This window comes from Ochotona curzoniae, unplaced genomic scaffold (assembly GCF_017591425.1).
Source record: "Ochotona curzoniae isolate NIBS_2020 unplaced genomic scaffold, NIBS_Ocur_1.0 scaffold_274, whole genome shotgun sequence".
NCBI classification, from domain to species: Eukaryota; Metazoa; Chordata; class Mammalia; order Lagomorpha; family Ochotonidae; genus Ochotona; species Ochotona curzoniae.
In genome coordinates this window covers 9864355-10008533 of record NW_024467101.1, presented here as the reverse complement: position 1 = coordinate 10008533, position 144179 = coordinate 9864355, and positions in this window count along the sequence as shown.

Below are 144179 nucleotides of genomic sequence, written 5' to 3'. Positions count from 1 at the left end.
CAGTCTTTCTCTGGAACTTTGGTGACTATTCTTATTCTTGGGTTAGTGGCTAAAGGCAGGTGTTGGAGCTGACCTTCCACTGGCCAGGATGGATGGATGGCGGGAGTAAGAACTTGCAGGTGGACCATGGAGTTTTCTGGAACATTCTGAGCACGCGAGCAGGAGCATCGGCCCTCATCTGGCTTGATGTTTTTATGTTTCGTAGCATCCGGAAGACCATAGGGATGTGTGAATTCCCTTCTGGCCTGCTTTGCTCTGGGCAGGATCTTTTGCTCTTGGTTTTAATAGGTTGGAGTTACAGGTAGGCTTGACCTGGCCCTTCCTGCAATAGTCTTCTGCAATTGTGTGAAAACTCCTCGGTTCTCAAAGAAGGACCAAGGTGTATGGCATCACAGGGAGTGGTACTCTGGACCAGGACTCAGAGTGCAGATGGAGGCTTCCCCGGGTTCAGCGGGCCTGAGGTCATGAGTCAATCACATGGACTCAGTTTCTTCCCTGAGAAAGGGGTCAATGGGATGAATGTCACAGGGTTGTTGTGAAGGTGGAACCAGACTCTGCTGTCCAGCACAGGTAACATATAGTAGGAATGCAGGGCCTTCTCTGTATTTTCTGATCTTTTAAAAATATGCATTTATTGACTTGAAAGGCTGACTCGCGGGGAGAGTGCTCTTGCATCTGCTGGCTTGCTCCCCAAATGGCTGTGAGAACTGATCCTGAAACAGGCCAAAGCCAGGAGTGCAGAGCTCCATCCTGGCCTCCCTGATGGCTGGCAGGGGTCAAAGCACTTGGGCCATCTTCCACTGCTTTTCCTGATGCATTAGTGGAGAGCTGGATCAGAAGTGGAGCAGCCAGGACTTGAACAGGAGTGGGTATGGCATGCCAGCATCACAGGTAGTGGCTTCACTCATTGCCCCACCATGCCCAGCTTCCTCATTTGCTCTTGGATCAATAAAAGCACACACATACTCACACACATGCACACACACATTATTATATGCAAGCTCTTCAAAAGGTTCATCAAAAACACAGATTAACGGGAAAACAACTCAGTGCTCTGTCTTGTGCATGCAGCCAGTAACACCTTGCAATGGGGCACCTCTCTAGGCCAGGTTCCCTGGGGAGCTCTTCTTTTTGGGTAGAGGGGAATCTCTCAAGACTCCCCTAACTCTTCAAGGTGACATCCTGCTTGTTTTTTTTTTCTAATATATGTAAGAATGTAGTTTTGAAAAGACTTATTTTCATTTTATTTGAAAGTTATGTGTGTGTTGGAATGGAATGTGGGAGATGAAAGAGAGATCTTGCACCTAACTGGTTCATTCCCCAAATGCCTGCAACTCCCAGGGCTGGATCTGGTTGAACCAGGAGCTGGGAACTCCATCCAGGCTTCCTGCAAGGCAGCCAGGGACCCAAGAACCTGGGTCACAGGTTGCTGACTCCCAGAGTATGTGTGAGTAGAAAGCTGGACAGGCAGTGGACTGGTTAGGACCCTCAGATAAAGAATGTCCCAAGAAACAGAGTTGAACACCCATCCAACACCGCTCCTTTAAGCGTCTACTTCTTGTTTCTATTTGTGTTTTCCTTGAAATGCCTTCTCTCTGTAGTGTCTCCTTTCTCACATGTGCTTGGCTGGTTGCATGTCCCTCATGGATTGCTTGACCCCACCATGCTGTTACGTAATTGCTCCGTGTTGGCCATCTGTTGAATGGTATCTTTCAAGAAGTGACTCCTCTCCCTTGCCCCCTGTGTTTTGCGATGAAGATTCCAGCCCTGCCCCCAACAGCCACCTCCAGCCACGAGGGTGTCCCTGGCTCGACTCCTCGCTGCCCCGCCCCATGGTGATTAGCTTGGGAGCAGAGACAGCCATACTAGGAGACGTGTCGTTGGTGGGAGTGATGGAGTACCCGCCGAGTGGGCCGCAGATAACCGCCCTGTTTCCGGAGGACGCTTCATCATTTTGCCGTAAGAACATGTTAACGGGTGATTGTTTGAATGTCTCCGGCTAATAGGATATTATTCATAACACTCTGGCTAGTTGGAATGGAAGATGATAAGAAATTAAATCCTTAATGGCTTTCTTTAGAGGGAGGACTTTTTCCCAGGGGAAGTGAAGAACCCTGGGAAATTGCTCCATGCACCCTGGCGGGTCCTCTGGAGAGGGGATTGAAATTAACCCCTCCTCCAAAGGAGATTCATGGAGAAGAAGAGGAAGAGGCCAAATAGTGATTGATGTGGTCTGAGCACACTCACTACGGGTCGAGTCCCAAGACACTGGATGTTCGTTGCACTGTTTCATTCTCCCAGTGTATCTGTGATGCAAAGGCACACTTCAGCCCACTTCAGACCTCGGCAGCTTGAGGCTCAGACAGGTGTCCGAATCAGCTTTGGAGTTCGAGGGAGAGAAGGGGAGAGGGAGAATGAGAGGAGAGGAGAGAGGGGAGGGACAGAGGTGTGGAAGAGGAAGAGGGAGAGAGAAAGGGGGAGAGAGAGGGGAAGGGGGAGAAGGGAGGAGAGAGGGGAAGAGAGTGAGAAGCAAAAAGAGGGAAGGAGAAAGAGAGGGGGCGGAGGGAAGAGAGAAAGGAAAGGAAGAGAATCTTCCAACTAGTGGTTCCTCCCCAAATGCCTGCAACAACTATGACTGCCCAAGTTGAAACAGGATCTAGGAGCTCCATCTGGGTCTCCCATTAAGGTGACAAGTACCTGACTACATGAGCCCCCACCTGCTCCCTTGAGAGCTCACAGGAGCAGGAAGCTACAATGCAGAACAGAGCTGGGACTCAAACCAGGGGGACTCTGATCTGGCAGGCATCTCAGGAGTGATCTAATCACGACACCCAGCCCTCAGCCCCCTGAGGCCATCTTTGTTTTTGTATAAAATGGAATGTGCAGAAAGAGGTACTGCCTGGGAGAAGACCATGTGTGAGATCTAGAAGATGGAGTGGTTCTGGTGTTTAATTTAGTTGTGAAGATGCCCATGTGCCACATCCATGTGTTTCAGTCCCAGCTCCAACTTTTGGCTCCAGGTTCCTGATAAGTCAGACCCTGAGAGGGTCAAGTAATTGGTGATGACTCAGGTGACTGGGTGTCTATCACCCCCATGGGAGACTTGGGTTGTGTATTGCCTCTTGGCTTCAGCAGTGGTCCAGATCCAGCAAGGGTTGGGGAGGGGGGTGACCCAGTGCAAAGGAACTCGCTCTCTCCAGTAGTAATAGTAATACTAATAATACAACGTGCAGAAGCCTCCTGGCTGCAGACAGCTACATTCTGTGTATAGAGGTGAGCCACGCTCTGTGGGTGACTTTGACCAGTACCTGGGAACTGCCTCTATTCAGAATGAGCATGACCAGCAGCCCTCCTGATACACCATGCAATTTCATGCATCTAGACCACCTAAGCTTTGTTCTCTTTGCTTCCAGCAAATTGAGGGGAGCCTCCAATGGCTGGCATTAAATCTCTTCCTACTTGAAATACCTAGAGCAAACCCTGAGTGCAGAGCACTCTGCGGTTCATAGCACATACACACAGGTTTGTACGCTCCATCAACCCCCAAGGACTCATCCCCAAGGGTAAAATTCCACAGATCACACACTTGGGCAGCATAAGATATTAAAAATCACAACAGTGATATCGGTTCTGCGATGTGGAAACCCCTTTTTGAGACCCTGGGAATAAAGAGATCACACTATGTCTTGCCAAACACCTGCCCTTTCCATGAAATAAAATCCTCCTTCTAGCCGATCAGGGTCAAAACAGAGATGAAATTCCAGGTCAAATTCCTGTCCGATGGAATGCACCACAGCAGCTGGCTGGGAATATTTACAAGGAAATGTGATTTTGGTGTGTTGGATTTGCATTTTTTGCAGGGGACAAATATCCTAGTCTTTCTTCAGTCCTCCCGATCTTTTTCCTTTAGGTCTCATCGGCTCCCACAGTGGAAGCCAGCTTGGTTTCCCATTTGCAAAGTTCTCAATTTACCCAGCCATGAGCTGTGCCTTTAACCACTGCTAAATTGTTTCCTGACAGCCCTCGCTACAATTTTCTCCCCTGACATTTGATTTACATATGATCTTTAAGCACTGCCATGGCGGTAATAGCGATTTGGTTAATATTCCAAGCGCTCCTCCATGCCCCACACCTTGCAAGGCCATTTCTTTGCTGCAGCGTGGCAAAATGCATGTACCAAATAAATGTATTGCTAATGAAATAAACGGATTATGGGGAAGAATCAATTGCCCTGCTGCTGGGATGAGGCACCAGGAGTTAATTTTTGTCTGGATTTGCAAGGGTAGCTGTTAATAGAATAGGCTTTTTACCTAATTGGAGGGAAAAAATTAATGAAGTACAGTAATATTCCATGATGTATTGGATGAAACTGACTTCATTTCCTCTTAGTCTTGCTTGATGAGTGTTTACGGCATAAGAGAATTTATAGTCTCACTCTTGCTCCCCATTTTTTCTCTCTTTGTATTTTGTTTCCTTTCTCCAGATTTCATTATTTTCTATTTTATTCCTTTTCAACCTAATTTTTCCTCATTTCTTTTCTTCCATCTTCCTTGCTTTCCTCCTTCTTTCCTTCCTTCCTTTCTTCCTTCCTTCCTTCCTTCCTGCCATTTTTTCCCTCCTTCATCTCTCCCTTCCTTCCTCTCTGTTTTCCTTTTTTTCCTTTCTTCCTTCTTTCCACCCAATCCTTCCACTCAGGTATCCTTCCATTCCTTCATGTGTTTTCTTCAGGCACTTCCTAATCCAGGGTCTCCACCACAAGTGTATTCAAGAGCCTATAGGATAAGTGAATAAACCCTGGTGGGTCTTATAGACAAAAGACTCCATCCCAACCCTCATTAATTCATCAACATCATGCTTCTTGTCATTTAGGAAATCTGTCCCCATATCCTCCAGTCTTTCATCTTTTATTGAAAACTGATCATGCTCATCAAGATCTCATCGACTCCCATGACTCCAAAGTGTGGCTGAAGAAGTATCTCACACAGAAGTGTGTGAATCTGCCTAAAAGTCAGATGTATTGAGGTACTGGTTCAATAAATGCAGTTATCAATGGCCAGAACCAATAGGTACTCTACGAGCAGTGGATAGGCCACTGGGACCTGGACCAGGAGACAGCTCTTAAAGAAGAGAAGGGTTTGGATATATTCAGTGGGTTCAAGGCTTGTTTCCTGGTACATGGTCATGTGTGGAAAATAATCCAATCCAAGACACGATGTGGCTTACTCAGTTAACAGGTCATGTGCTAGGGACAGAACCCCAGGCAGCATCAGAGGCGGCGACAGGGTCACCCCTATGGGCACCTCTGCTCTTTCCTTGAATCTTGCTTTCAAGAGATGACTCCCATTGCCTGGCTATGGACAAAGAAACACACTCAAGGGTGTGTGCCATGAGTCCAGAGGATGGATGAGAGAGGCAATGCTGGGATTTGAACCCAGGATTCCAGACCTTCTAGTGGACAGCATCCCCTGGCGGAACCCACGGTGATTTTGATTCTGGAGGAGTTGGTCCAAGCATCTCCACTTGGAATAAACTCCCAGGTGACCATTTTGCCGATGCATTGCAGAGCCCTTTTATTCATGGGGTGCACAGTAGACATGAAGGGTGTGACAGGTGCTCCAGCAAGAATCCATAAGAGTCTGGGAGCAGGACTGGAGGAGGCAATGCTCTGATTTTTGGTGTTGTTATTTATGAGAGAGTTCGAGTTCTGTTTTCAAGGGCATACCTTCATTTGCTTTTCAGGCACAAAGTTGTCCTCTGTCTTTTGAGGCCCACATCCTTGCATGTGTCCAGAAAACTAGATTTTGATTTCTGCCCCCACATTCTGTCCAGGACCAGCCATGTTCTGAGTCTACATGGTACCAGCTGCAGGCCACCTAGCGTGCAGGCATGAATCAACTAAGATTTTGACCTGGGAGCTCTAAACTATAGTGCCCTCTGCTTCTGCATCTGTAGGCCTTGGGCCCTGGAAAGCATTTATCATCTCGTTCCGCTGTCTTCGCTTTTTCCCCTTCCCTTACTGCAGACTTCTGCTTGTGTAAACTTTGCTGAGGATTTGAGCAGAAATAGTAAATAATGAAGCTCCAGAGGGTTGCACTAATTTCCCAGACATTTAATCAATACGGAGCTGCCCTGTTCATTACAGCTGTCAAAAATATGCAAAATCGTCCATCTGGTCCTCTCAGGTACGGAGCTCTGAGCAGGAGTCACCAGTTGCTTCGCTAATTACCACACCCCATTTTCTCTCATTCTGAATCTTCTCTATTAACCACAGGCTACCAGCTCAAGTACAAAGGCAAGCAATAAATGTGGGAAATAATATCACCTGGTCTGGGGTTCCTAACTCTGGTCAACTTGGGCTACAGCAGATGAGGGACACAAATGGAGCCTTGGGGAAGAACAGCCTCCTACCTTCTCCCCCTCTCCAAGACCCTCCCAAGTTCCCACTTTCCTTCCTTCTGAGGCCCCTCCCTGCTCCTCAAATATTTAGACCTATTAAAAACCATTGGGGGGAAAAATGATCTATACAAAAGCTTTGCATAAAAAAGCGATCAATGCAAATTCCTCTGAGGAAATTGCTTCAACAGATGGAAACGGCCCATTTGCAACAAATGCCGCTGGCTGTGCAGATGGTAATTATGGGATGTATGTAAACATGCAAGCTCTGGCAAGCAGAGCAAACTGCACCGCTGAACTCAGTCTGCATTGGGGTTGTCCGCCCCAGCACTGCCCCTAGCCCTAACTGGCCCATGGACTCATGTAGAGTTCAAGAGGAAGCCAGGGGCACTTATATAGTTGGGGTTGGGATTCCCAGACCTGTTAGCCTTGCCTCCGTAGTTATAGATCTGTCTGACCTACAAGAGTTCTAGTGAGAAAACTGCATCCTGTCTGGGCACGCCTCAGCTGTGGCATAGCCCCAGGGAAGAAAGGAATCAACATCTCCTGTATGTATCACTGTGTGCTGAACTGTGAAGCTGTTAAACTTGATCCACTCAGTTATTGAGTCTTCATAAAGACTTGAGGAAGGAAGCATTGGCGTTAGCTTCACCAACGTCACCATGTTGCAACTGGAGAAATGGAGGCACAGACAGGAAAATGATTTTCCCAAGGTTTCAAAGTTCAGAAGTAAGAGAACCAAGATGTTCAATGGCTAAATAGCTGCACCAACACGTAATAGCTTCCAGCAACAAACACTCATCATTGCTTACATGTCTACAGATCAGTTTGTCAGTGTTCATGGACTGGGCTGGACTGACCTGAGAATGAGGGACCCGCTCATGGGCACAGGCAGTCTAAGTTGTTTGTTTGCTTAAGTTTGGTGATCAGCTGACAATTGCATTGAGATGATATGATGATGAGGACCATGGATCTCATCTTCCAGAAGGTTCTTGATAGATGAGCAAACTCCAAGGACAAGTGCACAAGGCCTCTGGAGTTGCAGCCCAGGAAAAAGCACACTGTCTCCTCCACACTTTCTATGGTCAAAATCAGACACATGGTCAATCCAAGCTACCGTAGGGACAGGAACGCCGCCTATTGAGGAAAGAAACTATGCAAGCATACTTCCAATGGCCAAGGCATGGAGAGGAAAGAGGAAATTGAGACCATGTTTTCAAGCAATGCATTGCTTAAGGCTTCCACATAAGATTCCTGGCTCCAACTATTCCATTCCTAAGGCTACCACTGAGACTCCCTCCTTTGAGAGATAACTTGGTTTCTTTGATTCAACCCATGTCAAATTACTCCTGTCTGCAAAAAGACTTTCACTCCTTCCTTCTCCTTCGTCCTCTTCTCTCTTTTTCCCTCTCCCTATTTCACTCACTGTCAGAATTCCTGTCTTGGATCTCTCAGAGGGACCAAGTTTTAAGAACAAAATGAGAAGGTATCCTGTTAGGTATGACTCTCATCTTTATCAGTAATGCCCTTTGGGATCTTGGCCAAGACTCCTCCTGTACCTCTGTGCTGCCCTGAGCAAAATGTAAGACAGAGATTGTTTCCAGAAACAGTCTCAATCAGTTCCTGAGTCCTAAGTTATGTTCTCCAGCTTCAGTTGTGTGTTTCATGCCTACCCAACCTGAAATTCCCATCATCGGAGGAATCTTTGGGTTCCAACAAAGTCCATACAGCATAACATGCGTGTGTAAGGCTTTATAGTTGGACATTGGTAGAGTGTTTTGGACTTGAGTTTGGAAGCAAGTAGGCCTTGATTCTAAGGCAAGACCTTGCTATCTGTGGGCTGTATTTCTACGTCTCCTCCGTGAGGCTAGTCTGGGGTTTTTCTATAGCAAAAGCCCAAGTTGCAGGCGAGGAAGCAGACTTACATGCGTTCCCTTGAGATCTAGGCCTGAAACCCGTCACTCTCTGTCTTTTGCCACATTTTTTGAGCTTCTGGTTTTTTGTTTGCTCACCGAAGTTATTGGATGATTGGGTATTACCTCTGCTATAGGATTCTCTTTCTGGTACATGAACTCTTTACTCTCTAAGACAAGGAGGTTTTTAGAGATGCAGAAATGGTAGCACATGATCATGGTGTCAGTGGTATAGAGCACAGATCAAGATATGCTTGTGCTATGACAACTCGACAGGTCTCTCTCTCTCTCTTATTTCCGGTATCCAAAGTACTCATCTTTAGAATAGGGCAGGGAGGCCCAGAAAGAGAAGAGTTTGTGAGGGAAGAATCACTGTTAGGAATGGGCTAAAGAGCTTTGGGCTCAGGGCTCCCAACATGTGGGACTATGCACTGGATTCACCACAACTGGACTCAATGACTCTCCCTCCCCGCACCTCAGCTTTCTCATGTGGGCAGTGTAAACAGCATCAGGACGAAAAGAGAGAATTATAAGAGATGTTGACAGGACTGGTGCCTAACTCACACATCAGTCCCTTTCAATGCACACTGACTAATAGCTAGGGGGTAGTGTTGGGCAGGGCTTCAGGAGAAAAATAGAAAGTAGAAATGGCATTGTGTCATGGTAGGACAGTCTATCAATTACAATGCCAGCATCCCATATGGGTGTGTCAGTTCATGTCTTAGCTGCTCCATTTCTGATTTGGCTCCCTGCTAATGTCCTGGGAATAGTAGCAAATGATAGTCCAGATTCCTTGGGCCCCTGACACTCATGTGGGAGACCCAGAAGAAGCTCCTGGTTTTTGGCTGATGTCTGGCTCAGTCCCAGCTATTGCAGCCATTTGGGGAGTGAATTGGTGGATAAAAGATGGAAGACATCCCCCTCTCTCTCTTTTTTTTCTCTCTCTCTCTCTCTCTCACTTTCTCTCCCTACTTCATAACTCTGACTTTCAAACAAATAAATAAAAAAAAAAGAACATACACGCACAAGAAGCAAGGTTCTGCCAATAGACAATCTGATTCAAGAGATCTGACACTCAGGGACCTGCATGTGTGAGTGAGTGGTATTTAACCTGCGGTTTAAGAATCCCTGGCTTTGTCATTGATTTTCAAAGTATCTTAAGGCTTCTTGGAATCCAAGGAGAACTTGTCCACCCCCCACCCATTCATTTACTCCCAACAATTTTTGATGTTTGCTCTCACCAAAGGGTCTTTGAACTTGCTGCCTTGGCTGCCTGGGAGATCGTCTGCTCCCATATTCCTCTACTCTTAGCTCATCGCTACTTAGCCCCAATTACTTCCTCATGGAAGCCTTTTCCAATGTCCTCGATCATGCCAACCCCTGGGGTACCCTCTGCACTCCTCCCCACAGTGAGAATTGGATAGAGATTTGAATAGAGGTTACTTGGTGAATATCTGCTGCCCTCCCCACCTCTCGCAATGCCTGTGAGGGTAGGGGAGGTGTCGGCTTGGTATTCAACTCTGGATCCAGTATTTGATACCCAGTCCGTGCCCAGTGCCTGTGGAATGAATGATGGAGCAAACCAATAAATCAATGCATCCAACACAGTCAGCTTCCCAGATGAGTCCAGGATTCTGCAAAGGCCCTGAAATCCATCTAAAAACTCTGGGTTATCACCTTTGAGTTCCAGAGACCACCTGCTACCACTTTAAAACTTTCTCACTTGCCAGTGAGAGTGGATGGAAGGAAATGAAATTCATCTCTCTCATGTGTGGGGATCCAAACCTTCATCAGATCTGGGGGGAACCAGGAGCCCAAGGCAGGCTTTTCCCTGTCGTGGGGTTGCTTCCTCGCTAGGGTGGGCTGACTATGTCAGACAGGGGTGAGCTCACCACACCTGCAGGTCTCAGTATAAGCCCTGGATTCTGCTCAGAAACGCCACCTGCACGGAGGGCTGTGCTTTCTGAGGGCCCAGGACTGCCAGGACCTGTTTGTGACATGAGTTTTGTGGCTTGTCTGGCAACATTCGCCTTTATATGATGCAGGTGCACCTGGAGCGAATGCGTACTCATATCACCCGTCCAACAAGCCTATTCTGGACATTTCTGTCCTGTCGATCACAGGGAAAAAGAAAGATGGATAAAAGGGGTCCCATTCTTCTACATCACAGGCTTGGGAGACAGTCCGCAAGCCGACAGGGACAATTTGCCGTGACTAATTCCAGGACTGACGTGAAACTGAGAGGGATGGAGGACACCCAGAGGACACTGAATTGCACTAGGAAAATCAGGGGAGTCTGCTTGGGGGAGCTGTGCCTTGAACTATCACAGGGAAAAAAGGAAATGGGAAAATAAGAGGGCATTTGAAGTTTGGCGCAAAGTCGTGGAAGTGAGCAAAGCATGTTGTGTGCTGGGAGCTAAGTGAAATCAGCAGTGGTAGATGGAGGTATGCCTTGGAGAATGTCTTCAGGTGATCTCTGGGCCGTGGCTTGGAGGGACCACGGTGGGCAGAGTCTGGTGGTGGCAGTGTGCTAGAGAGGATCAGTCGGGCCTGCAGGATGCTTTTGATGGGAAGCTGGGGAAGGAGGAGTGAGCACATCCAGGCCTCTGATTGGAGGGTTGAGAGGAGGAATGCAGATGGGAAGGGGTGATGGCTGGCATCTGGGAAGGCTCTGGGGCCCCACAGCCTTCTCCCTCCCCTAAGCACCCTATGTGTTCATCCCAAGCAACCGCAGCCCTCCAGAGTGAAGCCCCGAATATCTCTTGTCCTAAGAACTTGAATCACAGGTGTCATTTACTCCTCTTCAAATCTGCCTGGATAAGAACTGCTGCTTCAACTCGTCACTTAAGAAAACTTTATCTGAGATCCCAATGCCAGCACAGGGCAGAGCCGAGAGCTGGGCCAAGGCCACCTTGCTTCTAAATGTCCACACTATGATGGGTCTACCCATACGCATTCATGAGGAGACACAGGCTCAAGGCATGGCCTTGGAAGAGGCCAATGTGCATCCAAGTCTGTATGTAGGCCCAGCAGAGGGCCGAAGCCCGGAGGCCTGTGGGCTGGATATGGCCAACAGTTGTGATGAAGTTTTTAGGCTCATGGAGAGTGATGAAAAGTTTGAAATCTCACATCCAAATCCTGACATGCTGGGAATACCCGCTCTGGCAACAGCAGGCTGGCATTTCTGTGCAGCAGCAGTTGGCAGAACAGAAAGAACAGGTGGCTTCCTCCTTTGCGTGAGGGTTGTGCTGTCTACTTGGCCACAGCCTCCATCTTTCCTTACTGCCCTCCACTGGACTCACCGGTGTCCCTCCTGGGCAGCCACAGCAGACACTGGAGCTTTCCAGCCACTGTGCACAGGACCCTTGTGGCACGGAGACCCTCAACATCTATGGTGGCTCAGGAATCCTGTGGGGGCTGATGCAAAGGCTCTGTTGGCTTATCTTCTACGTCCAAGTGCTGGCATCCTGTGTGAACACTGGTCCATTCCTGGCCGCTCCATTTCTGATCCAGATCCCTGCTTGTGGTCTAGGAAAGCAGCAGAGGATGGTACAATGCCCTGGGCCCTTGCACTTGTGTGGAGGATCTGCAAGAAGCTCCTGGCTCCTGACACCAGATGGCTCAGCACTAACTGTTGTGGCCATTTGGGGAGTGAAACCACACATGAAAGATCTTTTCTGTCTTTGCTCTTCCCTGTGTATCTGCCTTTCAAATAAAAATAAAATCAATCTTAAAAAAAAGAGAACAAGGCAATTTAAAAAATACCCATTTTGCTGATAAGGAGACTGAGGCTTAAAGAGTTGGAAGGGCTTGTTGAAAGCTGCACAGGCGTTGAGCCTGACTTGGAGGCACAAGCCAGTTCTCCTGGCATCCAGTCTACTGTGGAGTGTCAAAGGCTTGTGTTGGACTGTGGGCTGGAGTTACAGCCTCTTCCGGGTCCAGTGAGTGCCTTCTCATCCATTCAGTTGAATCATCCATTCCCTTCTGGCATGGCGGGGCAGCCAGGTCCCTCGCCCCAGCGTCCTCAGCTCCCCCCCACATTGATCTCCAGCTTTACGAGGGCGACAGGCCATACCTTTTAATTGCATTATTATATCTTTATGACCTGATCCTTGAGCAAGTATCCCCCACCGGGCAGAGCCAGACGCCGGAATTTATACGTGGAACCAAGCGTTTATTGGAATCGTATTGATAAAGGCATATTGTGCAAAGGCCTGTGGCTCTTAAGAAAAGCCCTGGGGTCCCCAGGAGGCCAGGGGAGGAGGCAGGTTAACGTACTTCCGAGGAGAGAGTCATTCACTCAGGAATAATGAGAGCAGTGCCTCCCTCACCATCCTCACACCTCTTACGGCGCCCTGCCCTGCTCTTAAATTTGTCCTCTTTCATCAGCCTGGCCATGGAACAGGCAGTGCCTGGGGAAGGTGCAGGGAGAGAGGCTAAGAGGATTTTTGAAAAGAAGAGAGGCAGAATTTCAGCTTCATGGTCAAGTTCCTGCAGGTTGAGGTTTCTGGGGAATCCAGACAGACAGCAGAGAGCCTACAAAGAGCATAAAGGATGCATAAGGAAGACATCCGGTCTGCTTTCCAAACTCCACAGGGGTGGCAGCAGATCCTCGACACTCCCTGCTCTCCGAGCAGAACCAGTCCTTTCCTTTCTGCAGGGTCCCCTGCAGTAGGTGATCTGGGTGTCCTCTCAGGGGCTCGGGGTTGCATGCTTCAAAGCTGCCATCACTCTAGCCTTGCCGCCCTTTCCACCATGGATGGATGGAGCACTCTGTAAAGCATATCAGTAGGCTTGAGAGGAAGTTCAGGTTCAACCGGGCTGTCTTCCAATAACCCTGTCTTAGCACACAAGACCTGCCCGGCAGTCATGTCTGTTGTCTGACCCCACCTTGCTTTGCATCACAGAACGTTTCTCCATCCAGGAGCTGAAAGAACGTATGATTCTCATCCCCCACCCTTCCTGTTTGAACTCAAACTCCTCCTGAAAAGGGACTTTGATTTGCCGCCGCATCCCCGGGTGATGATAGTGTCCAACACGGAACAGGTGTTTCTTTCATGCTGGTTGAATGACTTAATGAACAGATGTGGCTGTACCCAGGAGCTGGGAGGACTTCAGTGCTACACTGGGGGCTCTTACTTGCTGGCTTCAACTCTGGTCCCCGACCCTGGCTAAGAACTGTGCGTTAAAAGTCTTCACCACTTCCAGGGCTGTCGGTCTGTCTTCCCAGAACTCTAGGAAAGGTGTGCAACAAGGAGTTAACCACCTAAATGGAGAATTTGGAAGAGGAACCACTGCAGGGGTTAATTTGAGTGGATTTGTGTGTCTCGAAAGCCAACACATTGTAGGCAGCAGGGATCTGCTGAGCATAGTAAATAGTGTTTGGTACACAGCTCCTGTTCTTCCCATGACCCTGATCATTTTCTTGAGTTGGAGATGATTAGAGTGCCAAGGTGGAAGGTGGCACTGTGTTAATTGGTGGCAGCTCATGAGCCCTTAGATGTGAACTCTCCCGGGCTTTGAGCATTTGAGCATTGGTCATCCTTTTCTAAAGTTCGTCTCTTGGATGAGAAATGGTGGCACAACCAAACATACCTCCGATGATCTCTCTTAGCAGGTGCAGAGCAGGTGACTGTTTTGTTGTTTAAAGATGAATCAATTTAAAAGGCAGAGTGACAAAGGGAGAGTCTGAGATTGAGTGATGATCCGTCTGCTGATTCAGTCCCCAGATGCGTGCAGCAGCCAAGAGCCAGGATCTCCATCCTGGTCTCCCAGGATGCTAGATTAGAGGCAGAGCAGCTGGGACGCCGACCAGCACTCTGATGTGGAACACGGGTTTAACCTGCTGATCTACAATGTCCACCTAAAAAGATGAATGTGTGAAAGCTAGAGTCCCAAGACCTAGTGAGGTCATGAATGCTATGCAAACACCTCTAGGTTCAAGTCATTGTTCAATGCCTCACTACCTGTGTGACCCTGGGCATGCCTTTGACCATACTGAGCCTCGGTTTCCTCATCTGTGTGTGGTATGGTGTAATATGGTATGATATGACATCACACGGCCAGCTATGACATACGTCTTTCCCAAGGTTCTTAAACTGAATGACGAGGAAAAGGGGACAGAAGGAGTTCTATTTAGCAGCAGCTGTGGCTAAGTGTGTGTCAGGTTTTTGCTGTTGTTGCATAGCTGGCATTTGCAGATGTCCCCAGTGTGCCCCTTGGATGGACATCCAAATGTGTTACTGCTGAATAAGTAAGTGAGTGAATGTAATTCAGAATGTGCAATAATGAAAATGGCTGGACTCAGGCATTCATTTTTGAAATATATATCTGAAAGGCAGAAAGAGGTAAGAAAAGAGAGAGAGAGAGAGAGAGAGAGAGAGAGAAAGAGAGAGATCTTACAGTTGTTAATTCATTCCCCAAATGGCCACTGTGACTGGGCCAAGTCGAAGCCAGGAGCCTGGAATTCCATCCAGACCTCTCCCATGGGTGCAGAGGCTCAAGCCCTCATACCATACTCTGTTATTTTTCCTAGGTTCATTAGCAGGAACAGAGCAACTGGGAATATTGTATTGGTGCTGGGATATGGGATGCTGACCTCACAAGCAGAAGCTCAATGCACTATGCCACTGGCCTGGCCCCACTTTCAAGGGTTCTTTCTTGACCCCTTGGGCATTTGAAGGATGGTGGGGCTGTTTATGAAATTATCACAGCCTTGTTGGGGCTTTTAACTGACCGGATCTTTACTCTGTTAGACCTATCTTCAGACCATAAAAGGTCTCCCCAAGAGGCCACTGAACTTATCTGGACAATAAGACGCTGAACTTTATGCTAGGCATGTGTTTGCAAGCAATGAATCTCAACTGAACTTGAACTATGGTTATGCAACAAGGTGGAGGAATCCACCATGGGGGGAGGGGTATGGGAGGGGTGGGGGGAATTCCCAGTGCCTATAAAACTGTACTACATAATACAATGTAAGCAACAATAAAAAAAAAAACTAAAAAAAAAATTATCACAGCTTGAGGGGTGGCAGGGGTGGTGTCTCTGAGAAGCGTCTCATTTTGAAAATGAGTATAAACAATGCTCAGATAGGGAAGGTAGTGGGGTCAAAGACACACAGTGAGAGAAGGCCAAGTAATGATGGAAACCAAGGGGTCCTTGGCCCTCTGCTGCTCCCAGGCCAACTCCTGGATGACTGCAGGTGCCTTTCTCAGAACATGTGAGATTGTGGGGTGCGGAGTTCAGACGTGTTACTCCAACATAGACCTTGGAAGGAAAAGTTCCTGCCAATAGCCTGAGAACTGCCCTGGGAGGCAGAGGATGCCTGAGAATGGACCTCACAGGTGCCAGAGGAAGGCAGTGCCAGTAATACCCATTAGTGGTCCACTGTGTTGGGGGAGCAGGGGGCGAGTGCCGAGCTGCCTGTTTATCAGAGAAATCAACACCGATTGCCACCAAGTGTCCCTTCGGCCCTGGGTCAATACGCTCTCCCAAACAGAGGAGCCAGGGCCTGTGCTGCCAATAGCAGGGATATCTTTATCAGAGTGCTGGGGAGAGCACACACCTTCCCCCCTTGGGGACACAGCAAGCTTGCTGACACGTGGATGTTTAGTTCACGCTTTCCTTCCGTGTAACCTGAGCGCTCATGATGCAGCTTGCTTCTCCAAGGCTCTGATGTAGAGCAAGGAAAGACAGGAGGAGAAACCTTACCAGACCTGTGACTTGTGGAACAGGTCAACGGCGATAAGTGCTATAGAAACTCAAGTAAGACAGGTGGGTGGACATGGGCAGAGGGTGACATCTGTGCTCCGATGCCAGGATGGGGGCTCCGGTCCTGTGGACATGGGAGAGGGTTCAGGACACTTCAGGGCCAGAGAAGGGCAGGTGTGCAAAGGCCTGAGGTCCCAGGATGGGCTTGGAACAGAGAGGAGATCGAAGGAGAGTGACAACCCTGCAAGATCCCACACCAGCTTCTTTCCAAGGAGAGTAGTGAGGGATGGCGGCAGAGTCTACCGTCCCTTTTCAGTGTGGACACCTTGGCAGTGAAGCATTCTCCCACAGTAGGGGGCAGATGGGCTCCTGGCTGGAGTGGGACAGAGGCAGTGCTGCTGGAGTGTGCCCCTCTGGGCAACCCTATCTCATTCCTCTGCCTCCCTTCCCTTTCTTCAATAGAACCAGGACTGGGGGCTCTGCCATTCTGGCCTTTTTTCTAGAAGCTGCGAGGCAAATGTGTAGCTTCAGGATGCTTTGTCAGAGCACACGTGGGAAAACCCTCGTTCTGGATATGAGGCTCTCCATGCACACCTGGCAGACAGCTTCTCTGAGATCTGGAGACCCAGCAGAGGGAGCAGCTGAAGGCATCCTTGAGGTAGCAAACCTTTCCCTGCCTGACCCCCAAAGGTCTCAACTGCCAGATGTGTCCTGGGAAATCCAGCTGTTCTGACCCATCACATTTTGGGGACTAAACTACGGATGCCTGGCCAGCACCCTCTGAATACACCTTCCTGGATGATGCTGGAAGGGAAGGAATAGCCAAATGCAGGAAAGTGCTTGGGCGAGAATGGCATGACTTGCACATGCAAGACTGGGGTACCCATGTAGAGGTCCACCTCGGAGAGTGTTAGCGCACCCCTGTGTGAGACTCTGTGGGCAAGCATGGATAAAAACACCAGTGCCAAGGAAGCGAGGGCTGTGTCAACTTTCATTCGCTGCCAATTTCCCCAGCACCTGGCTCCTCGGGAGTGATCAATAAACATTAGTAGAGTGAATGGAATAAATGTGTGCTCATGTGTAAAAGTGAAAGTTATCTGTTTTCTAACTTGACAATCTGTTATTTGAGCTTTCTGTCCAGGAAATACATTGAGTATCTCCTTGGCGTTACCATATACACCCACTGTTTTCTCTTTATTTATTTTAAAATTTATACCGAGGAGCAACACGCCTGTGGGAAGAGCATACACATCCTCACGATACATCTTGACGAATTTACACAAAATGAGCACCCGTGGAACACTCAGCCAGGGCGAAGCTGGAGAGTTTGGATGTTGCTTTCCTATCTAACTAGATAGCTTTGGTCTGCTGACCATCTAGGGTAGCCCTGTCAGTCTCCAGGCATGACATAAAGGCAACAGGTGCACCTATGGGCTGTCATCTTTTCTGCAATATTGTATTTGCAGAAGTCATTCACACTGGGGGGCCTGCCCTGTGGCTTAGTGTGTTAACCTGCCACTTGTGACACCAGCATCCCATGTCTGAGTTTCGCTTCCAGGACTGGATGCCCTATTTTTTTTTTTTTATTCAATTGCCAGCTAAAACCCCTGAGAAAGCATCAGAAGATGGCCCAAGTGCTTGGGCCCCCACCATCCACGTAGAAGACCTTGATGGAGTCCCAGGTTCCTGGCTTCATCATGGCTCATCCTGGCTTCTGAGGCCATCTGGGGAGTGAACTAGTGGATGGCAGATCTGTGTGTGTCCTTCTCTGTCACTCTGTCTTTCAAGTTAACAAAATACATCTTCAGAAAATAAGTCACACTCCTCAGGGAAGTGTGGAATGCTAATTTTCAGTTTATAGAACATGATTGGCCAAGTTCGTACCAGAAAGGGTGAGAGTACTTAATTGAAGTTGCATGGGTGTGGTCGCTCTATTGTATTTTTGCATTGAAAAGCTGGTCTCTCTTAGACAGCGCAATGATTTCCTCTGGAAAAGTCACTCTTTAGTGTCTTTAGAGTCCCGAGTTAGGTTCATCAAGACCGATCTTCTTGTCTCAGATAAGTGGTTCAACACTGGATGCAGGTTTATGGAAAAAAGTAACTTCCCTCCAAATTCTGCTAATGAGACAGTCAGTTGCAGTCAACACTAGGAACAAAATATTGAGGTCTTTGGAGTAAGTAAAGACGTAAGTTTTTTTAACAGCAAAGGATCGATCTGCCGCTCCCAACTTTCAACAACTGGAGCACTGTTCAAATGCTGGCACGGCACGGCTTGGCATGGCATGGCATGGCACGGCATGGCATGGCACGGCATGGCATGGCATGAGTCCTAGCGTCACAAGTCATCTCTGGAATGCTGAACTCCACCGACGCCAAGCATCCGTTCCAGCAGAAGGGAAACTTGTCTTTTAAGAATGTATTCCCATTTCCTCTGAATTGAAAAAAAAAAATCATTTGGTTGAAAAGGTTCAAGTTCTGTGGACCCACAACTCAGTGCAGGAGATAAAATACAGTTGAGACTCCATCAAGTGTCCACGACTTGCCAACCAAGATTTCTGTTCTGAGAACAAGAGTAGGATGTGTTCCTGGCACCTTCAGTGGACATCAAAGCAAACATATCTGGTGTTCACCCGTGGCTCCAGACAGATGAGTTTCCTACTTGGGTGGCTCATGAATTCCCTTGCGTCCAATAATACCAAGCCCATGCTCCTTGTTCCTGAACCTCACCAACCATGCAGGAGCCTATGCAGTGATGGTGAGATGAAACCGAGGTGGCACGAAGTGAGCCCCGTGGGTGATGAAGGTTGGCCTCGGAAGGTCATGGAGTGAATTGGAGGGCAACCTAAGGCTGAGGTGAGTGACCTACACATCCCCAAATGATCCCAGGATGTGCAACCCTGCACCTGAGTACACAGGATTGGTCCCAGGAGCAAGGATGACCTGAGCGGTCTCAGCCTGCCTGATAGAGCTTGCAGGCTAGATCTGAGGCAGGACCACTGTGTGGCTGCGAGAAGCCCCCTTCTCACTGACCATTTTCCAACCGAACCTTGTAAATCATCACGTTCTCTCCATGGAATATGGATGAGAGGGTTTTTTTTTTTTTAGATTTATTTATTCTTATTGCAAAGGCAGATGTACAGAGAGGAGGAGGAAAGACAGAGAGGCAGATCTTTGTCCGATGGTTCATTCCTCAAGCGGCCACAATGGCTGAAGCTGAGCCAATCTGGAGGCAGGAGCCAGAAGCTTCTTCTGGGTCTCCCACACAGGTACAGGGTCACAAGGTTTTGGATCATCCTCAGCTGCTTTCCCAGGCCACAAACAGGGAGCTGGATGGGAAGTGGAGCTGCTAGGATTAGAACCAGCATTCATATGGGATCCTGGCATGTGCAAGGCGAGAAGTTTAGTCACTAGGCTACTGTGCCGGAGCCACGGGTGAGAGTCTTGTATAGGCTACCTGTAAGGAGGTGGGCAAGGCTCCTTCCCTCATCTTGTAAGGCTTGTGGGTACATGAGCATCAAGCCAGGATGTGTGGGCAAAGCCACCAAGACAAGACCATCTGAGAGATGCAAGACCCATGGAACCAAAAAGGAGATGGCTCCAGCAACCAACATCAGAAACCCAGAGTTTCTTATGCCCATCTGGCCTGGGCCTGGCTACAACGTCAAGTGCAGACAAGTGATTCTGGGCCTCTCCCCCAGCCCTGGGATCCGCCAGAAGCCAGGCCTTCCATAACGAGGAAGTCATGGTGGTGAATGAGGGTTCCCAGTCAAAATCCATCTGAGACCTTGCTCCCTGTCAATGCCTACAGCTTCATAATTGCGTCTTTGCTGCTGCTGCTTCATTGGGGTTCAATAACAGCGTCAGCCCCTCCAGCGGCATTATGCAAATAGGGCCCACTCCGTTCCGCCGGCGTATAGAATATGTAAATTTATAGCGGTGGTGGAGGCTGCTTAAGACAGAAGACTTCTCAATGATGAAATTAGATTTTCTGGTAAGAGGCTTCCGAGGGCCTGTCTCCGTTGCTGGGTCTCGTGCTACGCTGTAGCCACCAAGCTGGGATTCTGAGAAATAATTAACTGAATTACAGGCTCAAAACCTACTTGGAAAACACACGCGTACATACACACACACACACAGATAGAAGAAGCAGATCGGATTTCATGAGGCCACGACAAATCCGTATTTTATGGAACGTGTAAACGGGAATGGGTCCGGAAGAAGGGAGAGTGGGGAGGAGGGAGGCAGGCGGGGACATATCCTGCGCTGCTTAGCAGGAGAAATTGATGCATGCGGGGCGCAGAGGGCTTCGACGTCAGCGTGGGCTTTAATATTGGGATCTGCAGGGCTTCCCAAGAACAAGAGTGGGAGTGGCAGGTGTGCTGGGTGTTTGGAGGAAGCCTTCAGGCCATTGAAAACCGCTGCGAAGCTCTCCATCTACAGTGGAGGTTTTCAATTTTGAACATGCAACAGACTTGCTCAGGGGCTGTGTACAGCACAGGCGGCTGGCCGCCACCCCCAGACCCACGTAGAGTCCACACAGGGAAACGTGCAGGGAGAAATAAAAAGTTCTTCTCTTGTGCTCGCTCTCCAACAGGCAGAGCTGGGCCGGGATGAAAGCAGGAGCTGGGGGTTCCGTGTTGGGCTCCTAGGTAGGTGGCAGGCACTGGAGTGCTTGAACTGTAGCCATCACCTCCTGGAGGTTGCATCAGCAGGCGGAACTGAAGCAAGCAGGAAGCCAAGGCCTTCCTGTGTGGGATGCAGGCAGCCTGAGCAGGACCCAGAGAATTTGCATTGCTGACAGGTGATATTGGGTGACGCTGTGTGCACATAGAGAACGGCTGCCCTGGACGGAGAGGACAACACTGAAGCCCAAAGAGCCGGACTCACTAGCAGAGATCTAGATAGGAAGTGGGTCCGCCGGGACTAGAACTGGCTGGGATCCTGATTCCACAGGCAGCGGCTTTATCTGCTAGACTACAATGTCAGCCCTGACCGCGTCCCTTTCTAAAAATTCCCAAGGGAAAGCCTACTTATATACTCTCCCACCTGAGCTTTCCACGGCTTCCTCTTTTCCTTGCTAGACTCATGTCCAACCTTTTCAGCCCGGTCCCCAACATCCCGCATGCTCTGGTGCTTCCAAACCTCTAGTCCCCCCACTCCCACTTCATCGTCCAATGACAACCGTGCAGCAGGTCCGACACTGTTTGCTTCCTCTCTGGCCCTTGTGTCTTCCATCTGCCACCCTTACCCCAACTCCACACTTCCTCTCCCTTTTCAACCTGCAACTTTTTCCATCCCTATAACCAAGCAACTTGGAGGAAACCCATCCTGGTGCTTAATGGTTGGTCCAGCAAGCTCCTAGCCCATCCTTCCTTGCCACTGGACTGGGGCTGAGAGGGAAGAGACAACATAGGTATTATGGACATGTCTGGAGTTGTGTCTTGCTCTCTGTAAGACACACGCATGCAGGACCCTTCTGTTTCACTTGGCATCGATTGTGTTGCCCACTTTTATGTCTGACACTTAGACATTCAGTCCTCAAACTACTAAGTTGGAAACCTCTGCCTACTTTCTCGAATTTCTTACTAGCTATTACATTCTCACTGCCCATCCCAGGCTCTGGCCTTTTGGTGCTCAGGACATAATTGCTGAATGAGCAGATTCATGAGTAACAGAAATGACTTTATACGTGTAATCGTCAGCTATTGCTGTGTAACAAACAGCCTCTAGAGCTCACTGAGTTGCAACAGTAAGCGATTACTTCCCAACTATCTTTATTTTATGGGTCCTCTGGGGCAGCTCTGAGCCAAAGGCTGCATCTGGCCTAGCGTCACATGTCTGTCATCTTTGCACAAGCAAGGATGGCTCCAACATGTGAAGGGCAGAGAAACAAGCAAAAAAAAATGTGGAAATGCACACGTGGTTTCAACGAGTTCATCCAAGAGCCTGTTTACCCTCCATTCCCCTCATCCATCATCCGCCAGAGCCAGACACACAGTCAAGTTCAAACCCAAGTGCAGGGATGTGTCCCTATATTGGGGGAAGAGACTGCTAACATCATGGATAAATAAAAGATGAAGAATTGGGCTGAGATTTGATCATCAAGCCAGAGGACCTGGGGCAGTCTTTCTTTTTTTTTAAGATTCATTTATTTTTATTGGAAAGCCAGATCCAGAGAGGAGGAGAGACAGAAAGGAAGATCTTCTGTCTGATGGTTTACTCCCCAGGTGGCCACAATGGCTAGAGCTGAGCCAATTTGAAGCCAGGAGCCTCTTCCGGGTCTCACAGGCATGTGCAGGGTCCCAAAGCTTTGGGCCATCCTTGACTGTTTTCCCAGGCCACAAGCAAGGAGCTGGATGGAAAGTGGCTTGCTGGGATTAGAAACTGCGACCATATGGGATCCTGGTGCATGCAAGGCGAGAGCTTTTAGCCACTAGGCTACCACACTGCAGCCCTTCTTTGCGATGCAGAGACCAATGCCTCCTTAAGTGAACATCCTCTCAACAACCCCTGCCCACCACCCCCCTGAAATGTCTTCATCTGATCACCATGTAGACCCTCCTTCACCTCCTGCCTCCTCCCACAGCCAACTCTGAGGGCTTCGCTGCGTTTCCCAAGCTCTCATTAAACCCTCCCCAGGCTTCAGCCTGCAAGTTACAGCTGGGCTAAGGCATCTCACACGGGTGCCCCTACCCCTGCCTGTGTTCCAGTCAGGGCCACCACTGTGCCATGCTCCTGCTGGCCCCTGGTGCAGGTGGCAAGTGTCTCCCTGATGTCTAATACATGAACTCCACCTCCCGTCAGCTGCTGCCACAGAGCCACAGAGCATGAGCCTTGCTGTGGAATCAGATGGCTGGTACAGGAAGCAGCTACCTCCCTCTCCCCACCCTCCAACCTCACCATCCATTGCTGTGCCACTGCCCTGTTTCAACTCGCTTCCAGTTTGGTAAGCTCTTCGATGTGTGTGCCAGATGCAAAGAAAAAAAAAATTGCATTTGCAATTCCCCCCTTAATAGCCGGCTCAACTTCTCTTTTGCTTTCTTTCTAAGTGTGTGGCACATGCACACACACACACACACACACAAGAGGTCAGGATACACTGAGTGACAAGGCAGTGGATAGAAAAACACAGCATCTCGGAATAGTTAAGCAGGAAGGGATCTGAGTCCAATGGCCTGTCACACTGGGTTTCTGGAGCCCTGGGGTTCCTGAAAATAGCATCAGAGAGCGCTGTGGGGGTGAGAGAGAGGGGGTAGGCTGCCAGCTGCCACCGAATCTTACTGCAATCAGAGCATGTCTTGTAGCACCTGCTTCAGGATGCTATGGTTTAGGCACCACACCCGCTCCTCTGTGGCCTGAAGTGTGCACACATCCTTGCTGCATCCTCCGTTCTTGGCATCGCAGAGTCTGTGGTCAAAGTTACAAAGTGAGCTGGCGGCTAGGGACCTGAGTCTCAGTGAGTCCTTGGCTTATCTGAAGTTACCATGTACCATGAAGGCTACGGGGGTGGGTTGGAACTGGGGTCCCAGGCCTCCTCATTCCAGTCTTGATGTGTCAATGGACGAGACTTTGGGATGCTGAGCATACTCCATGAGATGCCGTGTTAGATGTTTCTTTGTCTCTCTTGTGTGTCCAGCATGGATGCCTGTTTTACAGAGAAAAGCTAACGGCAGGTGAGCTGCCAAGGAAATATTTATTGAGCATCTAGCCTGTACCAGGCTCTGGAAGGCAGGGGGCATTAGCTGCAAAGGAACAATGGAAACCTCACCACTGGGTGGAGCTGATCATTTCCTGTGCTACAGGGGGAGGAGCAGAGGTTTGGGTGAGTAGGTGCCTTCTATGGGTGCACCTGATGTTAATGACACTTGGGTATTCTATGAGCCAGCATCCCTTGATGACAACCTTCAATGACCGTGATACAACTGCTGCTGCATATTGCATGCTTATCCAACTGAACCCAGTCCCTGCTGAGAACTTTCCAGGCAGGGCTGCCTGGTACAGTTGTCCAGGGTGTACACTGCAAATGCATTCCCAGCCGCGGAGGCAAAGGAAAGTTCAATCCAGTCTTCAGACTACTCGTAAGATCCCTGCATACATCTGCATGTACCTGGGAAGAGGAGACACCATCTCTAACGGCTCCATCTGTGCAGGCTGCTGTCCTCTTGGTGTACACAACCTTATCTTCCCACAACCTTTGTTGTTGTACACATTTTAAAGATGAAGCAATGGGGGGGCACAGGGAAATTTGAGGTCTGGTTTTCTCAGTAGTAGAACTTAAATCTGAATCCAAGGTGGTTAGAGTCCAAGGCTAGAAGAGTCAGGGGATATGAGGAACACCTGCTCACATCTTCTGTTCCTACCCTCTTTAAGACTGTTGGAATCCATAAGGTTCTAAAGACGGCATCTGAGGGTGTAAGGTTTAGGGTAGAGAGTGCCCTGGAAGGAGATACCCTCTACCCTCGGTGACAGGAACCAACAGGGGAACTGAGACAGTAAATAGTGCCTGCTGATCAATCCAGTTGGATGGGAATTGTCTCCCTGGGATTTCCCCACCACCTCACTCTTCAAAGGAGAAAACCAAGGGGGCATTTCCTGATGGTATCACTCTGAGCTCCATGCCCAGCTCCTCCTGCCCAATGCCCTCTGTCTGGAAAACCCTTGCAGCAGGAGGAAGACTCCCCTGGCTCTGGGATCTGTATCCATGTGGAGCCAATCATCAGGCAATGTCCAGGAGCCCAACCACTCATTGCAAGGAACGCCCTAGGTGGCTTGGGTCATTGACAGATAAGGAGAATCTTACTTGGCACCAAGGTGTGCCAAGAAGACAAAACAATGTGTCAGCTCACAGCTCCCCACACTTTCTTTTGATCTTTGATCTTCTCCCAGAGAGAGAGAGAGAGACTTGTTTTGGGGCAGGTTTGGGTGTGATTGGCTAAAGGCATGGAAGACTTTTCTGTAAACACAGGGCATGGCCAAGGGAGATTTTTTCCCCACTCTCGAGAGAGTTCTGATCTATGCCAGACACCGAGGCAAGTACTTAACACATCCGCCTTGAGGGCTGCATGCCACGTGAGACCCATCTCACAGATGGTAATGTTGAGGTTCCAAAGGCAAGGATGTCAAACCTACGCAGACTGAGTCCAGCACTTGCCATCCAAGCTGTGTTGATGCTAGATCCTGGGATGGTGAGCCTTGCCATTGGGCTTCTGGATTTAGTTGAGTTGTGGCGCTTCCCCAGCTCCTCTCCAGGCATCCTCAGGACATCACTGAAACTGTGAGGACCCAGTCCAGTGGAGCAGCAGGCAGAGCTGGACAGGAGACCTTGAGGGAGGGCATGGTGACACTGGCTGCTGCCCAGGATTCAAGAGGATACTCTCCCAGCCCAGATGTTTGTGTAGTTCCTCTTTCATGGTCTCCCTGAGAAATGGGGTACCTCTTGTCTCAAAACACATGTGCCCACTTCTTTTGTTCTTGTCTCTCTTGGCCTTGAAAAGGCCAAGGTCAAGTCTTAGACCTTTAGGCTTTTCTTTGTCTTCTCTTGCTGCTCATTGGCCTGAAACAACAGACCTTGGAAACACAAGGGCCTCCAAAGTGGGTCTGGTCCAGTAACAGAATCAGGATCGGGGGTAGGTGGTCTCAGCCCTGGTGGCATTAGCTGGGTCTCTGGGGCAAGTGGAAGAAGAGAACACACATCCACCGGCTCCCCAGGCCTGCCTCACCCCTGCAGCAACCTGGCTCCTTCAGCGTAGAGCCTGGCCCTCTCTTTGTTCTCTCTCTGCCACCGAAGCTCTGGAGCCATGTGCAATTTACATCTCCACGCACCCACATTTGCATGAAACACACAGACACAGGACTGCTCCTGGCTTGAACAACAAGGGATGCCAAATGCCGTTCACATCCTTCTGGGAGGCGCGTATCCATTCCCAGTTCTGTCTTTGCCAAATGTGCCATACGTAGCAGACGTACATATATTCCGCGTGAATTTCCCTAATCTTCCTCACAGCTGTCCATTTCCCCAGCCATTGCTCGAGCGCTCCCCCATTGCCTGTCTCCTCTGGCAGCTGAATCTCTGACTCTCCCCCTACCCCGCCTAGCCCCCACCAATCCCTTCCTAAATAATATTAACGGTAATCACAATGGTGACTGCGTCTGTAGCCCTTCCTCTATCTGGGATTACCAAGCTGAGTGCTGCATAGGTTGGGTCTCCCCTAGGTTTTTGGACAAACCCAGAATGGGAGCAGCAGGAGCTCCACTTTACAGATGAGAAAAATGAGATGCGCTAGGCAAGGCTGGAGGACAAGCCGCTGAACTCTGAACTGTGGAGGACTTGGAAATGTGTGTGGATGAGCCCAGTGTCAGATCCTCCTCCCATATCCTCGTCCGTGGCATTGGCCACCGTGGAGGACAGTCTTCCACTCTGGAGGTCCTGGAGGATGGCTATGTTAAGAAACTGCTCCATTTCGACCTCAAAATCTCTCACGCGTGTGAACTTAGGGGAGTGACTGTAGCTCATTAATATGTCCACTCTTGTAATACACAGGCAACAGTCATGCCCAGCCCAACAAAGTTTTGCTAATGATCAAGACCAGCACTCTCTTCACAAAGCTTTGTTTTGTTTGTTTGTTTGTTTAAGCATCCACTATATTATTGTGGGGTAAGGGTCTTTCGGCTTCCTTTGGCTTGTCCCCGCTGGGGGCTTCCACCCCCTCCTCTGGAGCTGGCCGTGGGCTGCATTGTGCTTCAGTCTTGACGTCTTCCTGTGAGTCAGAATGATGAATTAGGGTAAGATCCTACTTGATTCATGCGTCTTGTACGTTCAGTCCTCTTCACGTACAAGGTCCATGTCCCCTGTGGGTGGAAACTGTGTGGCCACAATTGCACTGACCTGACGCAGACTGGTTACCTCGTCATTGCGACCACGGCATCCACTGCACTGAAATTTTGCAAGGTCTGCAAGGAATCCAGGGATGGTTCAAGGTCCATGGGAAGATGGCAGAGGTTCAGTGTAAATATTGCATCATTTTTTTTTAATAAAGGATGTAGACATACATAGAGTTTGGCACCTGCGAAGGAGGGGGAGTACCAGCATCAGTTCCTGGTGGACACCGAGGGTACAGCTGAACTTCCAACACCATCGGACATCCGGATGACTGGGTGGAGCAATGTCTCTCTCCTCCCGAGCCACACTGGGTGAGGAAAACTAAAATCTGAGCAGGAAAAGCCAAGATCTAGTAATGGAATTGAGGCCAGATTTCACGTCTAGCAAGCAGAGGGGAGGCGAGGATTGAGGGGTACAAAGAGGGTCTGCGGGGTACTGATCACCTTATAATCCAGGACTAGGATGTTGTTTCTGCCCACCAAGTGTGCGTGTACCAAGTTGTAATTCCACACACACACACACACACACACACCCCTTCCCAGAGTCTCGTTGGAATGAAACATGTGAGCTGATGTGGGTCAACCTGAGCATTGAAATGGTGTTGAGAAGCCTGCTTGGTCTATTTCACTAATGGACAGCTGTCTGGGCTTCTCTGCTGATATGGGATACACTGGAGGGAAGGGGCTCCACTTTCTACATTCCTGTATCTGTAGAGCTTGCTGTCGAATCTGGTCTTTGAAGAGAACTCGCAACAATTGCTGTGACTCTTAGTACTAAGTACATGCCAGTGTGTTTCCTAGGAGCTGTGCGTTCTACTCTGGGATTACACATAGTGTGCGTTGGATAATCACTGTGTGTCCCATGTATGCATGCTGAGTGTGTTGTACTGAGTGTGTGTACGGCATGCGCGTCTGTTGGATATGCTTTATGTATGCATTCTGTGGTGTGTCTAATGTGTTCACAACGTATGTGTTGTGTGTTCATGGCGTGTATTCATGTGCATGGTGTGGGCGCATGGTGTACACGTTTGGCGACATGTGTTACGTCATATGCGCATGTGGGTTGTGTGACTGTGTTGTGAGTTGTGTGTATTGCAGGTTTTATGTCATATGTATGTGTGTAAGGTCTAGTGTATTCTGCAGAATGTGTGTTGCCGTCGTTATGCGTGTGGATGGTGTGTGTGCACTGTGTTTTCTGTTATGCTGTGTTCTAGGGCATTACAGGAGCCACCTACGGTGGTGCTTTTGTGCTGGGTGTGTTTATTACAATGGGTTTGCGTGGATGGTGGCTGCCTTGTGCATGTTATACGTCCATGCTGCATGAACGACCACCAGTTCTGGGTGTGCGCTGTATGCTTTCACAGGTGTTGCCGTGGAGGACATATGTGTTGTCTCAGTGGCATGCGTGTGTGTTGTGAATATGCGTTGTGTCTATGCTCCCACACCCTCCTGTACCCCGAGTGAGCTTTATTTGTCCTCATGGCTCCCTGAGCGCAACAGCACACACCCCGTGTGTGTGACTCAGTGCCGCAGTGTGGCTCTTTTGTGGGTACAGAGTGTGCACGCTTGTGGGTGTATTCCTTTGCACCCCTTTCTGCCCTGTGCAGGCACTGTGTGTGTGTGTGTGTGTGTGAGAGAGAGAGAGAGAGAGAGAGAGAGAGAGACTTATCCCTGTGAGTCACTGCAAACATACCTAGGAGGCAGCGGCTATTGTCTTCAAACAGAGAACAGCCATTAACACACCCATTAATTAGGATCATGCTGACACTTCTATTGCCGAAGAGCGACATGTGTTTGTTTAATCAGAGGCTCCCTAACTCCTTTCACTTCTTCCAGAAAGAGAGGATGGGCCTGAGCCCTCCCCACGTGGCACATTGCGGTTTCACAAGACAGGGTGGCCGGCGGCACGGGGAGGTGGGAGGATCAGACTCTGTCAATATTGGCAGAGGGTGACAGCTCTCGGGATGGCCCTTGGTCTTCCAAAGTCCACAGACAAGCAGCCCTTTGAGCAGTGAGCAAGGAGGCACATGGGGGTCAGTTTGCCAGTGGTCAATCAGTATTTGCCAGTGTAGCCAGGGTAACATGTTAGAGGTTGCACGTGGGTGCTTAGCCACAGGGCTGAGTCTGGCTGCTTGGGTGGGTGGGTGGGGGAGTGACTGCTCCATCCTGCACTTCCTGACCTGAGTTTTATACTCCCAACACACCCAGATCTCATTGCACTAAACCATTTTCCCAGAGTAGAAAGCAGAACTCCAGGGAGGCCTGAAGACTCTCACCTCTGCCTCCATTCAACCCTTGGCCTGCGTGAATTCATAGGGGCCCAAGAGATGCACTCAAGTTCATAGACTGACTCTGGTCATGCCCCATCCTTGGAGTTTGTTCTTCACCAATCATACTATGGGGCATCCGTGTCCATGTCCATGGCACTGCTGCTCTGTGCCAGGTGGGAACTTGGTGTTGGATACACAAGTCCCTGGCCTTGAGGGTTTCAGCTGGGTCGTAGAGGTCCCATGGAAGTCGACATGAAAGTAAGGTATAATTGGAGAAAGTAGAAAGGGACATTTCTGGCTGAGGTGAGGGGAGGTCTCCCCCCGCCCCCCAAGCTAGGCTGGGAGCAGATGGGAGAGGTGCATCAAGGAATGGGCCAAACATGGATTTTGCTTTGAGGCTTCTTACTTAGTTATATGTGTGGCTGTTTCCTAACTTGTTTCCAATGCTGATCTAGCTCTCGGCAATGAGCTCAAAGTGACCTGCTTCTATCGTTAAGATATTGATAAACTTCCCACACATGGATGGACCATGTTGTTTCTGGTTGTGGGGTACCAGTCTACTTTCTCCGGGGTGTTCTTCTCCCATGGTGTTAAAGAGCATACATATGGGCATGCGCCCCATCGGACGGCCTGGGTTCCCTTCCCAGCTCTCATTCCTGGCTCCAGCTTTCTGCTGATGCAAATGCTAGAAAGCAGCAATGTTGGCTGCAACAATTAGATGTCTGCCACCCATAAGGGAGACCTGGTGTGTACTCTTACTGCTGTGGTCCTGACCAATTCAGCCACTGTGAGTGTCAATGGATGGGACTTCTCATTTGTTTGTTTTCATTGCAAAGGCAGACCTATGGAGAGAAGGAGAAACAGAAACATCTCCCATCTGCTGGTTCACTCCCCAAGTAGCCACAATGGCCGGAGCTGAGCTGATCCAAAGCCTGGAGCTTTCTGTGACTTTTCCATGTGAGTACAGGGCCCTAAGGTTTTGGACCACCCTCTGCTGCTTTCCCAGGCTACAAGTAGTAGCTGGATCAGAGGTGGAGCAGCCGAGACACAAACCGGTGCCCATATGGGATCTTGTCACTTGGAGGTGGAGGATTAGCCAACTGAGCCAGTGCTCTGGGCCTGAAGCATGATACTTTCTGTTGACTTTCCTCCTCTGTTTTTAAAAATGTTTGTTTCTCAAAACCTAAAAAAATGTGAAGCGAATGTATAATGGTGGTCCCTTATGATTTAATGGGGGCTGTCACCCAGGGACATTGCAGATGTCCCAGTGTTTTCTGACAACAAATTTTATTTGTGTGTTTGTGGTGAGGCTGATGCTGACAGTCATACGCTACCGATGGTAAGGGAGCAGAGCCCATGCATTTGTAGACAGGATATAACTTGATCATGATCATGACCAACTGTGTTGCCGGCTTCTGCTACTACTGCTCCGTACCTTTCATCACCTGCTTGCGGCAAACAAAGCTTCTTGTACACAGCATTCATATTTCCTGGGTCTCTTGCTTGCCTCCTTTTCTGTCGTGCTCGATTTAGTCTCTGGTTGTCTTGTTCCCTGTTGCCGTAAGAGAAATGGGATACGCCACAGAGACAAACCATATGGTGAAGACGCAAGGCAGGCTACTCCTTCCGGCTTTGTCTGAGTACCTTCGGTAGTGTTCGCACAGTGACTCAAGAGCCTCGGGGCTAGTGCTCAAAATGCTTGTCATCAGGCGACACATGACTTCGTACACCTGTACATGTAGGACACAATATTTGCGTTTACAGTAGAATGAGCAAGAACACCATTGCCCCCCCCCCTCTTTGCAGTGTACTTGGCACCTAGAACTGCTGCTTTTCACCTGTGGAACAGGCACCACGTCCTTCTTAAAGGATGGTAGGAGGGAGGGTTCAGGGAGAGGGGAAAGAGGCACACATCGCCTTGTTTAGTGCGTACTACGAGCAAGATGTGCAAGATCCAGGCATCATTCCTGGAAATCAGTACAGCTTAGCAGCTCAGGCTTTCCAGCTATGTGACCCTTGGCCAATGACCACTCCTTTCTGAACCTCCCTTCCCTTGGACAAGTGCACAAAAAATTAAAACAGAACAGAAACAAAATGGGCCGTGCCACCTGGAGGCCCCATAGAGGCTATTTTTGACTGCAAAGCATTGTATTTTGCTCATTCTGCACTTGAACTAAAAAAATACATAAATAAATCCTATTAGCTCAGATAAGCTTTGGGAAGTTTTGAACTTTGATTTTGAGCTTGGGTGACAGTAAGGCTGCCAGACTTATCTTTTCCCACACCATAGCTCATTTCAAGAGATCCACCTCGCTCTCGTTGGTGATGGACATGGTCCATGTACTGGAACCTTGCTACGTTGGCAGAGTTGAGACTAATGTGGGAGGAAGATCTGGCTCCTTAAGAACCAGATGCCGACTTGTGTCATACACACAGCTGGATGGAGTAGTAACCAACCCATTTCACAGGCCAGGCAGTTGAGTTTCAAGAACTTAATCTGCCCAAGATCACACAGCACACTTCCGCCCTTCTCCTTCATAGGAAGCTAGACTAAGACAAACTAGGGAGGTGTCGAGACTGATGAAATGACGAACATCGTAAATTCCACTTGGGGCAGTCTAGGAAAAAGGAGAATGTATGGATTGATCCAAACTAAAGGTCTGCCTGGATTCAGGCCTGACTAGAGGCTCCAACAGTTCCTGCAGGTCTTAGTCTCTCTTCCCACTGCTCTGTCTCTTGGCTTGTTTTTCTGGGACATGGGCTTCCTCACTTCCTTCCTGTTGATGCGAAGGCCTACTGCCAGCCTCCAATTTCAATATGACAGCAATGACTCCAGTGAAAGTCCCAGAACTGACGCTGATTGGCCTGACATGGGTCCCATGCACATCCCAAGAGCCAATGAGTATGGCCTTAAGAATGAGGAGGATGCTCTTATGCCAGAATGGATCTGGGTGTCTATCTTAACAGGGTGAAGACCAAATAAATGTATTCTGAGATGCATCAAGTGACCTAGGGGTGGGGATTTTCCTAGAGGCTGGAGGTTTGTCTTTTGGGAAGAGAATTGGAACTGATGTCCACCACTGCCAGCTTCAGATGACACCGAAAAGGCAACAGAGAAGTCTTAAAAGGCTCATCGGTGAGTCTAAAAATGGCAATATTTATCCGCAGCCTGCTTCAAGACGGGCGGGGGGATGGACCACGTGGCTTCACTGAAGTGGCTTCCCAGCCAGCCTTTTGGGATGACTCCAATCAGGACTTCACGGTTCTGGCAAATCCCCTAAAGCTTTGGGAAGTGAAAAAGCTCCAACAAAAATGCAGGACCATCTGCCAGGGTGCCTGCCTGCTTCTTCTCTCTTCCTTCTGTAACTTCTGACACGCCCAGCGCTGGACACACCCAGGCTGCTGGGACCTGTTTGGGTCTCTAAGAGAAGGGCAGATACTTCTCTCAGGTTAGAGGGATATGCCGTCCCTGCTGCAATCTTTTGCCCCTGAGTTGGACACCACGCTTGTCTTTTCCTTAAAAACGTTGCATTTATCCTTCTTGTCGACGTACCAGAAATCCAAAGAAGTCACTCCCTGGTTTAAAGAAGTTCCCTAGGAAGATGCTGCTCCTGTGACTGTGGGTTCTCAAGCAAGCAATGTGGCTCTCTACTCAGCTTGGTTGAACAATTGTCTCTTTGTTTTATCCCATGAGGTTCAGAAAAACCAAGAACAAAAGGGCTTGAAAACATTCATGGTAAAAAAAAAAAAAACATAGAATAAAAAGATGGGTTTAGTTTGTTACAAATTAAAAAAAAAAAAGAAATACAAGCCCTCAAAGGGTCTTCAAAAAGTTTGTAAAAATGCATCTTAGGAAGCAAATTATGCATGGATTTCATTTTTTTTTTATGCCAGAAATAACCTCCTCTTTTAATTTTGTTTTCTCTGATTGTTTTTGAAGTGCCCTTGTACTTAAAAGACAAGTGTGAATGTGGGAATTCACTTGGGACAAGCACAGATCTCTGAGTCTCCTGCTGAGCCGTTGTTAGCTACACTCAGCCACCGCATCACCCAGTAGCGCAGGGCTTGGGGGAGGGAACGGAGCAGGGAGCAACTGCCCCCAGGGCTGGGGAATGGAGGGGTTAGACTTTGTTTCGTGGACGGCTGCAGCTCAGGAGCCTCCGTTGCCCACCCTGAAAAGTGGAACTGCTGCTAGCAAGTGCCACAGAAGGTGATCGGAAGAGGAGAGGGCGGCCCATGTACAGCCCTGTGCAAACATCCAATAAATAACAGTGGTTCTTGATGTGTGGGGTCTGTTTATGTATCTGTGCTGTATGTTCACGGTAGGCATTCTGCAAAAGCCCTTGGGATTCATCCGCTTGTCCTATCGATTGCGACCCAAGGCTTGAGTTAGGGCTTCAAGGGTATTGAGTCAACCAGTACTTACTATTTCATCTTAGTGTCAATTAACACCACTAAAAAATATATGATGATGGTGGTGGTGGTGATGATGAAGGGAATGGTCCCTGCTTCCTCAGTAGGGTTGAAGGTTCTGAGTTCTGTGAAGGGGATGAGATCAGTTAGAAGGAAGCTCTGGGGTTGGCGTTTGGCACAGCAACGGCAGTACCACATGGTAGGGTTGCATCCCATGGCAGAGTGCTTGGCTCCAGGACCCTTCTCCGTTTTCAAGTCTGCCTCTCTGTAACGTATACTCCAGGAGGCAGCAGGTGTTCTGTTCAAGTGTCTGCATGGAAGAAAAAGCAGGCTTCTAATTTTGGCCTAGCCTAGCCCTTGCTTTTGTAGGCATTGGAGAATGAACCAGCGAAAGGAAGATCTCTTCCTTCCACACACCACACTTTAAAATAAAAAGGACCTTTCAAATAAATTATTGTTTAAGTCCTAATGGGAGCATGGACAGATTGGAGAAGGAGAAGGATCTAAGTTTTAATTTTATTTTTAAAAATGTATCTGAAAAGGAGGTAGGGAAAGAGAGAGAGAGGGAGAGATCATTCATCTATCCATCTATCCATCTGCTGCTTCGTTCTTCAAATGTCCGCAAGAGCCAGGGCTGAGCCAGGGCATCCTGGAACTCCATCTGGATCTCCCACATGAGTGACAGGGGCCCAAGCCCTTGAACCATCCTCCTCTGCTTTCCTAGATACATTTGCAGGGCACTGGACCAGAATCAGAGCAGCCAGGATTCCAACCAGCACTCCCCAAAATGGGCTGCTGGCGCCACCAGTGGCGGCTGAGCCCTCTGCACCCCAGCATCCCAGCCCTGAAGCCCAGCTTCTAAGGAAACTGCAAATCCAGTGACGTTTAGGAAATGATCCAGGCCCATTCCTCAGGCCCTACTACCTTCAGGGATCAATGACAATGAATTCAGCCCAAGATATGGAGGATAAACTGTGTCCTCCTTTAGGGGTGTCCAGGCTAGCCTTGGGCTAGCCTCTAGCCCTCCCTGTCCGTGGACTCCCTCTCTTCCCTTCTAGCTGCAGGACCCCTCACCTGGCTATCCCTCTGTCTAAAATCCTGTCCCCACTGGCCCACACCTGGCTGACAACTTCTCATTGCTCAGGTCTGACTTTTAGCCCCAGATCTCCTGAGAAGCCTTCCCCGATCCTCCAGCCTAGAGCAGGCCCCTCTCACCTCAGCGAACCCTCTCTCTTCCCCTAATGTGCCGATTATCTTTGTAACACAGCGTTAAAAGGACCACCTAAACCTTTGCATGTTTGTTTCCAACTAGAAAGAAGGGAGAATAAAGCATGCTACATTTGTTATCACCTTATTCCTAGATTCTAGCACACAGTGGGTACTCAGTATAAGGATTTTTGGTTGAAAAACCGAGTCCCTGTTTGGGGTAGGTGGTGTGTGTGTGTGTGTGTGTGTGTGTGTGTCTCTGCAGCCACAGCCCCACTGGATTATGGGAGTCTACCTTATCTTGGGGTTTCCCTCTGGAGATTTAAGATGTGAAGAGCGAAGAGAGAAAGGGAAGGGAGACAGAGTTCTCCAATGGGCTGGATGAACAAAAGGAAGGATATCAGAGGACAGGAGAGGGGAGCGGAGGGGAAAAGATAGGGCAACAGGGGGAAGGAGAGGGGAGGGGAGGGGAAAGGAAGGGTGAGGAGGGAAGAGGAGAGGGCAACAGAGAGAAGGAGGGAAGAGGAGAGTGGAGGGGGGCAAGGCAGAGGAGAGCGGCAAGGAAGCAGTGGTTGCCCCCATGGGAGGCAGGCAGAGGAAGAGCAGCTGTCTGGCAGACTTGAGTCAAAGGAGAAGGAACCAGAAAGGCTAAGACGTAGGCCAAGAAATGGACAGGAGGAACAGGTGGAGATCAAAGTAGACACCGTGAACGGACACAGAAGGAGGAAACATAAGAGAAGCTGCAAGTGGAGAGATGGAGAGAGAGAGAGAGAGACGGGGAAGCATCAAGAGACAAGAGGAGTAAGATGAAGGCGAGAGGGAGAGTAGGAGGGGAATCCAGAGAGGGAGCAGTGAACCAGGGAGACTGTGTCTTAGGTCTTAGGTGACAAGGAGAGCTGGAGGGGCCCAGGGCTGGTCCAGCATCTGCCCCCCAACACCTGAAGGGCTCCTGTCCCCAGGCTGGCAGCTTCCTTCCCCACCCCACTGTGCCCCAAGGGAAATCTATAGATTCAGCTTGCTTCCCACATGGATATGCTGCAGACTGGTAGAAACCCAAACATGTTCAATTCCCTCTGCTCATTTGTCCCCTGACCCATTTCACATCTGAATGCTTCTGAGCAAAGCCACCTGCTGTCCCCAGCCTCTGGCCAGGCTGAGGGAGAGGCAGGAAAAATCAAAGCCAACTCTCCTGGGGGTGAGAGGCGGGGTGGGCTGGGGAAAACCAATGGAAGCTGCATGCTTGGGCTCCTGTGTGACTTCCCTGGAGAGCAAAGCCACTGAGAAGGTTGGTAAGATTTCCAGCCACCGGCTGCAAGGTTTTGGTCAAGGGCAGGGCAGGGCAGGGCAGGGCAGGGCAGGGCAGGGAGAGGACCAAAGCTCAGACTCAGCTCCCTTGCCGGGGAGCCCAGGGCCAGTTCCTCTTCTGAGGCTCTCTGATGGTGATTCAGGGCATGCCATCAGATCCTTGCAGTCTTGACTTCACCATCTGGGAAATAGGGAGCGGAGGTCTCTGGAAGTGGGTTTTGGGGGCGGTACAGCCTTTGATCTGAGGGAATTAAGGAAGTGCAGGAGACAGGCAGAGGTGGAGACAGGTGTAAGAGAGGGAGATATAGAGGAGAAGCAAGAGAAAGAAGGCGATGATCTTTCAACCTCCCGTGAAGAGCAGTGAACGGCTACAGCTCATGGTGGAGGGACAGAATGTGGTCTGCCCAGCGTGCAGCTGTCCACCTCTGTCCTCCTCCAACATCCCATGGGAAGCTCCTGAGAAATCCTGTGCCCCTCTGGAGGGGGGAGGGGGCATTATCCTATTCTACCCATGGCCCTGACATTCCTAAGAAGAGGAGAAAGGCCATAAGGTCAAATGCAGAATCCCCATTCTGTCCCCACTGGCTGTGTGTCTATCAACAAGTCACATGGCTGCTGCTAACCACAGCCTCCCCTCTGGTGGAAAGGCAGCTGCATGCCACAGCCACGGAGACGCGCAGCCCCAGACGCATCCGGGCTGTGATGATCTGTGCTTCTCACACAGCCCCGTGAGGCCCAGGGATCCTCGGGGGACCATCGAACAGCTTCTGAGTTGCCTGTGCTGCGGGGGAGTCGACGGATGCCTGGGGAGTTTGCTGCTGGTGAAAAAGTGCCTTTGAGTAGCTGGAGACTCCGGGGAAGGTTCTCTGGAGACCAGGATCCCAGCAGGAGGTGGAAGAGAGGAAATCTTCCAGGGCCTCTGAGTCCCTCCAGGCTGCAAAAGGGAAAGCCTGAGGAACTAGTGTTTCTCCAGAGGCTGCTATGGAGGAGTGGCATGTTAGGCGCCTCAGCTTGGGCTGGCTCAGAGACCCAGGGTGCCTCCCCGACAAGACGGGGCAGGTGCAGCTACCCTCTGCTTTTGCAAATCCCTGTCCCAGAACTCCATGGGCAGTGCCCCAGGTTGCATCTAACAGGTGTCCTGATTCGGACTGTGGCCGTTTGCTTTGGGCTGGGTTCTCTGGGTACGGCTGTGGGATGATGGATGGAAGGGGACCGTGACCATGCCCACAAAGCAGACAGCGATTTCCTGGAACACCAGATACATAGGCACGACCAGCGACAGCAGAATGGAAAAGCCCAGCTTGCATGGCACAACAGGCCAAGATGTGTAAAAGCACAGGGGGCCAGGGGAGTCCTGGACCGGCTATCATTTGACCTCCAATCCTGGCCCTAATGCCAACTGTTCTTTCGACCTTGGGTGGAACTTGTGCCCTTCTTGGGCACCACCGCTATCTTTAGCCACTGCTGTTCTGGCTGCGTGGCCTCTTGTGGATTCTGTCCTGGGAATGAGCCCAGAACAGGGCATAAGTGAGGATTGCTTTACTTCAGACTGTGAAAGCATTGTGGTGAAAGAGATGACCTTGTTCTTTGACGCACCTTCGTAGCCCTCCCCTGTGCTCCCGGGAGCTGTTGGATCCAGAGCAAGCACAGTGATGCATTTCCGAGAAGGAAGGAAGGAAAGTTTGTTTTTGATATTTACCTGGGAGAACCTTCATCTCAGAGATAGGAGAAGCAAGCAGGCCTGGAGTCGGACCCCAGGAGGCTTGCTGCTCCAACCCCACCACACTTTTGGGCCTGTGAGTCCGTATCTCTGAGCCTCAGTTTCTCTATCCATGCAATGGGCTCATTTCCATTTTGCGGGGGCCACATTCTGCATGCATTGGGAATGGCTTACGTAGGCCGCCAATCGCTATCTTGGTACTAGTGGTCCCTCTGGCATGACTTTTGAGACACACTCATAGCAGTAGCAACTGGGAAGTTTGCATGCTGTAATGGCTGAACTGTGTTCCATAAACCTGTGTGTGTTGGCGCATATGCATTCTGTACACAGCTTAAGTGTGGCTGCAATGGCAGGCCCTGGATCTCCCTGATAATGTGCTGGGAAAGCAGCAGCAGATCACCCAGGTGCTGGGGGCCCTTTCACTCCCCACACAGAGTTGCAGCCTCCCAACTTTGGCCTGGTCCAGCACCAGCTGTGGTCATTTGGAGAGTGAATCAGTGGGTGAAAGATTCTCTCTCTCTGCCATTCTTCTTTCCAAATAAATGAATCTTTTAACAAAAGAAAAAAAGAACATGAAGAAGAAACTGTTTAGGTGCTAAGCATTTTTAAACCAGACACAGTTTGTTCAAAATACGCCTTTCCGAAGTGAGCTTTCAGAAGATCCTGTGACACCATATCTATGAGCCCCCTGAATCTCCTGACCATCAGGACTCCCTCATACTGGGGCTCCTGGGACACCCCCCTTGTCCGTCATCCCCCACCTCAGGCTTGCCATTCGGCCTCAAAGTCCTTTCCCCTTCACCCCCCGAATGCTCCCTCTACCAACCCCCTGAGCTGAGCAATCTTGCTGAGCTCTCCATGGGGCTCTGGCCAAGGCCTGGACTGATTATTGACAAATTAAAAATATAAGCTATTGACCAGACACTGGGATGGAGTCCCAGCACTGCGGACCTGAATCTCAATGAGGTAGCTGCGTGTGGAGATCGATTCTGCAGGTGGAGCAGGAGGCAGACAAATTGCCCCATGCATAATGCAGAGTTTGATGCGCTAGCTAATAACTGCCTGGTAGGGAGCAGGAGCAGGCTGCAGCCCCAGTCAGCTCTCGTACTGGGCAAGGGCATCACACTTGTACCCCTACTCTGATCCACCGTGGTCCCATGGGTGCTGAACATTGCTAGCCCCCTTTGCAGATGGAAGCATTCAGAGATACACAGATATGGCCTCAAGGCAAACGTCTGTAAATTGTTGAGGCTGGGATTTGAACCCAGTGCAAGATGGAGATGTGTCCTCCCAAGGCGGCCTCCTTGGCTGGTTGGGTGCTGGCAGCAGATGGGGTGTTGTACCTGATGCCTCCCTTCTCCCGAGGAAGGTCCTCCACAGCAGGACAGTGGTGCCTGGCTCCAGGACCTGGCTTCCATGTCTAGCTCTGGCCGCCTCAGATCAGGGGAGAGAGGGTGCCTGTGTTGCTACGGCCATGGGTGCTGTATCATCTTTGATGGTTTCTCTCTCCTGTGCTTTCCTGGAAACATCACCCTGAACCTGTCATGAGTCCTGAGCTCTGGTTACCCTGCCCAATGCACCTCCTGCATCCTACAAAGTATACTCCATAAGTAACAGGTAATACTGAAGTTCATGGTCGCTGGGGCTGGATGGTGGTGCAGCGAAGTGATGCTAACACCTCCCATCGGAGCTCTAATTCAAGTCATGAGCAGTCTGCCTTCCATCCAGCTCCCTGTTAACACACATACCGGGAAGGCAGTACATGATGGCCCAAGTCCCTGAGCCCCTGCCACCCTCGTGGGAACCTACAGGGAAGTTCAGGCTCCTGGCTGTGCACCGTTTCAGCACTGTCTGTTGTGGCCATTTGGTGAGTGAACTAACTGAGAGAAGATCTCCCCTTTTGTCTTCATAGGGGCTGTTCCTGCCTGACTGTGACCTCCCCCAGGCAAGATCCCAGCTATGAGCATTTTTATCCTTCAACCATGCCCACTCCTTCCTATGCGACCTGGGTTCCAGGATGGACTTAGGGAGTGTTGGACAAATAAATGAGTGAGCATGATGTCCAGAGGCCACACAGCAAGGGTGTCGAGGAAGATCAGAGTGCAAGTCTCTCAACTGGCAGAGTAAGGACCCAGACACATCTTGCAACAAGTGAGTGAGTGGCCCACGGGATACGTGAGTGACACTTCTGGGTCCTTGCTTTTCCCTGAACTGCAGTGGTCCTCAACTGGGGGCGACATCTGCCTCTTGCACCCTGGAGACACGTGGCGTCTGGTGGAGACATCTCTGATTGTCACCACTTGTGGGCGGGGGTGTTGCTGGAGTTGCTAGTCACCCCACAAGCCACCCCACAGTTCCTTTCCAGAGAGTTCCTTGCCCCCAGGGGCCAGTAGCTGCCCAGACTGCTGGATCCTTCTCCTGCCCGTGTACATCTTCAGAGTTCTGTTCAAGCAAATGGCTCCGAAAGGAGAGAGCAGCTTCTCTCATTTTACTGGATTGACTGATATTTTCCCGGCTATGACACATGGGTTTATAACACAGAACACACTAAAGACATGGCCAGACAAGGGAAGAAATGAAACATTGTCCCCAGTCCCCCAAACCCACAGGAAAGGTTAGATTGACTGTCCATCTGGGATTTGGGTCCTGATGTTGTCCTGGCAGGCTTGGGCTTTCACAGACAGCTCTGTGCGTGTTTCCATCCTATTAGGGCGTTGTCACTTCGCCGCACATCTGGAGGGCTGTGTAGAATGTTGATGCTGCACTGTGAGCACCTGAGGTGCTTCCTGGCTTTGTATCTGTGATGTCCGGGTGCACAACCACTGGGTCTGAAACTGTGGGTTCTGATTTTTGAAGCTTTTGTTTATTTTTAATTTGAAAGATGGGGCAGGGAGTGATAATGGAGAGATGAATAGATGATGGATAGATAGATAGATAGATAGATAGATAGATAGATAGATAGATAGATAGATAGAAAGAAATAGATGGATAGGTAATAGGTAGGTAGAAAGATATACAACAGACAGATGTGTGTCTAGAACAAATGTCTAGAACAGCCAGCGCTAAGCTACCCTGAAACTCCGCCCAAGTCTCCCACTTGTGTGGCAGGAACCCAGCCCCTTGAGCATCCCCTGCTGCCTCCCAGGGCGTGTATTAGCAGGCACTGGAATCATGAGTGGATCTGGAGCCTGAATCCCTGGTTCTCTGCTATGGAGGCAAGCACCCCAAGTGGCATCTTTAACACTGTGCCAAGCGCCCTCCTTAGCAACCACGAGATCTTGAGGCTGTTGGTAGGTAACTGGTGCCTTCCAGGACAGCGGCTGCCCCTCTGGCAGGATCAAGGGTCCGCTCTGACCTTGGTTTCTTCACGTGGAATAAGCTCATTACACATCTGCGCCAAGCCAGCAACTTGCTCCAAGTGTGAGGGGCGATTTACGCGTTCTCGGATGTTCATCGGGTCATTTGCATTTTTTCTTCTGGGAGCTGTTTGTTCATTTCCTTTGACTTCTCCTCCTAGGGTTTTAGTATTTCCTATTTGATATGCAAGAGCTTTGCAAGAAATATTGAGGCCACTAGCCAATTGTTTATCGTAAGTGCTGCAAATATTCTTCATCAGTTGAATTTTCACGTCATTTAGGATATCTTTAAACGTGTAGATTCTTTTTGTTCCCCAACTTAATTTCAGGTACACAAACCTATCCATTTTTCTCTTCTTTTGTGTTTCATTTCTTGTGGGTGTGTTTTGTGTTTAAGAAATGCATTCTTCTCCCTATTGTCATTCATTACCCATTGTGGTTTTCCTAGATTTTTAAAAAAGTAATATTTACATTTCATTCTGGATTTTCTAAATGCACTTGGAACGTCCCTGGTGAGGAACTGGTGTTGCTTCCCCCCCATCCTTCCACCCCAAAGCTTGCTGTTACTTGGGGAAGACCTGCAACGAGATAACTTGGACACCTACCCTCTCTGCTGTAGCTATAGAGGATCCTGGGCTTGGTGGGGTGTGTAGGGAGAGGCAAAAGGATGGACCCCCTACCTCCTCGGTGGGTTTTTCAAGGACTTGGATGACCTAGAATGGATGGGAGCCCCAGGGCAGGTGGGGTAAGCTAGACTGTTCTTTCCAGGGGATTCTGAGACTTACCCAAAGGCCCAGCTGGTACTCCGGCAGCTTTGCCTCTACCCATTGACTTGTTCTGATGTGGTCTTGACATGAACTCCAACTGGATGCGGTAACTGCTGCCTGACACACCATCTGCATTTGCTCTAAAAACCAGGTTGATCTTTATTGTCCGTCCTCACACAATGTCCTGTGTCCCCAAGTGTGGTATGTGGTAACACCCTGATGGCTGGGCGTGGGCATCAAGCAGACTGGCTCTACCCCTAAAGCACCTGCTGTGTAGTGTGAAGCACAGCCCTCCCCATCACTCCTGGAGCGCTGTGTGTTTTATGAGTTTGGTGGGAATTGTTCTACCTACCTGCAGGAAGTAACCCATGGAGATTGCAGTCCGTGGTGGCCGACATATAATGGATCCCTGCTTAGGAAATGGAAGCTACAAAAATCATGCCACTGCCTTCCAAATGCTAAATAGAAAAACCCCTGTCTCACCCATAGCCCCGACTGGCTTCCACCTGTGGGCTGCCAAGGGTTCCATAACTCTTTGGGATCTATCTTCTGAGTCGCCTTCCAGAAAAGCATGCTCCAAGGAGGCAGGGAGTTAGGTGGCTCGGAACAATGGCTCTGGAGTTAGACTCCTCGGGGTCCTACTCCCCACCAGCATCCCCTGACAGAGCCACTTTGCCCTGCCCAGTCTCCCCTCTCCATTTTCTCACCTGAAAATTGGAAGTGAGAACAGTGACTACTTCTGGGAATTTCAAGAATTAAATGAGATGATCTATTTTTAAATAATTTTTAAAAGCTTATGCCTTTGGCTGACAAATAGAGGGCCCTTGAATTTCGTAGAAATTTTGGAGTTTCATTCACTCACTCAGTCATGTATTCATTGTTTTAGGTTAATTGCCACAAATATTGAGCATAAAGGAACATCCCTAAGATACAGGAGGATTGTACAGCAGGTGTTGGTCCCTTTTGGGAGGAGTCAGGAGGAACAGAGCTGTCTGGGGTGGGTCTGAAGCCAGGGTAGGGCTTGCTGGCTGAGGATGTGTGTTCTAAGCATGAATGTGAGGCCCTTGGTTCTGAGCCCCAAGTCAACCTTGACAGAGGGTGGACACTGACTTCACATTTCCCAGCCAGAGAGCCCAAGGTCTTGGGAGGCGGCCTGTATTTGCACATTCTCCCACACACAGAAAAGAGGCTGGTATCTAGTTCAACTGCTGGGCTTCTGGAGCCCAGGTCTTAGAGATTGCATGGAGGCAGATTCAGGTCAAAAGTGGCCCTCCAATGTTGATAATTGAATCCCCGAGATTGTAGCTGAATGGCATTTGGAGGATGTGAGGGTGGGGCCTCCATGCAAGCATGGATGGCTCCATGAGAAAACAACCTGAGCTCTGTGTGCTCCGTCCATCCTGCGAGATGCCCTCCTTCCTGTTGTAACAGAGCACACATTCCTCAGCAACGCCCATCCAATGGGAAAACTGTGTCTTTGGGCTTCCCAGCTTGCAGAATCATGAGGCAAACCTACTTCTTCTGTTTATGAATGACCCAGTCATGGGTACGGTGTTTTGCTGAGACAGGCACGTGGCTTCAAATTTGTGGAGTAGCCAACCTCCAGTCTCAGTCATTCTCCGCCTTAACACCACCCCAGGGAGCTATCGGGGCTGCCCATATTCTCCACTCCCTCTTGGGCCTGGATGTCGCAATGACCTCTTGGCCTGAACTCCCAGCCTTGGCTCTGACCGTTTTGTGGTCTCCCCCAAAGCTGGAGTGATGACTTCCAATGAAGACAGGATCCCACTCATCTCTCACACCTTTTGGGGATTCCCACAGACCCCACAGGGAAGTCAAGTCTCTTCGGTATGGCCCAAGAGGTCCTGTGTGTGGCCTGTCTCCCACCACCTCTCCAGCTCCACTGCCGAGCACTTCCCTTCCCTCACCCTCATTCCCTTGAGCTATATCCCTGCTTCATTTTCCAAAGCCCACCCTGCCCTCTGCCATCTACCCTCCCCTTCCACATCCTCACTTCCAGTTCCTCCATGATCTTCCACATCACAAAGCCTTCCTGAGCCCCAAATCTCCTTTCAGTTCATGCTCAGCCTCCAGGTCTGGCTCCTTTAGGATGCGTACGACACCAGTAGGCAGCGGTCCACCTGCCCTGTCCCTGTGCATCTCAGAGTTGGGGCTGTGGGGCCCTCTACCAGAACCACCAAGGGACACGTTCAAATGAACACTCTTGTGTTCCAATCTGGGAAGCCTGAATCTGCACATCGTTTGAAAAACTACTGTGCAATATTTTCTGATGGACGTGAAGCTTGTGCCGAAGTAGAGAGAATAAGATCAAGCTATGCAAATCCAAGTGCATTCCAGCAGCAGCAGCAACAGCAGCAGCAGCAGACCCAGTACAGTCCTCAATGTTTGTGTTGTGTGTATATGTGTGGATGGGGGGGTTGTTAGACCTCCACAGCTGTTCCCCCCACTTCAACCCCAAGCCTCCCAGGATGGGGCCTGGAACTCTGCATTCCACAAGCTCAAGGTGGAGCTGCTTGAGAATAAAGCCAACCATTGACTCAGCACCTGGCTTCCACAGTGATCCCGTCGCAGCCCGTCTGGCTTCCCCTCCATACTCCGTTCTCCAATTTTCTGCCTCTTACAGTCTTTTGCAACAAGCATAGACTCCATGTCATTTCACGCTTGGATATGACTAGATGTTGATTCTATGGGGAGAAAGGCTCCTATAAGAAGGATTTTAACTTCCAGTCACTGTATTGTAATCGCCTTGGGTGGTTGTAGGAGGCATTCAGTGTGAGGTGCTTCCCCTCCCCACCACCACCCCCAAACAGTGGGTTGGCTTAGCTGGGGGACAGGCTTGGGACCATCTTGGTTCCCATGAGCATCTTCTGAAATCCTGCAAGCATGTCAGCAGTTTGGAAGATTTGGGAGGGGAAGAGTTAAGCTCTTCCGGGGAGGAAGGAGCCAGACCTTCTCTGGCAAAAAGGATTTTGTTTGCTTGCTTTCTGCCTCTGCAGCCCTGAGCCTGGGGCTTGGCACTCTGGGGAAGACACCAATCAGATCGTTGCCTGCATGTTAGAAAATATTTATGTCACCTACCAAACTGGGAGCACACTCAGCAGGCTTCCCGGGGCCTCCTGATAGACAAGGTCGCATCCCAGCAGCTGGGAGGAAGGAGGCGTGCCGGCCTGGCAGCTGTGCTGAGTGCCGGAGGCTGCCAGGGAGTGTGGCAGCACCACGCTGGAGGGAGACACATGCATGTGACCCCCCCCAACCCCCCAGCTCTCAGGCAGTGGGCTGGAGGGATCCCTGCTGTCTTGGACAGCTCTGGGGGAACCACAGACCAGCTGGGACTGGGAAGTGGTGATGTCAGTGAGGAGGGGTGGGGAGGACACAGGAAGGACAGGGGAAGTGTGTCAACAAGAGGACAGGGCTGTGGATGCATCCAGCGCCTAGGAGCTGCCAGCTCTGTGCAAAGCGTTTCACAAACATTATTGCGTAGGGAGTCTCACCTGTATCTCCTGGGGATGGGAGGGTGGGGAACGGGTTGTGTCCATTTCACAGATGTGAAAACTAAGGTCTGAAAAGAGTGGGACTACAGAGCTGAAATTTTCTTTCTCCAATCCTGCTTAAGCCATAACTTTGATACAGACATAGCACCAACTGCCATCCGCTATCTATCTGCCGACCCATCATCTATCTATCATTGTTCATACTCATCCATCCATCTGCGTTGATTCACCTGCCCATCAGTGTGTTTTGCCTTAAATCTCACAGCGAGGTTCATCCTGTAGACTGCATAACATTTTCAACTTGGATAGCCAGGGATGGAAAGACCCTGAGGTCATGTGTCTGCCATCAGGCTAGGATATATACCGTGGACCAACTGTGTGTTAAAAGTCCACTCTTGCCCCTTTACAGTGTGTGTCAGGCTTCTTACAACTCCAACTGTTGATCATGCCCACATGTCTGGGGGAAGAGGATCAGAGGTCCAGGGAGGCCACAACAGGGATGGCTTGCTTCTGCTCCATGACGTTTAGGTTTTCAACCAGAAATCTCAAAGGCTAGGAGCTGGACATGTGTGACATCTCACTCCCTCGCACCCTGGACAGTCGCTGTGCCCCTCAGCAAGGACTTGCCCAGACAGTCTCCCAGGTTCAAGGGAAGGCAGAACAGACTCCACTTCATGGGGCTGGGACCAACTCATGAAGAACTTACCACACTGGACTTACAGCTGTGGTTGGTTGGGAACATATCATCAGTGGCAAACATGATTAGCTGCACTCAAGCCTCACGTGCAGGCATCAGAGGGTGTTGCCCAAAAGGGTGTCTCCACTGTCCAGCCCTACATTCCTTCTGTTCCCTCCCCCAGCCCCACCCTGACCTCAGTTAGCCCTGGAGGGGCTCCTCTGGCATCCCAAAGACTTCAGAAGGCGTGTGCACTTGCTGGGGTCCCCTTTAGAGCATCAAGCATGCAGCAGAACCCAGGAAGGGCCCCTGCTTCTTTATTATGCATTGTCTCCCCTACCCCCACATCAAAACAAGATCAAAGGTCTGGCCCAGTTCTATCTCCCGTCTCCAAGCTCTGGGAATGGATAGCTGACAGGGAGGGTCTCAGGAAGGAGCTGGAGGTTTTGATGGGGTGGTCCACAGCAGAAGAGCCAGTTTCTTTGGCCAGCCTCTTCCAGGGTGGTGTGGCCAAACAGGATGCCACAAATGGGAGCAACAAAAGCTGCTTGCAGATGCCCCATGTTGCATTCCTCAAGGTCCTTAGCCCAGGTGAAGTGTTGCAATCGCTTGCACGGCTGTTGGGCTTGGGTCTCAATCTCCTCCTGATCCATGCTGTTTCTAGGGTCCGGTCTTAGTGTGAGGGGAAGAGGTGTGCTCTGTACTAAGCAACCAAAATGAAGGTGCATGTATTAGCTAAACCAGTAACTCATTCAGTAAGTTCACCTTGCCCAGTACCAAGCACATGGCAGACACAGTTCTGGGGCCTGGGGATGTGGCAAGCAGTGGGATTGGCACAATGCTGATTATTCTAGAACGTTGTTCCAGTTGAAGAGAACAGATGATTAACAAGATAAATAAAAGAATGATGTGATGGCAGGGGACAAGGAGCACTCTGAGAAGTGATGAGGGGGAAAGGAGTCTAGTTGACATCAAAAGTGGTCAGAGAAGGCTTTGTAGAGCAATGACATCTAAGAGACCCAGTAAGAAAAAGGACAGTGGTAGGAAAAGAAAGGTTTATGATGTAAGAGAGAGAGAGCAGAGGCAAAGGGCCTGAGGTATGTTTGAGGGATTGAGATGGAAAGAGGAACACCAGTGGAAGGTAAGTTGGGGGAGAGGGCTCTAGGCAGAGTCCCACAAGTCACACCCGGCTCGCTGGGCTTCATGATGAGGTGCCTGGAAGACCCAAGGAATGAATCAATGAACGAGACAATGGAAGGATGGATACGCAGGTGGATGAACACGTGTGTGTATGGATGGATGGATTGAAAGATAGTAGGATGAGGCCTGGCATGATAGCGTAGCAGCTAAAGTCCTTGAATGCGCCAGGATCCCGTTGGGGTGCCAGTTTTAATCTCGGTGGCTCCACTTCCCATCCAGCTCCCTGCCTGTGGTCTGGGAAAGCAGTTGAGGACGGCCCAAAGCCTTGGAACCATACATATGCGTGGGAGACCCAGAGGAAGTTCCTGACTCCTGGCTTTGGATTGGCACAACACCGGCCATTGCAATCACTTGGGGAGTGAATCATCAGACAGAAAATCTTCCTCTTTGTCTCTTTTCCTCTCTGTATATCTGACTTTGCAATAAAAATAAGTAAATCTTTAAGAAAGATAGCAGGATGGGTGGGTGAATGGATGGATGGATGGATGGACAGATATATAGATATATAGATGGATAGCTATAGATAAATGCTGGATACATGGCTAAATGGACAGATGGACACTTGGCCCCTAGAAACAAATGAACTAAATTGAATTTGTTTTTCAGTGTTGCCTTCTTCCTGTTTTCCAGCTCTAGTCCAGCTTGAAAAACACCTTGGGAAGGGTGAGGCTCAGCCCAGCTGATGCCCAGTTACTCTCAGGGTTGCAGGCTGAGCCTTAAATAATGCCACCTCCTCAGGAAGAGCCGTTCTGGTGGTGCGGGCACCGAGAGGCATTTGGGGCAGGCAGCCGTCACTAACAGATTCATTAAGCTCGCTCCAGAGCAACGATAAAAAATCAATTTAGTTCACCAGGCAGCTTGAACGGGCGCCAGGAGCCGTGGAGCCTTCCCGTCCGCGACTCTGGGCCCTGCAGAGCTGTGCTGTGCAGTCGGTGGAACAGAAGCGAGTCAGCACCCCGTTGTTGCCGGCATCCCCCCTTTTCCCATTCAGCAACAGGGAATGTGACAGGAAGACCTGCAAGAGCAGCTCTCCGAACCGTGTCCCACCCATTCCTCCTCCGCCCCCGGGGCAGGCTGCACCCACACCCGCCTTGCTGGCATACAGGCCGCCACCATTGCTCTTCTGCATTGCCTTGATTTAGGTCCCATGATCCCAGGGACTTGAGTCTGCACGGAACTGGGGAGCGGATCTGGGCTTTGCGCCGCAGTCTGGGTGGGAGTAGAGAGGGCTGGCAAGGGGGCAGAGGAGGGAAGAGGTCGAGGCAGTGTGCAGGCTCTGCAGGAGGAGCCTGTCTGCATCCATCAACGTCATTGTTGTGAAACTCAACAGCCGTTCAAGCAAGGGAACTGGGGGATCCTGAGAGGAAGGGAGGAACTACAGACATCTGGGCAGGTGCAGGGGGAGCCCATGAGATGGCATGCCCCCCGGCTAGCCATAGTGGGTCCCCTTAGCATCCCAGGCCCCTGCCAGGTAGCCCTTGCTAGGGTTATCCACTGGTAGAGAAGACACTGATGCCAGCTCTTGGCTGGCAGGGGCAGGGTTAGGACCTGGGTGCCCTCCCTGCCCCTGCCTTGTATACGTTTTGGACAATGTTTCAAAGCCAGGGTCTTGTGATGTGACTTACAAGAGAAGCTGGAAAGGGTGGCTAGTGAAGAATGGCTGGTGTGGACACAACACCCCTCAAGCATTTAATAGAATACTCACACAGAAGCCTTCTCAGGGAAGTGTCAGCTGCCGAAGGTGGCTTGGCTGTGAGAAGGCAGGGGCCTGTGGCATTTCCTGGGGGGTAGGAGGGAAGAAAGAGTGAGAGCAGTGGGAGGAGGAGAGAGGTGGACAAAGAAGCAGAGACGCCGGTACAGAAAGGGGGAGACCTGCATGCCGGGAAAGATGAGGGGTGGGTGGGGGGAGAGAAAGGCAAGAAGGTAGCAAGATGGGGAGAATGTAGAAATAGGACAACAGAGAGAGGAGATCCAGAGAGAAACAGGAGGGAGGAGAGGAGAGGAGAAGAGAGGAGAAAAGGGAGGAGAGAAGAATAGGGACAGAGAGAGAAAGGGAAGAAGGGGAGAAGAGAGGAGAGGAGAAGACAGGTAAGGAGAAGAGATAAGAGGGGAAAGGCGGAGAAGAGAAGAGAGAAGGGGAGGGGAGGAGAGAGAGAACAAATGAAAATGGAAAGGACCGTGAGAGGGAACGATGGAGCCCAGGGTATAGAATTCAGCTTCAGATTGAGGCTGCCATCACCTGGGGACACACAGCTATCAGAGTGGCAGGACCAGGCTTGGCGTTTGCTGAGGTCCCATCTGCAATGCCCACCTCCAGCGTGCTCATGTGCAGGCACCAGAGGGCATGGTGGAGGTGAGTGTGAGGTGGCCCATGAGCATGGCACAGAGGGTGCCTGCTACAGGGTGCTGCTGTGCTGCCGACTCCAAGGGAGTCGAGACTGCAGGGCCTGCGCGCTGGGTGTGGGGGCTGCAGACAAGCAGTGTCCTGAAGACACAATTTCTGTTCCCATTCTCCATGTGGGGCAGCTGAAGTTCTGAGAGGAAGTGACCATGTCTGGGCTGGGCCCCAAGTTCTTGTAATGTCCGAGCCCTTCCCAGACAATTATTCCCAACCCCCAAACCCAGGCTTTGAGGCCTCCAAAATGCAAAGGACCATTTGTGGACAGTGGGAGAGGAGGCAGCTCTAACGTTCCTCTAGCTTTCTCCCCTGCCAAGGAACTCAGCCAAAATTCCTTGGAATCCACAGCGCTGAGCCGCTCTGAGGGGAGGTAGACGCAGACAGGGTGGGGGTGGGGGGTTGGAGGGTTATAATGGCTTCCAAATGTTTGGCCGCAGCTGCTTCTTGGCAGCCAGGGACCAGGAGGAGGCCCAGGGATGGGGGAGGCCCACTCCCTGCTTCCCACTTGTATTTGGGGAGAGGTAGTGCTATGGGGGGGGGCAGTTAGGGACCCGCTATTTCTGTGTAGGAGCAAGCAAATGAATTCATGAGTGAGTGAATGGATGGATGGAGGGAGGGAGGACGGGAGGGTCAGGTGCAGATGCAGCTTCACTTATCTGTAAGCCAGGGGGTACCTGGATCATGGCGCCTTGCTTTGCAGGAGGACCATTTCAGCACACGTACTTCGCAGATCTTTAAAACTGTGAGTCACAGGTGCAAGTGCCTGAGATGAATGGAGGGACAACCGAAGTGTAAGCGTTCTTCACTTCTTAGAAATCTCCAACTTTAATTCCTACCCAGTTGCTGGGTGAGGCGCTAGCATGGGGCTGGGTACACAGTAGGTGTTCAGCCGAGTTCAGTGTGTCTCCAGGGGAATCTTCTGTGAGTGGTGCACACCTGGTCTCTATGGGGACCACCAGCCTCGAGGCATCACATCCGCTTGTCCAGGTGGCTTCCTCTTCTTACAGCGGAGAGCGGCTGGCTCAGCTTAGCCTGGTGCTTATGGCAGGCCTGGCCAGGCATACAGTAAGAGCTTTACAATACCATCAGCTGGTGGTGCAAGCAGTGCTGTTTCTTTAAGGGTGTCTGCTCTAGGCCCTCCTCCCTCCCACTCTACAAGTTGGGGTTCACTTCTGCTTTATGGGAAAGAGGCTCAGAGAAGGGGCTTCAGGTCATACAATGAAGAAACATTGGAGGGCTAGGGAACACCCTATGTAGGAAAGGGTGCCAGCTGGAGACTTAGCACCTCTGGGCTCTCCTTGGTCCATGGCTGGGAGGGCAGGCAAGTGGCTTCGGCAACAAGCTCCAAGTGCTGATGTCACGTCCTTTGCTTTCCCGCCGTGAGCGCAGAAGGCCTGGAAGAGCAGAGAGAGAGCCACTGCTCGCACACTGTGGTGTAGTTGCAGAGAGTCACACACCCTCACACACTCAGCATCCACGTGCAGGGATGTAGTTTTTCCGTCCATCCGTTTGGTCTTGGCATTTGAATCTCAGGCATGCAGACTCCAGCAGCTGGCAGAGGGTGCTGGGGCCCAAGGACTCCGTAGGCTGCCTCACCCCACAACCACCATGTTCGCCCCCCTTTCCGGGGAGGTGGGGACAGCTGTGCTGGAGCCACAGAGGAATGCAAGCCCTGAGTTCTGACTCCTTCCAATTTTCCAGAACTCCAGTGATCGCGGTCTCCCCTCCTCTGACAACTCCCATTTGTAAAGATGCCAGTGGCGCATTCCTTCTGCTTAAGCCAATGGATGTGGGAGCAAAAAAAAAAAAAAAAAGTGGGGTGAGGTTGTCCTGAGCCGGACACTAACCATACGTGCTTTCTGAACCAAGCTGGCTCATCGTGCCACCCGCCCCCTCCCCCTGTCTGCTGACTTCTTCCTAACTCGTCTGCGCCACGCGCTTCCCCTCCTGCCCTCCCCACCCCTCAACCCCAGCAACCATTCAATTGTATTAATGGCTGATTTTCTTTGTAAACTGGCTGCAGATCCTGAGGTTGCCAGTGGCTGATCGATACCCTGGGGGTGGAGGAGCAGGTGCCATTAGCTAAGTGCCATGTAATGTGGGTGAATCCCACTACCTTCTGAGCTGCTCAGAAGCCCGGTGAAGGCTGGATTTTGTTATGTGGTAGAGCTTGGAGGAAATGCCTGATCCAGTTATGTCAGCTCCCCTACTTTGCTCCCCTGCCCTCCCACCGTGTCCCCCACTTGTCACAGGTCAATGTCTTTATAACTTTCATACAAGAGAATTGAGAGGGCACACAGGCAACTGCACCCAATTCACAGATGAGGAAATTGAGGCAAGCAGTTACAACAGGAGTGGCCAAGGCCTCGGTGGACTCAGAGCCAGGTATCCAACCCAGAATTGGCTTCCTGCTCGGTTGGGGGCAGCCACAGAATGCAGTTCATGTCAATTAGCCTGGGTCCCTGCCCCCAACCCTGGTGGCTGTCCCCAAGGCCTCAAGCACCAGTCCTCATTGTTTGTGTGGCTCCTCTTGACACAACCTGAAGCCCCAGCTGTTTATCAGCTCTGGTGGCCGTTGGAGGTTGATGAGGCCCTCTCCGCACGGCGGGGAAACTGGAGCTATGTGTGGCTTTCTGGCCGAGCAGGGAGCCTCAGAGAAGGGGACATATACTCACAGGGGACAGGCCAGTGTCAGTTTATGTTCACAGGGCTGGGAGGCTAACTTGCAGGTAGCTTAGCACTGGGGAACTGGTGCAGGCTTCCACAGGTTCCTAACTGCTCATCCCAGCAGCCCTGGGGCTCCCTGCAGGTGGAAGAGCTGGAGACCCAGGGGAGTGTGAAGTAGAATATTTTATTCAGAGCCAGATGTTTCTGGCCTTTTCCATCACATGTGGTCCTCCAGGATATCAGTGAGGCCAACCTAACATCAGATCCTGAAGTCTGGAAACAGGAAATAGAGAATGGGATCCACACATCTCCACGCAGGCTGCCTCAACCAGCAGGGCCAGGAGTGGAGATCTCGGGTCTCCCCAAGGCCAGGGAGCAGGTGGGAATGCCCATGTTTTGGTCTGCAGAGGGGCAGAAGCAGAGGGCAATGTAGGCTGGACTAACTAGACCTCAGCTAAGACTGGGGCAGGTGCATGTATGGGATTATCCAATGTGGCCTGAAACCAGACCCATGCCTTTGGGAGCCTGGGGCCGCCTGACCCTCAGAGTAAAAAACATGCGACGCTGTTGCTATGGTGACAAAACAGGTGCATGCAAAGCAGGCTGCTGCAGATCGGTTCCCCTGAAGGTAGACCTTGAGATTCTGGGCCTTGTCTTGAGGGGTACATGTGGGGGGTTGCTCAGAATGAGTACCTACAAGGGGAAGGGAGCAGACAGAGAAGTCGGGGTACAACTCAGGTGTAATAAGAACTTTGGTTCTTCCAAGTCATTCAGCTTGGAGGTAGGGAGGTCAGAGGAGCCAGTTGCACCAAGAGGTTTGACCTCAGACAGGGCAGATCTCTGCAGCTGAGAGCAGTCGCTAGGAGCAAGGGCTCAGCTGGAGCCATCCACACCACCCCTGCAGAAGATACAGTGAAAGATGCACAATGTCCGTTAGCCTCTGGCAAAGAGATGCCAGACACCTGAACAGATACCAGCTCAGCCATCATCCTTTCTACCAGGGAGCCTGACACAGAGCCACCAAGGCCAGGCAGAAGTGACACAAAGGCAGGCCAGGGGGACAGCTGGGACTCTGGCATTCTGCCCTGCTGTTGTTGCATGGGGCTGGGGACTTAGAGGAGCCCACTGCATGGCAGAGGTGTTAGTGAGAGTGAGGTGTGGGACGAGGGTATGCACCCTGCATGACACAGCTGGGCAGCAGCAGCCAGGCGGATGAGGCCAGGGGATGGAAGAGAAGCCTCGCAAACAGCCCCTCTCCCCGCCTTCCGCCTTGCCTGTCACCCTGCAGGGCTTGCGCCTTGCAGCCGGCGCTCTCGACCCTGGAAAAAATTGACTGCTCCTTTCTGCCTGACTGCTCCAGACTTACAGGCTGCAGGGACGGGGAGGGGCACGGGTGGGCAGGCGGGCGGGCGGGCAGGCGGGCGGGTGGGCGGCTGCCTCCTCATCAGGATGGATTTTTCTGCTTCTCTGCTTGTAGGAAGAGGAGGAACAGGATACGGGAGGCTGCTCAAGGAGTTGTCACCCTGTGGGCCCAGGGCATGTCAGGGGCTGGCTGTGGGATGCAGGCAAGGGCTGAGGGTGGTGGCTGGATGAGGCCAAGGGCTTGGGGGACCACAGGGAAGGCCAAAACAGGGCTTCCTCCCTCTGCACATGCATGCAGACTGACTTCCTTCCTTCTTTCCTTCCTTCCTTTCTTCCTTCCTTTCTTCCTTCTTTCCTTCCTTCTTTCCTTCCTTCCTTCCTTCCTTCCTTCCTTCTTTCCTTCCTTCCTCCCTTCCTCCCTTCCTCCCTTCCTCCCTTCCTCCCTTCCTCCCTTCCTCTCTCCCTCTGTCCTTCCACACATGTGCACATCCACTCCCTTACTTCTCCACAAGCACCAAAACCTTCCCTTTCTCTGTCCTTCCTTGGCATCGATGTGTTCAGCACACTTTTCTAAAAGACCTGTCCCATCCTTAGCTCAATCCTGGGCATGACTGATGAACAAGTCCCAGGCCTGGCTACCATGGATGTCACAGTCTGATGGGGAAAGAAGATAGGTCAGCAGAAAAGGGACTTTATCCTTTGCAGGGTGGGATTTTTAGGAAACACCCAAGGTGTGTTGGCAATGTTGGAGACACTTAAGGGACTTGGGCGGGCTTCCGGGAGAAAGGAAGCAGTTTTCAATTATCCTTGAAAAGGGACAGAAAGAGGGAGCATAGGGTGTGTGTGTGTGTGTGTGTGTGTGAGAGAGAGAGAGAGAGAGAGAGAAAGTTGTGGTATTCAGGGCAGTAAAAGGCAGAAAGAGAGAGAGGAAGTGTAAGCAATGATGCAACTAAACCAGGTAACCCAAGGCTGTGGGCATCTAATGGAAGGACTTGCACTCACTCTGCATTAAATGGAGTTGTTGTTATTGAAGTTTATTTATATGAAATCTTAAGCTCAGAATTGCAAATGAAAGAGAGAGAGAACACTTGACTAGTAGACATAGGAAGGGTTCCAGATTATTCTCCCCTTAAACTTTCCCATATTTCCTCCCCACCAGGAAGTTACAGAAAACACGGACATAAAACCCTGGGGTTCCCTGGAACCCAGTTTAAAAACCCATATAGGATTGTTACAGGGAATGGTCCTTTAAACTTCATCGAGGCCAACATGCTGCAGGTTCCACTTTTAGCATGACACAGCCTCTGAGTTTTGTGGGAGAGGAGGGTCTAACCCCAAGTTAGGGGCCCTACTTTGTTAAGCAGATATTCACATGTTGTTCCAGAATGTTCTAAACCCCCAAGCTCATCCCACACTGTGCTGGTCCTCTACTTTCCAGCAGGTCTCCATATGCCCCTGCTTCCCACAGGTATCTGTGCTCAGCCCCGCACTTCCTATCCCTGTCTCGGAGGACAGGCTCTCTTCAAACAAGATCCAACCCCTGGTGACCTTCTGGTGGAGCTGTCTTCCCTGGCCTTCCCTGGTCAGCTCTGCAAGCTTACCATGGGGAACTCATCCAGCACAAAGCAGGTGCCCAGGACCAACTTGTGGGATGCCCCACCCAAGAAACAGGAGATGTGGCTGCTCAAATTCATGAATCGCTGTCTTCATTGTTCCTGGGAGCAGCAAGCTTGCATGGGGGTGAACACTACGAAACTAGAAAAGAAAGGGGTGCTCGGTCCCAGCAGAGCGCAGCCCCCAGACTGCTCTGAGGTGATGGGGAGAAAGCTGCAAGCTGGAGGAGGTGCTAGAGAGCATCACTGTGCAGGATTTGCTGGTCAGAGTTGGTGGCCATGGTGTTCGCACATGCCCTCAAGGCACACTGTCACCCTATCACACTGGAGTAGGCCTGTCTCTAATCTGCACCCCCATTCTGACTGTTTACACCATTAATCCATACAGCCTCATTTGCATGTGCACTCCAACTCAATACTTTTTATGGCGCAATTACGACTCAGAGATGAATTTTTTATGAGTTTTCTTTTCCTATCTCCAGGGCCCTTTATCCTTGAGGAAGAGGATTCATTTCTGTTAGTGAGAGCATGTGGGAGCCTTGGGTTCTCCCGGTCACCGTCTTCTCCAAGCGACTTTCCTATGTGATGGGCAGCTCTGGGGCCTGATACAATGGCTCAATTGGCTAATCCTCCCTATGTAAGCACTGGGATCCCATATGGGTCCCAATTCATGTTCTGGCTGCTCCACTTCCCATCCAGCTCCCTGCTTGTGGCCTGAGAAAGCAGCAGAGGATAATCCAAAGCCTCGGGATTCTGCACCCATATGGGAGACTCAGAAGAAGCTCCTGGCTCCTGGCTCTGGATTGACTCATCTCTGGCTGCTTTAGTCATTTGGGGAGTGAACTAGCAGGTGGAAGATCTTTCTGTCTCTCCTTTCTGTAAATTTGCCTTTCCAATAAAAATGAATAGATTTAAAAAAAAAAAAAGAAAAGAGAGGAAAGGAAGAGCAGCTCTGAAGTTGACAGAATCTGTTCAGTAGTAGCCTTGTGACTTTGGATGAGTAGAACCCTGGGATCTGCATCACAGACATACAGATTCCTAGCTGTGTGGTTCCCATATAGACTTGCCCCAATAATGGATTGAGATCCTACATGCTGAGAGGCTGACATGGACTTGGACACGTGGAATATCTGCTAGCATCATTAGAACATGCCAAGGGGTCAGCACCCATCCACTCAGACACATTCACCTGCATCCCTCCATAATTCATCAGCTGGTGAGGAGGAGGAAGGTGAATCCATCGCTACATCTCTGGGCTTCACATCCTGGAGCTCAGGGTTCACATCACATTTTCTCTCCTCCCTGCTCTGGATGGTCATGGTATGGGTCTGTGCTGCCTACTGTAGCAAGGAGGGTGGGAGGCAAAAGAGACAAGGAAGGGATCTCCAGGCATGCCATGGTGAGGCAAAGGCAGCCTGCGCTTGCACATGGCCTCAGGGTTCTCTACAACCTCTTGGTGGCAGGTGCCTCTTATCTACACAAGGTGTGAAGAAAAGACGGACAGATCAGGGGCCCCGCTGCTGCCCTGGGTGGTCCCTTTCCTTGCATTCATCTCAGGCAAAGTCTTCTTTGGTCCTCCCATGCCAGCTCAGAGGACCCCTTTCCTATCCACCTGTACCATTTAGTGACTCCCCTTCCCCTTCCTCTTTAATTGATAAATAAAAGTTCTATTTACAGAGTGTATCACTCTGTTTGAAATACTGTAAGCTGAGTCAAACTAATCCACATAGGCCTGATGTCACATATGTAGCACGTATTGTTGGTAAGAACACTTAAGCTTCTACTCTGTAAATTTCAGGCAGATGATATCTTGTGATTAACTACAGTCTCCTTACTGTATAATAGATCTCTTGAACTTATTCTTCCTGTCTGGTAGAATTCCATACCCCGGGATCCGCATCTCTTAAATTTCCTTGCCCTGTTTTTGAAAACACACAATGTGTATTTGAAACACACACAAAGACGCAGAAGACTGTCCTATCTTCCTTGGGCTCAACCCTGGCTTTCAACACTAGGCTGTCCTCTCTTCTTTGTTTCATACAGACCTTTCCAGAGCATTCTCTGCAGATGCAGGGACATGAACACCTGCTTGTTAAAGGGGAACACGGTCAGTGGGCATGCTGCATGCCTCAACTGCCCTCACTTGTAGCTTGCTCTGATGTCAGCACTCTGACTCAGTGGCATCTGATTCTAGGCTAAGTCAAACCACCTGTAATGAACGTGTCAAAGGACCCATTGGCTGCCCGTCAGTTGTCACCTGTGGCCACCTTTTGGAAGCCCTTCTCTCCTGCCTGTGTTCTTGTGCATGTATGCGTCTTCAAGTGAGAGTGTGAGGGACCTGATAGATAACAGATGCTCAACAGGTAATACCTGAGTGAAAGGAGAGGGGAAGGAAGCAGGGGGGGAGTTTGGATGGATGGGGAGATGGATGAAGGGATGGATGGACAGATAAGTGGATGGATGGACAAGTAAATGGATGGATAAATGGATGGATGGACAAGTAAATGGATGGGTGGACAGCTAAGTGGATGGATGGATGGATGGATGGATGGATGGATGGATGGATGGATGGATGGATGTTTGGGTGAACGAGTTAGTATTGGAAACTGGATAACCTCCTGGTTCTCCCACCCTACACTTTGTTATAAACTGAAGAATCCATCCCCTCAAAAATCTCCCTCAGAGAGGTTCCAGTGGGGCCTTGGTGGAGAGGGGGGCCTGTCTTGCAGCAGAGCTGGCGGTGGAGACAAGTACATACTGTCCTGCTGTGCTCACTGCTCCATGAGCAGCAGCACACCCTCCCATTCTCCCCTACCGCCTCCCCCTCTCCCCCTTACCCCCACCCCACGCTTTCCTCTGGATGCTTACACACAGCCGTGGCTTCCCAAGACCAGCCGACGCTGGGTGGAGTTGCACCACGTTATGGAAACTTCTATTTCTGCTTTCACAAAAACAAAGTAGGAAAGGAAATCTGGCTCCACAAGAGACACATGCTAGCCCTGTGAGTCATCTTCATCCAAGCAAGACGAGAACCCCCTCCCGGGCCGAGGCCTCTCCCGGAGCCTTCAGCCAGCGTGGCTGGGCTGCTCCCTGTGACATCCCTCAGCCATGCTCACCTCGGGGTGCAAATTCAACCACCCCTCCACCACCATCACCAAGAAGGGGACAGGAAGAAGGGAAGCCAGTACATAGCCAAGTGGAGGATCTTTGCTACACCAGGAACCGGCATCTTCAGTGAAACCTCCCAATTTATACAGAACAAAAACACTGCCAAGGCTGAGGCAGCTCACAGAGATGCTGGTCTGGCTCACAGGGCTACTGGCAGGTGTGATAGCCACACACTTTGGTCTGGGTATCGGCAACAGTCCAGGGGCCATCTGAATGTCCCTGCCCCACCCCTGTGACCTGGGACACCTCTCTCCCTGCGCTGCTGTACCCTGGAGACCTCTGTGGTGTGAGACAATAAAGCAATTGCTGTGTGCTTCCTCTGCTTTTAATGAATGCATTGATTATACAGCTACACATTGATTCCCCAGTCTTAAGTGCTAGCTATTTCGCATCTACTGTCTCTTTTTTTTTTCCATTTAAGCCTCATCCTGGTGGTTATGAGTGCAGGTTGTAGTTTTTAAGTTGCCCAAGTTCACATCCTGACCCTGTGAGGAGGGGCTGGGGAACCTTGGCCAAGACAATTGAACTTCCCTTCCATCCCCAACAAACCTGGCTTGTGATAGCACTGTGGCTCCCTTATCACGAATATTAAATTACATCAGGGGGCCCAGCATGATAACCTAGCAGTTAAAATCCGTGTCTTGAATGCGCCATGATGCCATATGCATGCCAGTTCTAATCCTAGCAGCTCCGCTTCCCATCCAGCTCCCTGCTTGTGGCCTGGGAAAGCAGTCGAGGACGGCCCAAAGCCTTGGGACCCTATACCTGCATGGGAGACCTGCAAGAGGCTCCTGGCTCCTGGCTTTGGATAGGCTCAGCTCCGGACACTGCGACCACTTGGGGAGTGAACCATCGGACAGAAAATCTTCCTGTCTGTCTCTCCTCCTCTCTGTATATATGACTTTAAAAAAAATTTAAAATAAATAACATCAGGGAGTGTTGAAAACAGTCCCCAGTTCTTTCCTCACTGTTGGGTCCAAATAGCTGTTAACATTCACCTTCGAGTTCTCTCCCAGCAATTCTGTCCCAGTGAATTCCCCCTCCCCGTACTTCACATCATAGAAATTCCTTGCACATGACTCCATCGCCTTGCCTGCCCACCAAGTCCCCCCATTTGGCTAACAGATGGGCTCAGCTCTCCCACTCCCAGCTTCCTGATAAAGCAGTGTCAGGCAGTGAGGTCCCTCCGAAAAGGCAGGCTCAGATAATGAATTCCCAATCAGGCCCTACCAGCTGCAAGGTGTTGATCCCGGGGGCACTGGGCACACGGGGCATTCCAGCCTGCTGCTGCTATTGCAAAGAAAGATGGCACCTCAACCGGTGGGGGGAACTGAAGTCTCACACTGTGTCCCCTCCCCCAAGCCCCATCCTGCTTGGCTCCTGACCTGGACCTGTTGAAGCAGCTAGGGCCATTCTTGCCAGTCTCCCTCCATATCTTCTTTTTCAGGGCAGCCCCACCCCCTTACCACGCACATCTCAGCATAAGACAGCTCCTTTGGCTTCCGGACAGCAATCCTGAGCACCTTACATTGCTTCTGCATTTGGGCTGAGGGATGTAACCCCAGGCCAGCTAGGCAGGGGCTTCCCTATGGGGGGGTGGTCCTCGGGTCCCCCCACTAGTGATGTGAGAGTAGAAGATGCTCAGCTTTTTGTGTGAGGATGAATGGTTGCTGCTTTCACTTAGACAGTGACACTCACCTGAGCAGTCAACTTGGGGAGACTTTGCCCCATGCAGTTCTTAGGTTGGAAACATGGTCAAGTATATGTAGGTGTCAGCCCAGCACAGAGGTGGTGTTCAGAAAATGGGGATTGTCCCTGGTGATGTCCAACTCATTCCTCTGTGTATCTGAGAAATATTCCAGCACAGGTGTCAGGCCAAGAGAGACAAAGAAGGAAAGCCATGAAGGCTATCTTCAAGCCACTCGATTTAGGTCATCTGTAGGGGAGCACAACGTGCTGTACTGTGTGTTGTCATCTCCCAACCCGGGGCCCAGACAGACATCACTAACCAATTACTACCCTCTTTTTCATCAAAAGGAAATCTATCTTAGACTCTAGAAAGATCCCGCAGGACCAGAACAATGGTTCAGTTGGCTAACCCTTCACCTTCAAGTGCTAGCATCCCTGCCTGGTTCATGTCCCAACTGCTCCTTACAACCCAGCTCCTTGCTTATGGCCTGAGAGGGCCATGGAGGATGGCCCAAAGCCTTGGGATCCTGCACCCACACAGGAGACCTGGAAAAAAAATCCCTGACTCCTGGCTTTGAGCTAGCCATTTGGGGAGTGAACAAGTGGATAGAAGATCTTTCTGCCTCTCCTTCTCTCTGTAAATTTGTCTTTAGAAATAAAAGAAAGGAAAAGATCCCTTGCTCTTGATGGTGTCTGTCAGCTAATGGGAACGGACACCCAAATTTTGTAAAGAAACATCACCTCAGCCATTGACAAGCCCACCTTCCACCATGCGGTGTTTCCTAGGAAACCCTCATCCAAGGTGGCTCCTTGGGGACACCAAGAAAACATGTCACTATTTCCTTTGTGGCCTCAGGTCCTCCATGTCTAGAGCATGTGTCTTCAAAGGACTACACCAGTGATGTAGCCCCTGGGGCTCTGCTTTGCAAGGGCTCTGGCTACTGCGTCTCAGTGTGGCTGTGACATGTGTACTTCCCAAGAGGAGGAGGAACTGTTCAGGACCATCACAAGCTGATGGGGCAAAAGTCCATCATCCACATCCTCAGGGGAAGAGCTTGCATCCCTTGTTCTGGCTTCCCTGTGTCTGTGGTGCTACAGAGTGGAGCCCTCAACCCTGTCCCCAAAAGAGGAATCCCAGGCCGAAACACCCCCAATTCCCTGCCCACAGCAGACATTACAACTCAACCTCATCCTGGTTTGTACTTTACGTCTCTTTTTTCAGTTAAGCATTCCAGGCTGGTGTAACCGGTGGATGAAAACACATTTGGGGAGCGGGGGAGTGGCTACGATTATTCTGCAAGAAGAAAGAAAGAAAGCAGAAAAAAATGACTGATCCATGTGACATCACAGAGGTAGGTGTGTGTGTGTGTGTGTGTGTGTGATGGCAGCTGTTTTCTTTCAGTCATCTCTTTTTTTCTCTCCCCTGAATATCTCCCTTCCTTTGCTGAGTGCTTGTGGAGCACCTGCTAGACAGCAATCACTGAGTTAGAGACGCAGTGACCATCAGGACAAGCATGGAGTGGCCTAAGTGCAACCCATGGTGATGAGGAAGGACAGGGTGACAGGATCTTCTTTGACTTGCATCCCAGAGTCCTGAATTAGGACCTTTTCCACCTCAAGCAAGAGGTGGCAGTTGTGAATGAGGCAGCATGCTCAAGCTCTCTCGTCCCCTCTGTCTTTCCCCATCGGACAGCCAACTCCAGGAGCTTTTTCCTCTTTTTTTTTTTCACTGTGTCCTGAAGGCAGTCAGAAGCTGCTCAGAAGGTTCCTCAGTGTAGCATAATGAAGAAGAAGGAGGAGGAGGAGGACGAGGAGAAGAAGAAGAAGAAAGAGGAGGAGAAGGAGGGCAGCAGGAGGAGAGTAGAGTGTTGCTTGTTTGCCTCTGTAACGTGGAGCCAACATGGGCAGTTTAAGCCTGGTGAGTATGATGCTGGCAGGTGTATTGGGGTGCATGGGTTAATTCCTGACTCTGCCCCTGTTTCCAGTTTTTTGTGAATGCAACCCTGAGGGGCAGTGGTGATGGCTCAAGTGACCCGATTTGAGCTTCTGCCTCCTGGCTGCAGTTCTGACCCAGCCCTGGATGTCATGGGGGTTGCGAGACAGGGAGAATAAGGATGACTCCCCCAGAGCAGCTGTGGAGAATAGGGGTCTTAATACTCAGCAGATGCTCATGAGCAAAGGTTACCCTGACAACAATGATGGTGGTGGCGGATCACGATGAGGATGCTGAGACACCAGAGGAGGGAAGTACCTGTCCCACAATCACACAGGGGATCACCAGCAGAGCTGGAATCACAGGAAATATCAAGAACCAATTCATGTGCTCTTTCTACTGGGACTGTAATTCCCCAACTGTCCTAGAAAACACACCAGAACAAAGTCATCTTCAACACTCCACAGAGTGTTGAAGGAAAAATCCACAGATCCCCAGCCTAGGGGGACGCTGCCTCCCTTCTGATGACGTTACGCTGCCAGGATTTCTATGATGAAAAGCAAAGTCTAAGCCCAAATGAACGTGTGACAGGGCATGAGTGTGGCAGGGTAGAATCTGGTTCTGAGCCCAACAGGTGCACACATTCCCACAGGAAGTGAATGTACTGAGTCAAGAAGGAGATCAATGAAATGAAAGCAGCTTAGCTGTCAGGTCTTCCAGGCAACTACCAATTGGTAAGGGTGTCGGAACATACTGAGGTATTTGCACTTGGGCCATCCTTTACTACTTTCCAAGGTGCATTAACAAGGAACTAATAAGAAGTGGAGCAACTGGGAATCGAGCCAGCACTCATATGGATGTCAGGATCGCAGCTGATGGATTAGCCTGCTGCACCAAGACACTGACTCATGGTCAACCGATTTCTGACAAAGATGCCAGTTCACTGGTGGGTGGGGTGGGAGTCAGGGAAACAGTCCTTCAACAAGTGGTGTTAGAGAGAAACAAATGGATATCTATACATAAGAGAGCAAAACTTTCAAATTGTGGACTTAAACATCAGAGCTAAAATAGTAAAAACCCCAGAAGAAAACATAAAACAAACCTTCACAACCTTTAGATGATGATACCAAAATTTCAATAGTCAAAACAGGAAAACAAATTGAACCTGGTCAATGTTAGAGACTTTGGCGCTATAAATGACACACCATCAAGAACATGGAAAACCAATGCACAAAAAAGACAAAATTATTGACGAATTATAGGTCTTATTGGGAACTTGTATGTAGAATGTAAAGAACTCTTGGCAATCAATAACAAGACAGATCATTCAATTTTTTTTTTAATGAGCGAAGCATTTGCACAGGCCTTTTCTCAACGCTCACACCGATGCCCACAGCGAGAGCATGGGAAAATGTGCTCAGTGTTATTAGTCCCGAACAACATGCAGATCAAAAGCACTTCAACATCCCCTAGGACAACTGTGATCCAAAAGACAGATGATAACAAGTGTTGGCGAGGGTGTGAGGAACTGGGACTTTCACACATTGCTGGTGAGCATGCGAAACACATGGTGTAGCCTTCCATGAAGCAAGTCTGCGAGTCTCCCCAAAGGCCAACCAAGCAGAGAGAATGTCCCAGCCATTCCACTCCTGCAAGAATGAAAACATATGCCCTCCCCCAAACTTGGTATGACCATTCACTCCAGAACCATAAAGGAGAACCAAGATCCAGTGAGCATTAAGGAGTGCCGGCATGCCTTGGAGCAATGAGCAGGAATGACTTGTCAAGCTGGGTGAAAGAAGCTGGCTGCCAAGGGCCCATGTGGTATGACTTTGCTCATTTAAGATAACCAGATAGGGGGATCTACAGCAGAGGACATAGATGAGAGGCTGTCAGGGGTTGGGCTTGGGCGTCAATGAGGTATGACTGTGAGTGAACTGTAATTTTCTTTCTCACATCAGATGTTAGTGGCATGGCCCCACCAGTTAGAATATACAACATAGCATAATCTGCTTCCAATGACTAATGATTATGGCATGCTGTTATATCTCAATAAAACTATGCAAAAATACAAAGTGTGCCAGAAGTGGTGGTGATAGCCGGACATACAGCAGAGGAGGAGGTTGGGGCCAGGGTCAGGAACAGTGAGGACATCCCTCAGTCCATTTCTCCACGGGCCTTCTAGTGGAGCAAGGACCAGGGCACTCATATTCATCCAGATCTCCTGACTGGAACACTCAGGCGCGGTAGTGCCCCATTGTAGTTCCCGTGGCTCCTTGCCCTAAATTGGGGCATGCAGTAAGTGTGGGGATTACAGTAAGTTGTGAGGGCAAAGCGCCTCCAGTGGAGTGCTATTAACCAGACACTGTGACCACCAACGAGGTGAAGGACACACAGAAGCCAGTGAGCTCCTCAAAGACTCATAGAAATGAGTTCGAAGAGACAGTTGCTACACAAATGGAGATTGGGCATTTGGCACGGTGGTTCAGCTGGTACTTGAGTATCGCTTCTCTCCTCCACATGGATGTGTCTTGGCATTGCCCCCAGGACCCCAAATTCTTTGTCTCATTGTCTACTTCTGGAGGAGCCTGAATCCACAGCAGTAGCTCTTCCTTCAGAGCCAAGGCTCCAGGGACGGGGAGGGGTAGAGGCTGGTGAGTCAGTTGGTGAGATTCGATCCGTTAGACCGACGGGTGCGTGGAGCGCACAGTGGGGTGTGGATACCCATCTCCCCTTGCCCCCCATGCCAAGTCCAGCTCCTAACAGCCTGTTGCCTTGGAACCCATGCCTTGCTCCCTCCCTTTTTTCCAGTTCCCTTGCCCAAGTCTGACTAATTCCACTAAACAACAAAGTCCCCCAGCACTGGCTCCACCTCTGGCGTTTGCCAGCTTAACTAGGACAAAGGTCACAGTGACTACCCACAACTGGGGTTGATCAAGAAGCCAGGGTGGCACCCTGAACACACCTGGTGGTGCAGAGCCAGGCCCTCCTGCTCCGTATGCCCCAGTTCCAAGCCCCAGCAATTAAGTCATTTACTGCCAGGGCCTGGAGGTGGCAGTAACATATAATCACAAACATAAACAGTTTTATATGGTAATTATGATTTTTGCCTATTTTTTTTTATCAGAGCAACCCAGACCGAAGATTATTTTCTGCTTGATATCATTCTAATTTGGACCCGTCTTCCCTGCCTCCACTCAACTCCGGAAGGATTAAGATCCGGCTACAAGGAAGAATTTGGGCCGTGTCAGATTCCTCGAGACTTCTCTTTTCAGACCGTGTACTACACGGATTCGAGCAAAGTCAATTTGCCACTAACACTCCTTCCCTCGTCCAGCCTGAACATACCCATGGCCACACCCCAGCCTTCTGTGGTTCTAGTGCCAGCCCAGGCTACTATCCTGTGTTGTCTGAGTTTCAACAACGCCTTCTTCTCCAATCTCCCTCACGATAAGGACCCTTCTGACCAGTCTGCCTGGGTCAAAGTCACTCTTTCCAGAACTACAAATCTACCTGCTCCTTGCAAGTGTTCATTCCTGGTTCCCAGCACCATTGCTATTCCCGTGGCGAAGGCCAAACATCTGCGATCCTTGGTATATCCCCACTCCTTCCCAAACACACTCAGCGCCATCCGCAGGTCTCCGCCTACTCCGTGACAACCTGTTTCATGTCGCCGCGGCTCACCCGGGTGGTTTCCTGCCATTCCGCCGGCTCCTGTCACCTGCCACCCCATGCCAATATGCCACACTCCATCCAGAAGCCCAAGTGATCATGTAAGACTCCACTCCTTTGTGTTTAGAAAAACATATCCAACAGGCTGAGTACTTGGCGTAGTGTTGAAGACTACTGAGTCCCCAGCTTCAAGTCTAACCTCCAGTTCCAGCTTCCTGCACATCCATGTGACAGAAGATGATGGCTCAGGCACTTGAGGGGTCATGTCAAGGATTGCGTTCTGGACTCTGTGGTTCAAACTGATCCAGCCCTGGCTGTCACGGGCATTTGGGGAATGAACCAAAAGATGCAGTATCTCTCTGCCTCTCTAAGTCTGCCTTTCAAATAAGTAGAAATTGAAACAAACAAAAAGTTTAAAAGGAAAAAAACGAATCCCAAGCTCCTTGCTTGCCCCAGCACCATGCATGACCCGGAGTCTCCATCTTCCAGCTCCATTCTATGGTTCTGGTCTGCTCTCCACTGCACTTGCTGTCTCCAGGCACACTGGCCGCTTTGCATCAGGTAAGCTCATTCCTATCTTGGGATCTCTCACACATATGGCTGGGCTGCGACCACCTCCAGTCCAGGCCCCACAGATCTCGCTGAGGCCACCCTACACACACATCCAGCCCAGACACCATTCCCCAGAGAGAACTGTCTCTGCCAGCCCAGCCCCAGCAAGCTCTTCCCTGCATATCCCATCCTGTCATTGCTTCTCTTCTTCCTTGTCCTTATCTAAAACCCTGGCAGGTGCACACTTCCTGCAGGACTTCCATAGAGAGACACACACAAATGTTGCCCCACTCAGCTCCCTCTCAAGCACCTGGCTGATGACCCAGCACCTAGTAGGAGCTCTGTTAAGAATTGCTGATGGGCAAAGCGCACCATCAAGTCTTGCACAGCCTTGGGTTCCTGGGCTCTGTTCTCTCGGCGACTCCAATTATATATTTATGAGGTAATCAGCAATTGAAAAAGTTCCCCGTAATCGTAACTGGAGCTTAACATACAAATAAACTGAACACCATTAAGGACGTTTTGTGGCCACTGGGGTGGATCGAGTGAGCTAATCGACTGACTCACAGCAATTAAGTCAATTAACCATTTAGACATATGCTGAGCCATTTCCCGGGGCATCTGTGAATTTTGTGCAACTTCTTTAGCTGTGGGAGCGTCTGGTCCTCGCCCCTGCCGACTGGGTTGGGATGACGACCCGGGGATGACAGAGAAGGGCAGTCGAGGGAAGGAGGTGATGCTGTGTCGAGGAGGGGAGAAGCTGGGCCGCTGCTGCTCCGGGTACTACTTACCCTTCCTTTTCTACACGCAGATGGCACACCAGGGGAGGCTAGTTTTTGCCTTGATTTATCCACTCAGAGTGTTCGAGGCTATTTTTTTTTCATCACTGCTCGAATCATCTCAGGGAAGAGGAGAGAAGCTGGGATGCACTGGGGTTGACTCCTTGCAACACACACTCAGTCCTAGGTTTAAATCTGGATTCTGGAAGCTAGCACTGTGGTCCAGTGGTAAAGGTACTGTCTGGGCCATTCGCATCATCCCCCATCGGTCAGCCTGGGTTTGAGTCTCGGCTCCCTTCTTGATTCAAGCTTCCTACTAATGCATACCCTCTGGGTGGGTGGGGAGGAAGGGGGTGCATTGATGACTCACAGGGTTGAATTCCTGGTTGAATTTTGGCCTTCCCTAGCCTGGGCTGCTGTGGGAATTTGGAGGGTATGTGCTGGGGGGAGGTCCATCAGAGATGTTTTTTTTTTTTTCCCTCTGGCTTTCAAACCCACAAAAACCAGTACATAAAAAAAGTTTTTTTCAAAAGGACAAACAACCAACAAATCCAAACTCTAGCAGATAGGAGTCCTCCCTCATCCCGGCAGAGAGGAATGTACTGGACCTGCCTCGCAGGTTGGTAATGAAGATAAAGATGGCTAAAGAAGACCCCGGGTTTGCCATGTGTCCAGCACAGGGAAAGTGAGACATAAATGCTAGTGGCCAGTTCTCACTGTGAGAAGGAAGTACAAACAACATGGATACTAAGCAGAGATATTGCTATTTGGAACCATCATGGCTTTTTCATTGCTTGAGTTCCCACAAAGGGGCCTCAGGGGGCTCATCTGAGAAATGGGCTGACGGTGGCAGGCAGCAGTCTTAAGACTGAGTGGGTCTTATGCCTTTGAAAGGCTCGGACCCGTGGTCATTCCTTGGACTCATAATTGCAAAATGGAAGGGTCTCAACCCAGTCACTGAACAATTGGCAGCAGAGACAGAGCTGGGGTTTCACAGTTGCATCCAGCTTGGGCTGCTGGTTGCATTTACAGCTGCATAAAATGAAGCCATTCCTTCTAGCAGAGACTCCTGGAGAGGGTAAGCGTGCAAAATCTGCATGTTCACTTTTGTTCCAGGCACCGTGTAGATTTTCACAGGTAATAAGTCATCTGCACTTTGCAAACAAAAGCACAGAGATTTTTGAGGCTGCCGTGGTGGCTCAGCAGGCTAATCCTCTGATTTTGGCACTGGTATCCTATATGGACAAGGGTTCCTGTCCTGGCTGCTCCACTTGTGATCTGGTTCCCTGCTCATGGCCTGGGAAAGCAGCAGAAGATGGTTCATGTTCTTAAGCCCCTGCACCCATGTAGGAGACACAGAAGAGGCTCCTGGTTCTTGGCTACGGATTGTTATTTGGGCAATTTGGAGAGTGAACCAGTGAACAGAGGACCTCTCTGTCTATCCTTCTGTCTTTCTAAGATCTGCCTTTGCAATAAAAATGAATCTTTAAAAAATAAAGCGCTGGCAGACGCAGCTTAGGGATAAGGAAGGGGCTCATGATGGGAACGGGCCCCAGCACAGCCTAGCAGGGGTAAAGTTTGGGGTTTAAATCTGATGCCCTTGCCCACTGCACTCTCCCGGTGCAATATTTCTGCACACAGCACTAAGTGGACTTTGCAAAGACTCACGATCATCCCCCCGGTAGCTTTAGCCACTGGCCTTTGAAGAGCATCCCTTGCCACCTTCCTCACCTCCCAGCCTCAACTGTTGTCTACCTCCCAAGCTACTCCCACCCCCGGAGGCTCCCAGGAGGCAAAAGATACGTAACAGTCCAGATGGGTTGGGCTCCTGCGATGGAGACGGAACTTCTGGGGCTCACCAACACCCCTCATGGGCTTGAGACAAGTGCAGGAAACAGACGTCCCAGCCCCTCAGACATATCCGTGCATGCGTGATGCCAGATCGGCTGGGCGGCAGCATTGCCGGACGCCGCTATTCCCTGGTATCAGTCACCACCGCCAGCACCAGAAGGAGGAATCAAAGTAAACCCCCATCTGAGAACCTTGCCCCGCTTCCAGCAAGGGGCTGAGGCCCCGCTCGCCGGCTGCTGGTGCATTGTGACAGCTGGCTAGAGAGGAGGCATTTCACCACCTCCTTCTGCACAGTCGCTCATCGAGATGCACAGTAATGGATTCAATATGGTCACAGCAATAACGACATGGAGGCGCATGCGACAGTGCTTCCAAAAGTTCGTGTGAAATGCAATTACAAGATGATTTCATGGGGCTGCAAACTGACTGTGAAATCCTTGCACACTCGCAGGCGCCGGCATGCATGGAAGGGGTTTCCGGGCGATAGCGACCCGTGTGTCAGATGGCGGTCCCATACACGGTACTGCCCAGTGGTGCTGCAGCTGTCACTCTGAGTAGGTGCCCTTCACGTGGTAGCCACAGCAAACATCACCTGCTCCTGAGTGTTTGGAGCTGTTCCTGCTGTCGCGCCATGGCTGCTGCATTTTGTGCATCTGTCTCTCTGCTTTGTGCAGATACTCACCGTCCGCCCGTTATCAGCTAGCAGACAAGAAAGCAAGCAGTCATGGGCTGTGCTACCAAGGAGCCCAAGAGGCTGACACTGTGGTTGCTCAACTCTCTGGTAAGCAAAAATTGTCTGGGAACTTTATGAACTGTAAATGCAAATGGCTGTGCCTAGTAGTGGAGGTTTCATGGTGGTAAGTCTGTTTCAAGGCTTGGGAATCAGGGCATTGAAAATGACCATGGAAGGGGCAGCTGGTGGGCCAGCAGTGAAGTCGTCGGTTAAGACATCCATTCCCATTGTTGGACTTCAAGTCCCTGCTCCAACTCCTGATTCCAGATTTTTAAGGCACACTCTGGGATACTGCAGGAGATGGTTCCTGGAGTAGGGTCCCTGCCACTCATGGAGACCAGGATTAGTCTGTGGTTCCCAGCTTTGGTCTTGAGGAGTCCTGGCTATTACAGGTGTTTGGGGGTGGGAAATAAATCAATAGATGGTATCTCTTTCTTTTTTATTCTCTCTCCCACTCTCCCTCTTCCTCTTCCGTCCCTTATCTTCCCCTCTATCTGGTTCTATAACTCTAAAATAAATAAATGTGGCTGAATGGCTGAATGGCACACTTCAAGCCATGCAATGATATGCTATGTGTAAAACCACTGCTTCACTTCCAATCTAGTTCCCTACTAACCTTTCCTGGGTAAGAGGCAGAAAACGGCCCTACACCATGTGGGAGACACAGAAGAAGTTCCTGACTCCTGCCTTTGGCCTGGCTCAGCCCCGGCCATTGCAGACATTTGGGGCATAAACTAGCAAGTGGAAGGCTCTCTCTCTCTCTCTCTCTCTCTCTCTCTCTCTCTCTCTCTCTCTCTTCCTCTATCCCTTTCTCCCTCTTTCCCTCTTACTCTGTCATTCAAATGAATATTTCTAAAGATTTAGTTATTTTTATTGGAAAGGCAGATTACAGAGAGAAGGAGAGACTGAGAGAACGATCTTCTGTCTTCTGATTCACTCACCAAGTGGCCACAATGGCCAGAACTGAGCCGATCCGAAGCCAGGAGTCAGGAGCCTCTTCTGGGTCTTCCACAAGGGTGCAGGGTCCCAAGGCTTTAGTCCATCCTCAACTTCTTTCCCAGGCCACAGCAGGGAGCTGGATGGGGAGTGGAGCAGCCGGAATACAAACTGGCACCATGTGGGATCCTGCTGCATACACAGTGAGGACTTTAGGCATTAGGCTACAGTGTCGAGCCTTCAAATAGATATTTTCAAAGCACAGAGAGACCAAATCAGAGTGTGGAGTAGCACAGGGAAGATTTGCAGGATATAGCAGAGGAGGCCTGAACAGCCAAGCCCAAACGTGGAGCAGCGCCCAGGGGCTTAGCAGGCACCTAGAGGGTGTTTGATGAGGCTGTGCTCAGATACAGCTGGACATGGGCATGGGCTTGGGCAGTCTGGGGGGCGGCAACAAGGCACAGGTTCAAGAATGCAAAAATCCGTAGAGCACAGTGAGAATGTCCATCTCACGGAACCTCTTGGAATCTACGTAGCCCAATGAGCGATGCAAATTGCAATCTGGTCTGCGCGTTTGTTAGGAAAAGGCTTCTCTGAACTGTGGATGTGGGCGCACTCTTTAAAGAGAAGTTATTTGAAAGTCAGAGAGAGAGAGACCTTCCATGCACTGGTCCATTCTCCTACAATAGCCAGAAAAAAGAAAAAGCCAGCCAAAGCCAGAGAGCAGGGACTCCATCGGGTCTCCCACCCGGATTGCAGGGACCCGGGGACCGAGTCGTCACCTGCCTCCCAGTGTCTGTACTGGCAGGAGGCTGGAATGGAGAGTAGACCGGGAACTTGAACCCAGGCACTTCCACAGCATATGCAGATATCCCACATACAGCTTAACCCAGTGCACCCGAAAACCTGTCCCAATGTGGCTTTTCTTTTTCTTAAATGATTGCACAATATTCTAATATACAAATAAATGTGCAATAATTTTTTTTTAATTATTCTAAAGACAGAGACAGATCGGGGTGGGGAGGTTGGGATGGTCTCACTCCCTAAGTGGCTGCATAGCTGGAGCTGGGCTGATCTGAAGCCAAAGTGACCACCGTGTCCCTCTGGGTCTCCCATATGAGTTCATGGAACCAAGCTCTTGGGTCGTCTGCTGCTTTGCCAGGCACATTAGCAGGGAGCTGCATGGGAAGTGGAGCAGCCAGGACTTGAACTGGCGTCCATACGGGATGCCAGTGCTGTCGGTAGTACATCAGAGCACAGGTCTCAGTTTAATGCCTTCTTAGCCTATGAGAGCTCTTCATGTGTTTTATCTGTTAACTCTTTATCTGGCATTGATAAAGCAGTTTTTTCTCAGCGTATGCCTTACACTTTTTAACCTTTTATGCAGTCTAATGAATCTACGTTTTCTTTTATAGCACCTTGAGTTGTTTTTGTACTTGGAAACATGCTCATGGCCTGAGATTGTAAAATACTAACCCACATTTTCATTGGGGGTCATAGAGTTTTATGCTTTCCAGTTAACTGGGATCCATCGGGAACTGATTTTGCTGAATGGCTATAAAGTAACATTTTAACTCTATTTTTGTTCTCTGGTAGTTAAACAATAGTCCCTGGGCTGATGGTGAAATATTCCCTTCCCCAACCGAGTTGAAATGATACCTTTATGGGCCGTGAATTTGTGCAAATCCTCCAGCCTGTTTCAAACCTGCCTTATTATTATTTTTTTAATTAATAAGCACCATTGCCACTAATCCTTTCCCATATTGCATTTCCCAGAGTCCAGTCTGCTTGTGTGCCATTCACCCATTCGAGTATTCGTCCACTCAAGTGATCCATTCATGCATTCATCCATTCGTTCTTATCCATGATTCTTATCTGCCCCTTCATGCCCCCAATCATGTTCTCACCTCTCCCTTCACTCATCTATTTACTCTTTTAAAAAATATATTTATTTATTTTTATTGGAAAGGCAGATATACAGAGAGAAGGAGAGACAGAGAAAAATATCTTCCTTTTACTGTCTTATTCCCCAAGTGGCCACATTGACTGGAGCTGAGCCAATCCAAGGCCAGGAGCCTGGAGCTTCTGCCGGGTCTCCCGCACAGGTGCAGTTTCCCAAGGCTTTGGACTGCCCTCTACTGCTTTCCCAGGCAATAAGCAGGGAGTTGGGTGGGAAGAGGAGCAGTCAGGATACAAACCAGGGCCCATGTGGGATCCTGGTGCAAGCAAGGTGAGGACTTTAGCCACTAGGCTACCGTGCCGGGCCCCATCTGTTCACTCTTCATTCCTCCATCCATGTGTGAACTTTGTACATTCACCTGCATTCTGAAGAGTCAAGTGGCTCTTAGGGTTAACGACACAAAATCAGCTCAGGCCAGCTTACCTCCAGCACCACACCCTGGGCTGTGTTGGACTCCCAGTGAGGTTATGGAGGCTGTGAGAGGGCAGTCTGCTGGCCTGGTGTCCCCAGGACAGCAAGCTCCAGAGGGAGAAATTGAAACCCAGGTCAGCCCAAAGCAACTTGGGGCTTGAACTCTGTCATGTCCCTTGGGCAGAACTGTTGGCACTTCCAATGCGTCTACTAGATGCTGGGAACTGTGCTGAATAGAAGGAGGCACCCCCAACCCACGGCCCTGAATTCTGCCTTGCAATGGTCACGTGGTTCATAGCCCAGATCACCATACGGCCATGATAGACACAGCCGGGATGGGTGAAGCCAGAACTGTCCCTGCAGGAACCAGAACTTGGCTGTCAAACTCAGCAAATCTGAAAACCCGTCCGGAGGTAAGACTAGAAGCCCCATCGCCCAGAGCTGCCCGCTTAGTGGTCCATTTGTTTGCCCTTTAGCTGTAATCACTGTGCTGGGGGACGGACGGCTCTGTGTGCAGCCTTTTGAGAGAAGAGTTGGGGAGGGGGTGTCGGAGGGAGACGTGTGGGCAATAAGAGAAACAGGAGGGAAAAAAATCAACACCCTTCAAATCGGCCTTCTGGGTCCCATAGCTTCTGAAAACCTTGCCATCTGTCCACCCGGGCACGTTCCAAAGTTTTAAGCATCTCTTTTCACGAACTCCGTTCACGCTAACCTGGCCTCGGAATATATGGGGGGAAATCTGCTATAAATAGAGGGAAATCGAGATGGCGGAGATGAATACCAGAAGCGGTGTGTGAGCAGTGATCACGGACTCTATTTATGGGCCGGCTCTCGAAAGCGATGGCCGCCACGGCTGCGTCTTCAATGACACACTTTGGCTTCGCCAGTCCCGGCTCCCCGTTAGGACGCTCAAGATTCAGTGACACAAAAAGCTTACAGATAATTAAATATTGATTTTTGTTTTCTAATCCTATATAAAAATTGTTCTGGGTCTCCCAGCGGTGGTTTTATCTGGCCAGGACACGGGAAGAGAGGAGGCGAAGGCATATTTTAATCCTAGTGGAGCACTCCCCCACACATACCCCTGGTGTACAAGGCTGGGGGGGGTGTGTCCGAGAGAAGGAGTAGTGGGGTCCCCCAGCCAGAGGTTGGTTTTGGGGGGCTTTTTTTGGGCTCTCTGTCTTCACACACAGCTTTATCATGGCTTTAGGCTCGACTTGCATGCTCCTGGCATTGTCCCGCATCCTTCCACTGCACACAGGTTTTGTGCCCGTTGCTGGAAACAGTTTTGCTCCCTTCCCCAGCCAACCCCCCGCCACTGTTCTCACTGCCCAGCACCCTGCTTGCTCATTCCCTCTTCCTGTCCCAGTCCTTGCCAAGCGTGCCAGGAACTTCAAGTCTGGGAAGAGGGCCAGGGAGAAATTTGTGATGAGAACGGTTCTTTTTCCCACCCTCTGCTCCCTTTTCTCCTTCTCTTTCTTGAAAAAAAAAATAATAATGCATTTCATTGTCATTTTGTGTCTAGAGCATGACAGGGGACATCTGGCAGGGTGGCAGGGCTTCTGGCTGGGCGGCTGGGAGGTGGCCGAGGGCTTTGAGAAGGAAGGAAGGGAGGAAGGAAGGAAGGGCAGGTTCGGAAAGTGGGGTCCTACACCAGATCCTCAGTGTGGTGTCTGCTGTGTTGATCTTGGGCAAGTAAAAACAATCACCACCTGCTGTACCTCAGTATTCCAATCTGTGAAATGGAGATCTCCATGGTCATCCTTCTACCTGCCCCTCGTTCACGCCAGGACTGCTGGGGAAAAGACTACGTTACACCACAAGGAAGACCTATGAAATGCCCAGAATAATGGTCCTCATTCCCCCAAGGAGAGTCCTCCATAGATGCCAGTTAACACTCTGGCATCCTGGCTCTGGACTGTACAGACTCTTAACTCATCTAAACCCTACAACCCAATTTTACAGCCTGGGAAGATAGCGGGCACAGAGAAGTTAAGTAGCTGAGCCAGGTTGCACAGCCTGGAAGTTTCCCAGTAGGAGCTCCCAGTGCTGTACCCTAGACTGTGGAGTGGCGTCCTCTCTGGTTCCCCGAGGCTACTGCGCGGAGTGCAATGGTGTTGCGTAGGGAGGGAAGGCGGACCCAAAGTGGCCTGATTCAACAATCCCCCTTTAAATGGAAAAAAAATCAAGGGTTGCATACATCTATGGGGGCACATTATGACAGGGAGATGAAACCAGGATATTACAAAGGGCACCTGGCATTTGCTTGTTCGCCAACTCTGCCTTTGAACTTTAGATTGGTCACCGATGTTGAAAAACACCCCAATATCTCTACATGAAAACACACCTGTCCAGTCTCGCCTGAGGATTCTGGGTTCTCAGGTGATGCTGGACTCCTGTGCCCACCTGGCATGGGTCAGCTGGACTTGGGTTGGCTGCCACCTGTCACAGTCTCCACTTTTCCCTCTCGCCTCTCCAACACCAAGGCCCAGGTGCTGATTTCTGCATGTCCCTGCTGCCTACACACGCGCTGGGTCCCTGGTCTCATGTAGCGTTGATTGGCCTGTGGAGGTACATTTGGTTCTGTGCTCTCTGTGGGTGGCACTCTCTGAGATGCTACAGGTGAACCCAGAAAAGGGGCGAACCCCTGAGATGAGAGTAGAAGTCCCATGGCCCCTCCTAGGGGCTTGGCGTTCCATCGTCAGTTTCAGGAATTCTATGGTCCAGGACGTCACGCCACAGGGGAAGGGCAGGGCTTCTCACTACACAATTCTGAAATTGTCTACCCTGGGTGGCTTGTCACATGGAGAGTCCAAAAATAGGAATACTCTTTCATACAAGGATTCAAACTCATGGCCAAGGCTGCCTGAGCCTCACCTCGCCTAAGTCGAGTTTACTCGCTGCCATGAAAATGGGTTAGTGTGAGTGGAACGTGGTGAAAATGCTGTGACTCCATGGCTGTGGGATGTAGTCCTTCCAAAGGGAGATTGGCTGGCCAGGCTTCCAGGAGCCTTTGGACCTGGCACGGGTGGGCCACAGAAGGCTAGAGAGATGCAGGTGGAGATGTAGATGGAGGAAGAGGGAGAGAGAGCTGTTGGTTCAAGCCCCAAGTGGCCTTAATAACTAGGACTGGTCCAGCCCAAAGTCAGGAGCCCAGAACTGCCTCTGCATCATGTACATGAGTGGCAGGGTCCCAAGCACCTGGACCATCATCATATTATCCACTGCTCCCCACTCCCGGGGTGCATGAGCAGGGAGCTGGAAAGGGACATGGGATAGCCAGGTCTCATGCCAGCACTCTCACTGGGTTGCACCATCATGCAGGGGCCACATCTTGACATAGGACAATTCCTCTGTGAATAAAGACAGGAGTACCAATGCCAGGATGCCCTAGCCAGCACAGGAGTGCTAGATCCCAGACATTTGCAGTGTTTAGAGAAGGAAGATTTTTGCTGCCTGAGAACTACTGGTGGCATTCCATACCCACTTGAGTTTATCAGAATTATCCGTGGATGCTTATTTCTGTCTGTCCCAGGGGTGGGGCACACACCCAGCACCCATCTGGAAGACTCAGCAAAGGTCAGAGAAACAGGCGTTTACCACAATGGTGGGAACACCCACTCAGGATGCCCACATGCCGTATCAGAAGTCTGGGTTCGAATTCCGGCTCCTGTTCCTCATGCATCCTCTGGGAGGTGGCCTGGGATGGCCACTACTACTCTGAAAGGGACCTGGATGGTGTTTCTTTCAACTCTTGACTTTGACCTGGTCCAGCCCTGGCTTGTTGTGGCGCCATTGAGGGAGTGAATCAGCGGAGGGAAGCTTCATGTCTCTCAGCAAAAGAAATAAGTTAAGAAAATCTTTAAGAAGGTAGGAGTTTTCAAGATTGAAAAGCACGGGTGCGAGTGCACAGATTGGGGTGAGGTGCAGCCCTGTCTTCCAGGGTCTACACTCTCTCCCGGGTTGCACACCTCAGGTGTGTACCGAGGAATATGACTTTGCATCAGCATTTTAAGTTTCCCAAGTGGCATTTTTTTCTTATCTATTGTTCTTCTGCCTTGAACAAAACTCCCTGAAAAGAAAAGAAAAAAAAAAAAAGAGTTATTAATTAATTTGTTTGAAAGTCAGGGTTTCAAAGAGAGAGGGGGAGATAGATTTTCCACCTGCTGGCTTAGTTTCCAAATGACCACAACAGCCAGGGATGGGCCAGGCTGAAGTCAGGAGCCAGGGGCTTTGTCCAGGTCTCCCTGGTAGATGCAGTAACCCAAGCAGTTGGGCCATCTTCTGCCACTTTCTCAAGTGTGTTAGCAGGGGAATGGGATCAGAAGTGGAGCAGCTGGGACTGGAAGCAGTCCCCTTTGGGAGATGCTGGGGTCACAAGCGGTGGCCTTGTCCATTATGCCATGGGGCAGCTCGGTGCCAGCTCGGACAGAACTCCTTTTCACATGAGTTAGATTTCCTCTTATAGTCTTACATGCACACTGTTTGAGAAACAGTGAATTGTTTGCCTGGAAGGAGAGGTGGAGAGCGTTCCTACAGAGCTGAGTTTGTTTCTTCTCTTCAGGACTTGACCTATGCCCTTACAGAACCCTGGTGGTGCCAGAGCCAGGGAACATTCTGCCAATGAAAGCAAACCGTGACTTTATGCAAATATGTGCAAAGAATGTGCAGATAGAGTCCGAGGGAGCACCAGGAACTTAACTTTTTCCCCTCCCTTTGATGGAATTATAATGGCTGGTTTCCATAGCAATTACTGAGTCACCTTGTGCATTACCAGATAGATCCACTGTTCTTTTTTTGCAGCCATCTTTGTAAACATTTCTACTTCGTTTTTGTGATTTTTCTAGGAGAAAGAGTTCTTTCGGCTTGGTGGCCATTGCGGGCATTTTCTGGGAGATGAATAAAGCCAACCGGGGTGTGAGATATATATATATATATGAATTTTCCTAGCTTGGCAGTGTGGATTGTCCATTTTCAGCCTCGCCAGCTGCTTGTCAAGTAGACAAAGAAGAATGAAAGGGAATAGGAGAGAGAGAGAGACATGGGGAAGAGAGGAGAGCCGGCCTGGTGTGGTTGTTAGTTCCTGCTCTTCTGGCCCCACAGGGCAAGGCAGGTTTGCTGCAGGGTTCCCAGAGTGTCAGGCCTTGAGCACTCACAGACTGCAGCCTTGACATGGCTGCCCAGCTCCCAGCTGCCATCAGGGTCCCCATGCATGGAAGCGATGACGGAGATCTAGACGGTTCCATTGCAAACCCCCAACTCCCAGCTTCAGTGTGCTCCCTGGAGCTGTTTCTAGTGGAGTTCCATGCTGTGCTTTTTAATGGAGATGGAGGAAGTGTCTCCCAACAAAGAGTAGACGCATTACAATGACACAGGGGGTAGGCCAGGGTGAGGACCGCATGGGCTGGTGCCCTTCTTGTGCCCCCTGGTATCCTGCTGAAGTCACAGCCAAGAACTCCAGTAGACATAGGCAGGCCAGAGATGGGCTTACAGAAAGCCCAACGAGGTTGTCAGAATTCCCAATAGAGGGAATGACACTGTGGCGTAGCGAATAAAGCCACCACCTGTGATGCTGGCATCCCCTGTGGGCACCAGTTTTAGTCCTGACTGTTTCATTTCCCGTGCAGCTCTCTGCTGGATGGGCTGGGAAAGCAGTGAAGGATGGTCTAAGTGTTTGGGCCCCTGTACTCATGTGGAAGACCCAGAAGAAGTTTTTGGCTCCTGGCTTTGGCCTGCCTCAGCCCTAGTCATTGCAGCCTTCTGGAGAGTGAATCACCAGATAGAAGAGCTCTCTGTCTCTCTGTGTGTAACTCTTTGAACATTAAACATTTAAAAAGAAAAAAAAGAAGAAGAAAAAAAGAATTCCTGGGCTTGGAGCAGTAGCCTAAGGACTAAAGTCCTCGCCTTGCACATGCCAGAATTCCATAGGGCACCAATTCTAATCCCAGCGCCTCCGCTTCTCATCCAGCTCCCTGTTTGAGGCTTGGGAAAGCAGTCAAGGACAGACTGAGGCCTTGGTACGCTGTATCCATGTGGGAGACCTGGGATCTGGACTCCTGGCTTTGGATAAGCTCAGCTCCAGCCATTGTGGCCGCTTGGGGAGTGAATCATCGAATGGAAGATCTTCCTCTCTGTCTCTCCTCCTCTCTGTATATCTGATTTTCCAATAAAAAATAAATCTTAAAAAAAAAAAAGTTCCCGAGAGAGAGGGGCAGTGGTCATATTTGGAGTCCTTAACTCCTTTGTTTTTCACCTGTTAAGGAACTGGCTTCCCAATGTAGGTATGTACCTGCTAGCTGATTCAAAAGGAAGCAAGAGGAGAAAGACACATACCCTGAGGACCAGGCAGCTGGCAGGTCAGGAGAAAAGCCACAGCAGCTGGGGTCCCACATCCCACTATGCTTCCCATCCTGTGTCTGGGACCCAGTGACTTCCCATCCCTCTACTTCCGTTTCTTAATGACTAAAGGGAGGACCTCAGCAAGAACCCAGAGCAGAGATAGTGTGACCTTGAACCTGCAGCATGACCTTGAATGACTCCTCTAACACCTGGGAGCTGTGGCTTTCCCAGGTGTAAAATGAGAAATGGATGTGGACTGGCCATGGAGGCTCCTGCCAGTTCTGAAATTCAAGGCTTATCAGAGTCTTAAAACACAGGTGCAGGGAAGGAGGTGGAGTTGGGCAGAGAGAAGAGGAAGGGAATACACCTTACGCAGGAGAAATTCCCCAAGTGACAAAAGGCTCTGAGTTCACAGAAATGCTTAACCCAGATAAGAAGGATGTAGGTGATGTTGGAAAGATTGTTATGCGATTAATAAAAGCGATTAAGGGATTAAGACTTCTCCACGGAGATAACAGAGAGCTCACCAATGACAGAGCCTTGCTCTCCTTCGGTGTTCAGCCTCCGACCTTGATTTGTGGGTCTTCCGTCGTGCAGACAAGGAACAAAGCAGCCTCCATAGACGCTCACGCTGAGCCCTGGCTTATGTCCATCTCAGATCAGGGGGGTGGGGAAGAGGGGGGACCCTAGGCTCCTCCACCCCTCTGCCCTGCACATGTGTACACATACAGAGAGAGAAAGAGAGAGAGAGAGAGAGAGAGAGAGAGAGAGAGAGACTTGAATGACTGGGTTCTACCTGGAATATTCAGAGAGAGTTTAAGCTGCCCCTTGATGCCTGGGGAATAACCAGCAAGGTGCAGACTTTCAGCAAGGTGAATGGGGCATCACCAGGGAGCTGGGGGCAGGTGGGGAGGTTAAGACTCCAGGAATGCATGTCCTTGGGCTCACCGAACCTCAGTTTTCTCATCTGTGAACTGGATGTTCTCATCTGTGAACTAGACGGGGAGGATGCTGTGTATTGAGGAGTCCTGGATCACTTTGCGAAGTGCACCTTCGTTGGGAGATTCTGAACTTTGAGGTTACTCCAAAGAGAAACCTGGGCCAGCCAGCTGTCCTGATCTTCCAGGGTATATGCTCAGTCCCCAGGGTGGGATCCCACCTCCTTCTCTTGCCAGCTGTGTGTGTGTGTATGGTCACCCCAGTGCCCACCCGAGAAGCAGGGACAGCTGGTTGGTGAGCAAGAAGCAGTGGAATATGGAAAGGCTGGCTTGGGTGTGCTTTGGGGTAAGCTACCAAAGACCCCTGAGCCACACATCCACCCAACCAAGCCCTGGGCTTCAGAAGCAGGGAGATCACAGGACTCGGTCCTTCCCAGGTACCAATTTGTCTCCAAAGTGGGCTTCAGAAGATACAGGAATGGAAGCTGGCTTTCCGTCAGCCTTTCTGAAGTCAAGGTGAGCAGAATAGCTTGCTAACCCCCAACACCACCCCAAAAGCCTTTAGTTATTTGCAATCTGAAGTTCATTGTTCAGATCAACGCACCACACCGAAGCCCCTGATGGCCAATCTCCTAGCTCTTGGTGCATACACTGCACCTGACTGAGTCCAGTTCCTGTGCAGGCCAGGCTCTGCCCACTGCCCTGCCATGCCATGCCTATGCAGCCTCAGGCAAGCCTAGCAAGGGCAGACTCCTGAGAGAGGACTCTGTGCACCTGTTCTGGGATCCGTCATGTGTCCCCAGCAAGATTCAAGTGACAGAAGAGACAGGAGATCCCCTCTTGCTGAAAAGGAACTCCTTCCTTGGAAGAGAGAGCTGGCTGGCCTCCTGGGTACTCTGTGAACCCCAGTGGCTGGTCGAGGCTCTGAGGTACTAACCTAGCTCACAGACCCAACCTTGGGCCCTCCTGTAGTGATGCCTTGATGCCTCCTGTAGTGGGATAGCCCCACAGACCACAGCCGCCTGGCCCAGGACAGTCCTTGCTGGAGACGGGGAAAAAGGGACAGCCATTCTGCCCCCGTTTTCTCCCAACACATACATGCCGCCTTTGGCTGCTGCTGGCTGCTGTCCAGTAGGGGGGGGCGGGCAACAGTTTCTGCTGGCCGATATTACACACAGTCCCAGGTCTCTGCTGTGTGCAGGCACCCAGCCAGGAGCTCAGCAGCTAGGGCTCCCAGCTAAGGTGGGAGAAGTCTTCACAGGGAAGGAAGTCTACCTGGAGGAGAGGACCCTTGGGCCACTCTCCATACTGGGAGGGGAGGGTGACAACCTGGGGGACTCAGCCTTCTCCAAGGTGGGCTCTCTTTTGTATATGTAGAACTCTGGGACCCCAACCCCTCTCTGCAGTGTTCCCTGAAACCCAGCTTTCCCACCTTTGCACTAGGGACTTTCTGTTCTCTATTTAGATGCCAGCAGCATCTCCCCTTCCCCAAGCTGAAAAGGCAGAAACAGTTCCCAAAGCCTTCCTCCACCTCCCAGGTACTGAGTTCCTGTTTTTCCGTCTCCTCCTTTCCCCTACACAGTGAGCTCGGGAGTCCCCACAAACTGAGCACACTGGGGTTTTGTCTACACCACCCAGCGTCTTCCCATCAGCGTGATGGTGTGGATGAGCAGTTTCTCTCTGTTTCCTAGGAGAGGAGTATAGGCCTGGCAAGGGGAGGTTTGCCCAGGCCCCAGGGGAAGAATGTGAAACCTGCATTTCTGACTCTGAACTTGGCTTAGGGAGTGTCTCGCTGTGTGCTGGATGCCCCGTACCCTGCAGATAGCAAGCGCTCAGGGACAAGGTGGTTTTGTTTTTTTGTTGTTTTGTTTTTTAAGAAAACCCCTTAGTTTAGTTTTGAGTCTGTGCCAAACTAAAACAATCCATGTCTGGATTTCCACAGAGTCAGGCACAGGAAGGGATCTGTGGTATACCTCGTGTGATGGGTGGTTGGGTCTGGGTCATTGTCAGCTGTGTGTGTGTGTGTGTGTGTGTGTTTCTGTGGTGTGTATCCATGCACAACCCATGGCTCTGTCTGCATGGCTTGGGTGTCCACTAAGCAGGAAGCGCTCAGTGTCCAAGTTTAAATTCCACATCTTCCTCGTGTTCTTCTGTGGACCAAGGGATCCACCTCTCTGAATTTCAAGTATAACTTTTCCACAATGGGAATTAAAAAGCACATGTACACATGCACACCCGGTTATGAGAATAACATGCGATGTCAGCTCAGCACAGCGTATGGTACATGGCAGGTGCTTGCTATATGTTTTGGCAAGCCTTCGCGAAGCCTTCGAGCTTTGCCACACCCCAGTGAGGTCGCTGCTGTGACCGTCACAATGTAAAGACGAGGAAGCCAAGGGTGAGGGTGTTGGTCCAAGGTGTCCCAGGCCTCGACTTGATCCGGGACCGTGTATCTTGGCAGTCTACTCCTTTGGAAGCTGGATCCTTGAGATTCCAGAGCATGCCAGGTCCCTGGAAGCATCACCCCTGTCTAAACCTGCCCAGAAGCCAGCCGAGACAGCTAGGCAAGTTGGGAATGGGAAGGTTCCCTCCAAGCATCTTGTGTCTGTGTTTGACCATTGGGAATGCAAGCAGCAAAGGGCAGCCATGCATGGGAAAATAACAGAGCCCCACCCACCCACCCACTGAACTCCCTGCAACCCCCTTGGGGTCCCTGGCACCAGGCACCTCTGTGCTGGAGCGAGCACCCCAGACAGGGCAACTGGGCCAGACTCCTGTCACTTAGAGGGAGATTTAGGGGGACGGTAAGTGGGAAAGCCAGACACACTGGCTGCTTCCTTTCGAGTCTTTCCTTGGAGGCCGGCAGGAGGGCCATCCCCCAGCAGCGTTCCATGGACAGCTGAGCTGACGTCCCGGGGCTGCCGGTGAGATGGACCAGACAGGGGGACGCTGCCGCGTGTGCGTGCCGACATCTGCATGATGAGTCGTGGTATCAGTCGCGCTGCACAATGTCAGGGCTTTGCCGTCTGCCGTGAACCCACTTAGAAAACCACAAGAGCCGGGAGCTCCTCTTCCCGCCTAGCCATTAATGTGGTGCTCACACAGCCCCAGGCGTCAGCAGCCTTCTTCCCAGGCAAGCAGGAGAGACACAGACAAGGATGTTCCAGCGTGGGGTGGACCCTCTCCCTGGACTGCAATTAATTAATTACACAGGACCAGCCGGTGGGTAAGACATTAAGGGTTTTCTGAACTCTACGTTCTCATCCACCAATTGACTTACAATGGATATTGACGTCCTGTGTGGCTGGACAGCGTTCACCCAGTTAGTGCACGTGGTTGTGTAGTGATGGTTAGAGACGATACAGTGAGTCTTCTGCATTTGCTGGCATCAGCCCCGTTCTGCTGGGAGCTAAGTAAAAAAAAAAAAAATGCCCAAGTCTACATCAATCGCCTGACATGATCAGCTGGACTTTCTGGGAGGGGAGGTGGGAGGAGCTGGTCCCCCTCGGATGGACAGGGCCCAGATATGTTCTTCGACAGCTCATTCGCCTGCACACCCACTCACCTCCTAAGATCTGCCTGGAGGCTGGTACAATGGTATAGCAAGTTAAGCCCCTGATGGTTGAGTCCCAGCTGCTCCACTTCGGATCCAGCTCTCTGCTGCTGTGCTTGGGTAAGCAGCTGAAGATGCTACAAGGGCTTCAGTCTCTGCACCCAAGTGAGAGATCTAGAAGCAGCAACTCGCTGTTGGCTTTGTTCTGGCCCAGTGCAGGCTGTTGGGAGCATCTGGGGCACAAACTAGTAGATAGAAAAGCTCTGTCTCTCTTCTGCATGTAATTCTGATTTTCAAGTCAATAAGTCATTCTTTAAAAAGAAAAAAAAAAACTGTTAAAACTCTATAGCCTGGGATCCGGTGTGGTAGCCTAGTGTCTAAAGTCCTCTCCATTTAACATGCCAGAATCCCATATGAGCACCAATTCTAATCTCAACGGCCCCACTTCCCATCCAACTGCCTGCCTATGGCCTGGGAAAGCAGTTGAGGATGGTCCAAAGCCTTGGGACCCTGCACCCACACGGGCGACCCAGAAGAGGCTCTGGGCTCCTGGCTTTGGATTGGCTCAGCTCCAACTGTTGTAGCCACTTGGCGAGTGAATCAACAGATGGAAAATCTTCCTCTTTCTCTCTCTCTCTCTCTCCACACACACACATACACACACACACACACACATATGACTTTGCAATAAAAATAAATGAATCTTAGAAACACAAAAAACCCTAGCCTGGATTTCCTCTAAGGACAACCTTGCCAGTGAGTCCGCCACCTGTCCTCAGACCCCTCCCACTTCCTCTTAACAGGTCTGCTGTGACCACACAGACTTTTGGGGGTGCCACACCCAAGCCACTGCATGGAAGGGGTAGTAGTGTCCCATTGGCAGAGCCAGTGATACTGCTGCCCCCCCCCATGTACAGAGAACACTTGAGGGTCTTGGAGATGAGAAGAGGTTAATTCCTCAATGTGTGTGTGGGGGGGGGGGGGGCGGTGTTCCAGGCAGGTGCGCTGAGCCACAATTGGAACAGCTCAGCTCTGGGACATCCCGTGCAAGCCTCCTTCAGCCTCTGTGTAGAAGTTTTCTTTCTATGTATTCATTTATTCATTCATGCAGCGCTGTATGAGATAAAGAAAGAGGGGGAAAAAAAGCAAAATGTGTTTCCATCTGCTGATCTGCTCCCCCCAAATGTCTGTACCAGGCAGGGTCAAAGCCAGGAGCCAGGAACTCCATGTGGGTCTCCCATGTGAGTGGCAAGGAACCAAGTATTTGAACCATCACCTGCTGCCTCCCAGGGTAAACGTGAGCAGAAAACTGGAATGGAGAGTTAAGTTGGGGCTCTGACCCAGACCTCCAATGTGGGAAGCTGCTGTGCTGCCTGGCAGCTTAACCCTAACCCTAACCCAGCTTTGGGGCTTTCTGAGCCATGCTCAGAGCCCTGCAGTGTCTGCTCCTGACTCCCGACTCCAGCGCTCTCCACAGGAAACAGTGACGGCCGAAGCGCCATAGTGCACAGCATCTTCCAGTGGCTGGTGTCTGCACGCATGCGCGTGAGGAGCTCACTCTGTAGACCCAGACAAGGCGGAATCCGAGCGCTGCCACGTTTATAAATTCTGAATACTTGCAGCTGAGTCCCCTCTCTGTTCTCCTGCACTCCCCGCGTCTCCCGACACCCCCACCAGCAGGCTCCACTCCCCTCTCGCTTTGCTAAGAAGATTCTGTTCTCTTCTCCCCAGAGAGGTTCAGACTGAGCTGGAGTTTTTATTCCATAAACACTTCACCTTACAACAGACAGCAACAACGAGCCTACTGCTTCTGAGCGTCTGAATCGCTTGGCAAGCGCTTTGGCAGGGTAGCTTTAGAAGGGATCCCCAAAGGGACCTCAAAGCCAGCCTTTGCAAAATGAAGATGACGGAAGAAGAAGTAGGAGCTTTAGGCACAGGCATCAAGAACCAGGGGATGCATCCTTTTTCCGAGGGACGGGAGGTAACGGCTCCACCTTCTGCTTCCACCTGAGCCCCATCCTTTAGTCGTTTGACAGTTGTTGTAGATCTACTATACACTGCATGCTGTCTGCAGGGGATGCAGCAGGCACGCACTCGGGAAGGTGTTGCAAGGCGGTGCCGCTCACCTCTGGCCAACCTGGATCAGGGCGGAGCCGGGTTTTGGACAGGAGATGGGGGTTGCTATGTATGTGTGGGCCCTGGGGTGGTAAGGCAGGGGTGGGTAAGATGCCGGTAGCAAAGCAGTGAGGCTGAGGAGCTACAAGAAGGAAGGAGAGAGTCGAGGGGCCTCTCATCCCCTAGTGAGTCCCCCTCCACCCAACTTATCCATGCTTGGTGCCCGTGATAGAAGTCCAGGTCCCAGGCTACGTGTGGCCATCGGGGGAGAGTCAGCAATAGTTGGAAGGACTGGAGGAGATGGGGGTCAGGGTACTGACACCCCCAGCTTCCTGTGTGCAGGACCAGCATGGGCAAGATGCTATTCATAGGACTTACTGAGGACTTTCCCACACTGCCCACTCTCCAGCTCCAGCAACAACTGATTCATTTATGTATTTGAAACACAAAAGTAAGAGAATAGGAGGGGAGAGAGAGAGATTTTTCCATCAACTGCTTTACTCCCTACTACATGGCCACAATAGCCAGGCAAAAGCCAGGAGCTGCCATTCTAGCCTTCCACATAGGGGACAAGAACCCAAGGACATGGCCCATCTTCAGTTGTCTTCCCAGGAGTGCTAACAGGAAGCTGGATCAGAAGCAGAGCACTGGATGCTCATTCACAGGATGCAGATGTGTTAAGCGGTGACCTCACCTGCCACGTCCCAATGCCAGGTGCCGTACTGATCCTTCCATCTCTGAGACAGCAGTTGCTCACCACCCCTGGCTCTCTGGTTCCCACTCCCACCCATCATTGCACACAGTCGCTGGATGGAGCCGATCAGGAGCCCCAGGCCACGTGGGGGATGCAGAGTCTTAATTGTAAGGTCAAGGAACTGATGGAGGTCTCCAAGTCCATGCTTTCTGCTCTTACAACTTCTTGTGTTTGGAAGAAGGCTCATCAAAGAGTTTGTAGAAGCATGCCTCTTGCCAAAAGTATCTGGATTTTAGTATTTTATGCACCCAAATAATGGATTTTTGGCTTTTGTTTGTTCTGTTTTATCTTATAGTTTATTTTAGATATTTACAAAGTTGATCATTGTGGGAAGAATGTATGGTTAGGGAAAAACGGGTACGATCATTGCTTCTGAATGTTCTAGTTCTTCTTCCTGTTTCTGGGGTAGGAGGAAATAAGAGGAGAAGCCATACCTAGCCTCCCAACTGACCCAGTACCCCAGAATGGGGAATTGCTACCCGATATCAACCCATAGTCCCGATGTAGCACATACTCCTAGGGTTCTGTACAGATGGTTAAGATAGTTCTGAAATGTCTATCTCACCAACATCCCCATGGATGAGGAAACTCTTCCAATGCCAGTTGGTTGACACAGTCAACCTTAACAGTCTCCATTCACCTAGATAATTGCTGTCATTCTTTGGCTAGGGTAGTTGCCCAATTTATTCTCTTCTCCTTCCTCTGCTATGGTACCAGATGTCCTCTGGAGGCTCCAATAGGCTGCCATATCCTCCATATACCTCTGATCCATCTTTTCCATTGAGGAGGACCAATTCTCATGGGCCAGCCCAAGCAACCAGGGCCTGGCAACCTGGGCCTGTTGAACCCCAGCCCCCGGAGCTTACTGACCCAGTAGCCACCATGCAGACAGGCCCAAGGACCTGGGTCAGGCAACCCCGTCCTGTGAGACACCTCCATCCCTGGGAATAAAGGACCCAGAACTCACCAGACTATTATAGCTCACCTCACCTCAGCATCTACCAGTAGGCACTTCAGCCTGGATTAGTCCAACCTGCCCCCAGTTCCAGCTCCTGCTGGTGGCTGCTGCAGCCTAGTCTGGCCCAGCCAGCCCCAAGTCCTGGCCTCAGTGTGAACGGCTGATATTGCGACCTGACCTGGCCGCTCTTGTACCTCATCCTGGTTCTCAGATCTGCCAGTGGATGCTATGAACTGGTCCAGACTGGCCTGCACCCAGACCTGACTCACATGTATGCTGGTGGTTCCTATAACCTGGACTGGTTTAGGCTACCCCTTGTCTTGGTTCTTGTGCTCAGGCTGCAGGGACTGTGTCCTGACAAAAGCGTTCCGCAAGCTCCTTTATCATATCTCCTCCCAGTGGTAGATCTTACACACACCAGTGGGTCCTTGGCCCAGGCTGACCTAGTCTACTTCTTGTCCTGGCTGAACTAACTTGTCCATACCCATTCTGGTTCTTACTGTTGGGTGTTATAGCCCAATCACACCTGGTCCACACTCAGACAAGCTCTCATGTTGGTCAGCAAGCGCCGAGACCTAGCCCAGCCTGTTCCACACCAACCCTGACACTCACGAGCATCAGTGATGGCCAGAGTCTAACCCAGTCAGGCACTCCTTAGACCCAGTCCACACCCATGCCAGAGGAGACTACAACTGTGTCCATCCCAGTCTGCTGCCCCCATTCCAACTCTCGCACTCACCTATCCTAGCCAGGACATCCACTTAGCTCCTTAACCAGGCCTGTTCCTAACCTCAGATCTTCCATGTGGCAGTAGAGATTGCTGTTACACAGGGGTGAGCCCTCGTACCTCCTGAACACACACAGATTCTGCCCTCAGACCTGATTCATTCCTGTGCTGGTTAATGTCATGGAGCAGACCCACTCACTACTGCAGGCACATCACCTGGTAGGGGTGGGCATACCCAACCTGGGGACACAGAAGAGCCAGGGAGGCCGTGGCAGGCAGCTGCAGGTGGGACTCAAAATTCCATAAATCCACAGAAGGCTACTGCTTAAGTGGATCCTTTTGTATGGCAGGCAAATGATGTTATAATGATCCAAATGGCCCTGGGCATAGAAGAGGCTCCTCACCTCCCTTTAACCCCCGAAAGATGCTCAGTCAATCCATGTAAATCAAGCCAGGAAAGAGGGAGGGAAGGTGGGCAGCCTCCGAGTTACTGCTCTTGGCAGTGTCTCCTTCCTTGTGAGCAGGGTACTCTCCTCCGAGCCGGTTCCTTGGCAGACGCTGCCGCCGCTGTGCACACGCGCCCTCTTAAATGTTAACAGTGCCATTGACATGAATCACCAAAAAGTGCTTCTCAAATAAGGTTAATGGAGCTGAGTTTATTCCGTTTTGTTGCACGGTTAACTAGACCCGAATAATCACCGTCTTTCCCTCTGTATGGGTGCCGGAGTAAGGTTTCCTTTTATGTCGCTTCGGGCTTTTGTTTTCCTCTGGGTTTTATGGGAGGAAAATATTTCACAAAAAGCCTGCTGTTGTCCCCTCCCACCCCGCCCCAGTGCCAGGATTGGGGTGATGATTCCCCAAAGACCAGACCATTGGTTCAAGCTCATGCATAGTGGTTACCTGAGTCCCATGTGGCACCATCTCTTTCAAATTGTTCATGATCTGGGGGCAGGTAGGAACCTTCCCACTGCCTCCGCTCCAGGAGATATCCCCCAGAAAATGAAAAGAAGGGGAGGTATGGCTGACCCCCCTCCCTGCAGCTTCCATACCTGCAAGTACTGTTCCTTACCCGTTTGGAATGATAGGACACCCCCTTGCCCCACCAAGCCTGACCCCATACCCTCTCCTCTGCCCTCCGCAGGGTTCAGAGCTAAGCACTCCATGGACATTTGTATGAAAAGGCACAAGATACTGAATCAGGAAGCTGCCCAGTGATCTTGGAGTTCAAGTCCCAGCAGTGAGCCAGGAAGATTATGGAAAGGGAAGGGGAAGATTCAGAAAAAAAAGAGCTGCAGGTTGGCTGAGCACAGGGCTGACCCTCCCTCTCCCATTTGGCACTCAGAGTGCCAAATGACCCCCAAGGAGGGGGTAGGGGTGGAGGTATGCGCTGGACAGAGGAGACAGAGCTGGGGGCTGAGTCAGGGCCCAAAGCTGAGTTTGCACAGCTGAATCTGCATGTGTTTGAAAGCCAAAGAGAGAGAGAGAGAGATCTTACACTTGCTGGTTTGCTCCCCAAAGCCTGTCAGAGGCAAGAGTAGCCCAGGCCAGAGCCAAAAGCCATGACTCCATCGGGGTGTCCCACATGGGTGCTGGGGCCCCAAGAACTGGAACTATTATCTTTTGCCTTTCAGGATGCACATCGGCAAGAAGCAGGAATCATACTCAGAGTCAAATGTGAACTCAGGCTCTCCTACGTTGGATGCAGATAGCCCAAGCACACTTTACTGCTGTGCCAAATGCCAGCTCTCTCTCTCTCTCTCTCTCTCTCTCTGCCTTTCAAAGAAACAATTAAGAAAAATCAACACAAATGGGAACCAGGGCATCCAGGAAGACACCATTGGCACAGGTGCACAGAGGACAGGCAGGTTAAGGACACAATAAGAAAGCCGCCATGTGCAAACTCAGGATGGGGAGCACTCAGGAGCGGTAGACCTGCCCTGTGACACCAGCGTCTTGGCCCCTGAGCCTCCAGCAAGCTGAGAAGACACATTTCTGCTGTGCACATCCTCCAGAATGCGTTCTGCTGAGGCAATGCAAGGAAGTTAACACTTGCAACGCTGCCTAGCCACCACCACCATCATCATCAGGACACAGAACCTGCCAAGGATGCCTGCCACCTTCGATGAGTCCTATCCGCTGTAAAACTCCATGTGGATGGCACCGCAAGCATGGAAGCAACGTTGCTGATGTGCGTGGACTCAGTCACTGGGCATTTCATAGGCAAGAGGCACCTCTACTGTTCGGTGCTGCACATGATCGCTGTTTTCCGCGGCTGTGACGTGTTCCGCGATAGGCCTTCGTCGCTGGGCGTTTCTCCTTCCTCTTGTTCATGCACGTTGTTTCTACTCTCGAGGGCTTTTGGCTGCAGCTCTTCTGGGCGTGTGCTTGTGCACATCCTTAACAGCCAGGAAAACTCGTTTCTTTCCGTTACACAGGGGTGCGGTGATATCCACAGGGATTCGTTCCTAAGGCAGGAACCAGGAACTCAACTGAGGTGTCCCATGTGGGTGACAAACACCCCAACTCTTAAACCAACACCTGCAGCCACCTAGGGTGTGTGCATCAGTGAGAAGCTGGACGTGGGACTGGGACTCGAACCAGGGCGCTATCAAGTGGCGAGTGGGTTATCCCATCTGGTATCCTGACTGCTGGGCCAAATGCCTCCCTCTTCTAGGATACCTTAAGTCATTGCTGCGTTAGGACACTAAATGCAGGGGAAGTGCTGTGGAAATGGTTTTCACGTGACCTGGTGGAGAGAGTCATGACACTGATGAATGACAACATGAACACACATGGTGTTTACTGCCTGAATCTTGGGCACCTGCGTTTGGTCCAACAGGTGGACATGGAAGCTGCTGACAGAGAGGCCAACCGAGACCAAGAAGTGCTCAGAGAAAAAGTTGAAGCTGGAGTTACCTCCTCCCTGGGCCTCAGCTTTCCCATCTGTAAAGCCCCTGAGTGCTGCTGGGAGAGTCAGCCACGATCGCTCATCTTCGGTCACATGTGGGCAATGAGAGATGGAAGGCAAGTTCCACACCATTTGTACACGGTTGAGGAATCTGCAGCAGTGACCCAAGATCATGTTTATGGAAACATAATCATATCACAAAAGTGGGAAAGCATTTTGTGGCTTAAACACTGTCCGTGTTGAAGCTGGTGGCAGGAGGGAAGCAGGGGAACTGAGAGCAGGGCCGGCACCCAGGGCTCGGCGGTATCTGCAAAGCCTTGTTAGAGAAAACGAAAATCTGGGTCCAACAGCTCTTAAGTTCGCATGTTTTGAAAGCTAGTGTTTATGATAGTTTTTTCTAGATTCTGCTTAAACATTGATTCTATTTGTGTTAGAAAGACAGATTCAAAGAAAGAGAGAGAAACTGCTAACCACTGATTTACTCCTGCAATGGCTGGACATGAGCCAGTGCAGCAGGCAGAGGGTTGGACCACTGCACCAGCCCTTAGATTTATCTATTTATTTTAGTTCATGAGGAAAAAAACAATAGAATTAAAAGGTAAATTAATTTGAGAGCATCACTTTTGGAAATCCACACATGTGCAGGATCTTCAAAAAAGGTCAAGGAAAACCACCTATTAGGACCCGCTTCAGAAAGGACAGCAAACCCTGTCTACAGCGTGCGTCCACACTAGGCCTATTTGCAATTTGCTGGAAGTGACCAGGAGTCCCAGAGCATGGATGTCCTGCTGGAAGGTGTAGTCTAACTGTCAACCCAGCAGGAAGCAAAGGCACCCCAAGACACCCTAGCAGAGAAGGCAACCCCAGAATGCTGCTTCAATTCCAACTAGAGAACCTGGCCAGTGAATTATTCCATCTCATTCGACACCTGCAAGTGGTACCCAGCGGCCAAGCTGTTCCCAGGAAACAGACACCAGCATTAACAAATGCAGGGCTGGCACCATTCGTTTTCCAAACATGGTCAAGTTGCAGCTCGTTGTGGTGGTGCAGGCAAGAAAAAGAATGAGAGTGTGAAGCATACACACACACACACACAAACACGTACTTGTGAGGCTCCTATTGGCACACATAGGGACATGATTTTCCCACCAGGGGTGGGGGTGAAGATGGAAAAGAAAAAAGACTAAAGGAGCCCTTTGTATCATGCAAAGAGAAACAAGAAGGCCCCACAGGTGTGAGGAAGACACGTGTGTGTGTGTGTATGTGTGTGTGTGTGTGTGTGTGTGTGTGTGTGTGTGTGTGTGTGTGTGAGCATCCTTACATGAGTGAATGTGGGATCTGAAAAGATAAGAGACTGAATGTCGTGGGCCCAGGGGCACTTTTGCTCGGGACCTGAGGAGGTGTCCCAGTCCTCCACCTCTGTGCAGACACCAAAAACACCTTCCAAAGGTGCTCTGTACCTGCTGGCTCTGTAGAGGGAACACACGGTTCTACTGCCATGACAGATCCATGAGAACAAGGCTTTCTCATCTCCTGCCCTGGCATGACGTGTGAGAGGGGGCAGGCTGTGTTTTCCAACACTAGTGTAAGTGGAGTGGAGGAAACAATTGCGCTGCTAATGGCTCTGCCTTGGGGCTCAATGGACCTGGAAATGAACGACCTGGTTTCCTGTGGACACGCATCATAGAAATGGAAACAGTTACTCATTCGATTGGGAACTGAACATGCTCACAGCAGGTGCAGGGAGCACCCTAGGCCAGGTGGATTTCCAACCCCCCCCCAACCCCCTGGCCCTAGGCAGGGGAGGTGTGTGAAATCTTGGCTTTGCAAGGAAGGGAGGTCCTCAGGGACCTTCTGCAGTAACCACTGGCCCTGTGGCCCCTCTAGCTTGGAATTCAAGCTCTCCCACTTCTGCTGGCCACCTGGAACATCTGTGTGCTCATTTGCAAAATGGAGCAGTGCCATCTGCCCCGAGGGAGCCGGGCAACAGTCACAGGAAAGGATGTGTGGCACTGTGTTGGGTATACAGTGCTTGTGTTGGCTAGCTCATGTTGCTTTTTAAGGGGAAGGAAGCTAACTGTTTATGACAGGTTGTCGGTTTGGGAGGGGAGATAGGCCTTGGAATGGGGCTGAGGGCAAAGCCATGGGGTGTGTGTGTAAGGGTAGGGGAGGGCAGACCCATGCTAAGGCGGCCAGGTGCTGCCAAGGATTTGGCTAGAGTCACAGCTGCCCAGGGCTGCACAAGGCGTAGCAGGCTGAGCTTTCTGAGGAATTCACCACTCTGCCCCAGTCATGAGTGGTTGGAGACTAGCTCTTTGTTAATCTCCTAATACAGGCACCTAGCACCTCACTGGCTGGCATTCCCACGCACTGGCCCCCGGTAACATTTCGTCTTTATAATGATACTATTTTCCTCTCTGCTGGATGTCTGTTGATTTTGCTGGCTCAATTTCCAATCCTCTTTCTTTCTGCTTAAGACACATTGATTTTCTTCCCAGAAAAAAAAAAAAAATCCCCATATGTTTCCTCCACGGCTGGGGCAGAGCAGAAGTGGGGCGGTAACTTACTTAAATCTGGCCAATCAGTGGGTTCCATTCTCCTGGGCTCAGCGACAGAGAGGAGCAGGAGAAGGAGGCCTGACATGAGGCTCAGCGGCAGGCCTTCGACTGTGGCTATTTAGAAAAGGGTGTCTTTCCAGTAACGGAAGATAGACAACGAGGGAAGGTAGATTTACAGCAGCTGGCAGCCCCTCTGTGCTCAGGAGGTAGCTTCCTGCTTAAAACTGGAACCACTGGAGATGAGACAGATGCCCGAGAACCTCCACGAGGCACCTTGGATCCAGCCTGAAGCTGGATTCTTTTTACGGTCCGTGAACTCTGTCTGTCAAGCTAGTTGAACTTGATGTGGAGATCTGGATGCAACCTATTTTGAAATGAACAATACGTGACTCAGGAAGGTAGAGGAGCTGGTGCCAACCTAGGTTTGTCTGAGTCTTAACTCTGTGACTCGACCTCGGGGCGATGTCTTCTGCTGATATTGACTTACAGGTGGTATCGGAGTTGCTGTTACACTGAGGTTCAAGGTGACCCCATCAGTCAGGCTATCCTTGCTGCCATGGGACTCCTTCAGACCCCTCTGACCCGAGAGGTGGCAGGTGCTAACTGCGACTGTACTGTACGTCAGAGGATTTCATATCTGACTTTCTACCCCAACTCATCCTCATGGAGGACCACCCTGATGCAGAATGTTTAAAAATAGTTCTTTTCCTAATGCTGATTTGAATGTTGTGCCTGAGCTCACGACTGGCAGCTGCAAACCCCCAAAGAAGCTTCTGGAAGAATGCACAGGCTCTGCTTCAGCTTCTCATGGAGAGGTTTTAGTGCAGGACTGGGCAGTGTGCCCCCAGGATGGTGGTGTCTGAAGAGAGGGCATCATGATGGGTATGCAGAAATAAGCATGTAGTGATCCAGCAAGGAGAGAGAGAGGGAGAGAAGGAGGAAGGGAGAGAGAGAGAGAGAGAGCGCCAGCTGGGAGGGACTCCAATGTGAGGGAATCAGCAGCATTTCCATGAGGGCACACCCCAATGACCTAAGCATCCCCCATCTGACGCAGCTCTCAGACTCTGTACTCACATCCAGCCCCACCCTTCAGCTGCCAGTCATCCACACTGAGACATTAGAATGCAAATACCCTGTGTAGGTTTTCAGGGAACAAGTCCGCCCAACCCATAACATGCCGTTTGATCATCAAATCATTTATGTAGACTTCGGGTCTGGGAATGCGGTGCCACTGGCATGTTCCTGGGACGCTTGGCATTAGCAAGATTTGTAAGTACATACATGACCATGTGCATATATGTGCCGCTGTGTAGCTTCTCTCTTGTATGTGAAGGAAGTTGGGCCAGGACCCCTGCAGATACCAACCCACAACAATGCTCAAAGCCATGGAGAAAATGCTACTATATTTACATTGAACTCATGCCATCCACCCATCCATTACACACCTGCAGTTTCACAATAGGGATCAACACTCAGCAAAATTGAGCTTTGAGTTTTGGAAATGTCTGGGATTTTTTTTTTTTGAGTCACACATGCAGAAACATTTGCCATCCACTGGTTCACTCTCCAGATGTCCACAACAGCTGGGACTGTACCAACTAAAATCAGGAGCTCAACCAAGGGCTCCCTTGGGGTGGGGGTGCAGAGAGAGGGCTGGCTGGGTGACGGAGACCCTTTTGGGCCATTTCCCTGGCTGTGCAGTGAGAAAAAGCTGAGTTGTAGGCAGAAGGTAGGAATTGAATCCAGGGACTCCAGTGTGGGATGCGGGCATCTAGCTAACCACTAGGCTAAACGCCAACACCTTATAGAAACTGCAGATGACCGGGTCTCGGCAGGAGTGTCTGTGGACTCCGTCTCGGTCGAAGGTCCTGGTTTCTGGGACTTTGCTCAAATGGGGAGGGGCACCCCGGATACGACCTCCCACTCCTCTCCCCTCCAACACATACACACACACACACTGGAGGAAAGCTTGGGCCACCAGACAGGAGAGAAAAAGAGAAATGAGATCCCAAAACATCATGTTGGTAGTTGGGGAGGGGGGGAAATCACAATATATGTTAAAAATTCAAGGAAGATGGAAATGCACCCAGAAAATCAGCAGAAAGACCACTCAGTGCATTCAGCTGGAAGGGTCCTCCGCGTCTCTGCACATACTTATGGTGGCAGAGGGATGGGAGGAACCACTGTTTACACATAGCAATGGGAGCGCCTTCATGTATGGTCACAGCTTGACCTAGGTTCCCAGAGGCAGTCTTCTCCCAAGCCCATGGGTGACGGTCCACATGTACATGGCTGCAGGTGTCCATGGAGACATGGCCATCTATGGTGACACTGAGCTGGGTCCATTGGAGAGCTAGACGTTCATTTGGTTCCTAGTTCTTTTTTTTTTTTAAGAATTATTTTTATTACAAAGTCAGATATTAGAGAGGAGGAGAGGCAGAGAGGAAGATCTTCCATCTGATGGTTTTCTCCCCAAGTGACCGCAACAGCAGGTGCTGTGCCAGTTCAAAGCCAAAAGCCAGGAACTTCTTCCAGGTCTCCCACGCGGGTGCAGGATCCCAAGGCTTTGGGTCATCCTTGACTGTTTTTCCAGGTCACAGGCAGAGAGCTGGATGGGAAGCGTGGATCCCATATGGTATCCTGGCACGTGCAAGGCGAGGACTTTAGTCACTAGGCTACCAGGCCCTTGGTCCATAGTTCTTGAGGCCTGGAATTCCAACAGCACAGGACTGATGTCTGGCTGTACCATAACATGAAGGCCACAGGTGGTGAGACCCCTCAAGTACAAGCTCAGATCTCCTCTCCTGATACAGCCAAGAATGCCATCCCTGGGCCCCCACTCTCCAGGCCACAGCTAATTTTAATTATCTCTTAATCCCATTCAAATGTGAGTTTGGAGATGAAGTTTCCACACGTGAAATGTTGCTGAACACGTGGGAAGCATAACAACATTTAAAGAGGAATTTTATTCCTGACTGAAGATTTGTATGCTGTGAAGGGGTTCGGTGATCTTGGTCCAGTAGATTCTCAGGAACTGTCACTTTCTCCCTCTTTCTTATTCCAGCCTCATTTAGGAATCCGCCAAGAGGGAGCGCTCATTGGATAATTTGTCCTAAAATTCGGGCGAGGGCTTCACTCCTCCCCCATGTCAGATCCTAAGCTGGGAGGTTAGGGTACAGTCATGGAAATGCAGGGACTTATAGCAATGCCCAGATGAGCAGCGGGCATGATTTAGTTCACACCAAGAGTCACGTTCAAAGTCGACGGTGATGCTGCTGTGTGGAGTGGGTTTGAGGGAAGGGCTGGGGACCATCGGTGAAGGCTTTCCTGGCAGGGGAGCACTACGCATTGGGCTTGAGGGAACGCCAGCAGTAGCAGTTTGAGGGGAGAGAGAAGGCAGGGCAGGAGGAGGATCAAGGAGAAGTTGCCACAGTTGGCGCGTGGTGGTACCCTCAGAAGCGCCAGGTATTTGGAGCACCCTCTGATTCATGATGTCCACTACTGGATGATGGGAAAGGGAGCCATGCACCCTGTCCCTAGGGTCTGCTGTGGTGAGCACCCAGGGTAGGTATCCCAGGAAGACACAGCAATGTGAGAGCAGTACCTGTCCACTTACAGGAGATGTGCCTCTGCTGGGAACCCCTGGCTTATATTTGCTCTTGAGTTTTTGCAGGTTTCTTAGAGAGACACACAGCGAGCTCCCATCTGCCGATGCACCTGCCAACTGGCAGCACCAACTAAGAACTCCATCCAGGTGCCCCGTGTGGGTGGCCGGCACTCAGTCACTTGAACCATTACCTGCTGCTTGCTGTCCATGGTCTGCCTTTGCAGGGAGCTGGAGTCAGGAGAGGGACAAAAGAGTGGAACCCAGGCATTGTGGTATGGGATGTGGGCATTATAACTGCTGGTCCAGATCCTCGCCCCCATACTCAAAGGATGTGACAGGGAACTTAACGGACCAATGGCAACCCCCAAAACGCCTTCTGATAATGCAGCCAATGTCCTTACAGCAAAATTCCATCCACGGGGCCCTGAGGGAGGATGGTTCCCCAGGGACAGGCAATCCCACAGGGTACATTCCAGCTATGAGGTTGAGCCAGAGCCTCCCTTCCCCCTTCCAGGAGGCTGGATTTATTTTATTTTATTTTATTTTTTATTTTATTTTCCAGCCAAGGGCTTCCTTGGCTCTGCTCAACTCGATGGGTGGAGAAAATAATTAGAATTGATTTCTCTGCACCCACTCAGGAGTAGAATAGGAGTAGATGCTAGGCTCTGTCCCCAGGAGAAGAGAGGAAGAAAAGAAAGAAAAACTTCCTTCCAATCCGTGTCTAATCCCATAGCACACGCTCCCACTCCTTGGACTGTTTTAGTGGTGTCTTTTGATTACAACATTGGTTTGAAGAGACACTAATTGTACCCTGCTTACAATGCTTGTAATTATGCGTATTACATTTTGATTCATTTCCATATGTCAACACCGCGCCGAGATGGGGCGGGGGCCCGGTGGCTGAGAACGGCTTTTATAATCGGTTATTGTCTAGGAAGAGGGGAGAGAAAAAAAAGCCTAGAATATGAGTGAAGTGTTCTTTGTTGGAATTGGAAATAAGATTATACATAAAAGTCGTCCTCTGACACCCAGAAAATGGACAGTTTCAAATAAATTGCCCCGGCTGATCCACGAGATGGCTAGTGTCTCCTCTCCCCTGAACCTCCACGCCCCTTTTACACTAATGAGTGAAATACTTTCCCAGTCTCCAAGAGCGATATGTGGGTGCATGTCATCTCAACAGCTTTCTTCTTAATAAAACGATGATCCCAATATATCCACCCCAACCCTCTTCAGCCTAAGACTGGACACTCCTTGTGGGACAAAAAGAGAAAGGCTGGCAAGAGAGTGGCAAGTGACAAGAGAGTGACAAATGGTTCCTAGCACCACGGCCCCTCAGCTCTAGGGAGAGAGTGACTGTGAACCAAAAGAGACAAACCCAACGGCCTCCAAGAGCTGCGTGTGGTTGCTGCTGCTTCTTCTGGGCTCCTTGCTGGTCATGTTGCTTCCCAGGCAATACCTCTACAAGAAGGCAGATGCTGTTGCTGCCTGCAAGGCTGGACCCAGTGTGCAGGGGAGGAAGTGCAGGGTGGGCCAGTGAGGCAGCCTGGTGCCCGGCTCAGCGAGACCATCTCAGAGAGAGAGAGGTCTGAGCGAGCGGAAGAGGCCGTGCCTTCAGGCAGGGTGAGCCTAGGGCTTATGTGGGGAGCACGCTAGGAAAGAAAGGATATTAAGGTCCAGAGTGGTCCTCCTTCACCCTGCTCCACCCCTGCCAACTTAGTGGGCTCAACTGCATCCCTCTAGGCTCATAATGCTGAAGCCCTCATCACACAGAGATTGGGGGTGTACTGGAGCTCAGGTCTTTGATGAGACTCCTTCCAGATGAGCTCTGATTGGATATATTCTGAGTCCCCAGTCTGTGCTGGAGACATCGGGGGACAGGGGATAGTGATGGTAGCGTACAGAGGAAAGACCTCAGGGACATGGTGGGGCTGTGGCCATAAGCAGTCCAAGGTTAAAAAAAAAAAAATCCCAGGAGAAGTCAAACCTGTTGTCACCTTGACATGGCACCTACACACTCCAGAAGTGGCCAGAATATCTGTTGCACAGATACTAGCTCTGTGGCATCTTGCTGAGCCTGTCCTCCAACACACTGGTCTACGGCCCTGGCTTGGGATGGACATGGGCCAGGTCCATGGGTCGGGATGCACATGGAGAGGCCCTTGGCATTCACGGGTGCCACTTTGTTAAGGTCAAAGGTTGACAGGGTGGGGTGGTCCTCTGGTGGAGGAGCAGGGATTCGTGGCTCAGTCCACAAACATATCCAAGGCAGCCAAGCCAGGAGCCACCAAACGCTGGTGCTGGGTAGGGTTTCCTAATAACCTTGGGTGGGGACAGCTGCAGAATCCACAAGCTGGGGGAAGTGAGTACAGGATCCACTCAAGCCCACAGTGGCCCCTGACAGTTCTGTGTCTGCTAGACTTTCTGACTGAAGATGACACCTGCCACTTAGGAAAAACCACCACAGGCAAAATCAAGCGGTCCCCTCCATGTCCCCCACTTCCTTCCACCAGCTTCCCACAGCTTCTGAGGCCACCTGCTCTTGGGTGTCCATGTCCTGGCAGACCCTGGCCTCTGGTTTTGCTGCTGCCTCCCAGGACACAGACAGGATATCCTGGGCTCTAGGATCATACATAGCAGTGAGGCAGGAGGACCTGACCCTGAGAACTCACCCCAGCACCCCTGCTTCCCCCAGGGACCTTAGCCAGCAGCTGTTGGGGCCAGTTTTCAGCAACCTAGACTTGTGCCGTGGCACCCACTTCATACTCACCTAAGCTGGGAGGCTCTGCTAGGGTAGCACCAACATGGGGAAGACCCAGCCTCTAGCTCACCCTCAAGGAAAGGTTCCTGAAATCAGGAGAGCCATGGGATCCTGGCAGGAGCAGTCAGGAGAGGTGCCAGGGCCACTGAACCCACATCCACATCAGGGGCAACATCAAGCATCCAGCAATTGCTCCTCCCTCCTCCTGTCTGACTCTTCTCGCTCCCTCGCTCTGGCTTCTTAGCATCCACCACTGTGTACTTGCATCTACTTGTCCCCACTAACCTGAGTCTGTACAGAATGTTCATTCCTTCCAATAGCTATGCATGGTGTGCCCACTGGCTATGGGACTCTCCTCTAGATGTGGCTCCTGCTGCAGACAAAGGAACCAAAAACCCAGGCCCTGGGGGGAGTGACCCTTCCTGGCATAGACATGCCTTGGGCAGGTACCACACTGAGCTGCCAGCTGAGATGGGATGAAAACCACAGAGCAGGTGCCTGAGAATAACAGGTGCAGGAGTTGGCCAGGGAAGTCCTCTTTGCTGAGAAGTTGTTTGAATGCAGAGGTCAGGGAGGGAAGCACAAAGCCACCACCACAATGCAAAGACCCCTGAGCCAGGAGGGGGACTGGAGGGTGATGGACAGCTGAGGAAGAAAGTGTGCACATGAAGCGGGCATGTGAGTCATTCCTCTATAACACACCAACCAGGGTCTTCCACAGTGTTGTGTGGGGAAGGTATGAGAAGGGGACAGTAGAAAAAGAGGAAGGAAAGAAGGAAGGAAGGAAGGAAGAAAGGAGGGAAGGAAGGAAGGAAGGAAGGCAGGAAGGAAGGAAGGCATTTTGATTAATGAATCATATAAGTGGATGAATGGATGGATGGATGGATGGATGGATGGATGGATGGATGGATGGAAGGATGGATGGATGGATGGATGGATGGACGGACGGATGGATGGATGGAAGGATGGATGGATGGATGGGTGGATATATGGTGGGTGTATGGATGATGGCTGGAAGGAAGAGAGGCAGGATGGCAAGCAGCGAGGCAGGCTAGCGGCTGTATCTGGCTGCTGTGTTTGTTTCCTGCTCTCCGTGGAGCCCCCTGGAGCGTCCTGGCAGCAGCTTGCCCCCATCCTGCCTTTTCTCTCTGAATCCCCCACCCTTCCTGATGGGGCTCCCCAAGCCCTTTCCCAGAAAGGAAAGTCTGCCCTCTAATTACAGCACTTGTAAAAGTAGGAGAGAGGCTCATTCTTCAGAAATAAATCAATACGAGTTAAAAGGCCATCCTGCGTGTTTCTGTAACAATGCTCTTTAGAAAATTGGGTGCCTTTCCAGCCACTGATGGGCGCCCCATCCGTCATCGGCAGCCAAAGTCACATCCCATTATGTTGCCAAACATAATATAGCATGATCAGGATGGCGCATCAAACGGGAGATTGGCAGGGAAACGGATGTCAGCAGAGATCTCGCTCGCAAAAATACACAAAGCCGAGAAAGGGAGAAAGCTCAGATGGCATATGCATGATCAGATGTGGGTCAGAGGGGGCAGAATGTCACAACCAGTGTGACCTTTGATAACAAAAAACGCTAAGAAGTAGCAGGTGGGGCTTGTGTGCCAAAGCACAGTAGGCTTAACTTCTGCCTGCACCAGTAACCCATATGGGCTTACTGGTGTTTATCCTGGCTGCTCTGCTTCTGATCCAGCTCTCTGCCAATGGCCTGGGAGGACAACGGAAGACAACTCAAGTCCTTGTGGCGCTGTACCCATATGGGAAACCCAGGAGAAGCTCCTAGCTCCTGATACCTGGCTCTAAGCTTTGGATCAGCTCAGCCCTGGTCATGTTGCTGCCATGTGGGGAGTGAACCAGTGACTAAATCTCTCTCTCTCTTTCTCTCTCTCTCGTGTGTGTTTGTGTGTGTGTGCGTGTTTCCTTCTCTCTATAAGTCTTCCTTTCAAATAAAAATAAATGTGAAAAGAAATAGAAGATAATGCAAAGCAACACTGGGGAGACTTTTTCTCCCCCACGACACATAACAGCCACATGGAACGAATTCTGCTAGTCTCAAACTGCAGTGAAGAGCAGGCTGCTCAGAGAGCCTAGATGAGTTATCCAAAGCCAGGCAGTGCAGCGAGGATCGTCTGAGGTTCCCGCTTCTGACACTGGAACCTGGCATATCAAGGACAGTGGATGAAGCAGGACCAGTTTCCCATCCAGGGGGAAAGAGCCAGAAGCTGGCCTATGGTTTGCCCAGGTGGCACATTCTTGGCCAGGGAGGGTTGGCAGGCCTGACTGGCACCTACACACTCGATAGTACTGTAGGCCCAGATGAGAGGCAACTGGGTCAGGTGGGCTTAGGAACCCTGAAGCCCAGCCTGAGGTGTGTGGAGACAGAGCAGCCAGCTGACGTGTTGGCATGGCCAGGTTCAAAGTTGACCAGTTCTTCCCCGATGACATGTGGCTGCAGCTAGGCCCCAGCTCAGCACATGCTGGATGCGGTGGTGGGTGTGTGAGAGGTGGGTGGATGGGGAGGAACAAAAGTGACTGTCAGTCAAATTTTCTGTTGGGGGCAATGGGTGGTACCAGCCCCACAGTGGGGTTCCACAACTGGTGCCTCAGATGGGCACTGTGGTGTGGCTTCTTCAACCACGCAAAAGCAGGATGGAGGACAGGGATTAACCAACCTGCCGGGAAGCGGTGAAGTTCAGTTGGGTTTCAAGGGGTGAGTAGGAATTTGGTGATGGAAAAACCTACCAGACTCAAAGTAGTTTGATGGGAAAAAAAAAAAAAAGAGGGAGTGAAGGCATGTTTGGGGGAGATAAGATCATTTGGGAAGGTGGTGTCTCATGGCAGAGGATGGGACAGGAATGAGATATCAGAGACGCTAGTCTACACAGGTGGCCCTCAAGGCACAGTTTAGGTGCCATGGTCAAAGGCAGTGTGTTTCTCAGCTCGGCAACTGATTAGCTGGGCTGTGCAAGCAAGTAGGAATTTAACTGCTACTTCTTTCTCTTCTGCTCTTCGGCTAACAACAGAAGCCTCTAAAGACAGAGTGTCTTGGAGAACCTGTGGGAACGCAGAGTCCTGGACTCCCCCAACAGGGACCAGGACCACACCTGGAGAGATGGAGAGATGTATTTTCGGGCAGCCTGCCCCCACCCCGAGAGAGACAACGCTCCTCCTTGCTGGAGGGGCTTTGCGTCTCTGCAAAACATTCCCCAAAAGAGGCGCCACCGTTTCAAGTCCCCAAGAAGGGAAACGGGGATCTTTGTGGAAACCACAGGGGCGCCTCTGCCGTTGCCGCGTGGCAGGCAGCACCTTATTAAAAAAAGATCAGTGGGGCCCCTGGAATGTATCATAAACCATTTCTGTCATTGTCGCACTCAGCTGCGTGCCGGGAGGTGTGGTGGCGCATCTGCTCCCCTGAAAGGCTTTGGGGTTTGAGAAGAAACAAATAATAAATAAATGCATGCATAATAAAGTGAAGAGGGAGGGGGAGTTATCCTTTGAGTTGGAAGACAAGAAATCTTTTAAGCACTATTCTTACCACTTCTTCAAAAATAAAAGGTTTCTTGTATTCGTTTGAAAGACAGAGTTATAGAAAGAGCTTCTATCTACTGGTTCACTTCCCACACGGCCCCGAAGGCCCGGATTGGGTTAGGACAAAGCCAGGAGCTCTCCCATGGGTGCAAGGACCGTCTTCTACTGCTTTCCCAGGCACATTAGCAGGGAACTGGATGGGAAGTGGAAAAGCCAGGAGTTGAACCAGCACCCTATGGGATAGCGGCATTGCAGAGCGTGGCTTTACCCACTGTGCCACAACATCGACCCCCTTTTTTTCCTTCTTTTTAAATTTTATTTTGTGCCTTTGGCAGAAGCCAGCTCTCCTAAGGGAGGCTTGGTCACATTTCCCCGTGGTAAGTAACCTGGCCTCAGAGGTCTGCCCTGCCTCCAGACTGAGGGGCATCTAATGGGACCCTTGATGGGCTGCAGTGTGGGTCACCAGAGCAAGCCTCAGCCCTAACAGACTGTTCTGGGACTGGTGTCATAGCTCAACAGACTAAGCCTCCACCTTCAAGTGCGTTTGGAGACAGGTTTGTGTCCCAGCTACTCCACTTCCCATCTAGTTCCTGCTAATGCATCCGGGAAGGCAATGGAGAGTGGCCCAAAGCTCTGAGCACCCGCATGGGAGACATGGAAAAGGCTTCTGACTCCTGGCTCTGAATCAGCTCAGCTCCAGCCATTGCAGCCACTTGGGGAGCAGGCAAATCCTCCATCAATGTGCCACCAGAGCATTGCTGGTGAGGCTCAGTAGATGGGTACTGTGGGTGTGACACCAGGCAACTTCCCAGACTTTCAAAGAATACATCCATGTGGTTCCAGCTAGTTCATGCACACCCTGGGAGGTAAAAGGGATGGTTTCACCCTGACATCCTTGGCCTCTTACGTAAAAGACCCCTTTTGATTCTCAGCTCCTGGCTTCAGCCTGACCCAGCCACAGGTATTGAATTAGTGGATAGAAGTTCTCTGCCTGCTTCTATTTCTGTCTCCCTGTGTATCTATCTACCTATATATATATATATATATATAGGATGGTATCAAGCCACAAGGCATCTGCAGTCTCTTTTAGCTAGAAAATTCAGACAACCCCTAAATCTCAATCAATCCACCCAGGGGCTCTTCCATCTCCTCCAGAAAACAGAGTCTCCAAGCTGCCTCAAACACTACACAAAATCGCAGGCAACAGGGCAGAAAACCCAATTATTCTCAGCTGTTACACCGCTTAATTTAATATTTCCAACGAGTGAAATGCATATTTGGGATCTGTCACCAAACACTCCATTTTGTCAAGGCAAGCCACTCGGCGGCAGTAATCTGTAAGGACGCCCCCCCACCCCACCTTCCCTCCCTCCCACCCTCCATGTCTTCTGGGGGCTTCTCACTGGGGGTCTGGCAGGAGGAGAGATAAGATAGGCCTCCACCAGGACTGCCTGGGCACCAGCACCTGACAGACATCTGTCTGTCAGAGACACCACGGAGAAAGTTTGCAGGGAGCCAGTCGGATTTGAAGCTTCTTTCCCTTCTTGCTGTGTAGACAGAGATGGGTTACTGGTTCCAGATCATCCTTCATGAGTATGACAGAAAACAACCCAAAATGGAGGTCATCAAATTCACCTGCAAAGTCTAAGCCAGGGTTAAAGATGGCTATAGTTACAATTTTGTGCTGTGGTTTTCTGTTGCTCTTATCCTGAATGTTTGGGACAAGCAGGGAAGCTTCGGATTTTTAATTTTACTATGATTGTGGAACATCTGCATGATTCCTAATGAACCATGTTGGGGAGGGGACCCAAGTCCCAACATGAAACACAGACACCGCATCCACGTAGCCCGAGGCTGACTTGATGGGTTCTTTTGGTGTCCCTGTGTTTTGACTGTGACTCGTCACATGAGGTCAGGGGTGAAACGTTCCACTTGGATGTCATGTAGGCCCCAAACGGTTCAGGTTTCCAGGGCATTTGGTGAGAGTCAAAGACTCTCATCACAGACCTGAAGGCCTGGGTTTCCGTTCTGGCTTGACTTCAGATTCCACCTTCCTGATGATATGCACCCTGAGAGGCAGCAGGTGGTGGACCAAGTCATTGCCACTCACATGGGAAACCCAGCTAGAGATCCAGGCTCCTGGCCTGGATGGTTTGGGACACTTGGGAAGTTAACCAACAAGCAGAAAATCTCTCTCTCCCTCCTTTCCTTATTATTGTTTTTGCTTATTTGAAAGGCAGAGTGACTGAGAAAGAAGGAGAGACACAGACAGAAATCTTCCATCTGCTGGTTTACTGTCCAAAGAGCTGCAACTGGCAAGACTGGGTGAGGCTGACATCAAGAGCTTGGAACTCCATTGAGGTAGGAGAGTCTTCCTCCTGCCAGTTTACTCCGCACATGGCTGTAAAGCACATAACTGGAGTAGCCCAAAGGCGACAGCAAAGAGCTTATTCCAGTTCTCCCACGTGGATGCAGGAGCCCAAACATCTGGGCCACCTCTACTGCTTTCCCAGGCACATTGGCAGGGAGCCGGTTTGGAAGTGGAGCAACTGGGACTTGAACCAGTGCTCATAAGATGTGCTAGCACTATAGGCAACAGCTCAACCATCTAAGACCCACTGCAGGCCCCATTCCACCTGTTTGCAACCCACGTTCTAGCTGTGAAGTCTCAGACACACTCCCCCATCTCCTGACCGCTGGACACAGGAGTCAGCTTTAAACCATCTCACATACACACACACACACACACACACACACACACATACACACATCTGTGCTTGGTGCTTGAGTTTCCTCGAGTGGACAAGCAGAGAGAGAATGAGGGTCTTTCAGAAAATGGGATTATTTTATTATTTTTTATTATTATTATTATTTCGCAGAAGTATCTCATGAGTGATGTTTTCCTCCTGAGCCTGATTTCTGGGGTACTCCGTCTCACTAGCCAGGACTGTGCCCAACGCACACTGAACTCTGAGTGGGTGGCAGGCGCTCCACCTGAGCACCTCAGAAACCTAGCACTGCTGTGGGTCAGCTTTGGAAGAAGTGACTGACTGTGTAACTGAGAAACCCTTAGAGGGAGGAGGGGGTGGGGTGGCTGTGGGCCAGAGTTCCGGCAGGACACAGACGGTTCACTCAGAGAGGATTCTGGGGCTGGGAGGATCAGGGACCATCCAATGCACTTATCGGAGTAGGGGGCTGGTGCTCTTCCCTGGTCTCGGAGGATGGGATGGAGGGCAAGACCTGAGGGAGGATGCTGCAGGGCATCGGAGAGAGTAGCTATTGGGGCAGGTGAGGTGGCCAGGCAGGCTGTGGCCTGACCAAGAGGACTCTATACTGCACCCTCCTACCTCCCCCTGCACCTCCATTGGTGAGATCTGCCTGGAAATGGGGTGGGGGTGAGTGAAGGGGGCCTCTTGGGACAGCTTAGCCTCCCTGGGGCCACAGACCAGGAGAGTGGGTGTGGAGGGGCACTTGGGGCACTCCCTCTGTCTGGAGTGAACGGGAACAGAAGCAAAGGGGCTGCCTCTGTTTCCTCCTGATCCAGGTCTCCTCCCCCAAAGTCTCCCTCCCCTCCTGCTTTAAACACCCCCCAGGACCCAGGCTGGGGTCACACCCTCCTTGGCTCCCCTCATTATCCCATCAGATTGGGGCTGTCATTAGCCCCCAGCACTGAACAAAGGGCCCTGGCCCAGGCGGCCACTTCCATGGGGCTAATTAATTGGATTAATGGCGGACCAGCCCACACTGGATCTGCCTCAGATCCTTGGAACGAACACTGCACACCAATCCCCAAAGTCATCGGAATATGGATGAGGCAAATTGAGTTAAAATTGAGGAGCTTGCTGCATTCATTAGCCGCCCACCCTCTGAAGTTGCTGGTTAATATGCAAACTATTAATATGCAAATCAGGGCAAAGGAAAAAAAAGGATGTGTGAGTCCCTAACCACTCCCCCCCCACCCATGCACACACACACACATGGACTGTTCTGTTTTCCCTCCTTTTTTCCCTTTCTTTCCTGGAATCTCAGCTACACTTGGGCAGCTGCTTCCTGTGCAAAGGGGAGTTGCAGCTGGTGGGTGTACAAGGAGAAGGCACTGGGGGAGCTTTCAGGTCAGAAATTAATTAAAAGCCACGGCAGGGACACAGCGCACCTTTATCAGCGTGCAAACACGTGGCGGAGTGAGTGGGGCGAGATGGGAAACCAAGATCCAGGAGAACGCTCGCTGCTCGCCTCTGCTGGTCTTGGCAGCCTGGCAGGGGCTGGGGGTCTGTTTGTGCCTCTACAATGCTTCCCTGAGCCTGTGTGTGCACGGGAGTGTGCACCTGTGTACCTCATCATCAGATAGAACTGCACAGGCCATCTGTGTTTGTGCTAGAGGGATCCCACAATGGTGTGTGCAGACACTTCACTACCTGGAAATGGAGACACGTCAACCAGACATTCAAACATGGTGCTGAATACAAAGGACCTTGTTAAAGCCGCACAGTTGCACACGAACTACTCTGTTTAGCATTTTAAGGATTTATTTGATTTAGCTGAAAGGCAGAGTAATAAAGAGACAGAGACATAGAAAGATCTTCCATCCATGGGTTCACTCCCGAGATGGCTATAAAATCGGCAGCCAGCCCAGACTGCAAGCCAGGAACACTGGAGCTCCATCAGCGTCTCCCAGATGGTTGGCAGGGGTTCACATCCTTGGGCCATCGCAGGTGCATCAGTAGTGAGCTGGAACAGAAGCAGAGCAGTGAGGACATGAACCAGAGACCTGAAGTGCACTGCCAGTGTTGCAGGAGGCAGCTTGGCACATGGCGTCACCAAGTCATTCCCTGTCTTGCTTCTTTTCAATCAGACAGCTTTTCAATCAGGGACATAATCAAGTGGTGCAAAATTCTGCAGGAAAAGAGGGGAAGGAAAGGAGTGAGGGAGTAGGAGGAGAAGGAAGGAAAGGGAGAAAGGAGGGGAGGGGAGCCTTGCCTGCTTCTGGGGGCTTCCACTACACTTGGAGAACCTACCCTGGGTTCTCCACTCGGACTCCCCACTTCCTGTCCCATCTAAGGAACAGACACACACAGGAGGAGCAGATCATCTGCATTGCTCCACCTGTCTGCACCCCTGGATGCTGCCTCTCCCTGTTCCCTGCTCTTCACCCAGACCCAGGAGGCCAGCCCTGCCCTGGGCAATCAGCTGCTACGACCCTCCGCTGCTCAGCGCCCAGAGATGAACCTGCTCTTGCGTTCTCTTTCCTGGCAGCTACTGCACTTCCTGCTGCAGACCCTTCTCCGTGCTGGTAGGAGGAGCTGAACCAGCAAAATCATTCCACTCTAATTTTCCCAACAGCTTATGGCAACCACGTTAGCGTCATCCCCAGCCACCCTGGGAGCACTGGGGGGGGGGGGGGTGCAGCAATGTCTCTCTGGGCCTGCAGGGAACCTGGGGGTACCTGGGCAAGTTGTCACGAGTGCCCCCCAGGGGACATGATGTTGGTGACCCTTTCATCTGAGCACACCTGAGGGGCTAGAGACTGTCGTGAGCCCCACTCACAAAGGGTCTGCAAGCCCTGGGACATGAACAGAGCGGGGAGCTTGAACCTTATCAAGGCTCCCAAACACAGGTGCCTGAAATTATTCTCTCCAGGACTCTCCCTGAGTCCCAGCCTGCCTGGGACCTTCCCTCTAGCAGCCCCCTCTCCAAGGGAAGGGCCACAGCAGAAGCAATGCTCAGCATGCCAATGGTCATAGCAGGTGCACAACACTGCCAAACCTGTTTGTCATGCGTCGTGGCGCACACTGGTGTTTGCTAAGGGAAGCTAACATGAACTCTGATTAAAGCACATTGCTCCCTGTGAGTTGAAGCATTCACACCCAAGCAGGTATGCAAGGGTCAGCGCAGTAGAGATGCAGTAAGCTAGGAGGACACTGACCACCAGCTGGGAGACTCAGAATACTGGGTGGACTTGGGTTGGTGTGGGCAGGCGCAGTGGTTGCTGAGCTACTGTGTGATGGTAGGAAATTGGTTTCTATGCCCAGAGCCCCAGTTTTCTCCGTAAGACAGCAAGCTTGCTGTCATCTCCAGCTGTCTTACAGGGCCACAAAGACATCAAACAGGAAAAGGGCCTGGAAGCCATGAGGATATGTAGCTAGAACCTCAGGGTGGCCAGCAGGCAAGCGAAGTCCTTGTCTCATGGGCTCGACGATCCCCAAAGGTGCTGTGTGCCTTTGCAGAAGTGGCTTCACTTCTCTGGACCTTGGCTTCTCTCGGTGTCTTCCTTCCATGGAGATGTAGCTCTCTTATGGATCTGTTAAAAGTTTATGGAGGAAGTCTTTGATTAAAAAAAACTATGCCTGGACTTCAAAAGTGTTTGCACCAAACCCAACGGTTCATTCCGTTCCATTTTCTCTGAGCATACTGAAGCCCGTTCCTGGACCCAGCAAGGCTGTTGGGCATCTCAGAGAACATGATTGCCATGAGGAGCCCAGAACAATGCCTGGCCCACAGAAACTGGGCCATGTGAAGCCATCAGCATTCACATCCATGTAACTGCACTGTCTGAGGGTTGAGAAATGTGCGTCTGGTGGCTTTTCTCCTTGCTTTATTTCCTTTTGTAAAAAAAATTTTTAGTTCATTCATTTATTTGAGATGCAGAGACATCGACCCACTGTCCCACTCCCCAAACGCCCACAGCAGTAGGGGCTGAGCCAGGTCCCAACCAAGAGCCAGAAACTCAATTTGGTGCAAGGACTCCGTGCGGGTGGGCTCTCACGTAAGCAGGGAGCTGGATCAGAAGCAGGACTGGGGCCTGAACTCAGCGACTCTGTTAGGCAATGCGGGCCAAGAGCCTGGTACTTCCTTAAAGCTGCACCGAAAGAGTCCCAAACTTTTCTAGAGAGAGGTTAGTGCACCTGGAATGATGCAATGACTGAATGAATAAACGCACACATTGCTACCCCCTTAGTGAACAAATGAGAGCGATTCCCACCAGCACAAGCTCTTTAAACCACTCAGAGGCCAGATGAGACACAAAGCCTGTTGGCCATCTGTTGGCCTCATTCCCATTTCCTGGAGCAGAAAACTGAGACTCTGAGAGTTTCCAGGAAGTTGTCTGAGGCCATGCTGCCCAGCAGCACACTCCAGCAGGGCCAAGGGGAACCAGCTGTTGCCTGGGGGGTCATTTGCCTAACTGCTACCCTTCTGAGTCAATGTCTAGCTGTTCTCTGCCTGGCTCCAGCAGTCAGGTGATCACAGACAGGCTTCCCAGTTTGAGCACCCTGCCCATGCTCTCACTGCATTCTTCCTGTGATGAATATGCTATAGGAGCAGCAGATGCTGGAGCAGGTGGACGGGAAGGACCCAGACATGGGAGCCAGATTCTGGCTGGGAAAGAATCGTTCTCTCCCAGACGCTGAGCCGTCTGGTGCTGCCAGCCAGGGTCTGGGCCCGGCTGCCAGGTCAGCTGGTGGAGCCCCCTTTCCACCCACATGCCTGCTGCTCCTCCCATGTCTCCCTACTCCTACCGTAAGGAAGGTACAGGCACTGCAGTGGGCCTGGGGCAGCAGGGCTGGGGAGCCCGTCAGGGAAGCTGCAGCCACATATGGAAAACACGGCAGGCCTGGGGAGGAGGCGTCTTTTGGCCTCGTCCTTAGGAGTGGCTGCCATCATATCTGACCCCATGAAGCAGACAGCCCAGGGTCTCCCTACTGCCTCTCCCACTGCTGACCGCTCCTCCCTCTTGCCCTGATAGAAAGAAGAAAACAGGGCTTCATAGCTAACAGGTGCAGGCTCACGGGTCAGAGATGGAGATGCTCAGAGCCACTGTTCATCCTGGGACCCTTACTGTTACACCGCCCCACCCAACCCCATGCCCCTCCCCCTTGGTTTGAGCTCTCACAATCCCATTGGTGACTTCTGCCAGGAACCCCTGGCTTGTGGTCAAGGATAGGAAGCCAGAGCACTCATTGCATGGCCTCATCTCTCCCCGAGAGAACAGTGATCACAGCCATTTTGCAGATGACACAATAGAGGCTTATCGAGGACCATGGCTCCCCCAAAGATAGACAACTCACATAGGGCGGTGTTGGGGAAGAGAGGAATACGCGTGACTGTGCCACTTTGAAATCTCTTCTCCTCCCATCCACCAAGTGTCTGGTGAAGAACAAACGGGTCTCTTCCTCCTCCCGCTCGCTGGCTGGTGATGAAGAGCTTCTATCCTCTTCCTTACTTGCTCGGCATTCATGGACTGACTGAGGCATTCATGGACTGACTGAGGCATTCCCAGGAGCAAATATCAAGAATCAGCCATCTCTCTCTCTCCATCCAACATTGTATCGTCTCTCCCAGAGCTAACTTACTCAGCTTTACCCACAAGCCTTTTGGTTCAAGTATACATTCTCACTATTTCCCCAAAAGGCAAAAGAAAACTCCTGGTAATTCAAGAATGCCACATCTGGACTCTATTTGACCTACGATGCTTCACTCCCAAAAGGAGTTTGAAAATACATTGCATGGTTGTATAAACTGATTTCTTTTTCTCCAAGGAAGGGTGAATATGATCCTTTCTCATTTTAAAATAACGATTTATTTGAGTGGATGAAGAGAGAGAGAGAGAAAGAGAGGAGTTCCCATCTGCTGATTCACTTCCCTGGTGCCCACAAAGGCCAGGAGCTGGGATCTGAATTAGCAGGAAGCGTCATCGGCAGCTGGAGCTAACCACTCCAGTGCAAGATGCAGGCGTCTGACTGCTGAGATACAATCCCACTCAGGAGCTAGCCATATTGGTTGTCTCACTGTGTGTTGTTTATCAAGACTGTAAGCTCTTCCTGGCTCTACTCTCAGCAATGGACACATGCCAGTGCCTTTCAGCTTTCTCAGCACCCTCTTGGGCTGGCTGCAGCCCGTCAATGGCAACAGCCGTGTCAAGGTCTGAGGGCAAGATCCATCCCTCCTGACCCAGCGGTTCAATCCCCAAAGACTTACAACAATGGTAGTGAGAGGATGCAAGCTTAATCCAGTTGTGGTCAATGCTGGTAGCTCATGGCATATATAGCCCTCACTGAGATCCCATCACCTGTGCCAGCTCACCAAGGCTTCTTGCTGGCACAGGGCTAGGAGAAGCTGCGTGGGCAAACCCTGTCATTCCATCTTTCCCAAGGCCATGACAGGACGCTCCAGGAATAAGTGTTGTTCCTATGGGGAAGCCTCTGCCAGGAGTTTCTCCAAGCACTCAGAGCTGTTCAACCAGGCAGCCAGAGTGACAGAGGGAGTTCTGTCAAGGATACTAGAACCTTGCAGGTGGGTTGAGGGCAGGGGACAGTGCTCTCAGAAGGACCACTACAGAAATTCACAGATCTTTTTCATTTACATATATATATTATATATATATATATAATGTTTAGTTACTTAATTTTGATTTTATTTAAGAGGCAGAAAGAAAGAGAGAAAGAACCTCCCAACTTCTGCATTTAATTTCACAGCAACATTGGGTAGGAAGTAGCGAGTCGCAGTTTCACAGTGTTTGCGAAGTCACTGCATTTTCTTACAATGTTGCTGATGCTTACCGACTTCCAGAGCAGGAAACAGTGACACCAACAGCCAGAAGGGGATCTAGGATCAGCAAACCCTCACTGAGCTGGGCTAAATCTTATCCACTTTGTTGCTGCACAATTTCTTGGACTCCCCCTGCAAGGACTGAGTTGATATTCTGGGGCTATTTTGTAGACCTCAACCTGAATACACAGGTGTTAAAAACTGTCCCCAAGGCCACAGAGGCAGTTACACTATCTCCCGGCATTGTCACTGTTCTCTTCCTTCAAAATGTGCCCAGCTTCCCTGTCCTAAATGACTGGTGTGAGGCCTGTGCAGTGACTAAGCCTGCAGCGCCAGCAACGCATAGGGACACTGATTCATGACCTGGCAGCTCCACTTCCCATCCAGCTCCCTGTGTATGGCCTGGGAAAGCAGCAGAAGATCGATCCAACCCTGGGGAAACTCTGTACTCACATGGGAGATAAGGAAGAAGCTCCTGGCTCCTGGCTCCTGGCTCTGGATCAGCTGGCTGTTGCAGCCACTTAGGGAGTGAACCAGTGGTTGGAAGATTTTTTTTTTCCCTCTGTAAAATCTGCCTTTCCAACAGGTCTCCAGCTCTGTGCTTACACATGAAGGACATGGGGAGAGGAGGTGGTCAGGCAAAGGAATGCCTCCATGCCAGAAATTCCTCAGGGATAAAAGCCCCCACAGAAGCCCAGGGAGCTAGGAGCCTTCTGCAGATCTTGAGGTTGAGAAGAGTGAAGTCCACAGGGGAGACCGAGCCAGTGAGAGGTCTGTGGCTGTGGTCCCTGATCTCATGCAGGCAGGGAGATGCCAAGATCCTTAGGCTAATGGTATTGAGGGTACAGACTACACCCAGTCCTGAAGTCTCCAGATTGGGCCAAGCAGTGAGACCAGCATGCAGTTAGCAACTCCCTATTCAGCACCATGCTGGGCAGAGCTGTGCACCTGTCCCCGCCCGGAGCCTCCCAGAGACACACTAACCAGGAGCTACTGACCTCCCAACAACTTCAGCATCCCAACAGCTTGGAGCATTCCCATTCATGAACCACTTTTTGGGGAGTGAACCAGCAGATGGAAGATCTCTCTCCGTATGTTTCCCCTTCTCACTGTGTAACTCTGCCTTTCAAACAAAAACAAGACTTCAAACTCGTCTCTATGAATGCTTTGTTGTGTAAGATCGGGCTGTCAGCCCTCTGCACCCTTCCTCCAAATGAAGATACTTCATACAAAACCATCATTTTCTGCAAATCCATGCAGCATATTTTTTCACACAATGCATTTCCCATGAACCTCCTTAAGGCCCCCACGCAGTTGTCACAACAGCAGGGATGCGGATACCATTTGTCATTTCAGACAGACAGAGGGACGCGACGCCATCCAGAGCTGGCTGAGTTGGGACCCGAACCTGTGACTGTAGCCCCTGCCTCCTTCATGCCACGCTCACCCCCTGAGAGGCAGGGCTGCGTCCAGAAGACTACTGGCCTTGTGGCTGCAACTTGTCCAGCCTGGAGGCTTGTCTCACTGACCCCTTCCAATGCAAGTTTAACAAAAGCTTTCTCTGTGCTGTGTTTGTGAAGAGAACCAGGGAGAGTTGAAGGCATGTCTCCAGAAAGCCCCCTTCCCACTCATCTCTCCCAACATCCAATGTTGAAGCCCAAAGAGATGGCTGAGCCCTAGCTGCTTGTAAACCACTTGGTGGTTGATTATCATTTTACGAAGATGGCAAGGTAGGACTAGGAGAAAGAGGGAGGGTTTCCCAAGCAGCTTCAGCCAGCCACCGCTGCAAACAATACCCCCTCTGCCCAGCGCCCCCCACCCCCTGCCCTGAGTGTTGCTGTATGGAAAATGCCAGATCAGATTAGAGCCACCAGTTGCCACATTATCCCGCCTGGAGTCCACTAACACTCATTAAGCTCCGAAAATCCCTTTTATGGCGTTTAGGACTCCTCTGGAGGAGTTTGCTGTGTAAATATTATTCCACCATTAAATCCTGCTTCGAGGCCACCGTCCACAAATGGGATTCGCGGGCTGGCTCTGCCGAGGGGGCTGTGGAACCCGGCCAGTGGGCTCTGCAGAGAAGCCAACAACAGCTCTTGCTCCTGAGGTCCCTCCCCGACCCCGCCCCACCCCGCCTGGACAACCTCCTACCATCTGGGCCTGTTTAAGGGGAAGGAGCCCCCAGGGGCCTGTGAACACAGCTGGGAAACAAACACTATCGCGAGCCACTTAGAGCAAGGAGGGCTGATGACCCGTGGCTGGCACCTCCAGGGCACCCAACATTTCAGGTCGGGCGTGGCAGGCTGTACCCCGTCTCACCTGGAGTTGGCCTTACCCTGTCTTTCTCCATCCCATGCAGCAATTGAGCTCAGTGAGACAAATTGCCCCCAGCCGTCAGCTTCTAGGCCTTGTCTGGCCCATCCTGTCTCCTGTACTTACAGCCAGACCCTTCCCTCCTGTCTGGGGGGGGGGGAGGGGAGGGGGCGGGGAGATCTCTGGATGATGACTCATCCGTTATTGTGATGACTCAGCAGATTCTGCGCTGGCTGCCGCTGGCAGGGGACAAGTGTCATTGCTCTTTGCCTATCTTTGTTATTAATTGAATGAGTTTATTTTCTAAGCTGATTTGCAGGTTGCAATTTCTGAGATGTAACCCCGAACATGGAAGGAATTACATACGGGAACTGGAGATGCAGGCGGCAGCATTTGGCCCTAGAGTGGGGTGCATGTGTGTTGTTTGGTCTTTAAACATCCTATTATGTGTACACAGCTGTTTCAGTCTGGGGACCCCGCAGCTGACCCCTACCTATGGAGGCTTCATGTCTGTCTTGGCCATTGCATGCCCCATGTTCTGGACCTCACAGGCTACATCCCAAGCCAGAGGCCTGTCTGGCGTCAGCTGCTCCCTGCACACAGTAGGTACCATGCACTCTGAGTCCCCCAAATCTGTGTGGCATCCAGGCACTGCACACTTAGCTCAGGGTCCCTTTCATTCTCTTTCCTGGGGCTTATTTCTGCAGCTGTGAGACCTGAAGCACAGTCCCCATCTGAGCCTCGGGGTCCACATTCATAAAATGGGCTTTATTGGCACATCCACTGCAGAGAGTTCTAGAAGGCCTCCATTTGCCCAAACATGGGCTTGTCTCACAGCGAGCAGTAGAACACCTGCAGCTGGGGGCTAGGTATAAAGTGGTGAATGCAACCAATGCCTTGCCTTCTCCAAGAGCTTATAAACACTAGTGGAAGCAACAGCTAAAGGTAACAGCCCCATCCCTTACAGAAGTTAGGACAACTTAAGTCCAGGACAGGGCAAAAACTGCAATAAAATGCCCCCTGTGTAGCCTAGGTGGAAGAGCAGAGGATAGCCACTAAAGAGCTCCCTGATGCAAGGTTATAGAAGTGCTGACGGCAGGCCAGGTCCTGCCCAGTGCCTGCTCAGCACAGCTCACTGAAGTGATGTTAAAATGATGCTCCCTGCCAGGTGGAAATGATGCGATGGTCAAACCCAGCAGCAGAGCATTCTGGGAACACAGCCATGCCCATCCATACAGGTGAGGTCTTGCATCAAGATGACCCAGCTGACCTTGGCGGTAAGATCGTGAACCTCACAGAGCCTTAGGCATCTCCCATCTGGCTTTCTGGAGTAGGGGTGTCAATTCCTGTGATGGAGGAAGTGGAGATAGAGCAGGAAGCTGCGTGGTGAGCAACATGGCACAGACAGGTGTGAGTGGGTGGGGTGAGAGGAACCCCGCATTGCAGGTTGCAGAAATTGCTTAGTAAAAGCAAGGTCCTGATCCAAACTACTTGGTAGATGGGAAGAGGATGTGTCTTTCCAACAATGACCTGGTTGGAGAGAAGAGGAGGGGAAATGGGAACTCAGAGAAGGGAAGGCACTAAGCCAGGGTCACGGAGCTTCCCAACCTGTGGATTCACAGTCCAGACTCACCCCTATAGACCTGCCCCCTTGGGTCCAACCTCCTAGATCCGTCCCTCTGGGGGAAACCCAGTCATTGGTCAGATCATGATCTGCAGTACCACAAGGCAACATGTTTGTAAATGAGTTTTAAAAATAAAAAAATGGGACTAGAATTCAAAGCAAAGTCTCCTCCACCCCCCCACCCCACTAAGGATTTATTTATGTTATTTGAAATGCAGAGTTACAGAGGCAGGGAGGAGGGGAGGAAGAGAGAGAGCTTGACAGAGAGAGCAAGAGATCTTCCATCTGCTGGTTCACTCTCCAGATGGTCATAGTAGCCAGAGCTGGGCCGGTCTGAAACTAGAAACCAGGCGCTTCTTCTGGGTCACTGGGTGCAAGGGCCCAAGGACTGCACCATCTCCACTGCTTTCCCAGGTGCGTTAACAGGGAGTTGGGTCAGAAGTGGAGCAACTAGGACTTAAACTGGCACCCATATGGGATGCCAGTGCAGGAGGTAGAGGCTGTGCCAAGGAACCAGTCCCTCAAAGTAAGATTTTTACAGTCTCTCCTAACATCCTAGATATTGCATCCAGTGTGTGCGCATTCTCTCTCTCTCTCTCTCTCTCTCTCTCTCTCTCTCTCTCGCTCTCTCGCTCTATTTTTGTTGTTGTTGTTGTTTTGTTTTGTTTTGTTTTTGCTACAATCCAACCAGACCTCTGGAAGAAGGAAGAAACACATAAAGGCTTCCCAGAATGAAAGAGCAGGAGGGACTCTGGGATGGGGCGAGTGGCAGAGTGGCACATCTCCAGCCGCCAGAGTTGGCAGCCCGGCTCCTGGCAGCTGTCGGGTGCTTGCAGAATACACACAGGCGGATGGAAGTTTCAGACTGGGAAACCACCTCATCTCGTGGGCTCCAGGCAACAACAAGAGGCACTGCATGGCAGGTGCCAGCTGACAGGCCTGCCAGTGGATGGGAAATGAGTTTTGAGTAGAGGTTGTGCTTCTGGCTGCTTGGCCAGGGTCTGCCCGACGTCATGGGACATGAGAGTCAGGGAGGCTCTGAAGGCAAATGGTCCTGGTGCTTTCCAACCATGTGTCCTTGCTGGGGCTCAATGCACGCCAGCCAGCCAGCCAAGGGAAGATGGAGTGTGCAGGCAGTATCTGCTACAGTGTGCCCTTATTTCCCTGGATTCCAAATAGGAAGAAGAGAACAAATGACAGAGCCTTCACCCTCTGCATCTGGGTTGCTCCTTGTGGTTGAGTCTGGGCCCAAACTCCCTGATCTGCATATCAGTCCGATTGCTTTGTAGAGTAGCTGTTGGTTTTCCTTCGGAAGGAGAGATGGGGCCTCTCCCCTTATCAGAGTGGATATTAACTTATGAATGTACCTAGTGGGAACCTAGCAAATATTCCATCTAAGAGACTAGAGAGATGGACTGAAGCCAAGTCTGGGAGGCCTTGAATGAGACTCAAGTCTCGATCCAATAGCTCAGCAAATGGCAGTCCTTGAGCAGACCCTCTGCATGGTGAATAAAGCTGTGATGTTAGCCCAGAGGCACGTGTGTGAAAAAACCACCAATGTGGCTAGGAAACAGAACTAAGAGCTAGATTTGTTCTGCGCAATCTGTTTTTTAAATCCATGCATCGTTTTTCTCATTATGGGCCTTTTACATGAAGTTTCTGAAGCCCTGTCGTTTTGTCTTTGGCCGCCTTTTCTTCCCTTGGTGGGGATGGGGGGAGTCACCATTAGCTGGTTCGCCTCCCAAGAAGCTCCAACAACAGCTAGACCAAGACTGGGCTGGGCAGAAGCCAGGAGCTGGGCACTCAATCCAGGTCTCCCACATGAGCAACCCTCCAGGGTCCATGGTCACAGAAAGCTGGAGTCAGAAGTCACAACCTAGATCCAAACCCAGGCTCTCTGGTAGGGGACACAGAGGCACCTTCACATTCAGGCTGGCAACGGAGGTTTGGGGCACAGGGTTGCCATATGCCACTCTATACCTTGGTAGGAAGAAGTCTACTGTGGTCAAGGCAAGGAGATTATTTCAGAACAAAGCCACGGACCCATCCATCCAAATGTGGGTGGGTCATTTCAGAAGAAAGGACTCACCCATCCGTCTGTAAGCGCCCTCTGTCCCAATGGCCTCACATCAACTAAAGCTCCTTGGACACAGGTCCGGAGAGCAAAGATCCATGGCAGAAAGTTTGTTTGGAAGGTCTGCTTAGGAGACATCCCTGGAGAGGAGAGGGAAGGAGCTGCAAAAGGCAGCCTTGGAACAGGGTGAGCTGGGTAGGCGATTGCTGCAGGAAGCCAGTGCTTTGCCCCAGTGGGGACTATGCAAGCACTGGAGGAATAAAGGGGCCTAGGGTATGAACACTGCGGGAGCTGGCAACTGCCCAGTCCATGCACCCTTCCTCATGCATGAGCAGCAGTGTCCGGGTCACAGCCAGAGATGCTGACAGGTGTGCCCCATTCCCAGGGCAAAGAAACTGGGCACAGATGCTCCCATTGTGCCTAAGGTTGGAGTCCTCTGGCTCCAGGAGGAGCTATCCTGGACTGTCAAATTCACCTGTCCCACCCACAGATGACCACAAAAGGTCTGAGCACCTGCTCAGAGGGGCCGAGGGAGACAGAAGAGGTGGATCCCTACAGAAAGGCATACACCACACACACACACACACACACACACACACACACACACACCACTGGGATGAATTTACAAGTAGCTGCACAACTGGTCAATACCTTGAAGGCAATAATCAATCGCGGTCCACTAGACAAAGTTCATTTGCATTTCCATGGCCTGAGTCATTTGTATTACAATCAGGTTTTTTTTAGAAAAAAGAAACCTGGAGTCTTACGCAATGTCTCAAAGTCAGGGAAAGGCACAGATAACCTAGGGGGCCGTGTCAGCTGGAACGCTCAGTAATCTCTCAACTTTCCCTCCTTGTGCTCACATCAGCATTTCTCACGGCTCCTCCCGACGGCGCAACGCTGCCACCACCATCCCAGCCAAGAGCCCATCGGACATCTTTGCAGGCTCAATGGCTTCACCTGAGAAACGACGGAGGGAGGAGACATAAGAAGGGCAGGTGCACACGGAACAGCAGAGGGTGCTGGCCCAGGGTCTCCTGCCCTCCTTCCTTGCTGACATGGGTCATGTGCTCACTCTGCCTTCACAGAACGGGTTGCCTGTAACACCAACTGGCACTCAGGGATGCCTGGGAAATTGGAGCAGAAGGTATTAGCACTGTGTTTTCGCTAACAGGAAAATAGCCCTTGAGACGGGGAAACCAAGGACTTCTTTGTATGTACTTCCTGTGGTAAGGGAACACTGGGTTGGGACAATAGGAAGAAATGACCTGATAGTCCCTTATACACACAAGTCACTTCCCTATTCACACAGTCACACACTGTCACAGTCACACATATACATACCAATGCACATACTGTCACACTCACACATACACACACAAATATACTCGCATTCACATATGCTCACACATACACACAGTGACACACACATATTCACACACCCTCATATGCACTGTCACTCACACATACACAACGACACTCACTCACACATATACACATTCATATGTGCGCACACCGTCACATTCACACACTCACACCTGACAAGTTCCCCCTGAAGTCAAGTCACCCTGGGCAAGCCCCCTCTTGCAATCAACAGGGGCGGGGAGCGGGGTGCAGCTGAGTGGCTCTAGGCAAGGATGGCGACCACCGGCCAAAGCCTGCACCAGGCAGGGGCTGTCACTACGTGCACCCCCCGTCCCCCACCCCAGACAGTCTCCCCGCTGTCCCCTGTGACTCATCCTTCAGGAATGTGGGAGTGCTCCCTACTGACTCCACAAGGGTGATGGATGGGCACGGCCCGACAACGGAATGTCCAGGTCTGATTCCCAGCAACTCCCCTCCTTTCCCCCCATCCCCCGTGTCCCAGCAGCCAGGATCTGTGCACCCAGCCGTCCTGTGATGCCTGCTTCCCTGGCACTGCCTGGAATACAAACACCAGGCGATGCGGCCCGGCTGACTTCCTAACAAAGCAGTTGGTAATGACTAAAAAAAAAAAACCACAGGGTGGTGGATTAGGTGTCCAGGGCCCTGAGGGAGATGTGACATGCCCCTTCCTGTCCTCTGCTGGGGTAGACAATGACCCCATGGTTCAGGCAGGTGGTGAGGCGACTGAGCAGGGGCTCCTGGAAGAAGCAATGATTCACTCACAACATCAGGGGAACTGGAGGGTTGGAAAAATAACTCAGAAATGAATAACAGCCCCAGACACTGCAAGCAGAAGCCTGTGGACAACCCAGGAGTCGTGCTTGGGAAGAAAACTTCCGGTCTCTGACTTCCCACCTTCTAATTCCACAGTGACTCACTTTCCCCGTCTGTGACATGGGCACAGCAGTCCTCTTCACCCTCCCAAGAGCTCTGTTTAGAGCTGCCAGGGTTTCCAGCAGCCAAGGATGGGCCACTGGGGAGCACTGGGTCTCAGGCTCTGGCTCTACCCTACCTTGCTACGGGCTCTGCACTGCATGAGCCCTGTGGCTGTGCTTGTCCCCTCTGTATGCTCCTCTTGGAGGTGCCTGTTCCCCTGGCTGCCAGGACTCCTGGGGCTGAGCCCCACAAGCTCGTGGCCACCCAGACCCTTGCACATACCTCCTGCTCTTGCAAAGTGGAAGCAGTCACACTGTTTCTCAGATTCAGAGCCACACACAGACCTCAAAGGACCCTCTTTCTATGCTTACGTCTCTCTCTTTACAATCCCTTGGAAGAAACCTAGTATCATGTCCCCGGGTACTGCTCTTAGAAGTAAGGGTTCCGACAGAGCTTTTTACAAAAAAAAAAGTTATTTATTTTTATTGCAAAGTCAGATATACAGAGAAAAGGAGAGAAAGAGAGGAAGATCTTCCATCCGATGATTCACTCCCCAAGTGGCCACAACGGCTGGTGTTGTGCCAATCCAAAGCCAGGAGTCAGGAACTTCCTCTGGGTCTACCGTGCTTATGCAGGACCCCAAGGCTTTGGGTCGTCCTCGACTGCTTTCCCAGGCCACAAGCAGGAAGCTAGATGGGAAGCAGGGCCGCTGGGATTAGAATCAGAGGCCGTATGAGGTCCTGGCGTGTTCAAGGTGAGGCCTTTAGCCACTGGGCCACCGCGCAGGACCCCCGATACAGCTTTGGTACCTTGGTGGTTCTTTGCTTCATGGTGGAGACTGTGCTGAGCTGAGTCCCGCCAAGTCACAAGGTGGAGAGGTGGGTTGGGGGATGTTGGTGCCATGGCATAGCACATTAAGCTACCACCTGTGACAACAGCATCCCCTATGGACACTGGTCCAAGTCCCAAGGGCTCTGCTTCCAATCCAGCTTCCTGCTCACACATAGCTGGCAGGAGAAGCTGAGGCTGGCTCACGGACCTCTGCACTCACATGGGAAATCTAGAGGATACTCCAGCCAATCTGGAAATAAACAGGTGGAAGGAAGATTTTCTTTCTTTTCTTTCTCTTTCTTTCCTTCTTTCTGTCTTCTATCTCCCTGTCACTGTGCCTTTCAAGCACATCTTTACCGTAAAGCTCCCTGTAGCTTCACAGTGTCTGCACTGAAGACTTTGAAGACTTCTCAGAATGGGATGTAGTACAGGAACCACTGTATCCCATGATGGCTAAAAAACCCAGTGGCCCCTCAGGGACCTCTGTCCAATGAGTGAACACATCTCCAGACCCCCACCCTGTGCAGCCCCACGTGTGACAGTCCAGTGGCCACGGCAGGACAGAGAATCTACAGACAAACCTTCCCTGCTCCTGACGCCAGTGACAGAGTGTAAATGCTCATTTAACAGTGGCTGGGTAAATCTGGCTGCTGCTAAGCAGCCTGCCCGATGCATCCTCAGAGATGCCTGGGCAGGCTTCTCGGGCTGAGTGGAATCAAGCTGAAGCACAGGCTGGCTCTGCTCAGTTGGCAATGTCTTGCCCCCACGCATGCCGCCTCTACACCTCCCCATGGCCAAAGGCATCCTTAGCGAGCACACAAGTAACTGAACATGTGTGAGAGGGGACAGCCATCTCTCTCTCCCTCCTATGCTTTGAAAATAAATCCTACAAAAGAGGTATTTTTCAAAGATTTAGTTTATGTATTTGAAAGGCAGAGTTACACAGAGAGAGAGAGAGACTGAGCAGGTTGCTGGTTCGTTCCCCAAATATCTGGACTGATCTGAAACTGGCAGCCAAGAGCTTTCTCTGGGTCTCCCACGTGACTGCAGGGGCCTAAGCACTTGGGCCATCCTTTGCTACTTGTGTCCAAGATGCATTAGCAGAGAGCTAGGTGGGAAGTGGGGCAGCTGGGACAATGCACCAGGTGCCAGGGGAATTTCGAGACCGAGGCTGAATCCGCCCCCTGCTCCTACTGCAATGCTTCTTATGGGAGCTGGACTCGTTGGAATCATTTCTTCATTATCTACTTCTCGAAGCCAGCTCGAAGCCAGCTGTCCTCTCCTAAATGCTCAGCTTGGTTCCGTACCGGGCAGTTGTCAGCCTGAGTCTATTGCTGTAGCATGAGTGAAGCTAGAGATGAAGGAAAAACAGCTCCTTCCCCAACACAACCACTTAGGGACCCACCTCGAGTCACTTGCTCCGTGTGACAGCAACCTGGCCTTTAGGCACGCTAGGATGGCACTTGGGCTGAGTCTGAATCTGATGTTCCACTTCCCATGCTTACAAGAGTCTCTACCCCAGTTACCCACCAGCTAGAAGACGTTGGACTCAAAAACCAAACTTGTGTTCCCCTCCAGGAATGGGGATGGTGACCCACTTGCTCAAGGGCGAGTGGTGGAGGTTTTAACAAACCAAGTGTTCAGGGTCCTTTCAGCACAGACCCAGGTATGGGTTGGGAAGCTGCGAACTCTCACTACTCTGGATTCACGGAGTTAAACTTCTGGTCCCAGTCCCAAAGTCTTCCAGTTTTCTGTTCCATTGCACCTTGCCACTCAGTCCAAGGGCTTGACACAGTGTCTCAACCACCATCAACCCAGCTGGTTAACCTTTACACATTCAGCCAGGAGTGCCTTATGCCTCCTTTTAATCACACACATGCACACACACGCACGAAAGAAATGCTTGGAGGTTGACGGCCAAGGCAGACTCACGGGGGGCCCTGGTACTGGAGTGATTGCATTTCCCAGCTAGACACATGCAGGGGTGATAAACGCCTGATGACAAGGAGTTGGCTTCTCTACCAGGCACATGTTTCACACCAGTGTCCCCAGCGAGTCTCTAGCTAATGGCCAACTTCGGTCATGCCCATCTCGATGCCAGGCCCCGTGCTGAGCATCTTGGATGTTTGACCTCATTTCGTCTTCCCAGGGACCTGAGACATGGACTTCTGGACTCAACCCAGGGCTCTCAGGACCCAGAGACACACAGGAAGGATGATGTAAGATCCAGATTCTGTTCAGTTCAGTATACGTGGTTGGGGTGGTGGGGGTGCGGGTAGTTAGAATTTGGAGCACATTTTGTCTCATCAGATGTTGGCTGCCACGTGCTCCATGGTGGGAGAAGAGGAGTCCAGAACTTGAAGGATGGATGACCAAATCAAGATCCTTGGACCTGTTCCTGACCCTAACATCGCTGGGGAAACAGCCTCATAGCAGCCAGGCTTCTGCAACTCTTTAAGAATATTTGCATTCATTTGTTTTCTCGTCCGGCAATTTCTTTCATTCAGAAAATGCATCTTGACCTCCCACCGGTGGGAAGCACAGAGCAAGATTGCAATGGGAGAAGGTGCAAGAGGGAACTAGGCTGTCTGCTTAGTCCATTCAGCCCAACACACATGGGGTTAGGGAAAGGGCAGGCACCTGCTACATCCCAGGGCCCCCCCCGTGCAGGACAGGGGACAGTCAGTGATGTAGGAAAACCATCAGGAAGACGACATCTCATGGAAGTACAAGCCATGATGTTCCTCATGGAGCCTAATTCCAACTTTAGTGCAAGAATGTGCGTGTCCATGAACGAGAACCAAGACCACAAGGAAACAGATAAAAATGCCTGCGGAGCCTCCATACAGGCTCAGACTCAGCAGTGAGAGCATGTACCCTTCGTCTGTAGATCTGTACGTGCTTTAGTTATGAGAGCGGTGGATATGCTCTTGGGAAACTGAGAAGAGCTGGGCATCCTTCTCCTTACTCCAAACCCCTTTCACGAGAGATAAACACTGTTCCCATCTCACACCTAAGCACCATTTGGGTTTCCGTTTTGAGTGACATAGTGATCATTTTCTTTTGAAAAAATGTTTTAATTATTTTTATTTGTTTGAAATGCAGAGTGACTGAGAGACAGAAGAGAGAATCTTCCATCCACTGATTCGCTCTCCAGGTACCTCCAACAACCAGGACTGGGCCAGGTCAAAGCCGGGTTCTGAAAGTCAAGCTAAACTGGGTCTCCCTCATGGGTGGTAGAGGGCCAGGTATTGAGCCATCATCTGCTGCCTCTATTAGATTGTGCCTTCAGCAGGCAAATGCTTGGGGCCTGGAGCTAGAACTTGAATGCAGGTACTTGTGCATGATAAATAGGCTTTCCAGGTGGCATCTTTTTTTAAAAAAATGTGTCTGTTTGAAAATCAGAATTAGAGAGAGGGAGTGCTATGGAGACAAAGATCTTCCATCCCCTGCTTTGCTTTCCAGATGATTGCGATGGCAGGAAAGGGCAAGGCTGATGACAGGAGCTTCTTCCAGGTCTTCCACGTGAGTGCAGGGGCCCAAACACTTGGCTCATCATCTACTGCTTTCCCAGGCACATTAGCAAGGAGCTGGATCACATGGGGAACAACTTGGACTTGAACCAATACCCATATGTGAGGCCAATACTGCACTTGGTGGCTCTATCTGCTATGCCGTGCTGGCCTGCAATGAAGTTGGTCTTTCATGGCCAGTGATTGCCGGTGTCCATTGATTCAAGCAAGCACAGACAGCAAATGTTCAGAAGGACACACATCTGCCCTGAATGTGGGTACTGTCTTTTCTAGTCCTGGTTCCCTAATACCACAGTATCACAACCGTCTGATAGCATTTACGTGGTATCAGGTATTACAAGCCATCCATGGACGATATCAAGTGGACAGATTCTACGCACTACTTTATATAAAGGATCTGAGCATCGCTGAGTTTGGTATCTGAGATGGGTCCTGGAACCCACCCCCAGACACTGAGGGACAGCTATACATGTGTCTATGCACAGTTACAGAGAATACCTCTACCATTTCCAACACAGAGTGTGTTTGTGCCATCCTTCCATGACCCCATTTCTGTACACAGCTGAAAGGCATTCCCAAGTTCAACAATAACACAGAGTACATCATCAAACCCTCCCCTACACCCTCCACCTGCCCCTCTGTGTCACCCCGCCCCACTCCACCCAGGGACAGACATTTTGGAAGGAATGTCTTTGCACACCTGTGCAAACATTTCAGAACAACTTCCTCCAGGCAGCCTTCCTGAAAGGGTCAGTGAATGTGGTCTGCTTGGAGTGGATCAGTAAATTAGTGTCCAGCAAGCCTGAGTGAAGGCAAGAAGTGCACTCGCATCAGAGCATGATCCGTGTGACAGAAGGGGACACTGGGGCTCAGAGAGAGGCCGCTGTAGGGAAACTGCCTCCATCATAGGGTTTTTTTTCCCTCTCATCTAACCCCCACCCTCCAATCCTCCAGGGGCAGGGAGACCCTCCTGGCATGCAGCCCCCTCGTAAGCCACAACTAGGTTATTGAGTGCACTTGCAGCGTCTGGCCTGGTGGGCAGAATTATTGGCCCTTAATTGAATTGAAAACACAAAGAAATTGAGTTTTATGGGGAGTAGCAGGCCATCAGAGGGAGGAAGTCAAATGCAGAACAAGCATGAAGAGGGGTGTGGAGGAAGTGTAGCCACAGGTGGGAGTGTGGGGCCGCCCGGTGTGCTGTGTATGCATCCAGATGGAGAAAGGAGCTGCTGCTCTACATCAGGTCAGAGCCTCCCTGTGGACCCTGTGCTCTCACACCACTCGCTCGCTCCCACGCAGAGCAACACTGGCTCTCATAGCCCAGCGCTGTGCCTTGGCCAGCACCAGCCATCAGGCTCTGCTGGAAGGCAGACTTAGCTCTGCTCTCCAGGGTTCAGCTCAGAGCCTCGTGCCTCTCTCAGTTCTAGGGAAGCTGCGCTTGATAAACAGATGCTTCTGGGGACAGATAAATACTCAACGGGGGCCAAAAAAAAAATAATTTTTGAATGATTTATTGATTTACTTGCAGGATGGAGTTACAGAGAGAAGAGATACAAAGGGATCTTCTCTCTTCCGGTTCACTCTGCAAGTGGCCCAGGGGAAGCTGAAGCTAGGAGCCAGGAACCTGATCCGAGTCTCTTGCATCATTGGCAGGATCCGTGCTTCCTGAACCATCATCACTGCTGCCTCTCAGGGGCTGTACCAGCAGCAGGTGCTCTGATGGGATCACATCCTAACCAGAGATCTAGTGGCAGGCACCTGCCTCTACAAAGTTGTTTTCAAAATGCGGATAATCAGGGCAGCGTTGCAATATTGCGGGTAAAACCATTGGCCAGCTGCATTGGTTCAAGTCCTGGCTGCTCCACTTCTGATCTCTCTTCATGTTGAGTCACCCGAGCAAGCAGCCATAGAAGACCCAAGTGGCTGGATCCCTGTACCCCTGAGAGACCTGGAAGAATCCTCGTGCTTTAGGCTTTGGCCTGGCCCAGTGCTGGCTGTTGCAGCCAGCTGGAGAGGACAGAACCAGCAGTTGGAAGATGTCTCTTCTCTCTGTAACTCTGCCTTTCAAATAATAAATACATCTTTAAGATAATCACCGACCCTACACCATGAGATGATTGGAAAGCAACTGGTACCCAGCAAGGATTGAGTCAATGTCAGCTGATGTGACCGTCCACATTGGGGCTGGAGGACTAGTGGACAAGGTAAGGACAGGATTTGGGGAGCCCTGTTGCAGCAGACGGAAGCTCCCAGTAGAAGTTCAGCACAGGCTGGGTGAGGGTTCAGATTTAATCGCCCCCAAGAGAGTGAAGAGAACGGAAAAGCTCCACTCCGGTTTGCGTAGGTCCTCGCATTGCCTCCAAACGCAAATTCCTGCCGCAACATCTGTTAATCCTGCGATGTCAAACCCCCGGCGCGCCGAGCCTGGGAAATCGCAGCCGTGTTTTACCGACTTCCCCGCAGTTGGCAGCTTCCCCTGGAATCGCCGTGTTAATCAGAAACACGCCGTCCATATTGTCAACACTTTGTTTAACCACTTCTATAAATTCAGCATTAGTGTTGGAGCGATCCTGGGCTGACGGATGGAACCGGCGGCGGCAGCAGCCCCCAGACAGCCAAACCCCATAAAACAAAGTCCGGAGCCAGAGGCGCTCTAAGGCAGGAGACACTTGACAGTCACCGGGACATGTGACCGGTGCTGATGAGGCACCTCTGGGATTCAGACAGTGATGGTGGGTCCCAGAAAGGAAGCAAGATAGGTTTGGGAGAGCTGGGAGGGCTGGTGATAACCTAGGGGGGACAAGTCTGACAGGGATATCCTCAAAGAGACCCCTGCTCCATGACTTCAGCAGGCATGAACCCTGAGGGAGAAAGGAGGGTGAGATGAGATGACCGGTCTTCCTAAACCAGTTTTTTCTTTGAACGTCACAGCCTTTGTTGATCAACAGACAAGAAAGTGTTCGAGGAAATCATGAGTGTCCACCTGGCTGGCTGGCTTGTCGCGTGAGGACAGACTGCTCTCATCCCACACCTAGGGTCCCCGAAGATACCAAAACAACCCAGGAAGACGCAGTGCCCCAGGCTCCCAGCCTTGGAGTCGGCAGACAGAGCCGAGGGCATCTCTTCCAACTGCAGCCCCCACTAGGGGTATTCAGGCGGCACCTGGAGGGTGAGGCACCTGGAGGATGAGGCTGGGGCACATTTAGAGCTAGGGGGCGGGACTGCAGGCAGGAGGAAAAATCAAAGGCTGGGAGTCCCATGGATCCTAAGGACTGAAGGTCAAGGTGATCCAGGCTGGACCTTGGTGAGTGAGGGGCAGAAGAATGTCTGAGGAGAATGGAGGGATAGACAGGCACTCAGCCATCCACAAAAAAAAAGTTATTGGAAGTCAGAAAGAAACTGAGAGAGAGAGAGAGAGAGAGAATCTTCCACCTCCTGCTTCACTCCCCAGAAGCTGCGAGGAGCTGTGTCCCATGTGGGTCCTGGAGCCCACCTTTCATGGGTTTTCTCAGGCGCATGAGCCAGGGAGCTGGATCAGAAGTAGGGCAGCCGGAACTCCATGGCCACTGCCATATGAGAGCACAGAGAGGCAGGCAGCGGCTTCCCTCACAGGTCGATGTTCACAGCTCCTGTTCCCGGTGGGAAAACGGAGACATGGTAAGCTGGGGTTACACCTTCCCTCAGCCGCACTGCACAAAAGCCAGTCACAATGGAGGCTTGGCTCCATCTCCCACCCTCCCCTGGGGACAGAGGCCGGTTTGGGTGCGTTTGTTGGGTGGGCGCCAAGCTCCTGAGGAGTGTGAAAGGGGGGTATCTCCCCCTCTCTCAGCCCTTCCTCCTCCTCCCCCTCGGGGCGAGCAGCCCACCCCTCCTTCCCACTCCCAGCACTGCACATCCTGCCGGCCCAGGGCCAGCTTCTTTTCCAAGGTCCTGTTTTTCCAGAAACACGAGTTGTGCAAAACAGGCCCCCTCCCTGAACTTGAGTCTGAAATAATAAGCCCGGAGAAACAGCCGCTTTCTTGGAAACGCCTTCAGAGTCGCCCGCTGCCTTTGGCCACGTCGACGCTGGCTCTGTTAAAATAACAAGTCTTCAGGAACTTGTGTCTCCTCGGCTGCCAAGCGCTGTGCGTGCATGGGGCGGGAGGATGGGAGCGGGGTGGGGGAAGAGAGAGGGGAGAGTCACGCATCTCCCCTCCACCGCACCCCTGTCCCTGACCCAGAAAACTGGGCCCCTTGTGCACCATGAAGTCGCTGGGGCTCTTGCTTTCTTTTGCTGGAGCAGACAAATGACTTCCTGCCGGGCTGCAAGGCTGCAGCAGCCGGCGGGGGTGTGTGTGTGTGTGTGTGTGTGTGTGTACACGTGTGTGCTCTTCCCCCCAGTCCACTCCCCAACCCAGGAAGAGGCTGTTAGGAGCAGGGACTGCAGTCGGGGTTCAGCAGACAAGGGAAGCAAGCAAGGCCAGGAGCTGCTAGGACTCTGGTGTCCAAGTTCAAATCCAGAGTTTTGCAGGAACAAGTTCATGTTTTCTAGCTCTGCCGCTGGTGGATGGACCTAAGCAAAGCTGGCCTGCAGCCTGGGCTCTCTGGGGGTGCCACCAGCCTCTGTGTTCTCATCTGTGAAATGGCCAGGCTGGGAGCCAGGCTTCCGCAGGAGGCTGCAAGGACAATGCTGAAGGCAGGTCTTTCTGTGCCAAATGGGGAGAGCCCAGGGCACCGTGGGGTAACAGGAAGGAGAGGTCAGTTGCCACACATGCTCCAGGCTGTGGACCACTTTCTCAGGGACACTTGGGAAGCAGGAGGCCTCCGGCGGGGTTTGGAGACGAGACTGTGTAAATTCGGCAGCAAGCCTCAACTGCCCTCTCCTATCTGTACACTCCTGGAAACTGCTTTTCCCTATGTCCCAGAGTCCCCTGCACTTTTTGAATCCTCTTAGGAGAGATGGAAAAAGGTGGACACATCAGTGAGTGGCTGACAAATCAGGGCTTAGAAGAACCCCGGTTGCATTTATTGTTTGTTCCCATTTTAGAGACAAGAACACTGAGTCCCCACACATGGACATCACCAACAACAGCCCTACCCTGTGATTCCAAAGGCTGTAGGCTGAGCTTCCGTGCCTCCCAGCACATCTTCTATACCCCTGTCACCTCAGAAACCGTAAGTACTGCAGCCTGTGCTGGAGAGAGAGAAGTGACTGCCAATGGCTGAGCTCGGAGCTGAGTTCTTCTTTTGCTATGTGGCCCTAGGCAAGTTACTTTTGCTCTCTGAGCCTCAACTTCCTCATCTCAGAAATGGAGCTTAAGAATGATTTTAATGATCTTTCTTCTTCAGTGACTGGGTTAGGGAGATACCACGAGTGCGATGAGCCAGGGCAAGACTGAGAGTATCTGGCAGGTGCTCAAAGTAATGACCTAACTCCTGACTCTCACCTTTTTTCCAAGGAGGACATGGACATCCAGCTCAACCCTCAGAGTATTTTCACCCAAGAGAATCTCTCCCCCTACCTTTTTTTTCTTCGACGTCTTTGTTCAGATACCAAATCATCACAGCCGAGAGCCGTTGCCCAACAGGCCTTGCATTTACCCAGTGCCACTGCCACTGGTGGACATTGGCATGCTTTATGACTCTGCTGCCTCTGCCATTAGCGCCTTAGCCTCTGCAAGGTCAACTGCCTTGAAGGACACACAGTGTCCTCTTCTGGTGGCACCAGCCCCTGGGGCCCAGATGGTCACCCCACACCCAGCTCAGGGCTGAGGGAGGGCCAAGGTACATCTCTGGACAGCTTGGGGACCAATTGCTTGACCTGAGAGTCCAATGAGTCAGCTTATGCCCCTGTTGTTGCATCAGCATCATCACTGTCGTGCCGGTCACTGTTGTTTTAGCAGAAAGCTGCTCTTTTGTTTTGGAAAAGAGAGCAAGAACATGAATGTGTCCATCTGCTGGTTCAGTCCTCAAACCCCTGCTACAGCTGGGGCTGAAATGAATCCAAAGCTAGAAGTCAGGATGGCAAAAGCCATCCTGCCTCATTCCTGCGTCTGTAGGCAGCTGCCGTCTGCAGCTGGGGTAAGGGATGACCTCCAGAGTGACTCAGACAGGCATGGGAGGCAGGAGCGGCTGCTAGGATTTCACCTGTTCATCTCACCCTATGTGCCTGGAGTCATTGCAAGGCACTCCCCCTGCCCCCCACCTGCCCCTCACCTGCCAGATGTTTTTTTTTTTTTTCTGGAATGCTGAGAGCATTTGCCAGGGCATGAGCACCCCCAGGGAGGTCTCAGCTCCCATCTGCAGTAAGAGCCATGAAGCGCTGGCCCCCAGGGATGATGGAAGGATGTTGGTATCATGCCTTGCTTTGCACAGTCGCAGGATCTTGTGTTCTACCCTCTGGGGACACACTTGCCAGTGGCCCTCCTTCCAGCCTAGGGCAGGAATGGAGCCAAAAGGGTCTTAAGCCCAACAGTGGCCTGGCCGGGTTTGAAGCCACGTTCAGTCCCCAAGAACCATGGGACTTTGGGTGAGAGAGTGATCTTGGACCCTGTTCCCTGCTTGCAAAATGGGAAAGACAGCAACAGTGGCGTAACTGTGCTGAGTTTCCAAGGGTGAGGCCAGCAGGGCACATGGAACTATCCTATCTGCTAAGGGCCCAGGACACAACCTTTTCGTTTTTCTCCCCAACCAACGTATTTAGTTCTTTGTGTATTTATTTGAGAGCGAGAGGAGACAGAGACAACAAAAGCTCCCATTTGCTGGTCCATTCCCCTAAAGCATCACATTGGATAGGACTGTGTCAGGAAGAAGCCGAGAAGTGGGAACTGTGGGTGGTAGGGACTTAAGGACATCAACCGCTCTCTGCTGCCTCCCAGTGTGCGCACCAGCAGGAAGCTGGATGAGAAGCAGAGTCGGGACTCAAACCTAGGACCTCAAGCAGCATCCTCGAAGTGCCCAATGCTGTCACCACTGGGCCTCAACTTCAATCATGTTTAAATTCATTAACTGCCATGTGTCTTAGCGGGAACGCAGCGACCGTGACATGTCCACACTGAGTGGTGAGAGTTAAGCCAGGCAAGGACATGCCTAGGACATCACAGCTGCTAATAAATGCTGAATGGTTTTTGTTTTGTTAAGATTTACTTATTTGAAGCTGTTACAGAGAGAAAGAGAGTCAGAGACAATCTTTCATCTACGGATTCATTCCCTCGACGGTGAGGTAAAGGGGCTCATGTCCTTCTGATGCTTTTCTAGGTTAAGTAATAAGAAGCTGGGTGGTAAGTGGAGGAGCCAAGGCATGAACTGATACTGGCATGGCAAGTGATAGCTTGCTCCACTGCACAACACCACCCCAATATGTCCTAAATATTGCCTGGGCTGTCCTGTTCTTACACTATACAATGGGATTCATCATGTATCTGAAACTCAAATCCAGCTGGGTCCCATGGGCTTTTACTGGGTAAATCTGGCAACCCTAGGAACAATTGATTCAACAAATGACAAGGAAACAAGAAATGCGCAAGAACTGTAATGACAGGTCCAAGACACAGTCAGCCAGCCCTGCTCGGGATTGGGGACGCTGGGGTTCACTCACTTTGCCATGTTGCCTGGAGCCGTGTTGAGCTCAAAATCATTCTTCTTTTGAGCCATGTTGGCGCAAAGTCATCCTTCGACTTTCTCTGAGCTATCCTGAATGCCATGATGGTGCAGAGTCTGCCGGTGTTTCTGGGATCCCTGCTACCACATGTCTCACAACCCCTAGAGACTCCGAGAGAGACTCCAGCATTTGGTCAGTGTCAATGTCCACAGCAGTGGCTCACCAGCTCTATGCGCAGCCTGCGGTGGGCGGCCTTGAGTCCTTGCTGCCCAGGGAACAGCATCAAATTCAAGGCTGGCTGCTGTCAGGCAACCCTGCAGGGAGCAAGCAAATGCAAGTGGAAGAGGAGGGAGAGCGGGAACCCACAAATGACTTCATGCATTCTCAGCGTCCAAGTATTTCTCCTCGGGTGAACTGAGCTCCAAGACCCAGCCAGAAAGCGCTAGAAGGCTTTTTCTCTGCACAGATCCACAGCGATGAAACCACATCTTGAGATCCTGGCAGTGCCTTGGGCAGCCCTCCTTCTCCAAACATCTCGAGGTCAATGGCCAAAGCCAAGTTCAAGGACTGGGTCCACCTGGAGCTGTGACCAGGGTTCCCCTTTGCATGCCTCCTCTAGTCTCAGCCCCAGCTCCAACCTCAGCCTGAACAATCTCCTGCTGCCAGCCCTCCAGCCTGGCTACCTCCTCTACCCCCAAACTTCCTTGGCCAACCTGGGCCAAGCTCTCCCATCTGAGCTTGGAAAGCTTGCCTCTGCACCTGTTCAGCCTTCCCAGAAGGTTCCTGCAACCCAAGCATGACACAGGCACATAACCCAAGGGGTCTGAAGACAGCACCACTTTGCAGATAGAAAAGACTGAGGCCAGCCCTGAAAGTTCTCCCTGTTCTGATGCTGAGGCTATGGCTGAGAGTGGGGTGCAGGAAGAACCCCAAGCGGAGTCAAGGGCACGACGCCAGAGGGTGCATTATAAATCAGAGTGGAGTAGAAAGAACATGGTGAAGGTGTCAGCCGGCAGGAGGGATCCTCTCCCCTTCCCAGCCACCTTGCCAGCCACTGTGACTCAGTGCGCTGGAAAAACAGGATCCGCCTGTGATTGCCTCCACCCCACCAATTTTGGGCAAAATCCTGGACTTACTCCCCTGCTGACTCACACCATCCTTCTAGAAAGACAACAGCCAGCCTCTGCCAGGCCCCATGGATCCCCAGTCTTATTCCCCCAAGACAGATGACCTTGAAAGCACATCTGCAAGTTCCACTCTCCAGGGAGAAAGTACAGGTTCAGAGAATCAAAGTAAATGGCCTGAGGTCACCAGCACAGGATCCAGGGTCCAGCAGGACCTCAGAACTCTTACTTAACTCTAGAAATCTGAAGTTTCAGGAGTGGGATGGGAGATGATGTTTAAGCATGTGTGATTCCATGACCTGATGAAACTCAAGGTAAGAACTCTACCCTTAGGTTCCACCTGTCATAGCCCAGAGCCCATGCATTCTGTCCATGGAGGGCTGCCTGCTGTGAAGGCCATTCATCAAGAGCACTTGTAGGTTCCGGTGAAATGAAAGAATATAGACAAATATAGGATAGTTGAGAGACTGCTAAATGGGATAATGTTGGGCACATGGATGAATGGTGGATGAATGGAAGGATGGATGGATGATGGATGGGTACACGAATGGATAATTGATAAAAGTATGGACAAATAGGAGACAGAGGATTATGAAATGATGGAAGTGGGTTGAAGGAAGAATAGATGGATTAATCTATAAAAGGATAGATAGAAAGATGTGTAAGTGGAGATAAGGATGAACACATAGAAAGAAAAATGTGAAGAGAAGGAAGAAGGGAATGGGTGGAAAGAGGAATGGACAGATGGGTGAATGAATGAACAGATGTGAGAGCAGGATGGGTGGATGGATTAATTCACGAATATAAAGATATATGATCAGTAATCAATTAATTTGAATATAAACCAATTAGTATGGATAGCTATTAACAGAGAATTAACCCTTGGCTTGGCAAGAGGGTGGCTACTGGGTTAAGCATAGCTGGTTCACATGTGTGTGAGCTGTCAGAATGGGGCCACTCCCAGCTGCTTGGAGAAAGCACACCGCTTCAGTGCGTGGTGCCCACACCATTAGAATCCCTCCGACAGGCTATTTCTGCTCCTCCTGTGAAGTGAAGCTATTTTTCTGCTGTGACTGGGTAGAGGGGAAGGCGAGTAGAGCCATCCCTCCCCAGGGTGCCAATTGAGCTGCCCAAACCCACCTTCTGTCAGGTTGCCAGGAAGAAAACCGAGCAGAAAGTTGCAGAGAGTGTGAGCGGCCAATTGCAGAAAGACAGCCCAGGGAGTGGGGCCAGCTCTCCTGCTCTGTCGAGAGACGACGGAGGATGGTGGCTGAGGCCAAGCCTGAAGGGCTGGACCCCCGCCCGTTCCCACCAGACTTCATTTGGGGAGCCCCATCAACCGGACCTTGGGCAAGCGCAGACAGAGCCCCTGTCCTCATGGATCTGGTCAGCAAATGGAAAATAGAAACCAGGAAGCCAGAACAGAGCCTGGCATTGGAATAAAGGCTTACAGAATATACTCTATCCAGGGTTGCAAAAACGCATTGCCTAAAATACAGTAGCCCAGTCTGCACAGTTCAGATTCAAGGTCTTTAGTGAGGATGTAAGGCTAGACAGTGTCTAGGGCTGAGGTCTCGTCCCAAGTCTCAGCGGATGCAGCACTCACCTCCGAGGGGGCTCCCCGACACACCTTGGAAAGTGCGGGCCGGCTACTAGCAGAGGCCTCAGCTGCCTTTCATGTACGCATCCCTGGAAGGTTACTTGAGCCAGCCCATGACACGGCAGCTGTCTTTCTTCTAGAGCAAATGACCCCAGAGAATGCAAGAAACAGGTTTCCAAGGTCTCTTCCAAGCTAGTTGCCAAGTCACGAAGCTCTACCCACAACCTGGGACCAGGATGGAAGCTGTGACATACATGGGTTGGAGATTCCAGCTATGTGACCAGTAGGTGTAGTTGAATCTTCGGGAAGAAGATCAGCAAGGATGAGGGCCTGGAGCTTGTGGTGGTTGGGAACAAGGAATGCATGGAGTTGGACCACATGGAAAAAGCAGACACCCAGGAAGGACGCAAATGGTGCTTTGTAGAGCAAGGTGCCTTCTGCGGCAGGTGAGGTCTAACCTGCCCCTTGCCTTTGTGTTGGCTCCACGAAGAGGCTCTTGCAGGAGGTCTATGGTTGGCAGCACCAAACCCAGAACTCAGCTGTCAGCCCAGGAGCACTGGTCGCCATGGCCACTGGCCTGCTACTCTGTACAGGTACATCCTATATAGGTGATATTCTATTCTCCGGAGTATACTGACAGAGAAAGACAGGAAGGGAGACAAAGGACCACAATACATGAGTAATTTGCAGGCAGTCAGGTGGGTAGAGAGGAAACCAAGTGAGTGACAGGGGACGGCAGGAGGAGCTTCCAGGTGAACCAGAACACCCGTGAGTGAGTGCATGTGGTGGTGTGTGCGTGTGCACCGGGCAGTGCTGGGGCCACAGGAGCTCAGGCTGCCTCTTGCTGCCCTGTCTCTTTGAACCATCCCTGACTCTCCTGTCTCCTATCAGCAGGAGAGCTGGGGGAGGGAGCTGACAGGAGACAGTGGGATTCCAGTAATTCCAGATGAAATAACAGCCAGAGGCTTGCCAGGAAGTCGGGGAGCGATGGCCAGGGAGAGGGAGGGAACATCCGGGGAAAGTTGAGCACAGGGCTTTGCAATTCTTCCCTCCAATGCTGCGACTGTTGGCTGCTGCATCCTCCTAGGCTTGCGGGGGGGGGGGGGGGGGGGGGAAGAGGTGGAGGCGGTGATCCTGAGATGGGTAGTGGGAGAGGGTGCTGTAATCGAGCTATGCAAAAGGGCAACACCACTTGACCAGGAGAGATACTAGCTCCAGCAACAAGAGCTTTCTTTGCTATAGCGCAAAGAATGATGGATATTAACTTCAGACCCGATGGCCCACCCAGGCCCTGGGCACTGGGTCAACATTAACCTACCCTAGGCACCTGCTATATGTGTGAAGGGTTCATGGTTCTTGGCTGACACAAAGCCTTCCCCTAGTAGCTCAAGTCCCTCACTCAATCCCCCACAGTAGTAAATGAAGAAAGTGGGGTTTGTGGGGAGCCAGTCATCAGCCTGCCACTTCCCAGCTGGAAAGTGACAGTAGCGTTGAACCACTAAGCAAAGTTGTTCTAGTGTCTGACCCTTTACATTCCAGGGATGGAGAACTCCAACCCCGTTGCCTCTCAGTCGCAAGGGTTTATAAATGCTGGGAGTGGACAGATGTGGTGAGGGCAACCGTTGCCTGGCCTTCACCTCAACTCATCCATTGTGCCCACGTCACCCCACTTGCTCTTTTCTTCCTTCTCATCTTCCTCCTCTCCCTCTTCATTTTTAAGCATATCAGAGCCCCACTGCAGAATGTAGTCATTACGGGATCATGAGGCTCTTTTATGTAAAGTTCTTCTAAAATCACAACACTCTCGTTGAACATGGACACAGTAACAATAGGATTGGATGTATATTTATGGGTGCCTAATACCCCCACATATCCTTTAAGCTGTATTTGTTTAAAGAAACATAATCAAGGATCTAACCCATCGCCACTCATTGCATTAGGTCCTCATCTCAGTGTATCTGAGAGAGCCCATCCTCTACTTTCTTTTCGATGCACTAATGATTGTAGCATGCACACCCAGTGGTAGGGGGTACTCTGCCAAGTGTTTGTCCCATTCTGTCTTGACCATGAGATTCAGGACACACATACGCCCAGGTGGGTCTGTGGGTGGGTTGTGTGCTTCTTAGCATGTCTCTTCAGCGGATACTGGGGGCTTCCTCAGGTCAGTGAGCTGGGATGTCATCCACCAGGTACTTGCATCGTCTCCTTCTCTAAAGCCAGAGTTTGGCTGAGCTTGTGTCCCATCATGATAGCAGCATGTGATTCCCCATTCCAGCTTCTGACTCAGGCCTTCCTGCTAACCCTGGGAAGCAACGGTGATGACCCATGGAGCTAGGTCCCTGTTACCCCCCATGGGAAGCCTAGACAGAAGTTCCAAGTTCCCGGCTTCTTTCCCAGCCCAGCCCAGCCCAGTCCTGGCCTTTGGGGTGTAACCCAGCAGATGGAAGCTCTCTCTCTGTGTGTGTAGTAAGTAGCTATTTGGAAGGCACCCGTTACATGGCACACATAATGCGTATTGTGGGGTGTGACACTTGGAGTGTCTATCCTGCTGGTATTAAGCTGTCAACTGGGAGTTTCTGAGGCACGAACGGTCCTTGCTGGGATTACCTATTGTGGAGTGGGCTACAGCAGGAAGGTTTGAAATGTATCATCTTTTACACGTATTAGCTGACATTCCATTTGGAACAAAAATGCTTCCCCTCATCCCTGCTCCTTCCCCTGGTCCCTGCTCCTTCCCCTGGTCCCTGCTCCTTCCCCTGGTCCCTGCTCCTTCATCTCCTCCGCAATCCATTAGCACTTTTTCATTCTTGCTCAGATGGTTTTGGATTTGGCCCATGGGGAGTCACCTTCCCTCTGCAGCTTCCTCCATCCCCCACATCGTTCTCTCCTAAAGGAATAAAATAAGCTTTAAAGAAGAAATTACATATTAGGAAAAGTTAAACTGGTGAATTTCAAAAAAACCATATTTCTTAATTCCGTTGTTTCCATAAACTTTTTAAAGGTATATTTATTTATGTGAAAGGTAGAGTGAAAAAGGAGAAGAGAGAACTCTTCTATTTGTGATTTTTTTTCCCCCAAATGCCCACAGCAGCCAGGGCTAGGTCAGGCCACAGCCAGGAGCCAGGAGTTCCAACAGGGTCTCCTATATGAGCAGCAGGGGTTTAACTAATTCTACCACCACCTGCTGCCTCCTAGGGGCGTTGAGAGGGACCTGCCTCCAAAGCAGGGAAGCCAGGACTCTAACCGGCACTTCCGATATGGGATGTCGGCACCTCAAGTGGGGGTTTAACCTACTGTACTGCAATGTCCCCTCCACCGTGAACAGTTTACCTTCATATTTGCTATTACTTCACAAACTATTCCCAAAACTAAGGGGCTTAGAAGAGCGACATCTACTGTACCTCCATTTTAGCGGGTGACCCCCTAAATCTGGAACGTCTGCTTCCGGGTCCCTCAGAGGCTTCTGCAGAGCCCACAGCTGTACTTGATGAGGTGCCACTTCCGCCCCCCCACCCACAGGATTGCTGCCAGTATCCCAGTCCAGTAGGGCTGCTGGAATGTGGTCCAGCTGACTTTCTACCAGCTCACCTCCTCAAGTGCCCACACAAAAGCCCCTGAAGAAGAACTGCAAGGGCAAGATGCCACACCCACACTTCCTCCAGATTCTGCTCATTGCAAGTGTGCTCCGAGGCCAGCCTGCCATTTGAGGTGAAAGGATTGGGCTTCCCTAGGGGTCAGTGTTGTGATGTAGAAGGTCAACCTTCCACCTGTGACCCCAGCATCCCGTATCATCACACTGGCTGGAGCCTCGGCTGCTCCGTTTCCCATCCAGCACCCTACCCATGCACCCTACCCATGCACTGGGAACAGAGGATGGTCCCAGTGCTTGGGTCCTGCCACCCATGTGTTTCTGGCTCTTGGTTTCACCCTGGCTGCTGTGGCCGTGTGGGATGGAAGAATCTCTCCTCTCTCTCATGTCACTTTACCTCTCAAGTAAATAAGTAAATAAATTGTTTTAAAATATAATTTCTAAGGCTTTTTTTTTTTTGCCAGATAGAGATATCAAATACCTGAAACTCATGCAGGGGGAACTAAGGCCTTGTCCCTCTGAGAGCCATGGCATCCCTGTCCCTCTCCCCAACTCCTTCAGAGAACAGGAGAGTTGCCCCGCCACACCTAATGGATTTGTGAGCCACCATGTGTGACGGTGCAGCCATACCTGGCCTGGGCCGGGGGCTGATGGGTTAGTTGTCTAGTTGAGCCCTGAACAGAGACCTCCGTCCTTTGGGGCTTAAGAGGGAAAAGGATTTTATGCCCTGAGGCTTTCTCTTCACAGGGAAAGAAAGTCCCTGGCAGAATTAAAGGATCAGAGAAGTGGAGACAAAAAAACAGTGGAATTGGATGCGGTAGAAATCTCCCTCTGCCTTCACATGTACCCCGCCCCCCATCCCACCCCACACAAGGTGCTGGAAGTGAGAAATGCCGGGTCACCACAGCCAGCTGCCCCCTCCGCACCCACTCGGAGGCTGTGCCTCACACCATGGAGAGATTTGTGAGGATAAAGAATCCATCTGCATCCTATCTTCCCCGGGACGAAATGAATGGACTGTTTAGCACCCCGTGTACCCCGTGTGTCTCCTTGACTCCGCACGGCTCCTCTAGCAGGCGGATTCTGTTTCAAGTCACACTCGACAAATGGGGAAACTGAAGCCCAGCGTGAGGAAGCAACAGGTAGCAGAACTGAACCTGCAGGATGGCGCGCCCAGTTTCCAGCCACACATGCGCCTCTTCCACCTATCTAAGCTCCCCAGGCCCCGCCCGGCCTTGACCTGAGGAGAACTATATTTTGGAAAGGAGAACCAGTAAAAGACCAATGGACCAGGGCCGCTTGTCCGCCCACCCTACCCCTCCGCATCCTGGAGCACTCGTGGTCTTGACAGAGAACCGAGCACAGGAGATGGCGCTGCCGCAGCAAGGCAACCCGCCGCCCCGCTTGCTGCCGCGGTTCTAATAAAACAAAAGCCCAGCCAAATGAGGGGCATATTTCATCGGATGGGAGGAAATATATGTGGCATTTCTGCCTGGCAGTTGACCTGCTGCATTTATGCGCCAAGCGAGGGTTCGATACATCACAGGGCAGTTATGTGCTGCTTAAGTGGCCTCTCGGGTGGAGCGAGCAGAAGAAAAATCTCAGGCTGTTCTCCGAGCGTTTCTGCAGCCTCATGCACCTGCCCCGGGGCCATCGTGAGTAGACAGCCTCTCAGCGCTCAAGGGCGGAGTTAGTGTCCTAGGTACTGCCCACCTGCTGAGAGGGAAGCCTGTGGGCGTCCAGAGATCGTTGGGAAAGGGAGTTGAAAGCTAGCATTGCCTTGGGGGGCGGAGGGCACAAATAGAAGATCCTCTCCCTCCCTCCCTGGGCCAGCTCGCCCAGGACCTTGCCTGTGTGTGCCTGGGGAACTAATGGTTGCCCCAATTATGGAAACAGATGCTGCCTACGAAAGGTAACAGAGTTTCCAGAGGTTCATGGAATTGGAGGTCAAGTTTATTTTCACGCAGAAAAAGTTTTGAAATGCAAAGGTGAGTCCCCCTCCGACACACACACGCTTTTATGAACATGTGAAGGAACTCGCCATGCATGGATTTCTAAATGTTCTGCCTCCAAGTATCCTCCAATTCTGTTTCATGAATGAATGAATGAATCCTCCACCCACACGTACTCAGGCACAGGTGTGCCATGTAGGCACGCCAGCCCATAAGCACACATTCAGGCGTGTGGGAGATGAGCACGCCTTGCTGTGTTCATAGACATGACCCATGGTGAACACACATGAGAGGCACATACAATACGCAGAAGATCTATAAACATGCAAAAACAAAACAAAACAACCCCCTACCTTCCTGGGGACAGCTGGTCTCCCTGGCTTCCCCCGCTTCTGTCTCACTCAGGGTGCGCTGCCCCACCCAGCCAAGCAGTCTGAAGTGAAGCCCAGGATCTGTGGGACTCCATGCCACCCTCTGCCAAGATATCTTCTGGTAGGCAACAGCAAGCCCCCTGGCCTGTAGGGTAGATCCCTACATGTGTGAGGTGGGTGTGGTGGATCTGAACTCTGGCAGGTGTCCAGATTCTGTGTGGGCTGCACCTGGAAAGAAAGAAAGAAAAAAAAAGAACCACTGATTTAGGGTCTGTCTGGATGGACAGTGGATAGGAATGAGGAGGCTGGGGAGAGAAGGGGTCACGGCCCCTGGACACTTCCCGCATTCCTGACCCAGACTATTGGGGGGGAGGCAGCTGTGTGGAACACCCCTGCGGTTCCTCCCATGTCTTCTCACTCACCCTGCAGGCTAAGGCTTTCTGGGGACCCCCCAAACCATCAGGGACACCCCATTGCTCCAGGGAGCTCTCACCTCATCCCAGCTACAGGGGTCAAAGGCTGGGAGAGGGCATTGGGCGATGGGGTGGCTCTCAAACGCTCACCCAACCAGATCCTTCCTCTGCCTATCAACCTCCCATGGCTTCCTACCACCCTTGAGTGAGGTGCAAGCTCGGTTTGGACCCAAGAGTCTGTGTACTTTCTTTGGAAACTTCTAGTCGCCCCCTGCCCACTGCCCTCAACTTGCACGCTTCTCACAGCTTTCTTCTAAACTTTTCAGTCCTGTGGAAACCAGCTCTGGTCCTCACCTGCTCATGTACCTGAGCACCCTCTGGCTACTGCACATGCTCAGCTCTTTACCTGCAACGCCTTCGGACCTCATCTCTTCTGCCTCCAGGAAACCTGCTCGGCTTTTACGCTACAGCAGGCACCTCCTCTGGCTGCAGCGCTTGTTCTGGGTAGACGTCTGTGCTATCTCACCCTTCTAGGCCAAGCATCCGCCAGAGGCAGACGCTGCCTGCTAGCTTACTTCTATGCCAAGAGCCTGCCTGGCACACAGTGTGTGCCCAGTGAACATTGGAGATCAGGATTAGGTAGCAGAGACCTCGTACAAGTGGGGGTCTCTGGGACAAACCCAGACCCTGGCACCGCCAGGCCCTGGAACATCAACAGCAGTAGAGCAGCTGTTATCTCACGCACTGTTGTTTTCATCCTCACCCCTTAGAGCAGGTGCTATTATTAGCCCAACTTGCAGATGAGGAGAATCAAGGCCAAGAAGATGAGACGTCTCTCCAGGGTTGTGTAGCCGACAGGCAGGTTCGAGAGTCCCCGCCATCACCACCCAGCACAAGCTCTCGGTCATGGGTAGACACAACGCTGGGGTGCTTAGGAATCAGAAAGGGAGACCAACCAACCTTGTCCCCAGTCTGGGCAGTCATGGGAACACTAGACCAGGTAAGCCCCTGGTTGCTGCTCCAGACTGGGCGCTCCTCCAGGATCCTGCCTGTCCATGCTGGTGCCCAACTCACAGCAGGAGGGATTGACTCTGACAACTTCAAATGGCTGTGTGACCCTGAGCAAGCTGCTTAACCACCTGAGCTTCCTTGGGACGAGAGGACAAAAGCAGTGTCCTAGGACTCGAGCTAACACCGTGAGAGAACTGGCCCTGCTCCTCCCTTCCTGCCTTCTGTACTCATAAGAGCACGTTCCACCACACGGTTCAGTTTCTCCCACCACAAGGGGAGGTCACCTTCCTCCTGGGAAGACAAGTAACCTCTGTCCCATCTCACTGTGTGACCTTATCCCAGTAAAGCTGTGATCTTTGGGCCATAAACAGGAGGGAGGAGCATCTTTCAGAGGGTCCTCCCAGCTCTGCTCTCAACCCCCTGACCTGCCCGTGAGAGTCTGTGGCCTCCAAAACAACAAGGAGGAGGTCCCCAGGGAACAGGCCCCACGTCAGGGAGAGGGTGGTCCTGAGAATTG